The sequence below is a fragment of the Chiloscyllium plagiosum genome, unplaced genomic scaffold, assembly GCF_037043375.1.
Source record: "Chiloscyllium plagiosum isolate Xiang-an unplaced genomic scaffold, Cpla_swu_hap1 HiC_scaffold_19, whole genome shotgun sequence".
NCBI classification, from domain to species: Eukaryota; Metazoa; Chordata; class Chondrichthyes; order Orectolobiformes; family Hemiscylliidae; genus Chiloscyllium; species Chiloscyllium plagiosum.
Window position 1 is genome coordinate 41039961 of NW_028270157.1, and position 123684 is coordinate 41163644.

The 123684-nt window shown below is 40.6% G+C and overlaps 3 protein-coding genes across 7 annotated transcripts in view; all 3 read right to left on the reverse strand.

The window, feature by feature from the left end:
- lrp6 (low density lipoprotein receptor-related protein 6) overlaps positions 1 to 28121 on the reverse strand; it is a 188196-nt gene extending 160075 nt beyond the window's left edge. Inside the window, exons 1-2 of the mRNA XM_043709456.2 lie at positions 27938 to 28121; positions 23310 to 23703 (exon numbers count right to left, since the gene is read on the reverse strand). Of these exons, the coding sequence (XP_043565391.1) occupies positions 23310 to 23703; positions 27938 to 27992 (449 nt within the window). The 5' untranslated portion in view covers positions 27993 to 28121. The remainder of the gene's footprint in view (positions 1 to 23309; positions 23704 to 27937) is intronic.
- A 23962-nt stretch (positions 28122 to 52083) lies between these two features.
- On the reverse strand, positions 52084 to 84038 carry LOC122559644 (uncharacterized). Of its 3 annotated transcripts, XM_043709454.2 has the most exons (6): positions 83804 to 84038; positions 83160 to 83227; positions 79432 to 79509; positions 74284 to 74627; positions 63003 to 63143; positions 52084 to 53596 (listed from the first exon to the last, which is right to left on the reverse strand). In XM_043709454.2, exons 4-6 carry the CDS (start codon positions 74504 to 74506, stop codon positions 52506 to 52508), a joined length of 1455 nt encoding a protein of 484 aa, XP_043565389.2. In that variant the 5' UTR covers positions 74507 to 74627; positions 79432 to 79509; positions 83160 to 83227; positions 83804 to 84038; the 3' UTR covers positions 52084 to 52505. The 3 variants fall into 3 exon arrangements, with proteins under 3 accessions (XP_043565389.2, XP_043565390.2, XP_087853375.1); XM_043709455.2 differs by lacking the exon at positions 83160 to 83227; XM_087997249.1 differs by lacking the exons at positions 79432 to 79509; positions 83160 to 83227; positions 83804 to 84038 and adding an exon at positions 77583 to 77601.
- Positions 84039 to 96158: 12120 nt separating this feature from the next.
- Positions 96159 to 120126, reverse strand: LOC122559643 (uncharacterized). 3 transcript variants are annotated; one of them, XM_043709453.2, is made up of 7 exons: positions 119976 to 120061; positions 119713 to 119850; positions 108879 to 109297; positions 105556 to 105675; positions 105402 to 105472; positions 105015 to 105296; positions 96159 to 98661 (listed from the first exon to the last, which is right to left on the reverse strand). In XM_043709453.2, the coding sequence occupies exons 3-7, from the start codon at positions 109288 to 109290 to the stop codon at positions 98629 to 98631; spliced, it is 918 nt and encodes a 305-aa protein (XP_043565388.2). In that variant the 5' UTR covers positions 109291 to 109297; positions 119713 to 119850; positions 119976 to 120061; the 3' UTR covers positions 96159 to 98628. The 3 variants fall into 3 exon arrangements, with proteins under 3 accessions (XP_043565388.2, XP_043565387.2, XP_087853376.1); XM_043709452.2 differs by lacking the exon at positions 119713 to 119850 and having other exon boundaries at positions 119976 to 120126; XM_087997250.1 differs by lacking the exon at positions 119976 to 120061 and having other exon boundaries at positions 119713 to 119928.
- Between the last annotated feature and the right edge of the window lie 3558 nt (positions 120127 to 123684).

Here is a 123684-nt window from a genome sequence, read left to right on the forward strand (position 1 = left end):
GCATTTTTTTCTTCAGTAACTGATATTCCCATCAAATTATGATTAAATATAACCTTTGAAAAAATGCTTTGTCTCATTTAATATCTTTACTAAAATTTGACCTCAAGGTCTCAATCTTTCACAGAACCCTCGAACTCTCTCTACCCCATACCATCACCACCCTCACCCTTTGTAGTGTGCACCTGCATAGTTCAGCCAACTTTATTTTATGGAATTTGTTTTCACTCTTACCACTTTAGGAACAAACATTTCTTCAAATAATTTTTTTTGTTGGGGAAGCAACAGCAAAAGGCAACTGCAAGACTCAAGAAAAAAAAAGAAAATGTTCTTTTTGGAAAAGCATATTTGTGAGCATCGAGTCATACAGCACAGAAACAGACCCTTCGGCCTAACCAGTTCATGCTGAATATAATCCCAAACAAACTAACCCCATCTGCTTGCTCCTTGAAAATATCACTTCAAGCTTTTCCCATACATGTACTTATCTAAACGTCTTTTAAACATTGTAATTGTGCCTATATCCACCACTTCCTCAAAGTTAATTCCAAACATAGTCATTACTATGATCATGAAACAAAAATATGAAACACATCAAGAGTGAAATAAGGAGACACTGCTCCCAGTAGCAAACTACACTGGTATGCACCCATACTCGTGTGTCGTGAGAGGTGTCTACCCTGACTTTGAATAATCCCATTTGCAAGTCAGCTTTCCTAGTTGCAACATAATAGATTCTTGCTAAATCTATGGGTCCAGAACAAAATATTTACATCACCAAAGTTTCTAGTAAAAGAAAAATTAATTTCTGAGAGTGATCTTTAAACGTTCCAGTATTTCCAAGACAACTCAGTTTTTTTCTAGATATCACTTAGGTGTCCAACCTAAACAATAGTAAAATGATAAAAGAACACAGCATGAAACTAATTGACTGGTATACTTGACACTGACTCCTGGAGAAAAATTATGTAGTACAATCTTCCTTTCTTTACTCACTTCCCGTGCTTTTCATTTTTCAAGCAATTTCTAATTCCTATTAAAAAATCAACGATGAACTCCGCTTCAACTGCAGTTTCAAATTCGAACATTGTATATCCATGGGTAGCTAGATGTACAATTTGTCAAAGCACTTAAAGCATTACTCTGAAAGGGGACCTTGATCAGATGGGCCAATGGGCCAAGGAGCAGCAGATGGAGCTTAATTTAGATAAATGTGAAGTGAAATGTTGCATTTTGGTAAGGCAAAGCAGGACAAGACTTATACAGTTAATAGAGTCATAGAGACGTACAGCATGGAAACAGACGCTTCGGTCCAACCTGTCCATGCCGACCAGATATCCCAACCCAATCTAGTCCTATCTGCCAGCACCCGGCCCATATCTCTCCAAACCCTTCCTATTCATATACCCATCCAGATGCCTCTTAAATGTTGCAATTGTACCAGCCTCCACCACATCCTCTGGCAGCTCATTCCGTACACGTATTACCCTCTGTGTGAAAACGTTGCCCATTAGGTCTCTTTTATATCTTTCCCCTCTCACCCTAAACCTATGCCCTCTAGTTCTGGACTCCCCGACCCCAGGGAAAAGGCTTTGTCTATTCATCCTATCCATGCCCCTCATAATTTTGTAAACTTCTATAAGGTCTCCCCTCAGCCTCCAATGCTCTGGTGAGGTCCTGGCGAGTGTTGCCAAACAAAGAGAGATTCAAAAGGTGCAGGCCCATCGTTTCTTGAAAGTGGAGTCGCAGGGAGGCAGAGTAGTGAAGGCTGCATCTGGCACACTTGCCTTCATTGGTCAGAACATTGAGTACACGAATTGCGTTGCCCATGTTGCAGCTGTACAGGACATCAGTGAGGTCTCTTCTAGAATACTGTGTGCAAATCTATAGCAAAGACATTCTTAAACTTGAAAGGGTTCAAAAAAGAATTTACAAAAATGTTGCCAGAATCAGAAGGTTCAAGCGATGGAGAAAGGTTCAATAGGCTTTGGCTTTTTTTCCCTGGAGCATCAGAAGCCGAAGGGTGACCTTATAAAAAGTTTATAAAAGCATGAGGGGCTTATGTTTAAGGTAAAAGGGGAAAGATTTAAAAAAAAAAAGGACCCAAGGGACAACTTCTACACACAAACAGTGGTGTGTGTATGGAATAAGCTGCCGGAGGTGGATAAAATTACAACATTTAAAAGGCATCTGGAGGGTATATGAATAGGAAGGGTTTAGAGGGATATGGATCAAATGGGACTAGGTCAGCTTGGGATTTCTGGTTGGTGCAGATGAGTTGGACTGAAGGGTCTGTTTCTGTGCTGTATGACTATCTTGCATAAAACATCTTGCAGTATAGACATTTTCTGAAAGAAACCTGCATCACTAGATGGTAGTGAGGATGAGGTAGAGGAGGCAAGGGCAGTGAGCACCATTGTGTTAATGCTTCAGATGTTTGACATCAGCAAATATATTCTACAAACTGGCTTAAATCCACTATAAGGTGCAGAAGTGGGGGCTGCTATTAGTTTCGAATACTTGCAGTCATGGAAATTAAAGACAGTAAATACTAGAATTTAGTGTTTATGTTCAACATAAATTACTGTACGGAAAAGGAAAAGATTACAACAAAATTTGAAGTTATATGCAAATAATATAAATAACATAAACCAGGCTGCTTGCCTGTAGTGAAGTATGTGGGAATTTCTGGACTGTAAGAATGTCCTGAATCAAAACATCTGCAATTATGCCTATGATTAGATTCCCTACAGTGTGGAAACAGGCCCTTTGGCCCAACAAGTCCACACTGACCCTCCGAAGAGCAACCCACCCAGACACGTTTCCCTACAATTACCACTAACACTATGGGCAATTTAGCTTGGCCAATTCACCTAACCTACACATCTTTGGATTGTGGGAAGAAACCGGAGAACCGAAGGAAACCCATGCAGATGCGGGAAGAATGTGCAAACTCCACACAGTTGCCCGAGGTGGGAATTGAACCCGAGTCCCTGGCACTGTGAGGCAGCAGTGCTAACCACTGAGCCACTGTGCTGCCCCTTTATTCCCTAATCTGTCCTGCTCAGTCAGTGAGTGAGAGCTGGGATTGGAAACATTCTAGGACTTCAGGGAACAGTTTGCTCCAGTCTTCATTCACATCCTGTAAAAAAGGTTGCAGATTCTGAAGGAGATTGGCATAATTGATGGTATAGGGAGCCCTTGCTAAGACGACAGAATCAAGAATTCCTACCATGATCTTAAGTCTTTGCTGTTCAAAACCATGGAAGGTTTTGAAACAGTTCCAGTGGTAAAGAGTCAGTAAGTGGATGGCACAGATTCAAAAGGTAACTGCAAAAGAATCAAAGGTAAGAGTAGGAAAATAATTTTGCACAGTGAATCATGATGATCTGAATTGCACTGCCAGAAAGGGTAATGAAGCACATTCAAGCTTATTTTCAAAAGGAAACTGGATAAATATTTGCAACGAAATAATTTGCAGCAACACAAGAAAAGAGCCAGCCAGTGGAACGAAGTGGATTGTTCATTTGAAGAGTTGTCTTTAAAAGCCTGCATCGGCACAGTGGATCAAATGGCTTCCTTTTGTGCTGCACGATTCTACATTTCTATCAAGCTGATCTTGTCCAAGAGCAACATACTGTATTGAGGATAAAGATTAAATCAAAGACGGTCAGAAGATAACTAGAACGTGAACTATGAGGCATGATGTGGTAACATCCAAACCACCTCAATAATTAGGAAATGTGTCCATGGTAAACATGATTACATAAAGATTTAAGAAAGGAACAGAAGTAGATCACAACTCCTCAAGCCTGCTTTTAAACTACTGTGACTGATATTTCTGCCTTCACTTCATATTCCCACTGGCTCCCATATCCTTGGATTGCCGAAGAAACCAAAAATCTGTCAATCTCAGTCTGAAATATAACATATATTCAATCATTTACTATATTCTGAAGTAGAGACTTGAGAGTCACAACTCTTCAAGTGAAGAAATTTCTCCTCATCTAATTCATAAATAATGAGTTGTTTATCCGGAGACTTGAATGCACATTTCAGATTCCCCAGCTGGGAATGTGAACTTTGCTGTCTACCCTGTCAAACCCCTTCATAAACTTGCAATGATTCAACATTCATTTTTCTAAAATCAGCCTCTCAAATGACTAATCTCATATCCCAAGGACCAATCACATGAACCTTCACTGCACCGTCTCCATTGAGTGTGCATTCTCTATTAAACAAGGAGAGCAAAACAGCAGATTACAACTGGGGTGTCATCAAAACTAAATACAATTCTAACAAGACTTCCTCATTCTTGTATTCCAATTCCCTTTTACTGAAGCCCCATTTGGCATTTGCCTTCCCAGATCATGGTTGCACTTCTTGATAATTTGCAGTTCCTATATAAGCACATCCAATTCTGTTTTTCTATTCTTAGAACCAAGCAAACAACAGTACACTTACCTACATTATGCTCCATCTGAGTCCTTATTGCCTATTCACCTAATCAGTCTATAACTTGTGGATATAGATAGGGTATAGAAATGAGGAAGCAGTGCTGTGATATAGAGTTGAGTTGGGGGGGGGTGGTCCTCTGGCAGGCTTGAAAGGACAATTTCACAAGGTCAGATGAAACTTTTCCCACATGTTAAGTGAGATAATGGAAGAAACGGCATGGCAGTCGCAACCATTTTCATTTCCTCTGGCCACAGGAGAACTGTCAGAGGACCATGTTCGGTTGGACCAAAGTCTCTGTTTCCATGCTGTATGACTACAGGAGAGTTATCTTCAAGGGGATAAAACCAGGAAACTACATGCCAGTCAGCCTAACCCCAGTGATGGAAAACTACTGGAAACAATTGAGGGACAAAATTACTCTGCACCTGGAGAGATAGGGAATAAATCAAGAGTAGTCAGCAGGGTCTTGTTAAAGTGAGGTCATGTCTGACCGATTTGATCAAATTTACAAAAAGGTAACGAGCTGTGTCAACGAGGGAAATGCACTTGACAGAGTGTACCCAGACTTCAGCAAGGCTTTTGATAAAGTTATGCACGGGAGACTATTAATGAAGGTAGGACTCCATGGGATGCAGGGCAATTTGGCTGACTGGATCCAGAATTGGCCAAGTGGCAGGATGCGGAGGGTGATGCTAGAGTTGTGTTTTTGCGACTAGAAACTGGTGTCCATTTGGGTTCTACAGGTGTCAGTATCAGGGCCCTATATATTATAAATATTTAGATGTGATTGTGGGAGGGTTCATCAGGAAGCTGGGAGGTAGAACAATTGGTGGATTGGTAAATAGTGAGGAGTATTGCCTCAGAGTCCGGGAGGATATACTCAGGCTGGTCAGGTGGGCTGCTCAGCAGCAAATGGAAGTGCAAGGTGGCGCATTTCAGCACAACAAACAGTGCAAGGGAATACGTGATGAATGGGAGGACTTTGGGAAGCAACAATGATCAGAAGCACCTTGCTGTACGTGTTCAATGGTCCTTAAAGGCAGTAGGATATGTGGATAAAATGGTTAAGGCCACATATAGGACAGTTGACTTTATTAGGCAAGGTATAGAGTTTAAAAGCAGGGAGATCATGTTTGAAACTGTACAAAATATAGTATTCTGCGCAGTTCTTGAATCCACATTATAGAAGGGTTGAACAGAGAACAAAAAATGCTGAAGATCACAGAGGGTCAGGCAGCATCCAGAGAGAGAAAACAAGCTAACATTCAGTCTAGGAGAAGAAGAATCATCCAAACTCGAAACATTAGCTTGCTCTCTCTCCAGGGATGCTACCTGGCACATTATGATCTCCAGCATTTCTCATTATCAGTACAGATTCCAGCATCTGGAGTAACTTAGTCCTATAGGAGGGATATAATTGCACTGAAGCAAGTGCAGCTGAGATTTACCAGATGTTGACTGGGTTGGAGAGTTTCAAATATGGAGAGAGATTGGATAGATTAGGGTTGCAAATCTTGGAGGAAGATACAGGAAGGAGGGAACATATTTGAGATGTATCCAATTATGAGGAGCAGAAGTAGACAGGAAGAAGCTCTTCATCTTGGTGGATGCAGTGACCAGGAGGTAGATGGAGAGAACAACTTCTGCTATTACTATCTGCACACTGATGTACTAGAGAGTGTGCACAGTTTAAAACTTAGTACCAGATCTTTCAAGAGCGGAACTGAGAAAACATTCTTCACAAAAGGGTGGTGGAAGTTTATAATAGTTTTTCATAAAATCATAGAGATGTACAGTATGGAAACAGACCCTTCAGTCCAACTCATCCAAGCAACCAGATATCCTAAATAAATCTAGTCCCATTTGTCAGCACTTGGCCCATATCCCTCTAAACCCTTCCTAGTCATGTAACCATCCAATGCCTTTTAGATATTGTAATTGTACCAGCCTCCACCACTTCCTCTGGCAGCTCATTCCATACATGCACCACCCTGTGTGTGAAAAAGTTGCCCCTTTAGGTCTCTTTTATATCTTTCCCCTCTCACCCTAAACCTATGCCCTCTAGTTCTAGACTCCCCCCAACCCAGGGAAAAGACCTTGTCTGCGACACTGTGGCTCAGTGGTTAGCACCAGGGACCTAGATTCGATTCCAGCCTTGGGGGACTATCTGTGTGGAGTTTACACATTCTCCCAGTGTCTGCATGGGTTTTCTTGGTGCTCCAGTTTCTGCCCACAATCCAAAGATGTGCAGGGTAGGTGGATTGGCCATGCTAAATTGCTCATAGCATTCAGGCATGTGTAGGTTAGGTGCATTAGTCAGAGGTAAATGTAGAGGAATAGGGTTGGGGAATGAGTCTGGGTGCTTTAGTCTTCAGAGGGTTGATGTGGACTTGGGCCAAATGGCCTGTTTCCACATTGTAGGGATTCTGTGATTCATCTATGTTACGTTACTTTAAAATCAAATGATAACTTTGAAATTAAAACTGATAACAGTATAACTTTAAAAGGTGGTACATGTCAAAGACAGTTATATGGAATTAGGTTGAAGCTTAGCCATCATCTCAATGGTAGCAGAGCCTCAAGGAGCTAGATGCTTGATCCTGTGAAATTATAAGCACGAAGTATGCCTATTTTAAAAATGGTACATGAATTGTAATTTTTGGCTTTCAGTTATACATTCATCTTACCACAACTAAAATAGTAAAATCTACTACAAACATTCTTTACATCTTTCTCCTTTAGCACAAGCATTATCAAGGCCGCCCAACAGCTGCTGCAAATTTACGTTTATCACAACTTCTTACACTATTCCAAAGAAGTAATGTATTAACATTAAAATTGATTAGAAATATGCTAAGTCACTGTTGTAATGTACAGAAACACAGCAGCCAATCTTCACCCAAAGATTTTACAAAGAGCAATTCAAATAACTGAGTAGATAATGTGTTTATAAGTAGTATTGGATGTGGGATAATGTTGGCTATGACACAAAAATTGCTTGTTCTCTTCAAATAATAGCACAAGATTTGATTTTTGACATCCGCTTGAAAGCGATGTACAGGGCCTTGATTCAACATCTCATCCAAAAGATGAGCAGTGATGCTTCAGTGCTGAACTGAAGTTGGACTTGAATCCACAAATTGCAAATGTAAGAGATGAAAGCACCACTGTGGAAGAGCTGATAGTTTCACTAAAAGTATACAGCCAAAATCTTTAACTACTTAAACAGCATGGTTCACTTTCTGGTCCTTCATGCAAGTGACAGTGCCTCATGTGAAGCTAGGCACTGCATGTTACAAGGTGGTTGAGAGAAAAATCACTACCAATCAAGGATTGGAGTTTTTTTCTACACATGCTAAATAAACAGTTGAACAACTTCTACAACTTGGAAAAGTGGGCGAGATAATATTTTGAATATGTTTTAATTCCAACTTGCATGTGATTGGAAATTAGAAAGATTTACCATATAGTTATGATACTGGAAAGGAGAAAAAGGCTCCCATGTCCCCACAAACCATTCAGGACATGTAGCTCTTTCAAATATCTGATCACCAGTACACCAACTCACATTGCCAATGCTCCAACAGTTGTTTGCACACTGTGTACTTTCAAAAGGAAATAGTTTAAACGGAACCAGACTGCAAGTCAACTTTGACTCAATTCCTCAAATAGTTGATTTCTGGGGTCAATATAACTGCTGACTATGGTAAACGGAATATTGCAGGACACTTTATTTCCTCTTGGAGGTTATCATTTTGTCTAAACATTGTCTTTCAAAGCAGATATGAGAGGTTCAAAATTAAACTAAATCCATTAATTTAATTTCATAATCAAACTTGATGTTCTTGCTCTAAATGTATACACATTTTACAACATGAAAACCTTAAAAGGTACTTTCACTGGTTTTGGCAGTACGTGCGGTGCCCAGTATGAAACTAAGTACCAAGCAGACAAGGCAGATCAAATTCCCCACCCTATTGAGATGGCTGTTTTCAGCTGCAACAGAAGAAGAAGTGAAAGTTAGCCTCAATGAGGAATTGTTTTTTTAGAAAAGGCAACAGGAATTACTACTAAAGGGTAGGAGATGGATTTGAAGAGGATCTGCGAAAATAATGTTCAGTTTAAAATTATGAAATAAGGCAATTCCAGTATAAAACAATATAAAGTTATACATTTTTTAAAAAAAACTTTACTTCACTGACAGGAATGGTTGCAAAGAACTAAATGGACATTCAATCTCAACGGTGTTAACAATACAGAAACTTACCATTTAATCATGCATTAAAAAGACAATAAAAAGTTACAGCTGAAGTTAAAAGATTGAATATTTGATCAGTTAAGAAAAACATTTGAATTTGAACCCATCAAATTATAAAAAAATGAATGCTTAAAAGGCTTAAATAATCAAAATTATACAACTTAAGTTTAGACACAGTATTCAAAATCATGAAAGAAATTCAGATTTGAAAACATGGCCAAATCAAATAAACTGCAAACATTAAAATTCATCCTTACAAGGAATACAGGTTGCATACAAATTAATCGATTATATTTAGCACATTATTTAAACGCAATTCCAGCACATTTTCACATAACCTCAGCAGTAATGCATATATTTCTCGATTTGTATCTTATTATACTAAAGCTATCAATGACATGGGTGGGTATATGAACAAGAAGAGTTGACAGACATGGGCCAAGTGTTTGCATATGGGATGAGATTACGGACAAATTTGACCAAAGTGCCTGTTTCTGTGCTGTACAGCTCTATCACTCAATGATTTACAATTCACATTATGTAGGAAATTCAACAAATGATCAAAAAAATGTCACTGCATTACTCCAGATACTCTGTCCAACACCAGAATTCAAGTAAGCATCTTCAGTATTATTCACAAAATGTTAAAGGAAAGTAAGCCACTTTTATTAATACAATTTATTTATTGTAATTGATTTACAAGCAATTACAAAAGCCATTGTGTTCTGCCTCAATTTACAATGTAGCACCTTCCAAAGTGTCATAAATCCCTCATCCTTAAAAGTCTGAGCAGCTAATCTTGTTAGTCCACTTATTTTAACCACAATGCCAATTATAAAATATTCAAAGTGGGCTTGATGATATGCACACAAGCATTTCAGCTATCTGTTTATCATATTCTATTGCAGGAAATAAACATTTCTCAGCATACAATTCAAATAATGCTTCCAGTTTGCCAAATATTTTGATGGATTCCACATATAAACTTTAAAAGCAAAAGATTGGAAAGGTATATAGAGATATTATGTTTTTGAACATACCAGCCTACAACCGTCAACAGATTCATTTAAACAAGAAAGTAAAAGATGTACCCACTTGGTGGAAACAAGCCAAACTGGTGCTTAAACATCCATTGAGGTTTATGGGCTTTTCCCTTGGAAAGGGAATTAGCAGATCAGAAGACCCAAGAAAGCATGGATCTCTGTTGGATTCTGCAGTGCGATTTGGCAGGTTTAATTAACTTCCCTGCTCCTCCAATACTGTCTGACTAGCTGTGTTTTCCCAGCTTCCCTTTTTACCAACTCTGTTTAATTCTATAGCCTTTTTAACTGCATATGACCTCAGGGATTGCTTTAATATTGAAGCCATTTATAAGTATCCAGTTGTCCATATGACTGTCATAATAAGTAACAGACATTATGACTCACTTGAGTTGGAAGAATCACAAACTAAATGAAATGTTCCAGTAAAAGATTGTTAACATGTTCCTAGCATTTAGAAGGTATTCACAAACCATTCAGTTTTAGTTGCCCAGTTCAAGAAGGAGTCTATCTGCTTAGTTATTTCTTTCTAACACATCTTTGAAAACTACACAATTCTTTTTTAAAAACCTAATACAGTACATCAATACCACAGCATTTCTATTGTCCTTCTCGACTGATGCGTACAGATCCCACAAGAATAAATTCTCTCATGAGCCTGAACAAGCTCTAGGAAACAACATCACATCCTTTGTATGAGGAAAAATGGAACAGTAAACGCTTCTATTTTGGACAATGTTTGAAGCAAAGTATTAGTATCTGACATTAATTCTGCTCCCACAGCCTTTGGAAGGGAGAGCTAGCAAACAGTATATTCCAGGACCTCAGTGAACGATACTCACACCATCCAGGACCTCAGTGAACGATACTCACACCAGCCTTGGTGAATCATCGTTTTACTCTTTCACTTCACTCCTTCCTGGGAAAGGAAAAAGTGACCAACTGTTCCCCTCCTAAGTCCAACAGTACATCAATTTTAAGAAAATGGAACATAGTAAAAAAATCACGGTCTATATTTCAGAAAGGTATTACAAACAAGACTATTTTTCTTTACACACACCTGTTTATTTCTATAAAGCAAGACTGTTGTTTCAATCAAATTTAAAACAGATATGATCATATGGCAATTCAAAATGAAATTCCTAAGGGTGTGCTAACCCAGTATACAATAATTTGATCCATGAACATCAGTCAAAAATTGCATTGAATTCTTTTTTATAAAACAAATCAAAAATAATGAACCTCTTGTAAAATAAAATTACTGGAAATACATCAGGATTTCTCAAACCAAATCAAGCACCACCATTACTTGTGTATCTACTACCAATACCATGGAGAATAGGACATTGACTCCATTTAGAAAATTTCACATTTCAAATTTCATAGAGTCATAGAATCCCTAGAGTGTGAAAACAGGCCTGTCGGCCCAACAAGTCCACACCAACCCTCCGAACAGTAATCTACCCAGATCCATTCCCCTACCCCTATTACTCTACATTTAACCCTGATTAATGCACCTAACTTACACAGCCCTGAACACTGTGGGCATTTACCATGGCTAACTCACCTAACCTGCAATTCTTTGAACTGTGGGAGGAAACTGGAGCATGCAGAGGAAACCTGGGACATCACTGACCCATTTCCCTCAAAAATAGCAGGCTTTCAACAGTTCAGAAATCCAGCTACACAGTGGAATGTTTCTGCTGCATACTCCTTCACTGTGGAGGAAATGAAATCCGACATTTTGGGAGTGGGCAAAATGTTGAAAAGAAACAATAGGCAAAAATAATGGTCTCACTTTTGAAAGCTCAGTAAGCAGGAAAAAAAAATCTTAAAATGAACTATTTTTCGAATAGCTAAATAATTATACCAAAAATAATCTAAGGCATCATCAACAGTTCGCAGAAGTTTGGGCAATGATTTTTGCCAGTCTCTTCCTCAGGACATTAACTCATGTTAAGGTACACGGAACTTCAAAATAGGAACATCAGGATTAGGACTGGGAGTAGTTTGAGCCCACTCCACCAATTAATAAAATGATACTAACTGTCCTCTAGGGCTGAACTCAAGTAAGTTTTCAAGTTCAAGCCCAGACAATCATCTAGTAACAGGATGGATGAAAATGTATCCACTGCAGAACAAATGTTGACCCCTCCCCAATATTAAGCTGTTTCCAATGTAAACTACTGACAATGCACAGACATTAATAAGTGTTTTTCAAATAACTTCCCTACACCCAGTAATTCCAATAAAGCAATTCAACAAATGTTTGCGAAATATCTGACCACCTCCATCGCAAATGCCTTTCTGTAACAATGGTAAGAAATTAGTAGTCAAGTAGTTATCAACTAATCAATGAGTCATGCCGACTATATTTTGCATCTGTTGAGTTAGACTTACCCTCTTAAACTACTGGTGAATGTCATCACAGATACCCAACCCCACGAAAAACTGACATGACTAAACAGTGGTATAATTAATGAGGATGATTTGATGCTCTAAATTCACTGATTCTAAGCAGAGTTTGTGCTTTAAAAAATTGTATATAAGCTTCTTAAATAGCTTACTGAATAAAACAGAAATTGATACAGAATCAAAATGTATAAAAGGTCCCACATTAAATTATTTGATGTCGGTTCTAGTGGTTATAATTTAACAATAGTTAAAAATGCTTTGGCAATGTTAGATTAGTGATGGGTAGAGAAAGGAGGGATGGTGTTGAAGGTTCAAATATGGTTTCAGAATCTGATATTGTTATGCAATGGCTCCAACAAATATGTGCATATATGTGGAGAAACACAAGAATCAAATTTAGTTTTGATTCCTTCAGATGCTATATAGAAGTAACAAATTAGGTGTGACCAAGACACCAAAAAACACACAGCCTTGCTGACCCCGCAAAATCCTCATTACTAACAGCCTGGGAGTTTGTGCCAAAAACTAGGGACAGCCACCTCTCAGGCTAGTCAAGCAACCATCTGACAGTCATCATCTCAGAACTTTAACTCTCAGACGTCCTTGACAGCACCAGCAATATCTCTCGGAACATCCTGTTCTGGTGACTTGACAAATCCACCCAAGGTGTTAACAGTGGTATAGTCAGGAGCATGTTGTTCCAGGGAGTCCCCAACATTGACTCAGCATTACATGAAGTCCAGTGGCATCAGGTCATACATGGTTGAGGAAATTTCTTACTAATTACATCATACACAACCTTCCCATTTCCCCCCCTCCCCCAGTCGATGAATCAGTACTCCATGTTGAGCACCACTTGGAGAATGCACAGTGGGTGGCAAGGGCACAGAATATGCTCTAGGTGCAGAATTTCAATATCTATCACCAGGAACAGTGAGGTAACACCACTATTCACTGAACTGGTCAAGTCCTAAAGGGTATAACTGCTTGAATGTATCCGTGGTAGGTGAGGAGGGAACCAAAAAAACAGACAAAAGCTGTTGCAGATGCATTTGTCCATGGCAATTAATAGGAGGAGTGACCTTTCACTGACCTTATGGAGAAAAATTCCCATCTTCGTGTTGAGGATACCCTTCTGGGTGTGTTAGGAAGGACGTGGCACTATTACTGTGCTAAATGGAATGGATTCCTGACAGATCGAGCAACTCGAGAACGAACATTCATAAGACACTGTGGACCATCAACAGGAACTGTATTCAAACTCTTAACCTGGCATATCCCTCACTCTTACCATTATCACCAGGCCAGGGAATCAACAATAGTTCAATAAGCAGTACATGAAGTGATACCAGCAGCAGAACAGGCATACCCAAAAAAAACGAGCTTGAAAACTGTGGTGCTGGAAAAGCACAGTAGGTCAGGCAGCATCTGAGAAGCAGGCAAGTCAATGTTTTGGGCATAAGCATTAATGAAGAGCTTATGCCCGAAACCCCGATTCTCCTGTTCCTCAGATGCTGCCTGACTTACTGTGTTTTTCCAGCAACACCTTTTTCGACTCTGACCCTCCAGCATCTGCAGTCGTCACTTTCTCCAAAACAAAAATGAGGTGTCAACCTGATGAAGCTACCACAAAGGAGTATGCACATGCCAAACAGCATAAGCAGCACATGATAGACAGGGCTGTGATTCCACAACAAGTGCATCAAATCCACAAATATCCTCATCCTCAAATGCCGATGGTGTAAATGTCAGCAAACATTCCCCTCTCTAACCTGATGACAGAAGTCAGTGATGCAGCAGCTAATGAGATTGGACCTAGGACACCACCCTGAAAAATTCCTGCAAGATGTCTTACAGCTGAAATGAGTTGATGCTCAGACTGGAGTTGCTAGATCTGCTCTGTTTAGCTTGGTAATAATGCCACACAAGACAATAATTGTATGAATACAGGATGGAGAGGTCACTCTAATCGAAGCTGTCACAGACCAAAGAATATGCAACAAGTAGACTGGCAAGGACTTGGTATGCTATTCCTGCTTCTTGGTTCCCCCACCACCTGCCATAGACCCAGTTTGGTACGCTATATGCTTTAGGCCTTAGAGTGTTCAGCAGTATTCTCTGAAGCTACTCAGAATGCTGTGTCCTTGCCACCCTCAGTGCTTCTTGTTTTGCTGTTCAATACTAATTCATTAATATTGGGAGAGGTGCTGCCACAGCAGAAGGTTTCTTTATCCATATTTAACTTTATGTCACGAGACTTCATGGGGGTTGAGCTTGATGAGCATGACCATACCGAATAGTAGAACATGTCTGAGGGTCAAATAGCCTAGCCTGCTCCTATCCATGTTTCTATACCTTACAGATAACTTGAATTTATTGCTCAACTAGTCAATAGGACAGCTCTCCTAACTTTGGGAAAAGCACCCCTCCCCCAGCCAATAATATATTGGCAAGGAGGACTTTTCAGGGTCAACAGGTCTGCATCTGCCATTGTAACTTCCAGTGCCTAGGTCAATGCCAGATAGTCTATCTGGTTTAATTCCTTTCTTCAGACTTTGCTGTGATTTTGATACAACTGAGCGACTTGCCAGGCCATTTCAGAGACCAATTAAGATTCAACCTCATTGTTGAGAATTTGGAGTCGCATGTAGGTCAGACTATGTAAAGACAGATCTCCTTCCCTGAGAGATTAGTGAACCAATGGGTTTTGACAGCATTTGAATGGATGGAGTCAGTAGCTAGGGAGTTTAGAGTTCCCAGTATCAGTAAACAAGATTCTGACATTCTCTTCAATCTTATGTAGGAAGCATGGCCACTTGAGCAACAGAGGGCTAGCATGCATATTATGGAGCATAAGATTATCCATCTACTAAATTCAGACTATCAACTAATACACTAGTGAAGCATCGTATAAATGATGAATCAGCATGTTCAAGGAGAAAAAGATTGCATATGTGCCCATAACAGCTTTCTGTTGCACAACACCAAAACAAATATTAGTCATGGTTCAGCATTTATACACACTCATGAGTCAGTCAAAATTATAGATTGAAGTTCCGTTTCAGGAACTTTTACAAAATAGAAATCTATGCCAACAGGTAGTGCAATACCAAGAAAACAATGCATTGTTGAAGGTTTTGCAAAGACGTTAAACCAAGATAATACCTGCCTCCCAGAGAGATGCAAAAGATCCAATGGCACTATTCTGAAAAGGAGCAGGGGAATTGTTCTCAGTGTCCTGACCAATATGTATCATTGAACAAACACCTTAAAGGAAAATATCACATTGCTGTTTGTGGGATCTTAGTGTTCAGAAACCGACTGTCACATTTACTAAGTTCAGCAGTGACTACATCCGCCGCATCTGCTCCCAGGAGGACCAGTTCAAAATACGTACAACACAGATGGCCTCCTTCTTCAAGGACCGCAATTTTCCCCCCCCGACGTGGTCGACGGTGCCCTCCACCGCATCTCCTCCACTTCCCGCTCCTCCGCCCTTGAGCCCCGCCCCTCCAACCGCCACCAGGACAGAACCCCACTGGTCCTCACCTACCACCCCACCAATCTCCATGTACAGCGCATCATCCGCCGTCACTTCCGCCACCTCCAAACAGACCCCAGCACCAAGGATATATTTCCCTCCCCTCCCCTATCAGCTTTCCGTAGAGACCACTCCCTCCGCGACTCCCTTGTCAGATCCACACCCCCCACCGACCCAACCTCCACTCCCGGCACCTTCCCTTGCAACCGCAGGAGGTGCAACACTTGCGCCCACACCTCCCCCCTCACTTCTCTCCAAGGCCCCAAAGGAAACTTCCATATCCGCCACAAATTCACCTGCACCTCCACCCACATCATCTACTGCATCCGCTGCAGCCGGTGTGGCCTCCTCTATATTGGGGAGACAGGCCGCCTACTTGCGGAGCGATTCAGAGAGCACCTCTGGGCCACCCGGACGAACCAACCCAACCACCCTGTAGCACAGCATTTCAACTCCCCCTCCCACTCCACCGAGGATATGCAGGTCATTGGACTCATCCACCGCCAAACCACAACAACGCGACGGTCGGAGGAGGAGCGTCTTATCTTCCGACTGGGAACCCTCCAACCGCAGGGGATGAACTTGGACTTCACCAGTTTCTTCATCCCCCCTCCCCCTACCTTGTCTCAGCCGAATCCCTCCAGCCCGGCACCACCTTCCTGACCTGCAGTCTTCTTCTTGACCTCTCCGCCTCCATCCTACTCCGACCTATCACCCTCACCTTGACCTCTTTCCACCTATCACATTTCCAACGCCCCTCCTCCAAGTCCCTCCTCCCTACCTTTTATCTTTTCCTGCTGAACACTCTCTGCTCATTCCTGAAGAAGGGCCTGTGCCCGAAACGTCGAATCTCCTGTTCCCTGGATGCTGCCTGACCTGCTGTGCTGTTCCAGCAATAAAGTTTCAGCAGTGACTACACCCCCAAAATGTTGCAAACAACTATTGAGCACTTTTGGATATCCTGAGATCATTAAAGGAAAGATGTAAACATATGCCTTTATTCCCTCACAAACACTGGTGGAACTATAATGAAATAAGACCTATTGTCTTTGGAAAGAGGGAAAGAGAAAGCTTTTAAATATTAGGATGTATGGGTGCATCAATGTTACTTGCAGTTTATTTAATTCTTGTGCCAACAAGCAGGATGAATTCAAATGTTGACAATTTCCAGCTCTGTTTTAAAATTTAGATCCCCAGACTTAATACAAAACTATACCCCTGAAGAATTTGGAATTTCTCAAAAGGAGTGGTGATCAAAATTTCAAGCTCAGAGAGAATATATTATTATGGAGAATGGACAAGATGACAGGAGGACATGAGCAGGCTAGAAGAATGGGCAGACGCTGGCTAATAACCAAAATATAGATGTACATTGAAATAAAGATTGAATGTATATTCAAAATGGCTAAAAATTTCTCTACCAAATAATTTTAAAAAGCAGGGGAATTATGTAATCCTCAACTTGCAAATAAAAACCTAATTTGCCTTCTAAAAGGTTTAGTTACAAAGTTGACATAAGAAGACACGGAATCTGTGGTGTACAGGAATGAAAGCTGCAGGATCATTAAATTGGTAACCTAATTGTTTTAATGCTAGAGTCAGTAAATGGCAAAACAAAATTGAAATTTAAAAGTTGGATACTCAGTGGGTTAACAAGAAAAATTAGCTACAAACTCAATGGGTGCAGTAACATAAAACAGGCAAGGAATCTGCTACAATAGTTTATCCGGCCTACATTTATCTCTCACTCTACCATACATCACTGACTGAGGCACCTAGAGTTGAGTAATTAATGCTTTCTTGCCACATAATCCACAAAAACATGACCAAGTTCAAATGTGTAATTCTACATCCATCAGCTATTACATACATATCTAGGGGGAATGAGAGAAAATTTATAGTACCATAGCACAAAATATGTGGATAAATAATCCTAATCCTGGAATAAGGCTACTAATACAGCAGAGCAAACCACAAGTTGTTTATTATGTGCATTGCACACTCAAGTGTGCAGCATCAGAGTCTATCCCAGAAAGACTCACACTTGCAGTAAATGTAACAAAGAGGAAGCAATACACAGAAATCACTCCTAAAACAGGGATTTTTTTTTGTAAGCAAAATATTATTTGGGTGGTCATATAAATATTTTAAAAGTCATCCTTTTATATATAAATCCAGCATTTTTGACCATCTGCTTGCATATTTTATTGAGTACAATTTTGCATGACTTGGAGTACTGATTTATTTGTTACTGTTCATTTAGTAGTACATCACCGTGTAAAAGGGAAAAAAAAGGATAGACTAAAACCTTTAAAAATACTACTTTAAGGCAGAAGTAAGAGGAGAGATAACTAAACAGTTTTAATAAACATTGACTATATAAGTAAGATATGCCTCTTGGACCACTGATAATAGAAGCAAGACCGATTCCAGTGATTCAGATGTCCTGCATGCTTACCTCACTGTGTGCACATACGTTCATGAGCAAGTCGCTAACTGTTCCAACAGCTGTGTAAATAAAATGCTTTTCTACTTGCTTCTTCAGTTATTTGAGGCTTGCATGTGTATTTTTCTTTCACTTTTCTTAACAGTTTTGTTCAGCATGTGTACATTGAACTTCTAAATAGATCCAGATCAGAGAGAACTTGCATTTATTTAATCCCTCATGGACAAGACAAAAACCCAGTGCTATATAGCAGAAACAGAGAACGAGATAAAGGGGATGATGTCTAGCATAGGTCAGAAAGAAGTGACCAAAAACTTAGTTGAAAAAAAACATTGATTTTAGAAAGCTTTTAAAGTAGAGCTCGCAGCGGAGAGGTTCAGTGCAGAATTAAGAGATGGAACCTTGGGGTAGAATAAGTTGTACGACCACTGATAGAGAGATTAAAAGGCCAGATTCAGGGCTTTACACAATGCAGGAGAGAATAGGAGGGAGATAAGGAAAGTTCACCCAGGAAGAGATTCGAAGACCAAGCTACAGATTTAACATTTACTGTTTGGAAGACAAGCAGCCAAAGTGGGTCAGAGAGGATAGAGATGATTATAAATTGATCTCAATGTGGCTGAGTTAGAATTTGAGTTTTCAGGCTCAATGCCCTTTTTATGCTGAATGAGCTGATCTCAAGCAGTCAATGTGGAGCATTGCACTTGGCCTTCGTGTCCTTCAAGATTGTATGAACTGGAGGGGAAAAAGAACCTTACAAATGTTTTTAAATTCAAAGTGTTGAGTAAACAACATTTGGTGGTTGACTAAATAAAGCATACTATTTCCTTTAACTGTTATATGTAGACTATACAACAAATGGGAGTATCTGATTTATGCAAAGCTATCATAAAGTATTTATAAATTGAAGTTTTAAACAATTATTAACTCCTGTGGGAGAGATATTACTAGAAGTTCAGTCAAATGCAATATACAATGTTTTCATATCACATTCATTTGAACTTCAAAACTATTTATGGGAACAAAGGATTTGGAAGGCCATTTCACCCCTCAAGCCAGCTCTACCATTCAATCAGATCATGGCTGATCTTTCATCTCAACGTGATTTTCCTAGACCATCCCCACAGCTCTTGATGTTTTTATTATCTAGAAATTTATTGATTGCCTGACTTGAACACACACACACTACTAGTATTAGGTTTGCAGACTTTGTCTTTTTAAATTTAAATTATCCTTGAAATAGGACCTGTTACAGGTGGTAGATGAATTTGAATCTAAACAGAAAGCTTATTAGCTCATACAGGTGATTTGACTTAAACGCAATATAGCCAACAGCAATCTCAAGGGAATATTTAGGGTCACACTTTGCATAGAAGTGTAACAGTCAAGAAAATATTTTATACACTCCTGCTACCAATACAATTTTACAAATGGTAAATCATGGTTAACTTTCCAATTTTGTGCATTATTTGCATTTTGAAAACAAGTTTTAGTGACACTACAAAAAAATAAACACTCGGGAACCACCAACCAGAAACTATGAATTGAGCGTTCTATCCTTACATAGAGGACTAATGAGGCTAAAGTTATGATTTGGTCAACATAAAGTGCATACCCACAAGACTAACAAATGAAATAGCCTCACGAGTGTTATTGCTTCTATTTCGAATGACAGCAACCATCCAAGACCAACCCTCAGCAAATGCAATAAGAGTCAGCATTTACTGAAATATCAACTTCTCACTGTGAAAGCTGACAGGCAAGGAGCTGCACACAACACAAACCTAGATACTCTGAACTGCTCATAGATCTTGGCCTCGTTTCACAGCAAGATGATCCATACCATTATTTTAATTTGATGCAACCATTATAAGGAAAAGATAAGTCATAAAAATTATACCTTTTTAAAAAAAACTCTTCATACATTAAAAATGACATGCCAATTTCTTTAGACTTGCATAAAAAGAGTGTGCTTAGAAGTTAAGCAAAGGGTAGCAATGTAACCACAGACATCTCTTAAAATAAAATTCAAGTTAATGAAGAACATTTCAAAACAAATTAATATAACTTTTAGCCAGTTCTTCTTTAATATATCCAAAATGAAACATTGTTTCTTATTAAACTTCAACCTGAAATCAATATTTTCTCTAACTTTTCTACCCATGAACAGAATTAATACTGATGCATGTAACAAAATTAAGTTAGCATCTAGATATGTGGCACCAACATTGTTAAGAGCAAGATCTCAAAAGGCACTGTTTATATTGGTAATGGAAGAACATTCCTTGGAAATGTAAAAACCTTTGCATTCCTAGCCAGATCTCTGAATAATGGTGCAAAGATTATTGCGTGGCTATCAATTGGATATTTTATACTGTGCATATTTCCATACATTACTTATCCCCAGTTTACCTTTGTCTCCCACTTTCTCTTTCTTGTGACAGACAATTTATCTTAATGGTGATCTAATGTATTAATTCACAATTCATAATTTGTAAAGAAAACCCAAAATATCTTTGTATTTCAAATATTTGTAAAATGTTACCATAAGTATGAAAAATATACAGCTTCCAGGTCAGAGAGACGGATAATACTAGGCCATAAATTAACAGATTTACTGAATTCAATTTTAAGTTTCCCATGGTGGCATTTGCACTCGTGACCTCTAGGTTTCAAGTTCAGTACCACAGCCACTAGACTGAGGGGTATTTGTTAGCTTTTACATTGTATTTTAGTTACTCGACAGAAGAAAAATGGCTTAAGACCAGACAAGGATCTTTTGTCTCAGTTTGACAAGCTCAATACAGAAAGGAGGTGATTTGCCTTTTGAATTGATCAAAAATGTAAAAAAAGCAAATTTTATCTTTTCAGCTTATTGACTGTTCTTTTCTACTTACTACTGCTATGGAGACCAAGGAAAATGTCTAAATAATATCTTCACGTCAAACATATTAATGCAGACGTTAAGCGTCTGTAAATCTGGAGGCAGGTTAACTGCTGTGAACTGGAGAGTGAAGGTCTAAAAGATATATTTTCCCAGTATATTAAGGGAATTTTGAAAAAGGTAACTGCAATCTGTTCTGATAGAACACGATGGTTCTGTTGCCATGCATTCCCGTGTTATAAGAAAATCACGTTATAGCAGCACCATTTAAACCAGTGGGACTAGAATCATATTATAGCCAATACAGATAAGGAATGTTTGCATTCTACAAACAATGGTCTAAATTCTTTAATCACATTGTAGCCAATTTGCATTGAAAAAAAAACTTGTGTTGCAGCAGAACAAGCTTTACATTTGGAAACTATGGAAGAGAGAGTGTAGTAGTAAAATAAAAAATGGAATCCAGGGGAGGGAAAATGAAAGCTGAGGTAGATTGCAAAGTTGTAGTGACATTTATTCAACCCACGGATTTGCTTAGGTTTTTAAAATATTACTAATCATGAATTAATACACCAATTCACTATTAAGATGAATGGTCTCCCACAGTATACATAAAGGTAAACTGGAGAGAAGTAGTATTTGGAAATATGCAGAGTTTAAAATATCCGATTGATATCTACACAAGAGTCTTCGCACCATTATTCAGAGATCTAGCTCAGAATCCAAAGATTTTTAGAACTTTCCAAGAAATGCCCTTCCATTACTATTATGTTGAGTGCCTTCGAGATATTTCCTTTAATAATTCTATAAAACCAGCTGCAGTAGAAAGATGGGATCTTAATAATTTAATGTCTCTTTCAACTTAACTTTTGAGCTCCCTGCTTCCCATCCGAATATTCCATTTTCTGCATCTTTGCTCACATCCTCACCTTCCCAACCTTCCTGTTCACCACTCTTTCAAACTCTACATGCCAGGGGATGAAAAAGTAAGCAAACAAGTGACAGGGGCTGCAAACAGGGTGATGAAGGGCTTTTGCCCAAAATGTCGATTTTCCTTCTCCTCGGATACTGCCTAACCTGCTGTGCTTTTCCAGCACCACTCTAATCTAAAAATTAATGCAAAAAGGGTGGTCAGGGAGCAAGTGCCAGGCAGGCTGCAGGAAATTCATAGGATGACATTATTTCAGTCTCTTGGAACTGTCTCAAATAAATTTGAGATGTTAATTCCACTTGATTAATTGTAACTCTTGACCATTAATATCCTGTCACGGAAGAGTCGACCAGTTCATTGCAGATGACTAGAATAGGTCAGTAAACCTCAGATATACAATAAATTATGGATGGGTGTAATGTTTAAATCCATGACAACATATTACTGCATAGCCATCAGCTTTGAATAAACTCAGTCAATTAATTGTTTAAATTGATTTAAGTGATTGCACCAAAAGAACAGGAGAAATCAGACTTTTGAAATCATCGAAATAAATGCCATGCTTATCTGGTTTCGTTGACCTGCACTGAAAAGTACGTAATGTTCATGGGCAAGAAAACAATAACTTATGTAATTAAATTACTAGTGCTTTATTGGCCTTTTTGCCCCCATCCTGCAAAAAAAACTTCAAAAACATTCTATGATTTTATGCTGAGCAAGAGTTAAAAATGTTCTGCCTCCAAAGTATTTTCAGTTGAGCTACAAAGCTTAATGGGAGGCTCAGACTAGGATTTATTAATACTACATTGTTGTCCCTTTGTTTGGCAGCAGTAAAGTTAGTAGTGGTATCCAACTTTTAATTTTAGACTATCTAAGTCTCTTCTATACCCCTCACATGGCATTGTGCTACACGAATTTGGTGAACAGTCAGCTGTATTTTTCTACGTAGCAAATACTGCACCTCTTTCCTGTCAAGAAAGAAGATGGCAATGTCACATGTACTTTGGTTTGAGTTAAAGTAGGCCATCTTGCAAATCTCTTAATCAATTGCATTATTGTCAAACATTTCTCTACCCTAACCCTACAGTTATGCACAGTATAGTTCCCCACTGCTGCAACTATAACAAGAACATTAACTTTAAGAGTTGGAGAAATTTGCTCCAAGTAAGAATTTTGCATTAATTTTTAGAAAGAGTAAATAGCATTTTTACTTTCAAAACAAAAGCACAATTTAGAAGCAGCAACACAGACAAGATGTCCCTTTCCACAAAGGGCTTCAAAACAAAATTCACTAAATATATGACTGTGTAGACTGAGTACTAAAGTACATTGCACTCACCCCCTTGCTGGGTCCAACGTGATTGCCCTGGGTTGGTCGAGATCTTGCCAAAATAATACCTTCCGCAATGATCCATCTAAATTAGCAACTTCAATCCGATTAGTTTCGGAGTCTGTCCAATACAACTTTTTCCCCAGCCAATCACAAGCCAGACCATCCGGTGATACAAGTCCAGATATAACTACATTCTGGGAGTTCCCTGTCTGGTTTAGAAAAATCAGTTTGATTGCTTCTTCACTCACATCAGTCCAGTATACAAGATCATCTGCAAATATAAAATCCACCGCAGCTGCATCTTCTAAACCAGCAACAACAACTGTGGCATTAGTCTTGCCACCAGCAGCATCTACCAATCTCAAATCTCGTCGATTTGCAAACAACAGAAGTGGTGCACCTGTGTTCATAAAAGAAATAAAAGACATTGTCAGTTAAGCATTGCTAACACAAAAGAAAGCATGTGATTTGCAAAATAGCTGTAAAACAAAAGAAGTTACTTCAAAAAGCAAATGATTCATTTCATAATAAGACCATAAGACATAGGAGTGGAAGTAAGGCCATTCAGCCCATCGAGTCCACTCCGCCATTCAATCATGGCTGATGGGCGTTTCAACTCCACTTACCCACATTCTCCCCGTAGCCCTTAATTCCTTGTGACATCAAGAATTTATCAATCTCTGCCTTGAAGACATGAAGACACTAAATTCGTTAGCCCTCTGTGGCAATAAATTCCACAGGCCCACCACTCTCTGGCTGAAGAAATGTCTCCGCATTTCTGTTCTGAATTTACCCCCTCTAATTCTAAGGCTGTGCCCACGGGTCCTAGTCTCCCCGCCTAACGGAAACAATTTCTTAGCGTCCACCCTTTCCAAGCCATGTATTATCTTGTAAGTTTCTATTAGATCTCCCCTTAACCTTCTAAACTCCAATGAGTACAATCCCAGGATCCTCAGCCGTTCCTCATATGTTAGACCCACCATTCCAGGGATCATCCGTGTGAATCTCCGCTGGACACGCTCCAGTGCCAGTATGTCCTTCCTGAGGTGTGGGGACCAAAACTGGTCACCGTACTCCAAATGGGGCCTAACCAGAGCTTATAAAGTCTCAGTAGCACAACGGTGCTTTTATATTCCAACCCTCTTGAGATAAATGACAACATTGCATTTGCTTTCTTAATTATGGACTCAACCTGCATGTTTACCTTTAGAGAATCCTCGACTAGCACTCCCAGATCCCTCTGTACTTTGGCTTTATGAATTTTCTCACCGTTTATAAAATAGTCCATGCTTGTATCCTTTTTTCCAAAGTGCAAGACCTCGTGTTTGCTCACATTGAATTCCATCAGCCATTTCCTGGACCACTCTCCCAAACTGTCTAGATCCTTCTGCAGCCTCCCCACTTCCTCAGTACTATCTGCCGGTCCACCGAACTTCGTATCATTGGCAAACTTCACTAAAATGCCCCAGTCCCTTCATCCAGATCATGAATATATAACGTGAACAGCTGCAGCCCCAACACTGAACCCTGTGGGACACCGCTTGTCACCGGCTGCCATTCTGAAAAAGAACCTTTCATACCAACTCTCTGCTTTCTGTCAGACAGCCAATCCTCAATCCATACCAGTAGCTCACCTCGAACACCATGGGCCCTCACCTTACTCAGTAGCCTCCCGTGTGGCACCTTATCAAAGGCCTTTTAGAAGTCTAGATAGACCACATCCACTGGGTTTCCCTGGTCTAACCTACTTGTCACCTCTTCAAAGAATTCTAACAGGTTTGTCAGGCATGACCTCCCCTTAATAAATCCATGTTGACTTGTTCTAATCCGACCCTGCACTTCCAAGAATTTAGAAACCTCATCCTTAATGATGGATTCTAGAATCACACACATCCTATAGTAAAGATAAAGTTAGCACTTAACATTTTTTTCTGCAATCTTCTTTTTAAACTGCAAATTATGTCTTACAAAATTGTTAAACTGTCAAAATGAATCCAGTGATTGGATGAGCACTGATGCTACTGCACAAATGCAAACTGGAAATTCTTGCTAAAAATAAAACACTAGTCAGAGATTTTCCAAACTTTCTCAGTATATTTGTACAGGTAGCAGTTTGAAAAATTGACTTTTATGGTTCTAAACATGATATTCCAAAATGCTAGAAAATATCTGAATACAAAGGATGGATTTGATTGAAATAACAGAATGAAAATACATCAGTTCCAGTTAATTAACCTAAATAGCGCTTCAGACTTTACATTCCCTGCCCCACTGCACCACAACCTTAATTAATTGAGTTGAATTGGAACAGTCCTGTTATTTTCAATGTTTCAGTACTGCAGGAAATCTTGAATTGTTATCAAAAAGCACCAAGTGAAATTAATTTTAACACAAAGTTGATTACAATGCATATAAAAATGTATATGGTATCAATGGTGACCAAAATGCCTTCCTTGGAAAGTTTTATGAATGCATAATTTCTAACCAAACTATTTCGCTTGAAGACAATAGCTGTCAGCAAGCAACAAAGCATGATATAAATGCAGTAACTGGTATAATTTTTTTTAATCATTATTGAAAATAAAATTTCAGACTTAATATATTCCAAGGCAGCAAACATTGCATTTCAGTGCAACATTACAGGATTATGGTTACAAAATACAAAATTACAATTCAAGAATGAGTGAATACTTAAGATTACTGTCTTACTCTAGATAAACAGAATTATAAAACATCATGGACACCTGGTGAGAGTATTCAATTAGAAAAATTGCTGCAATGTAACCACAGACTGCCCAATATCTTTACTGTGACGTACTCAACTCAAACTAAATTACTTTAACAGTGATTTTAATGGAAATAAGCTATCAAAGATGTGGTACCTTTCAAACTGCCACCCCAGAATGGTTGCAAGCAATACAATAGGCAATAAAATCAGTGCTTCACCAGATTCCCCATTACATTTAAATAAAAGGAACTGCACAATTAGAAAAATAACTCCGTTTTTATACAAGTAACACCAAAACAAAAACATGGTGTCAATTTTAAGGTCAGGTGATTCAATGCATTAACAACTTACACATAAAACAAATTGTATGGATAAAGATGAGGGGAATTTTACCCATTAACCATTTGGGTTGTAAACATGTTATTATTCATATGTCTGCAGTTAAAATCAGGCACACAAACTTGTACACTGTTTCATATTCAGCTCTTAGCAATTTCTCCTATGATTTCATGTACTGCAGTGAATTTGTTTTGAAGTTTATACAAAATATTTCATACAACTTCAGATGCTGGAAATTCAGAACCAAAAACAGAAAGGTCTGAAGAAGAACTGATTTCTCTCCACAGCTGCTGCCAGATTGGTTGAGATTTTCCACCAATTTCTGTTTTTGTTCATGACAAAATATTTAAAGCCTCATTTATTTAATGTTGGTAAGATTTGTGTTAAAAATACCTTTTTCTAAAAATAGTGAAAGTTCTTTCATCACCCAAGAAGATTAATTCCATTAATCTAATTGCAAATTTACTCATACCCACCTGCCAGGAATCCTCATAGTTGTAATGTTGAATGTGAACATATGAAATTTGGAATTGTAAAATTAATAAAGAAATATGTAGTAACCAGATACAAGGCTGCTCGAATTACACACTGAAGTATTTGTCATCCCCTGAAAGATACCGTTTCTGTCTTTATCGACAGAGACTTAAATCATGTACGTTTTACAGGACTACCTGTTGCATTTGTCTGGAACTGACATATGCTCGTTAGCACTTCAACGAACACAGAGCTGTAAAAAAAACTATTACTTACTAAAACAATTAAATTTGAAATTTGACTGTGGCCCTGGACAGAGGTCGGAAATGTATTTTTTATTTTAAGAAAACTCGTTTCCCTGACCAACTAAATTAAAAATTAGAAATAAAATCGAGTGCGTTAAAGATTTCTCAAAAAAAGTTGTAAAACTAAGTCATATTTCCAGCAACTTGTGTGCCCTGCGGATATTCGTTTATTTGCCCTTACAAGCAGTCTCTTCCTAAATAAACTAAACTACTTCCATAAATGAATTAACATCGCGAGTGGGAAGATCAGCTCGGTCCGTTTGTTCTGAAACACTTCGATCGGCCTTCAGTGCTTCATAAATAACCAAAATATGGTAAGCAGATGCATAAAGCGTTGCAGAAAAAGTTCCAGCAGATCCGTTCCTCCCCTTTCAGCACCCCGCGCTGTTTGGCCAAGCATTTCGCCCGCACAAAGTGGTAGCACTCCTGAGTGTGTGTGAAAGAGAGAGAGAAATCGCGGCTTTCATTGCACCTCACCGCCGACTCTCTCTCTCTCTCTCACACACACACACACACACACGTACAGAAAGATTCCAGCAGCTAAAAACATGGAACGACATTGGAGTTTACAAATGAACAATTTGCCTTCCAACATAAATGGTAAATGCGGGGTAAAGAAAGCCCTTTTCCCTTCTCTCTCTCCCCCTCTCTCTGAGGAAACCTACACACCCCCCACCACCCCGGCCAGCCCCCTCGAGGGGCCCCTCACAGTAACATGCAAGACCATTCTCACTCAGACTCTGGAAAATAACCGAGGGGGGGCAACCAATCTTTTAACTTTTACTCACCCCTTATCAAAGAGCAAACGCTGCACAACAGCAAATTCCTCAGCGCGGTACCCATTTTCCCCCTTCTAGGCAATCCAAGAGAGCTCAACGTGGCGCCACATTGAAACGCATAGTTACGATTCCAGTGAGTTCAAGCAGCGCTACAAAGTATCTGGCTCGCCAGCCATGGTTCCGTGACCGCGCTCCTCTCTATCTCCGCTCACCGTCTGCGCAAGCACACGCCTTCTCTCCCTCCGCCACTAACACCCTCCCTCTTTTTTGCCCTTTTTCTCTCCCGGCGTACTATTTTCTTTATGGCAAGCTCGCTCGGATACAAAGCCTTTCAGTTCATTGTTCCTCCCCATTCGCCCCCTCCTGGGGACGTCAAAAGATTCCCCCCCCCCCGCCTCTCATGCATCTTCTCAACTGGGGTTTGGAGCTCTCCTTCCCGGGGATTTCTTTTGCAGCAGAGTGGTGCTCTGCCTTAGAACAACATAACCATTTGACCTGGGCTGCGGCGCTACTTTTTTTTAATACTAAGAGCATCAAGTATCCTTTGTGCATGGCTGCGCCTTCAGGTAGTGTGTGCAGAACATGTGGAAACCAGGAGACGGTGTGGAGTAAGGAGATGTGGACGGTGTCTTTACCCGTGTTAATGAAAGAGAGATTATTTGCAATTAAATCAAAGGAGCGGTAGGGCTGGGGAACGGAAAACCACATCTTTGCACTGAAATCTCGCCGTCAAGAATCAGATGTTCTGATTGAGAAATTGCAACAACGTTGTGGAGTTCGTAATTTTTCAGGCTCAAATACATAGATACGTATAAAATAACATTCTTTTGAAATGCATTTTAGGTAAAGTTAATTTACTTATGTTATTTCTTTCCTTTCTTTAAAAGGTTTTAATGTGATATGAATTTCAAAAACCTCCTCCATGAATTATCCATTTCGATTTCAAGAAAAACGAGAACTCGCCGTGAGCAGTTAAGCAAAACGAACAATTCCAAAGCATCACACATGTTTTGTTTCTGGTATTAAACAAAATAGTTTATAGGTCTTACTGAGCTTAACTATGAGAGAGTCAGATCATGACTATGAATAGAGATGGTCCTGCATCCGTGCTGGACTACGTGTTAATTCAGCAGCCTGGGAAAATCAATGCCTCTCGTGCCCAAATAAAACAAAGAACTGCGGTTGCTGGAGATCTCAAACAAACAGAAATTGTTGGCGAAACTCAGAACCAAGAGTCACCGAACTCGAATCGTTAACTCTGCTTTCTCCCCACAGATCCTGGCGGACCTGCTGAGTTTCAACAGCAGTTTCTGTTTTTGTGTTTGCAGTGCTCAACACTTAAATAAAAGTATTTAAAGAAAAAAAACAAACAAAATGATACGCATACAGTGTTATCTTAGAAGAACCAAAAACAACTTAAGTTTAGGTGCTTTGAAACATGAATCAGATCTACCACAGTGTTGTTCAGGTGAGCCAGAAGAAAGAAATCCAGATTATGGTCAGCAGATCTGACAACATCTGTGGAGAGAGAAACCAAATTTAGAAGTCGAGGTGAATACGATTTTTGCTGAACTCAGCCAGAGGAAACACTGTTTTATTCTATACATTACCAATCTCCCAGTGTATTATAACCAAGTTATTTCCCACAAACAATAAGAGATGATTATTCAGCCTTAGACCAAGTAATGATACTTTTTAAGGTCTGCAACATTCAGACTTGGAGTGGGGATGGGATTGGTGGTTAAAAGTCTAGGAGGTTACGTTTTGGACCAGATTTAGTGCTGGGATTTGGGAGGTATTGGGAAAGCTGGGGAAAGCTAGGTATGAACTAACTTGCTGAAATCCAGTGAAGTGAGAATGTGGGAGTTCCGAATCCATCTGTAGGCTATCCAGTGGAAACAGGTTGCAGAAGGAAGTTGAAAAAATACCACTATCTTTCCTCACCTCTTATCCTCATCCTGCTTCTCAAATTTGACTTCACCAACCCTCACATTTGCCCTCGCCCAACCTTTATGTTTGTACCTCCTGTTCCTTTTCTTCCTGCCACATTCTTCCTTCCCATACTCCCAGTTCAGTGTCTTAGATGCCCACCTCATTTGACCTTTCCATGACCACTATTTGCCCTTTCTATTCCCCCTTCCCTTTTTATGCCCCATTCAACCTCCCTAACCTCCTTGCTTCTTCTCTTTACCACTGTGGAAAATGTATGAAAATGTTGCTTCTGTAGACGTCACATACTCAGCAGTCATAAGACTCACTGTTGCCTCAGCAGTCATAGGACCACGCTAATAATAGACCACAAAGGGAAGTGGTAAAACGGTCAAACTAGCAGATGCAATTGTCACGTATAAGGCACTGGATAGGATAAAGGAAACCAAATAAGGCAAGAAATAAACATGGGTCAGGGGGCAATAGAATTAGAGTAACAGAAGAAGTAAACAGAGGCGGAGGGAAACTAGGGCTTGTGATAGGCTACATGCATTAGCAAAATCAACCGATGAGGTGAAAGGGGGAGTACCGAGACACTCAGAGTGGATACAAATGCCCTGCTTTTGTTCAGTGGTGTGCCTACTTTGTGGACACCTGCTCTTGCAAGAACGCATGAATAAAGACTGCTTCAGAATTTGACTCTGACTAAAATTATTTGGCAGTGAGCTTCGTTTCTCACACCACACTTCATTTTTGTCTCATTCCTTTTTCCTTGCCCTCTTTCCTAGTCTTCCTACTCTGTATGCCATTTTTCTTCTTGTTTCCTAAAGCTTCTTTTTGAACATTATAAATTGTGGTCACCTCAGAAAGGATTGTGTAGAACTCACAGTATTTTCAACAAGCAGTGAGATTTCACTTACCAACAACATTTTTGTGTTACCTTGAAAATATTTACAGAAATAATATATGCTAGACATTTATTGTCAGTTAAATATCACATCATAATTTTAATCTGAAGCAGGTAACTTGTATGATCATAAATTACAAAAACACTCATTTGCAAATAATTCACATAAATGTAATTAGGTAATACAGAAAATGCTGGAAATACTCAGCAGTTTGGATAGCATCTGTTCTGTGAGAAACTATTCAATACTGTTAGCGGCAGGAATGAAGGCAGGTGGACAGCAAACTCCTACATACTGGCCTGTATGTCAGTTCCCTGCCTCGATCCCACCCTGGGCCATTTTCTAGGAGGTGGCAAGTGATGGTGGGAATTAGAGGGAGTGATGACTTAGCTGGGCTACTCACCTGTAAGAGTTAGATAATCTATTATGCTAATTTAAGGACATTTGGAGTTGAGTATCTGTGGCCAACTAGGATTTTGCTGTCAGCCTCATAAATCCATAAAGGCGACAGGGGTCATTGAGCTGACTTGTGGTGGCCTTCTGGCTGGCTGTAGCTACTTGGGTTCAGTGTTGGCACATTGCGGCCTAAATTTGAAAAAATTGGAAAGAAGGCACTTTTTAAATCATGGGATGTGGACATTGCTGGCTGGGCTGCCATTTATTGTCCATCCCTAGTAGCCCTTGAGCAGTTAATGGTGAGCTGTCTTCTTGAACTGCTGAAATCCATTTGGTGTAAGTACATCCATAATGCTGATTGGGATGGAGTTCCAGGACTTTGACCCAGCAACATTGAAGGAAAGAAACATATTTCCAAGTCAGCATGGTGAGTGGCTTAGAAGGGAATTTATAAGTGGTAGAGTTTGCATGTGTCAGCTGAATTGTTCTTCTACATGGTAGTAGGCATGAGTTTGGAAGATACTCTCTAAGGATCTTTGGTAAATTTCTACAGTGCATTTTGTACAATGCATCCTGCTAAGCATTGGTGGTGGAGGGAATGAATATTTGTAGATATGTTGGCAACAAGTTTCTTGTTGGAACTGCACTCATCCAGGCAACTTGGGAGTATCCATCACAACTCCTGACTTGTACCTTGTAGGTAGTTGACAGGCTTAGGAGAATCAGGAGTTGAGTTACTCACTGCAGGATTTCTAGCTTCTGGCCTGCACTTGTAGCCACAGTATTAATATGGTTAATCCAGTTCTGGTCAATGGTAAACTCAGAATGTTGATAGTAATTCAGCAGTGGTAATAACACTGAATGTCAAGGAGTGATGGTTATATTTTCTCATTAGTGATGGTCATTACCTGGCACTTGTACAAACATTACTTGGTATTTGTTAGTCCAGGCCTGGATATTTCCAAGTTTTGCTATATTTAGACATGGACTGCTTCAGTATCTGAGGAGTCTCTGTTGGTGCTGAACATCCCCACGTCTCACCTTAGGATGGAGGCAATGTCATTGATGAAGCAGCTAAAGATGATTTTACCAAAGACACTACTCGCAGGAACTGCTGCAGAGAGATCCTGGAGCAGAGTTGACTGACCTACAACAACTCAAACATCTTCTTTACTGCCAGGTATAACTCCAACTAGTTTATGCATTGATTCCCATTGACTCCAGTTTTACTGGGTCTCCTTGATGCTGCACTAAGTCAAATGTGACTGTGATGTCACATGCAGTCACTCTCACCTCCACTCTGGAATTGAGCTCTTTTGTCCATGCTTGAACCAAAAGCTGAGTAGCCTTGGTGGAACCCAAACTGATCATCAGTGACCATGTTATTGCTAAGCAAAATGTATTTGATAGTAGTGTTGATGGCACCTTCCAATATGGGGTGATATTGGCCGAGTCGGATTTGTTCTACATTGTGCAGAGGACAAACCAGGCAATTTTTCACATGGCTGGGTAGATGTTAGTGTTATACCTGTACTGGAAAAGCTTAGCTTTGGAGCATGTGTTCAGTAGTACATGTAGGTTGAATTCCTCCATAGTTACTGTTTAACCCATGTTAAATGAACCACTGATTTCCTGATTTATGAATTCTCTACATTTTGCCCTATAAACACTTCCTATCAATGTTACTGCTCCTTGCTGTTCCTTAGCTCCAGCAAACGGATTGTACAGCTTGATCTTCCAATCTAAGATTCTCTCTCATGAATGTACAGATCTCATCCACCCCATCTCCTTTACTTTTTGCCTATCCTTCCTAAATGTTAAATCTCCTTGTGTATTCAGATCCCAGCCTTAGTCATTCTATAACCATGTCAGTGGCAATTAGATCATACCTGTTTTACTCCTACTTGGCTGGTTGTGAATGCTACATGAATTCAGGTGGAGTACCTTTAATTCTGTAATTTTTAAACATTACAGCCTTATCTGCCATTGCACTCTAAGGTATGTACATTCTGTCCATTGCTGTGACATTCTGATTATCAAATCATTTATTGCTACCTTGTTCTCTTGCCTTGTCTTAGCTGATTATGCTGAAGACCATCCTAACAGTACAGCTCTCACTTTTCCCAGTACTGGTGCCAGTGCCCATGAATTGAAACCCATTTCTCCCACATCAGTCTTTAAACCATACATTTAAATCACTAATCTTATTTACCCTATTCTAATTTTCTTGTGGCTTAAGTAATAATCCAGAGATTATTATTACTTCTAAGGCTTTGCTTTTAAATTTGTCTCCCAGCTGCTCTTATTCTGTAAGCAAAATCTCTTTCCAGCTTTACCTGTGTCATTGGTATGTATGTGGATTTGATAACAGAATCCTTCCCCTCATGCTGCAAGTTCATTTTCAGCTTAGAACAGAGGTCTCAAACCAAGCCACTGGGCAGGCTATTCTGCCTTCTGGACTTTTGTTCTCAGCTCCAGAGAATTGTGTTTATCCACCACATTGTACTAGACACTACTCTAACTATATTTTTATTAATTCCCCAATTTGAATAGCTTCTGCACAGTAGAACCCTGGTTAATATGTTCATCCCCCTGCAGCCAAAGCTTTGCATCTATACAGGCTACTAAACCTCAAACATGTTGGACAATTGCAAGGGCTGAGGCTCCTCCACTTCCATCGTTTCAATCCCCATATTTGCCTCACTCACAGTCACACCCTCCTGGTCCTCACCATGGATCAAATCAGATGGTCCCTCTCCTAAAGAGGGTGATGGTCCAGATAACCTATTCCCTCTGAATCTGTTGCTTTCCCTCCAGCAACAGACACTGCAGATGTATTTGACTTCAATCACACAAGTGCCCATGAGATCCCACATTCTGATGCTGCCACTTATCACCTGATCTGGCACCTTTATAGCATTTAAATTATTATTTTGCTGATTTTAGAAAAAATATATATAGGTAAATATTGATTTCATTGTTCATGATTGCAATGGATGAACTGTGCACAATGTTGATTAAAAGCTATTATTCTCAAATTATTATTTTTGTTAGTATTTTTATACATTAAATTTGTTTCTGCATTTAACCATTCCCAGTTCCTCAAGTCAACCACTATGAAAAATGCAACAATGAGATCATCCCAATTGTCATAATGTCACATGCTGTCTAGAAAACAGGAATCACGTGTAATCTGTTGACTCCATCCATGGAATGGCAGTCTTGGAAGACTACTAGAGACTCTGACTTAATCACAATTTTCTACTTGCCGGATTGTTGGTTGATTGCAGAAACATAACATTGGAAATTCTAATAGTAAAACATTACTTAATTACATAATATATTCAAAGAACTTCAGAACATTTAGAAAAGCAGTAATTTGTCTTTTTTCATTATTGTTAATTGATCATTGAAGTTGTTCTGTCAGATAGTCTACTTATGGTTATTTCAATGTCAACAACTGCACTTTTTAAATCTGAATCTAAATATTCTTGATTCTTCCAAATCTACTATCATTGTGCTTAATTTAGTGGGTTAGTCAGAAGATATTAGGATTGATGACAAAGGGTTTGCTCAAAGTGCATTATAGCTAATTAAATACTTTTCAAATGTAGTTGCTGTTGTAATACACGAAATGCAGCAACCAATTTGTACAAACCAAATCCCCACAATCAGCAATTTGATAATGACAAGATAACATTTTGGTAATGATAATTAAGGGAAAAGTATTCGTCAGATCATCTACTGTTCTTCAAACTAGTGCAGACAGAAGGGTTTCACATCATAATCAAGAGATGGCACCTCTGACAGTGCAGCATTCCTTCAGTACTGCACTGGAGTGCTAGTCTTAACTTTCAGTAAAGTGGTATGTAAATTGAATGTTTATAAACTATATGTAAAACATTATAGACTGCAAGATACATCTGTTATATTGAATGTTTTTATTTATTGAATTGTTTGCTGTTTTCAAAATCCCAGTTTACTAAACATTTACGAACCATTTATTGTGTGTGTTGTGTTCATCACAAAGTAATGTAAATGAGGAAGCGCCAATACGCTTCCATTTTATACATCAATAATATTATATGATGTTCCCTCTTCTGTTGCACAATTAGTAAGTCTTGTAGATTTAAGAGTCTTTTGTACTGGAAAACAAAAGCTCACATTTTTTTCTCACTGTTTGGAATGGTAGCCCTATTATAACTATTTCCCATCTAGTGGACCTCAAATATCTGAGCAGTCTTTGTGCTATTGAACCGTCTTCTGTCAGGAAGAAGTAAGTGCAGCTTTGGCCAAATCTAATACACAGCCTGTTGCTGATGCCCGTCTCTTTCCTTCTGCTTCCAATACAACACTTCAGGATTAGCTTTCACATCTGACAGTTTCTTTTCTAATCTCAAAGAATCTGTCTTGTGAATGGGTAATCTTGTCATTTTTTTGCTCTGGGGGCACATCAGTCAGGGTCCTCATTTCATCACTGTAAATATATCATTGATGCAGTATACAATGATGATGTTTGGCTGAATCAATCTTTTTTGCATTACCTTCAATAGAAAGATTGTGTGTACACATTCAGCTAATTAATTTGCACCTTATGTATTGGAAAAGCACAGCAAGTCAGGCAGCATCCGAGGAGCAGGAGAATCGACGTTTCGGGCATAAGCCCTTCATCAGGAATGAGGCCTCATTCCTGATGAAGGGCTTATGCCTGAAACATCGATTCTCCTGCTCCTCGGATGCTGCCTGACCTGCTGTGCTTTTCCAGCACCACACTCTCGACTCTAATCTCCAGCATCTGCAGTCCTCACTCTTTACTATCCTATGTATTGGAAGCAATCATAAACAATATTTTAAAAAGCCCAGAAAAATTATAGAAAAATTGCTGGACATACACTGATACCCTCAGTAGTTAATTTTAATTTTCCAGTGATTCTAGTTATGGAAGAGCACTCCTATGTGAGCATGGTTGTCATGTTATCTCTATTTGTATATAGTTTCCTCCCCTTGCTCATTTTGATGATGATCTTTATAGAGTTGTTGTTGTTCCTCCTGTTTAGAAGGTAAATGCTCTCATCCCTCCTGAGCATCTCCATTATGACTTATGAGTACTGCTGACAGAAATAATAAGTGAGACCAGTTTCATGTTCATAAAAATTAACAATTGTAGTTCATTACCCGAGGGGTTTTTATTAACTCTTGCCTTCTGGAATTCAATTTTCTGTGAATGAGTGAGAATGTTAGTCAATATTTTTATGATGCTGAAAATGTGTTGCTGGAAAAGCGCAGCAGGTCAGGCAGCATCCAAGGAGCAGGAGAATCAACGTTTCGGGCATGAGCCCTTCTTCAGGAATGAGGAAAGTGTGCCAAGCAGGCAAAGATAAAAGGTAGGGAGGAGGGACTTGGGGAGGGGCGTTGGAAATGCGATAGGTGGAAGGAGGTTAAGGTGAGGGTGATAGGCCGGAGTGGGGGTGGGGGCAGAGAGGTCAGGAAGAAGATTGCAGGTTAGGAAGTTGGTGCTGAGTTCGAGGGTTGGGACTGAGACAAGATGGGGGAGGGGAAATGAGGAAACTGGAGAAATATGAGTTCATCCCTTGTGGTTGGAGGGTTCCTAGGCAGAAGATGAGGCACTCTTCCTCCAGCCGTCATGTTGCTATGGTCTGGCAATGGAGGAGTCCAAGGACCTGCATGTCCTTGGTGGAGTGGGAGGGGGAGTTGAAGTGTTGAGCCACTGGCTGGTTGGGTTGGTTGGTCCCGGTGTCCCAGAGGTGTTCTCTGAAACGTTCCGCAAGTAGGCGGCCTGTCTCCCCAATATAGAGGAGGCCACATCTGATGCAGCGGATGCAGTAAATGATGTGTGTAGAGGTGCAGGTGAATTTGTGGCGGATATGGAAGGATCCCTTGGGGCCTTGGAGGGAAGTAAGGGGGGAGGTGTGGGCGCAAGTTTTGCATTTCTTGCGGTTGCAGGGGAAGGTGCCGGGAGTGGAGGTTGGGTTGGTGGGGGGTGTATGATCTCAACAAAATAAAGGCAAAACTATCACAATTAACACTAAGATACATTACTAAAATTACACTTTATTGGGATTATCGGTTTAATCCCAATAAAGTATCAGTCTAGCAAAACTTCTTATCCAGCCATGCAGTTCTTATAAGATCTGCTGCTTTTCACCATAGGCATATGAACAAGTGTTATGCACTGTCTAAAAACAAGCATTTTAGATCAGAATGTTTAATTTTTGGTTTGTGTTGAATTAGCTGATTTTAGATAAAGCAGCAAGTGGGTTTAGCAATTACTGCACATACCTTTGGACAAAAACTGAATTAGCTTTGGCTTTTGTGCCATCTATGTTGGAATACCCGACAGTCACTATATAAGCTTACAATAAAGAGTAATCACTTAGGCATACACAAAAGGGCTGCTATGGTTTTAGAATGATACTTCAGAAAAAAATGGTGCTTTCAGTAACAAACAAGAGAAAAACGTATCAATAAAGTCTGAAGTAGTTATTTTTGTTACACTCAATCTCTATAAATTAGATTAGATTAGATTAGATTACTGTGGAAACAGGCCCTTTGGCCCAACAAGTCCACACCGACCCTCCGAAGAGCAACCCACCCAGACCCATTCCCCTACATTTACCCCTTCACCTAACACTACGGGCAAATTAGCACAGCCAATTCACCTAACCTGCACATTTTTGGACTGACTTTGCAGAACAACAGTATACGAAGTGATCTGATCTAAAACTTTGAAATAAAAGCTTGTATGTAGATTTTAATAAAATGATAGTTAATTTGCATCATGCAATTCAAGCTAAAACCACAACGTCAAGAGTTTAGATGCTGCATTCTGAACATTTATTGATTAATTTCATAATGTGCCAAGCAGACAGGATCCAGAACTTTATAAACAGAAGTATAGAAGTCAGGAAGTTGCACTAAATCTTTATACTTTAAAGTTTAATAAACTTCAGTTCTTCCAAAATTGATACACCTCCTTGAAGTGCACCAAGTCTTATTCACCTTTCACCTATACCTTTAATAACGTTCCTCGTAATAACTAAGGTTAGAGGATGCGGAACCAAGCAGAATGGACAGCAAGGTGGCTACAAAAAGAAAACAGTAGGTGTTAAGGTGTTAAGTTTAGGCTGGCAAAACATAGGAAGTGGTTTTCCACATTGATCATTCAATGCTGGGATCACTGTTTACTACTTAGATTAATGATTTGAACTTGGGAATCATAGAGTCGTAAAGATGTACAGCACAGAAACAGATCCTTCATCCAACATGTCCATGCCAACCAGATATCCTAAATTAATCTTGTCCCATTTGCCAGCACTTGGCCCATATCCATCTAAACCCTTCCTATTCATATACCCATCCAGATGCCTTTTGAGATGGTGTAATTGCACCAGTCTCCACCACTTTCTCTGGCAGCTCATTCCAAATATGCACCACCTTCTGCATGAAAAAGTTGCCCCCCAGATCCCTTTTAAATTTTTATTCTCTCACCGTGAACCTTTGCCCTCTGGTTCTGGACTCCCCCAGCCCAGGGAAAAGACTTCGTCTATTTATCCTATCCCTGCCCCTCATGTTTTTATACTCCCTTATAATGTCACCTCTCAGCTTTTGACATTCCAGGGAAAATAGCCCCAACTAATTAGTCTCTCCCTATTGCTCAAATCCTCCAACCCTGGCAACATCCTTATAAATCTTTTCTGAACCGTTTCAAGTTTCATAACATCCTCCTGATAGGAGGGAGACGAGAATTGCATGCAATATACCAAAACAGGCCTACCCAATGTTCTGTACAGCTGCAACATCACCTCCCAATTCCTATACTCACTGCTCTGACCAATAAAGGAAAGCATACCAAATGCCTTCTTCACTATCCTATCTACTTGCGACTCCACTTTCAAGGAACCGTGAACCTGCACTCCAATCTGTCTTTGTTCAGCAACACACCCCAGGACCTTACCATTAAGTGTATAAGTTCTGTTATGATTTGCCTTTCCAAAATGCAGCACCTCATGTTTATCTGAATTAAACTCCATCTGCCACTCCTCGGTTCTTTGGCCCATCTGATTAAAATTCCGTTGTACTCTAAGGTAACTTGCTTTGCTATCCACTACACCTCCAATTTTGGTGTAATTTGCAAACTTACTAACTAGACCTCACATCCAAATCATTTATATAAGTGACGAAAAGAAGTGGAACCTGCACTGATACTTGAGGCACACCACTGGTCACAAACCTCCAGTCTGAAAGGCAACCCTCCACCACCACCCTCTGTCTTGTACCTTCAAGCCAGTTCTGTATCCAAATGGCTAGTGCTCCTTGTGTTCCATGCGATCTAACCTAACTAACCAGTCTACCATGAAGAAACTTGTCGAACGCCTTACTGAAGTCCATATAGGTCATATCCACTGCTCTGCCCACATCAATCCCCTTCATTACTTCTTCAAAAAACGCAATCAATTTCATGAGACATGATTTTCCAAACATAAAGCCATGTTGACTATCCCTAATCAGTCCTTGCCTTTCCAAATTACATGTACATCCTGTCCCTCAGCATTCTCTACAACAACTTGCCCACCACCGATGTCAGGCTGACTGGTCTATAGTTCTCTGTCTCTTCCTTTCCATGATTTGGAGGTGCTGGTGTTGGACTGGGGTGTACAAAGTTAAAAATCACACAACACCGGGTTATAGTCCAACAGGTTTAATTGGAAGCACTAGCTTTTAGAGCGCCATTCCTTCATCAAGTGATTGTGGAGGACACAATTGTAAGACACAGAATTTATAGCAAAAGTTTACAGTGTGATGTAATTGAAATTATACATTGAAAAATACCTTTGTTTGTTGAGTCTTTCATCTGTTCGAATACCATGATAGTTTCACATTTTTCATATGTAAATCACAAGAAGGTTTTTTAAAAGTTACATTCTCAGGTTAACTGTAACAATTGGTGTTAGCCAGACAATATGTTGAAGGTGTTAGCCCCCTGTGTTCTCTGTCTATGCCATACTATGTCGATTGATTCTAATCTAAAAAGTGAGATTACAGAGTCTTACATGAATTCATGCAGTTTTTGAGCAAAGTACAATGTAACTCTGCAAGTACAAATTCACCCCACAAACGTATATGTATATATGTGCATGTGGGTTTGCGTGCGTGTCTGTCTGTCTGGGGTGTGGGTTTGTGAGTGTGGGAAAGAGTGTATATGTGACTGTAGGGTGCCTATGTCTGTGAGGGGGTGCATGTGTGAGTGCGGGAGTGTGTGTGTGTCTGGGGTGGGGGGTTGTGAGTGTCTGTGAGAGAGCGTATATGTGTGTGTGAGTGTAAAGTAGTCTAAGTCTGTGAGAGCATGAATGTGTGCGTGTGGGAGTGTGTGTGTCTGTAGGGGTGTGTGTGAGTGTCTGTGTGTACGTGTGCCCATGTGTATGTGTCTGTATAGGAGTGCCTGTGTGTGTGCGTGTGTGTGTGTGTGTGCAGGAGTGTCTGTGTGTGTGTATAGTGCAATGGTGGTCACCTGTAGTGAGACATGAACCCAAGGTCCTGGTTGAGGCCCTCCCTATGGGTACCGAACTTAGCTATCAGCCTCTGCTCGGCCACTTTTTGCTGCTGCCTGTCCCGAAGTCTGCATTGGAGGATGGTCACTCGAAGGTCCGAGATCGAATGTCCTGGACCACTGAAGTGTTCCCCAACTGGGAGGGAACACTCCTGTCTGTTGACTGTTGTGTGGTGCCCATTCATCCGTTGCCATAGCCTTTGCTCAGTTTCCCCAATGTACCATGCCTCAGGGTGGGGGAGTCCAGAACTAGATGGCATAGGTTTAGGGTGAGAGGGAAAAGATATAAAAGGGACCTAAGGGGCAACTTTTTCACACAGATGGTGGTGAGTGTATGGAATGAGCTGCCAGAGGAAGTGGTGGAGGCTGGTACAATTACAACATTTAAAAGGCATCTGGATGGGTATATGAATAGGAAGGGTTTAGAGGGACATGAGCCAAATGCCAGAAAATGGGATTAGATTAGGTTAGGACATCTGGTCAGCATAGACGAGTTGTATCCGTGCTAGACATCTCTACGACTCCCTGTACGATTTTTAAATTTGTAGATGAATCCAAATTGGAGTGTGGTTAATACAAGAAATGCTTGAACAAAATACAAAGAAGAGATTAATAAACTTACAGAATGAGTATTTAATTGGAAATTCATTTCAATATAGATAAGTGTGAAGTGGTGCATTTCAGTGAGAAGAATTAATTGTACAATGAGAGTCTAAATGGAGTAGAGGAATAAAGGGAGGTAGCAGTAAGATACACAATCAATACAAGTAGCAGCATAGAATAATTCTATATTTTCTGAAAAAAATACAGTTGAAGCAGTTAGGCTGATTTCTGGAAGGATAGAATTAAAAAGGAAAGGGATCATTTTAAAAACTTCCAAACCTTGGTTAGACCACATTGGTATCATGTGCACATTTAACCATACGAACAATGTGCAGGAGCAGGTCATTCAGCCCCTCCACCTGCTCCACCATTCAAATCTGCAATGCCACCTACCCTTGATAACCTATTACTCCCTTACTTAACAAAAATCTATCTGCCTTTGACTTAAAAATGATCAAGACTCTGCTTCCACTACCTTGTCAGGGAGAGAGTTCCTAAGATTTACAATCCAGCATATTGGTTCTGGTGAGTTCTGGAATCCAGATTATAAGAAGGGTATGGAGGTACTTGAAAAATATGCAGAAACAATTTTCAAGACCATGGAGGAAGTTGAACAGAGGATGAGAATTTTTCATTCAAGGTGTAGCTGAACCAAGAGACAAAGTGGGTACACTATTTCCACACCAAACAACCAATACATTATGCTCTGTTTGATCGTTTTCCAATCTCTCTTCATCTAATCCCTAATTCCCTGAACTGAGAAAATATTTAGTTGTATCTAAATGTCTTGATTCCCAATCCATTCTCATTCACCTTTGATTTGGCTTCGCTCATGGATCCTGGGTCTCTGGTGATTACATTGTCATGAGTTGCCACTGCTCCTGGTGACATTACCTGAGGTGCCATCCTCTGATCAGTTGGTATTTCTTGAGGAGGTATCATTTCTTTCCCCCACAGAGGTCCTTAAACCTAGGGAAGATCCAACTGTGGCCACTTAGCTACCTGATCAGCACATGGTATGGCTGTTCTTCTCCAAAACAGGGAATGAGGGCACCCAACAGCAAGACCAGGATTAAATTTCTCCCCCTGTTTGCAAATGTGTCGTTCAGTCTGAATGTGTAGACAGGGTGGGAGGAGTCAATGCAAAGACAATGGAGTTCTTTCAGAGGTGATGAGTGAGCAAAGGTAATGAGTCTAGTCTTGTGATATTAATGGGTCTTTAAACTGTAACAAGTTCCCCCAAGCTTTTCATATAGGAGAAAGAAAACACCAAATGGTAAAGCAGTCAAAAGAGGTGGCAAAATGCTCACTTGAGAGGGAAGTGAGACATAGCAAAGCAAAGGGATTTCTGGAAATAGTAATAGAGAGTGGGCCTGAGGCAGATAAAAAGATAGAAACTTACAGTGGAGCAGTGGAGGTGCACAGTGAGTTGGAATATGAGGATGATTGACGTTTTAGAGCTTAGATGTACAGACTTATTCAGGAATTTGAAGAAGGACAAAGATTTTAAATTCAGTACATATCCAGCCAGCATATATTTGGTTAAATTTTCGACTACAGTGTCTTCACTCATTCAAAGAACCACAGCAATTAACATAAGCCCGGAAAAGCAGAACACAAAATTAAGTACAGGCGACATCTGAAGATTTAAAAATAAAACAGTTAATGTGACACTATGAATATTAGAATCAGATGTGGAAATTTGTATAATTCCCTGGGATATCTGAGTGGAACTATTTATGCAATATAATACAGCCTGTTAAATACAGCTGTATTGGACCATATTTTCGTGCTACAATCAAGAAAATATTTTCTATTAGAGCAATGAGTCATACAGCATGGAAACAGACCCTTCGAATGAACTTGTCCATGCCAATCAGACATCCCAATCCAACCTAGTCCCATTTGCCAGCATTTGGTCTATATCCCTCTAAACCCTTCCTATTCATATACCTATCTAGATGCCTTTAAATGTTGTATTTATACTCACTTCCACGACTTCCATTGGCAATTTGTTCCATACACACACCATCCTCGACGTGAAAAATGTTACCTCTTAGGTCCTTCTTAAACCTTTCCCTTCTCACCTTAAATCTATGTCATCCAGTTTTGGACTCCACCACCCTAGGAAAAAGTGCTTGGCTATTCACCCTCTCCATGCCCCTCATGATCCTATAAACCTATATAAGATCACCCCTCAGCCTCCAATGCTCCAGGGAAAATAGCCCCAGCCTATTCAGCTTTTCCCTATAACCCAAAACCTCCAGTCCTGGCAACATCCTTCTAAATCTTTTCTGCACCCTCTCAAGTTTAACAACATCCTTCCTATAGAAGAGTGACCAAAATTGTCTACAGTATTCTAAATCTGGCCTGACCAATGTCCAGTACAGCTGCAATATGACATCCCAATTCCTATACTCAATGTTTCAACCAATGAAGACATGCATGCCAAATGCTTTCTTCACCATCCTATCTACCTGCGACTCCACATTCAAGGAACTATGCACTTGCACCCTCCAGTCTGTTTGTTCAGCAACACTCTCCAAGGCCCTACCATTAATTGTATAAGTTCTACCATAATTTGCTTTATCAAAATGCAGCATCTCATATTTATCGAAATTAAACTTCATCTACCACTCCTCAGCCCATTGGCCCATCTGATCAAGGTCCCATTGTACTCAGATAATCTTCACTGACTACTACACTACCTATTTTTGTATCATCTGCAAACTTACTAACTATGCCTCCTATATTCACATCCAAATCATTTACATAAATGACAAAAAGCGGGGGACTCAGAACCAATCCTTGTGGCATACTGTTGGTCACAGGCCTCCAACAAATTCTACTATGTAAGTATTACAGAAACATAATTAAGTGAACCAGTCAGTATAACTTCTGCCACATTCCAAATGGTCATAAATTCAGCCATCTCTTTGTAATGTTTGTACCTGTATCAAGCGTGAGAAGTGGATATGGATGCGAAACAGAATTATTGTAGTAGATTTTGCTGAATAAACTAACCAAGTGCTGTTTTTTTGGAGGAATATGTTTATTCATTTTCAATGTTTTCTGAATTCTTAACGTTGGCAATATGCAGTATGGAGGATGGGTCATTTCACAGGTGAGTCACATTTGTTAGTTATACTTTAGGATTGCTGGTGGGAAGTGTGCTTGCAGCAAAATTACCAGTGAGAGTTCTTTTCAGCCCTCAAATGGCACAGTAGTTCATTTTAATAGCATACACTGAGATCTAATGAAACTATTTCTGTAATAGGTTTTATTTCAAAATGGTAGGGAGCTGATTCTCAGTATTGGAAATCAAATGGATAAGTTGCTCATTTGTAAGAAGGTGCTCATTTAGCACCACTGTGAATTTATTGTTTTCACAAATGTAAATCATCTATGAACAGAAACCAGAATTGATGTATCCTGCTTTTGGTGAAAGTGGACAAAATGCCATTATGATGTGATTTTTTCTTTGTTTGGAAAGTTAATATGCTCTGACTGTATCACTGTATTTCCCAATATCATCTCAAAACTGTGATATTGGTCTAGGGAAATGCTACCAGGCCACCACCTATCCTGCTGGACATCTATCCAGTAAATGTGTGCGCAATCCTTTCATTTTAGCCTCCACAGGAAATTCACTAGTCCCTGTTTCATTTCTCTAAATGACAGAATCATAATAGTAAATCATAATAGTAAAGTAAATAGTCAACTGGTCTTTGGCAAAATACTCAAAAGGTTCATGATACGATACATCTCTGCTCTCTAATTTAGTAAAGCTAATTAAACAATATTTGCCAATGGACTTTACTTCTTTCTGAAATTTTTGCTAAGACATACCTATGATATACATTGTACATTTTAATTATCCAGCAGGAGGCTTGCATATGTTGGGTTTGCACGCCACCGTGTGGTTGGAAGGTATATTTCAAAATTTGTGATCCGTCAACCTGTCACATTTTTTCTCTTTGCATTCACACATGGAAAAGAACATTGTTTTCCAAATATTTTTGACTTCTTTTGGTAAAGGTGCAGCATTAGATTAAAACAAACCCTTTTTTAAGAAAGATTTTTATGCTTGGTGAATCCCAAAAATCTCTTGACAGAAAATTTACTTTTGTTGTTTAAAAATGTTTTGTTCTCTATTGAGCAGAGTCTGGTTAACATTATCCTGTACGAAGATTTTCAACCCTCCAAGATCACCTGGATTCTCCAGCATTAAAAGTTAATCCACAAGACACCACAACATGAAATCCAGAAGATTATTAGGGAATTAAACACGTTTCTGTTTAATTTTCATTGTTCATTGGTCGTAAAAATATTGGAAGTGAGAGAAATGGATGTTTCACTGACTATACAGAATTATTCAATAGTGTAACAGAGAGTCTATTCACTTCCCAACTAGGTGGTTATGCAGTTTATGAGCATGAACATGTTTGATAACAAATGACAGCAACCTTGAACTTATCCATGTTCAAGGGCATGTCATTAAACCTCAGGAATACTTCCAAGTACAGTTAGTGATCCTATTCCAACAGTAATATCTAGCTGAAGTAGGTCTGTAATTGAACCAGCTTTCAGAAATGTAAATCCTCTGACTGCTGGTACCTTGCGTCAGGTTTTGCAGTTGAAGACACCAGCAGAATGCCAGACTTCAAGACAGAGTGCAGAGGGGAGGGTAGTGGCCATCTCTAATGAGAAAGTGCTGGAGAAGCCAAAAGGTCTGAATGTGGATATATCACCCAGACCAGATGGATATACTCTGGAGTTCTGAAGGTGGTGATCTTTTAGCAATCACTGGAGTCAGAGAGGGTCCCAGAGGACTGGAAGACGTCACCCCTGTTTAAAAAGGGAGAGAGGCAGAAGACAGAACTATAGGCCGGTTAGCCTACCCTTGGTCATTGATAAGATTTTAGTGTCCATTATTAAGGATAACACTTCAGGGTACTTGGAAATACATGGTGGAATAGGGCTGAGTCACCACAATTTCATCAGGGGGATGTCATGCCTGAGAAATTTTAGAATTCTTTGAGGTAATGGACAAGTTACATAAAGGAGAGCACGCGGATGTGATCTTTTGGATTTCCAGAAGACTCTTGACAAGGTGCCATAAAGGAGGCTGCTAAATAAGATGGTGTTAGGGGGCAAGGTACTCACATGGATAGAGGATTGGCTGGCTGGCAGAAGACAAAGCATAGAGATAAATGAGTCTTTTTCAGGATGGCAGCCAGTGACTCAGAGTTCCACAAAGGTTTGTGCTGGGGCCGCAACCATTCATGAAAATGAGGGCATTGTTGCTAAACTTGCAGCTGACACAAAGATAGGTGGAGGGGCAGGTAGTGTTGAGGAAGCAGGAATACTGCAGAAGGACTTGGACAGGCTGGAGACAGGGCAAAGTAGTGATAGATGGAATACAACATGTGAAAGAGTGAGACTATGCATTTTGGTAGGAAGAGTAGAAGCATAGACTAAATGGGGAAGGTTTCACATACCTGTAGCACAAAGGGACTTGGGAGTCCTAGCTCTGGATTCTCTTAAATTTAACACGCAGGATCAGTTGGCAGTTAGGAAGGCAAATACAATGTTAACATTCATTTCAAGAGGGCAAGAATACAAGAGCAGAAATGTACTGCTAAAGCAGTACAAGGCTCTAGTCAGATGGTATTTGGAATATTGGGAGCAGTTTTGAGCTCTGTATCTAAGAAAGGTTTTGTTGGCTTTGGAGGGGCTTGAAAGAAGGTTTACAAGAATGCTCCTGAGGTGGAAGGGATTGTTATATGGAGTTGTGGACGCTGGGTCTGTACCTGGACAGAGTTTAGAAGGATGAAGGAGAATCTGATTGAAACTTATAGACTTATGAGAACCTGGATAGTGTGGACCTGGAGATATTTCCACTAGTAGGAGAGACTAGTGGTGGTTAATCTGTGGAACTCATTGCCACACAAGGATGTGGAAGCCAAATCATTGAGTGTATTTAGGACAGATATAGAGAGGTTCTTTATAAAGGAGATCAAGGGTTACGGGGAGAAAGCAGGCTAATGGGGTTGAGAAACAGTTCATCCATGGTCGAATGGCAGATCGGACTTGATGAGACAAATAGCCTAATTCTGTACCTATGTTGTATGGTCTTATTGACATATAGTGCTCAAAGGGTTAGGGATCTTGACCTTGAAAGGAATTATAAGGAAAGAAATTGTCACCATCATGGCTGAAGCAATTTGGTTGAGTTTGGTGGATGTCTTGTAATTTTTTTCTTGAGGAACTAAGGTGCAAGCAGGGGAAAGACTAACAATTGGAGTGACACTATGGGTTAAAAGTGTAAACACAAGGTAAATCAGCAAATAATGGGTAAGTAACACCATTTTGAGATTTAAAGTTTGAAGACAGAAAAGGTGAAACCCTCTGATGTAAATCAGAGGAGTTTACAAGCACAGAGGAAGACAAATCAGTTCGTTGTGTGACTGCCTCTTTGAAAGACCAATTGCTTTTATAAACGTTTTTATTAAAAAGCTTTTTAAAATCTTTTGCAAAACATTTATATATTAAAAAAAAAACACCATCACAACAGGAAAAAAAAGCAGTACAAAGGTCAAGGCCATAGCATTGTACCATTGTTAATAAACAGCCCACTATTCTACCAAAACAAACATATCTACTTAACTAAAACTAAACTACAAACATATTAAATACTAGCTTAAACTACATTCAAATAACTTAAGTAATATCTCACTACTTTATTCTATTTTACTCATCTCACCTCCACTGAGGCTCCCATCCCTGGGAGTATCCCCTACAGTTCCCATATTTTTTGCCTTCCAGTCTCCTTCTGAAAGCCTATCTAATCTGCCCCATTCTCCTGTGCTTTCCCCACAGCCCCAGAGGTTTATAATTTTAGGAAGATATGCGTTTTCTATTTGGAAAGTGTCAAATACCCACACAGTGCTTTGAAGTTACGGAAGTGACAGATCTCAAATCCCCTATTTCTAGATATATATTCCTAGAAATTGAACACCAAACTAAAAAAGAGTCATAGAGATGTACAGCATGGAAACAGACCCTTCGGTCCAACTCGTCCATGCTGACCATCTCAACCCAATCTAGTCCCACTTGCCAGTACCCGGCCCATATCCCTCCAAACCCTTCCTATTCATATACCCATCCAAATGCCTCTTAAATGTTACAATTGTACCAGCCTCCACCACTTCCTCTGGCAGCTTGTTCCATACATGTACCACCCTCTGCGTGAAAAGGTTGCCCCTTAGGTCTCTTTTATATCTTTCCTGTCTTACTCTAAACCTATGCCCTCTAGCTCTGGACACTCCCACACCAAGGAAAAGACTTGTCTATTTACCATATCCATGCCCCTCATAATTTTGTAAACCTCTAAGGTCATCCCTCAGCCTCCGATGCTGCATGGAAAACAGCCCTAGCCTATTCAACCTCTCCCTGTAGCTCAAATCCTCCAACCCTGGCAACATCTTTGTAAATCTTTTCTGAACCCTTTCAAGTTTTGCAACATCTTTCCGATGGGATGGAGACCAGAATTGCACACAATATTCCAACAGTGACCTAACAATGTCCTATACAGCCGCCACATAACCTCCCAACTCCTGTACTCAATACTCTGACCAATAAAGGAAAGCATACCAAATGTCTTCTTCACTGTCCTATTTACCTGTGACTCTACTTTCGAGGAGCTATGAACCTGCACTCCAAGGTCTCTTTGTTCAGCAACACTCCCTAGGGCCTCACCATTAAGTGTACAAGTCCTGCTAAAATGAAGTACTTGTAATATAAAACAGTTATGCAATGATATCCTTAACAATCTTTAATATTTATGTCTTTACCTGAAAACAGAATTCAGGAAGTCCTTTGTTAGCAAAACCTTCAAACAAAATAAACAAAAGACCTCAGCTCTCTGAAAAGCTCATGTACACTCAAAGATTGCTCACACTGCCCCTTGCAAAATGCTAGCCACTGAAAAATCCTCATCGCTTTCCGATTTTCACTGCTCCTCAGCTTTTAGGGGAAAAACTAATTTCTACAAGAGTCAAGATTAGGGTCCTTTTGATTGATATTGCAATGAAGATTAATAGCACCATTAAAAGAACAACTCAAACATTTGCATCTCCAGAGTGGGTAGATATTTTGGGGACCTGGTCTGCTCGTTTACACCAGCGATTCATCCTTCGACAGAAAGGTTACAGAAAAGTATCCATCTTTCTGAGGGCACATAAATAATAAAGCTAATGCTTTGTGAAGCTGGAGATGAGGAGATTTTTGGGTCACGGAATGAATACCTTTGGCTACACTTCTTTCCCATGATGCTCTTAAGTATGCCACCCTATGGCCTTGTGGGAACTAACATTGAAGGATAGGAAACCACCTAAGTTTGCAGCTTTTTCAAGTAATTTGTAAGAAGATCAGCGAGAACATTCTGAAGTGGGCTTTAGCGATTACCATTGAATGGTAAATTGTAAAGAGCTACACATTGTAGGAGGTTTTACTGTGGCTTGGTGACAGATGTTTGTCAAAAATGCTCAAGACCATCTATAACATGAAACAGTGAAGCAAATTGCATTCTGGTGAGCATAGATTGGACCAGAACCTTGACGGTGAAAGATATCTTAGAATTAACAGCAACTTCCATGCGTTCAAAAGCAAGTAAAAACAAGGGTTACTGGGAGGTAGTTTGGAGGGATAAAGGAGTTACACTACAAAACAAATTGTAATCCCCCAGGACCATGGAAATTTATTTTGGAGAAAATAATTCACAGACAACTCCATAGTAAATGTATATCTCAGAATTTTCTATGGCTTTGGTCTAATAGATATTCCAGTTTTCATCTTAGTACTTAATACCAGCAGAAGAGAAATAAACTATGAACAACTTGACAGACACAGATATCTGTTGTCTGTTAGGATGGAGGCTTGATGAACCAAATGGCCAATTGTCATTCAACAATACTCCAGTTTATAACAATAGTTACAACTTCTAAATTACCTGATGATCATTTTTGTTTGATATTTCATTCTTTTCTTCCACAATAAAACAGAACATTTCAATTGTGATAAGGTTTAGATCAAAGTACAAGGATGAATTAATTCTTTAGCACTTACAGTAAAAAAAATGTTGTTCCAGTTCTTAATTAGTTTGTACATTCTCTGTTTTCTACATTTCTTATTCATTTGGGCTTTGGCTGATGGTCAGTCCATGGCTCATTGTCTGCTGATATTTTATCTTAAGCCATTTCTTTCAGTTCATATTTGTCACGCAGTTTTATTCTCAGATGCAGGTTCCAAGTGTAGCTCAGCCAGCACAAGGATCAACCCGTGCTGTTGGCATTATTCTGAATGACATTAGTCATTGAGACCATGGAGCTAACTGGTCTCCTATTTCTACATCTAGTACTCGGTACTCAGTTTGACCATTGATTACAGGCAGCAGCACAAAAACCTTGACAAAGGCTTAATAATCCTTGCTGTTATTTTTTCCATGTACATTAAACAAGTTCCTAATGTTTGAATCACAAAACAAAAACCCTTCTTCATGGTAAAGCAGCTCAAGCAGAAATTTCCTTTACACGAGTGTGGGGAAATATTCAGTGTACACTCAGTCTCCCCACCCACAATTAAATAATTCAGATTGTTATCTCAGCATACTAGGGGAAAATTTAATTTGCAGTTTATCATTCTATGGTACAGTTATAAATTAAAAATGTAAATTATAGGATCTACATATTTTTCATGTTTACAACTTTTTTTGTTACAGTGCAGAACTCAAGAAAGTGAATTTATACTTTGCATGGGACATAACATGGAGGCAAGCAGATCAGCAACCTCACCTGATTCAATTATAACATCCTGTTAATTAATACATCTTATCTGTATTGGAGTTAAGAATAGCCTTCCCTTTTTTGACTTATTCTTTTCCACAACCTCTTGCTATGCATCTTAATCTTTCCTTCCTCTCCCAACAATTTAAATATTAAATTTCAAGTTTGGCATCACATGATCATTACTTCTTTTCCAGTATTCTGAAACCTTGGTGGTGTCCAGGAACCATTGCTTCTATATTAGAAGAATAATTGAAATTCAGAGTGAGGGTTAGCAGGTTGCTATAGTTCGCTATCTGGTAGATTTGTTGCCACAGCCCACTTTCTCGGTAGGATTGATCGGCTTGCTTGGTCCAGCATTCTACAGGAAAACCACTTGGTGATCTAATCAGAAGAGGAACTTGTCTTAAACAAGATGAAACTTACTGTAATGGCAGCAACTATGTTACAAGTTACACTGTGAGAAGCATCTCAGAGATGGAAAGGAAGACCCAGATGGGGAGTCTCACTCCTTCAAGATCTTAATCTGTTCTCCACTATCTCACCCCCCAACTCCCGCAAAAGTCTGTACAACATCATAGTGAGTGGTGCTTAAGTCACTACTCAATACTATATCTTTCAGATCCTTCCATACTTCTCACTTCTGATCACTATCCAATGAATTGAGCCTCACCATCCTCTAACTTTTACTAGAACAGAAACAAATGTTAGTCTACGGTAGGGTGGGTGGGAGGTGAAGGAAAGGCGACAAAAGAGAGTAATTTCTCCCATGACTAATTAACAGTAGTACTGAGCATCAGCAATCTTTCAGTAGATGGTAAGGGGGTAAATACCTAAACAACTTAATGTTATATGCTACTGAACTGAAGCAAATACTCCGTAACTTTCTAATGAAGATTGCTGTGCCTAGTTGTTCAGTTTTGTTTTATTGAAAAATATGTGCATTTTCAACAAATGATGCATTAGAAGTTTATCATTTATTTGGTTTTACATTTATTTAGAGTCCCCTAAGTTCCTAACAGAAGATCAGTGTTTTACATTGGCAGCAGACAGCCCTCCTGCTGGATTTAACTTGTGTGCCATCCATACCCCAAAGCCACCAGCAGGGGAGTGAGTAATCCAGTCAATGGACTATTTAAATTTACTTTAATTATTCAGTAATGCAGCTTGCAAATTATTCCCCACATCCAATAAGGAGAGCTAGACGAGAAAATGAATCATATTTATGTAAGACTTCTAAAAAAAAAGGGACAAATGTTTTTGTTATACTAGGCTTTTCTATAAATTATTCATAATGAAACCAGTCAATTCTTCTAATCTACTTTACCTCATGCAGCTATATACATTCCGTTTATGAGATAATCAATTCTGGTATAGTGCCTCCTACTATAGGATTCTGATATCTGTTTACTTAACAAAACCATTGCTACAATTAGAAATAACAAACCAAACAATAAAGCAGCAATAAGTCCACTCTGAATTTTCATTTTTGAATCATCCATTTGTCCTCCCAATTTGTCCTGTCTTTCCAAAGGTTTTTGGTCCAGTATGCTGTTACCTCGATTATTTACTGCTCCACTTATAATCTCAAAGAATGGTGTTTTTGCAGCTGGAACCCTTGAAATGGGGGATTGCTCAGTCTTCTTTGGGATCAGTTTTGCTATTGAGACTTTACGGGTGGTTAAAAGGTTCTTTGGAAGGATGGTGGTGGTCAAGAGTTTGGTTGCTGTTGTCGGAGTGGTGGTGACTGGGAGTGTGGTTGGGAGAATAGTTGTTTGAGGGGTGGTGACTGGGAGCGTAGTTGTTGTCTGAGTGGTGGTGATTGGGAGAGTGGTTGGGAGGGTAGTTGTCCATATAGTGGTGACTGGCAGAGGGGGGGCAATAGTGGCAGAAAGGGTGGTTGCCTGAGTATTAGTAACTGGAAGGGTAGTTGTTGTCTGAGTGGTAGTGATTGGGAGAATTTGTGGGAGAGTGGTGGCTGCCATTGGCTGGATTTTGTTCATCGAGAGCAGAGTCTGGTGATTTGTTCTTGTTAACTGTGTAGAAGTCAATGGCAGACTGGCTAGGAAAGCATGAGCAGTTGTTGATTGGGTAGTTGGAAGAATGGTAGATGTCTTCAATTTGTCAGTAGTCCACATTTGGGTGGTTCGGAGCAACATTGCTACCATTGACACTTTGGGAGTTCTTGTCATGGTTAACTGTTTGGTGGTCACTGGGAAAATGGAAACTTTTGGATAGGTGGAGTAAGACACTTGCTGCATTGTCATCTTTTGGAGAGGAGTGACTATTGGTGTAGAAGCAAGATTAGATGTTGGATTGTTGAGCAGATCAGTAGAAACTCCATGATCTGATGATTGTTCCCCTCTGTCAGGAAATCTTTCTTTCATGGACTCATCCAACTCCTTCATACTCGCAAGATCTATGAGCAAAAGGAATACAGTAGAAACATTTATGCATTTTGCTACAAAATGTTGAAATATGGTAACTTTATGAATTGAAGAGTTTCAGATAGTAATTCTCCCATATTGCAATGGTTCACATAATTTCCTGGGATCTGAGTTCAAATTCATGCAAGACTGAATGGATAAAACGATGTTACTTTTTCTGCAGGCTTTAAGACTCCCATTTGAAATAACAGTTACAGACAGCTCTTCCAATTTTAAGAAAAGCTGACACAATTGGGTATTCAAGTACTGAATTATGCAATTTCTCATCTCCCAACTCAATTCCTGGAATAAAGCCTCATATAGACAAAGATTACCTAATTATTTCATGTCAGATTTACCAGAGAGATTGACAACAGATTAAGTAAGGATTTTAGATTTGGAGTAGATCTAAGATACCATTACTTCTCCATCAGAACTAGAAAACTCATGCTCTGTGCTCAAGATCCTGCACCATACATTGCAAAAACTTAAGCAATATGCCTGATAGAGGAATGGTGTATGATGTAATGACAAGGACATAGCTCAGGATAATATTAATCTTTGCAATGAAAAGGTACAAGATTTACTTTGTATTCTATGCCACATTAGCTCGCAAGCTGATGGACCTTGAGTGGCACTACAGTCAACTTAGTTTCTTGCTTTTGACATGATTGAACCTGGTTGAATAACCTAGCAATGTTAAGAGATTAGGCCCCGGTGCAATGAACTGGAGGCTTAAGTTTTTTCAATATAAGGTGCAGGATCTTAAGCAGTACGTGTAATCAGCACAAGGTTTCCTTGCCCATGTTTAACCTGAAACCACGAGATCTCATGGGGTTCAGAGGACTCCTACAGCAACTCCCTCCTGAATGTATACTACTGTGCCGCCATCTCTGCTGGGTCTGTCCTGACGGTGAGACAGGACATATCCAGGGATGGTAATGATGGTGTCTGGGACATAGACATATTCATGGAATCACACCTTACAGATAATGTCAAGCTGTTCCTTGCCTAGACTGAGAGCTCTTCCAATTTTGGTATTAGACCCCAGATGTTAGTAAGGATGACACTACAGTGTTGACAGGGCCAATGGTTTTGTTGTCTTTTCTGGTACCTAGGCTGATGCCAAGTGGTTCATCTGGTTTCATTTCCTTGTTGAGACTTTGTACTGCTTTTTACAACTGAATGGCTTGGTAGACCATTTCACAGAGGATAGTTGAGAGTCAATCAAATTGCTGGGGACCTGGAGTCACATGGAGGAGGGCAGATTTCCTTCCCTGAAGAACATTAGTGAGCCAGATAGGTTTATTCTCACAATCAATGATTTCATGGTCAGAGATTCTTAATTTCAGATTTTTTTAAAAAATGGAATTCAAATTCCACCATTTGCCACAGCAGCATTTGAACGTGGAACCCCAGAACATTAACTGAGTTTCTGGATTAATAGTCCCATGATAATGCTACTTGTTCATCGCCTCCCCACAATCTGTGTTATGTCATGCAATGATGTCATAAGGGGACAACATGTGATGGGAAAGTGGACAAGCAAAAGAACAGACCTATGTAGATTTTATAGTAAGGCACGGAGAACTGCTTAAATTAATCAGGCAGCATTAACAAGACCATATAAAAGGAAAGTCATTTACCAATTTATTGGAGATTTTTTGAGGAATTAACATGCTGTGAATAAAGGTGAAATATTTGGTGCACTATACTCAAGTGCTAGAACCTACTGTGGAAATTAAAGTCTTGTGGTTTAAGGGCTAATGTATTGGTATGGACAGATGATTCGCTAGCTAATAGGAAATTAAATAAACGGGGAATGATCGAATGAACGAACTCTTTTCCAGTTAGCAGGATGTAATGAGAGGTGTGCCACAGGGATCAGTGCTGAGTCTTCAACCTTTTACTATTTATATCTTAAAAATGGTTTGGATGAAGTGAACCGAAATATGGTTGCTAAGTATTCTGATAACACAAAGATAGGTAGACAATTAAGTTGTGAAGAAGACATAAGGACACTAAAAGGGGATATAGATAAGTCGGTCAAGTGATCAAAGATTTGCAACATATATAATGTGGGAGACTGTAAAATTGTCTATCTTATTAGGGCAACTAATAAAGGAGTACATCATTTCATGATGAGAGATTTCAGCGTTCAGAAATACAGATGAATCTTGCTGATGACTTGCATAAAATATTGAAAAAATAGTATGGTGGGACAGCAAGTAATTAGGAAAGTTAATAATGTTTTACAGGGAATTTGAATACAGGCACTAGTGAGATCACATCTAAAATATTGTGTATTGTATTGGTCATCCTATTTAGAATGTAAATGTGTCAGAAGCATTTCAGAGAAGATTTACTAGACTAAAACCGGGAATGGGCAGGTTATAAGGTAAGATTGGACAGACCATAGAACATAGAACATAGAAGAATACAGCGCAGTACAGGCCCTTTGGCCCTCGATGTTGCGCCGATCCAAGCCCACCTAACCTATACTAACCCACTATCCTCCATATACCTATCCAATGCCCGCTTAAATGCCCATAAAGAGGGAGAGTCCACCACTGCTGCTGGCAGGGCATTCCATGAACTTACGACTCGCTGAGTGAAGAACCTACCCCTAACTTCAGTCCTATATCTACCCCCCCTTAATTTAAAGCTATGCCCCCTTGTAATACCCGACTCCATACGCGGGAAAAGGTTCACACTGTCAACCCTATCTAACCCCCTAATCATCTTGTACACCTCAATCAAGTCACCCCTAAACCTTCTTTTCTCTAATGAAAACAGCCCCAAGTGTCTCAGTCTATCCTCATACGATCTTCCTTCCATACCAGGCAACATCCTGGTAAACCTCCTCTGCACCCGTTCCAGTGCCTCCACATCCTTCCTATAGTATGGCGACCAAAACTGCACACAATATTCCAGATGCGGCCGCACCAGAGTTTTATACAACTGCATCATGACCTCAGGACTCCGGAACTCAATTCCTCTACCAATAAAAGCCAGTACGCCATATGCCTTCCTCACCGCACTATTTACCTGGGTGGCAACTTTCAGAGATCTGTGTACATGGACACCAAGATCCCTCTGCTCATCCACACTACCAAGTATCCGACCATTAGCCCAGTACCCCATCTTTTTGTTATTCTTCCCAAAGTGAATCACCTCACATTTAGCTACATTGAATTCCATTTGCCACCTTTCTGCCCAGCTCTGCAGCTTCTCTATATCCTGCTGTAACCTGCCACATCCTTCCTCACTGTCAACAACTCCTCCGACTTTCGTATCATCCGCAAACTTGCTCACCCAACCTTCTAACCCCTCTTCCAGGTCATTTATAAAAATGACAAACAGCAATGGTCCCAAAACAGATCCTTGCGGAACACCGCTAGTGACGGCACTCCATGAAGAAACTTCGCCATCAACTACTACCCTCTGTCTTCTTCCATCCACCCAATTCCTAATCCAAACCTCCAACTCACCCTCAATGCCATATCTCCGTATTTTCTGCAGTAGCCTACCATGGGGAACCTTATCAAACGCCTTACTAAAATCCATATATACCACATCTACCGCTTTCCCCTCATCAACCTCCTTCGTCACCTTTTCAAAGAATTCAATAAGATTTGTGAGGCACGACCTGCCCTTCACAGGATTGTATCTGTCAGTATCTAGAAGAGTAAGAGGCAACTTGATTAAAACACACAAGATCCTGCAATGTGACAGACTGCATGATTAAAAGGCATTTTCTCTTGTGGGAGAATCGAGAACCAAGGACACAGTTTAAAAATAAGTGGTAGACTATTTAAGAGAGAGCTGAGGAGCATGTTTTTCTCACAGAAGGTTGAGGGTCTTTGGAACTCTTCCTCAAAACGTGGAAGTAGGTGGTCTGAACTTGCTAATGCAGTGTTAAGTTGATTCTTGATAAGTAAGTGGCAAAAATGTGTCAGGGTTATATGGGAATGTGAAGCAAAAAAATCTGACATGATCTTACTGAATGGCAGAGCAGGCTCAAGGAGTTGAGTAACCTATTCCTGCTTCAAATTTATATCTTCATATATAGGTCGATACATTAGTGTCCACCATAATCTTCTATGCCACTATATCCCATATATATTTTATCTATTTTCTTAACCTGCCCTGCCACTTTCAATTTATGCACAAATATCCCAGCTCCCTTTGTTCCTATAATCCCTTCAGTTGCATCTTTTATTTTTGTATTATCTCTCATTTATCCTACCAAAATGTATTGTTTCACATTTCTCTGCATTAAATTCATCTCCAACTCGTCCATCTGTTCTACTTGCCTGTTATATTCTCTTGAAGACAATCACATACTTAACACGGTTCATAAATGCTATTTTGTGGCTTCTGCATATTTTGAAATTGTGCCTTGCATTCTCAAGTCAAAGTCATTAATATAGATTAAGAATAGCATTTGTCCTTTATCAAATGTTTTTTGGAGGTATGTCATCATATTATACATATTAACTCCATTTACACTCACTGTTAGTAAAACCAAAAAAAATTCAATCAGGTTAGATAAATATGATCTTCCCCTAACCAATATGTGCCATATTTCATATTTCTCTAATGGACCTTGTTAATTTTGTTTTGGATTGTTTATAAAAGCTTTGCCATCACTGTAGATAAACCAACTGGCCTGCAGCTGCTGTTTTATTCCCAACATTGTTTTTTGAACAAGACTATAACATTTGAAATCCTTCAATCTCTAGCACCATCTTCTGCTATAAGAATCTTATAAATTTCAACAGAAATACTAAAAGGACGCTATAAACACAAACAACCAAATCACCTTTAAGACTTTGCATCAGATTTTCTGTGAAGCGGCAATCTCATACAAATTTCTACTCTAGCCCTACTTTTTAAATGAAAGAAGGCAGCTCTGCATTTTTAAAGAGAAGATTCCATTCAGAGCTCCCTCAGAAACAGGGTGCCCTATTTCTACTCTGATAGTTCTTTCATAGTATAGAACATTAAGGAAAGTCATGCTTGGCATTCACAGTAGTCAGCTGCCAAATTTGGAAGTTTAAAAAGTCTTGACAGCTACTTTGACAGGTGCTCTCAAAAGGTAAGTGTGATGTTAGAGTGCTGGGAGGGTCTGACATAAGATGGATCAAGGGGACAGGGTTCCAGATAAGTAGGATGCCAGCTGGGTAAAGTGCTAGGATGACTACTAAGTGGAATGCCAGATGTGTACAGGGTAAGATGCCAGTTAAATGAGATGTCAGGTGGATAGAGTGCCAGGTAAATAGGGTGCCAGTTGGAGGGCAGGGTGCCAGGAGTTGAATACTAGATAGGTCGGGATAGGTTGCCAGATAAGTAGCAAGTGCCAGCTGACTAGGGGTTAAGGTGCCAGGTGGGTACCCTGTTGCAGGGTGCAAAATGACAAGGTAAATGTAATGTTCATGGTGGTTTGGGGTGCTGGGAGAAATCATGAAGGGTGGTGGGTCAGAACTGATGGATAGGGAACAGAGTTGGTCTGGTGCCTGGGGATTATCAGATCCAGGTGTGGGGGTTGTTAGTGGCCAGAAGCGGGTGGGAGTGTTACAAGATGTGCCTTTAACAAGGATTTATTCTGTCATGTTTCTTTTGAAAGCAAGCATTGTCAACCTGGTCCTGCGCTGTCTACTGCTAGTTTTGGTTTTAAAAGAAGCACTAATGGGGGGAGTCAGACACACACGACCCAGGGTTTGCTTGCAGTTGGTAAACTGGGATTTCAGAGGAAGATTCAGCTCTTTGCTGCTGCAAAAAGCTTCGGTTCTCTCTTTTCTGCTTGCAATTTTGTTTCCTTTCTCCTGATCTGGAGATCAAGGAAGGGAGATCTGTTTTGCTGAATGTGACTTTGCTGAAGGCGTTTACTGCTATATTGGAACAGCTAATCAGTAATAGTTAATATGTATACTACTTTGTTAAGTATTTTGAGAGAGTTACAGTTAAACCAATTCTTTCTTTTTATTTCTATTTGTCTGTATTTTAACTGTAGTGTAAGGATAAAGTGTATTTTGCTTAAAGTTGAATAGTTTGATCAATTGCATCTGGAATACAATGCCTTACTTAAAATATAAGAAAACATTAGGGTCTAGGCTATTTCCTTGGCATGTTTTAGGGGGTTTGGTCTGGTCCGTAACAGGGGTGTGCAGTATAGAGTCTGTTGAATCATAGCTTAGGAGTTAGACTATGTACTTAATTGTTTTTTATTTGCTAAGTAACTATTTTACTTAATTTGACCAGAACCCTCTTCTCCAAGGAGACCTTTGGAGGTTTGCATGTATAAAGGAATTGCCTATTGGAATCTCCAGTTCCTTTGACGTCTGCTAGATTCCACAGGTATCCCATTCACAACTCTTATCTATGCTGGCATAGTGACTGTTTGGCCAATGAAACAACTCCATTGTTTATGGAAGCAAATGTCAAGCCTGAGTGGGTTTTTATAAAGTAAGAGAAAGAAACCTGGCACAAATCCCAGGGAAGTGAATTCAGATTTTATTTAAATACCGATACTTAATGAGGCCAGGGCACAAACGTTTGCAAGCACTCAAGCATATTAAATGCAGCCAGCCAGAAAAAAAACTATCTAAAATGTGTGCAGATCCCATTCACTCAAGCATCTGATCCCCTACACCCTGTCTACAGCTACAGTGCTAGGAATAAAATCTATTCCCAACAGCACACAGCGGATATTCAATGTTATTTGTGGTATATCATTGTGATATGAATAAATTATTAGTTCTTACTTTTGATTGGTAACTCACTCAGGACACCTTAAATGCACAAAATAAATGCAAGTCTCTGGTGTTGCCACTGAAACATCTCATCTATGGCCTACTTCATTCATAAAGGTCATGGGCCTTCATTTGTCAATTACAGGAATACAGGTGACTGCGAGAAAGCCTGACAATAAAAAGGGCAACATTACTATTTTGCTAGAAATCTAACTTAATAGGAATGGATAAATTTACAATGTCGCTAAACAGATGATCATAGGAATTCTTTAATGATATTTTAAAAATGAAATTGAAGTGATATTATTCACAATTATGAATAGCAGATAACATTATTTACTTTTAACATTAATTTTCAAAATGGTGTCAGTTACCTTGACTGGCTATAATGCAGAAGTGAAACAACATGTAATAACATCCGTTTCTAACTTAATCATGTTGGAAATCTAACTAAGAGAGAGCAAAGTAAGGTGTAATAAACCACTATATTCATCACAATGACACTTCTGTACCCTTAAATTAATGTCAAATTTATCAAAGACATTGCACCAACAGAATTGTATGCTGTAGATATCACATGGCCTAATGTCTGTGTTGGCTCCCAGCAAGAGTAGCTCATCTACTCCCATTTAAACACCCTTTCCTCATTGTCCTGCACATTTCTTTCTGGATTGAATGATCTAATTCTCTTTTGAAGGCCTCAATTGAATTTGCCTCTCTCAGGCAATATTTTCCAGATCCGAATGACTTCTTATATACAAACACTTTTTCCACATCGCTATTGAAAATGATTGGTAAATCCTCCAGCCAACAGGAACATATAAGTCCTTTTTACTCAGTCAAGATCCCTCATGATTTTGAGCACTGCAACCAAATCTCCTTCTAATCTGCTCTTCTCCAAGAGTAACATCCCCAATTTCTCTAGTTCATTCACATTTCAGAAGTTCCTTACTCTTAGAATCAATTTCACAAATGTTTTCTGCACCCTTTCTAATGTCTTCACATCCTTCCTAAAGTGAAGTATCCAGAAATGGAGCAGAGCACCACTCGAGACCAACCTATGGTTTATGTAGGTTTATCATAACTTCCCTGCTTTTGTACTTTATGTTCCTATTTATAAAGCTCAGGATCCTGTATGTTTTAATAAGCATTTTCTCAACTTGCCTTGCATACATTTGGTCCCTCTGCATCTACTCTAACTTTAAAGTTGTATCTTTTGTTTAGTTTTGCCTTTCCTAGTTATTTCTACTGAAATGATTCATTTCACATTTCTGTTACCTATTATCCATCTATTATGCCAGCCTATGTCTTATTAAAAATTGAACACCATATCATAGTTCACGTTTCTAAGCTTGTGTCATCCACAAATTTTGAAATTTGTTCCAGGTACATGCAAGTGTAGGTCATTAATATTTATCAAAGAAAGCCAGGACCCAAAATGAAACTGGGAATTGCATTATAAGCCTTCCTTTAGTCTGAAAGACAATGTTCACCATTAATTTTGGTTTCCTTTCAGCCAATTTCATATCCCTGTTGCCCTGGTCCCATTTATTCCATTCAATCTAATTGGCTGAGAAGCCTGCTATGTGGTACTTTATGAAGTGCGTTGTGGAAGTCCATTTACCCCACATTGTCTGCATTATCCGCGTTAACACTGTTACCTTTTCAAAACCTCAAACAAATTAGTTTATTAATAATCAGTTTATTAATATGCAGAACATATTCATGTTGGCATTCTTTAATTTATCTACATTTGCCCAAGTGGCTGTTAATTTTGTCCTATGTTGTCATTTCATGAGCTTCCCTACCACCAAGATTAAACTAACAAGCCTGTACTTGCTGAGCTTACCGATACACCCTTTCATGAATGCTCCAATCCTCTTGCACCACTCCTGGATTGGGCCAGTAACTCTGTAATGTTCACTTTCATAGCCCTCTGTATCCGGACTGTGTCTCAGCTAATCTTCGTGGCTTAGCAACTGTAAATATCCATTGTCTTTCTGTCAATTTTAAGCCCATTTAGGGCTTTAATTTCTTCCTCTTCCATACTGACCTGAGCAATATCTTCTTTCTCAGTGAAGTCAGATATAATCGAGTACCTCAGGAATGTCCCGGTCTCCACTTGTACACTCCCTTTTAGGTCTCTAATCAGCCTTGCTCCCTCCTTTCAACATCCTTTCCCTATTGATATACCAAGAAGAATTTGGGATGCCTTTGTATGTTAGCTGTCCATCTCTTTTCATAATCTATCTTTGCCTTTCATATCATCTTTTCCCCACTTCTGCTCTGAATCTTCTAAATGGAGCATAGTTTTCAACTGTGTTCTCCAACTGGCATCTTCTTTATGCATCCTTTTTCTACTTCACTTTACATTTGTTTAACCAAACTTTTCCCTCATGTGAATGTTATTTCCACTGTACCTGATCTAACCATTGTTTAAAAGTAGCCCATTGTTCCCTTCCAGTTTTTCTTGGCAATTTATCTGGGTCACCTTTCCTCTCATCCCTTCCTCAATGAATTGTTTTTATTCTGGCTTGCATTCAGATATATTACAATTAGATACAGTAAGCAAATTTATCTTAAAAATTAAATTTAACACATTTTCAATCAGACGGTAGTATATAAAACCAAATGACAAAGTTACCTCTTTTTATAAAGTGGCTTACAAATCCTTCTGAAGACATCAATGGACAAGCATCTTTGTTTGGACAGTAGAAAAGGTAGCAATTTTGAAAAGACGAATTATTTCTTCGATTAAACGTCATAAAATTGCACAGGTTTTCTCCTTCCATTTAAAAACAGAAAAATAAAACGTTTAGTTCATCAAACATCTATATTATTTTAATTAATCCACAGCACTCCGGTCTATTAAGGTAAGCAGAGCAAATGAAGCCTGTGGTAGAATATCAGACTAAAGCAGTAAAGAATCTGCATTTTCTGAGTTTCCTACAGATATCACACTAAACCATTATCTGTCATTTAGATTAGATTAGATTACATTACAGTGTGGAAACAGGCCCTTCGGCCCAACAAGTCCACACCGACCCGCCGAAGCGCAACCCACCCATGCCCCTACATTTACCCCTTACCTAATACTACGGGCAATTTAGCATGGCCAATTCACCTAACCTGCACATCTTTGGACTGTGGGAGGAAACCGGAGCACCCGGAGGAAATCCACGCAGACACGGGGAGAACGTGCAAACTCCACACAGTCAGTCGCCTGAGGCGGGAATTGAACCCGGGTCTCAGGCGCTGTGAGGCAACAGTGCTAACCACTGTGCCACCGTGCCGCCCACTAAAGGTCATCTTAAGGTTTGGAGATGAAAGTTGGCCAGGAACCATTGGAATTATTGCAATGGAGATTTTTGACTTTTTAAAAAGTTAATTCATGGGATGTGCCATCATTAGTTTGGCCAACATTTATTGCCCATCCCTAATTTGCTTTCAGAATGAGCTGCCTTCTTGAACTGCTGCAGTCCATTTGCTGCAAGTTGGCCACAGTATGGTTAGGGAGAGAGTTCCAGGATTTTGACTCAATGACTGTTGGACAAGCAACCAGCAGAATAGATCAGCAATGTATCAAGGTAGATTTTGAGTTCTGGTTAACGTTTGAATCCAACCAGTGAACTATGTGAGTCTCAATGCTGTTTGCCACCATTGGGCATGGAATGGCAACCAGCTGGAACATTGCCATTAGTTGCGACAGGTCTCAGGATGGGATGGGATGGGATGGGCTAGGGGATGACATGTCTGAACTGGAGAACACAGTTGAAAACTATGCTCCATTTAGAAGATTCAGAGCAGAAGTGGGGAAAAGATGATATGAAAGGCAAAGATAGATTATGAAAAGAGATGGACAGCTAACATCATTTGTGGGTAGCTCCGGAGGAGAAAGTGAGGACTGCAGATGCTGAAGATCAGAGTTGGAAAGTGTGGCGCTGGAAAAGCACAGCTGGACAGGCAACATCTGAGGAGCAGGAGAGTCAACATTTCAAGCATAAGATCTTCATCAGCTCTCATTCCCACTGAATCTAGTGCTCCAGAACAAAATCCTTTTGGGATCTTCTTTGTAATATTATTGCCAAATGATTCTGAGCAGAGTTGACAGGATACATCCAGTCACTTCACAAAATCCCAAATGGAGTTCAATGAATATACTCTGTGATGCTGCTACTTGTCAGAATGGCACACAGGTTTTTGGAGGAGGGAGTCAGTTGGCCAGATGGTCAGTTTGCAATGTAGAGTAATGGCAACAGTGTGGGTTCAATTCCTGCACTGACTGAAGGGTTCTCCTTCTGAACCTCTCCCTTTGCTTGAGGCAAGATGACCCTCAGTTTAAAGCACCACCAAGTCATCTCTCTCTGAGAGAGCAGTCCTATGGTCTGGTAGGACGATGATGACTTAACCTTTACACAAGATTATTTGTCCACAATGCATTTTGAATGTAAGTTATTGTTGAATTAACTTTTTGAATCATTGCGTAAAGTTACTCCTTCAACAATACCAACATAATGTAATTGGTGAAACTCTTTTTTTTTTTAAAAACTGCATTTCCATGAAACATTTCCTGTACGAAATTAGTATTAAACTACATGAAAAAAGGAAACTGGGAGAAAATGACGACTACAGAGGCTGGAGATCAGAGTCGAGAGTGTGGTCCAGCACAGCACAACTGTGTGGAAAAGCACAGCAGGTCAGGCAGCATCCGAACGATAACTGTTTAATTAATACAGTTTAATTAATACAGCTAAGCAGGGGTTAAAACACAAGATGTAAGCCTTTTAAATCACAGTGTCAACTCACCAACTGTAGTAACTTGATTTTAAGTGACTTTAAAAAGTTTTAAATAGTTTTCATAATCTTGGAACAGGCACCAGTTTCTTAGTATCTTTTAGAGCCTTTTCAGAGACCCACCAATGAGCATGATTAGTAGGAACTTCCAATGGTAAGAGTGGAACAGTCTGGTACTACTATAATAGTTTTGCAACAAGTGCAATAAATTGTGGAAATTCTAGTTGTGTGGAATGTAATTTGATTTCACAACTCTTTGCAGCAGTTTACACCAGTTTTGACCAAATTACTTGAAAAAATCCATTGCAATCAAGCAAAAATTCCAGAATAATAATTTACATTGTCAGATCTTCACTACTTTTCACAAGAGACATAGATAAAATGAATCCAAAAAGTGATAATTCGGAGTAATTTGGTGGTATCCACACTCTGGAATCTGGTTGCTCTGCCTTCCATATTCCAGATAAAAGGTATATTCTTCTCCTTTGGCTGTAGGAGAAGCAGACAGAAGTGGGTACTACAGATGCTGGAGATTAGAGTCAAGATTAGAGTGGTGCTGGAAAAGCACAGCAGGTCAGGCAGCATCAGAGGAGCAGGATAATGGACATTTTGGGCAAAAGCCCTTCATCAGGAAAAGCAGTCTTCTCAGTAGGAGAAGCAGGTCTTTCAGATCTAACTGAACTCTTTATAATTTTGTACACCTCAGTTAAGTCTATCCAACATTTCTTCATAGCTGCAATTTTCAAGACCTAGCAATATCTTCTAAGTCTCCTCTGCACGCTCTTCAGACTGCTTATGACCTTCCTCTAATGTAGCAACCAGAATTCCAACAGTCACCTAAGCACCATTTTTTGCAATTCCAGCATTTCATTCTTGCTTTTGCACTTTATACCTTGTCCAGTAAAGGCAAGAAATCCCCTGGATTTCTTTTTCATCTTACACATCTGTCCTGACACCTTAAAGAACCCACGGGCATACACTTCAAGTGCTGACTTAGAATCAGAGATGTAAAGCACAGAAACAGACCCTTCGGTCCAACCTGTCCATGCCGACCAGATATCCCAACCCAATCGAATCCCACCTGCCAGCACCAAGCCCATATCCCTCCAAACCCTTCCTATTCATATACCCATCCAGATGCCTCTTAAATGTTGCAATTGTACCAGCCTCCACCACCTCCTCTGGCAGCTCATTCCATACACGTACCACCCTCTGCGTGAAAAAGTTGCCCCTTAGGTCTCTTTTATATCTTTCCCCTCTCACCCTAAACCTATGTCCTCTAGTTCTGGACTCCCCGACCCCAGGGAAAAGACTTTGTCTATTCATCCTATCCATGCCCCTCATAATTTTGTAAATCTCTACAAGGTCACCCCTCAGCCTCCGATGCTCCAGGGAAAACAGCCCCAGCCTGTTCAGCCTCTCCCTGTAGATCAAATCCTCCAACCCTGGCAACATCCTTGTAAATCTTTTCTGAAATCTTTCAAGTTTCACAACATTTTTCCAATAAGGAGAACAGAATTGCACGCAATATTCCTAACTGATGTTCTGTACAGCCACAACATGACCTCCCAACTCCTGTACTCAATACTCTGACCAATAAAGGAAAGCATATCAAATGCTTTCTTCACTATCCTATCTACCTGCAACTCCACTTTCAAGGAGCTATGAACCTGCACTCCAAGGTCTCTTTGTTCAGCAACACTCCCTCGGACCTTACCGTTAAGTGTATAAGTCCTGCTAAGATTTGCTTTCCCAAAATGTAGTACCTCGCATTTATCTGAATTAAACTCCATATGCCATTTCTCAGCCCATTGGCCCATCTGGTCCAGATCCTGTTGTAATCTGAGGTAACCTTCTTTGCTGTCCACTGCACCTCCAATTTTGGTGTCATCTGCAAACTTCTTCTACCTATTTCAATATCCTCCCACTAATGGTGTATTCCCTGGTTTTGTTTGCCCTTCCCAAATGTGTTACCTTATATTTCTCTGGAACTGAGTTTTATTTGTCACATTTCCGCCTGCTCAAATAAACCATTGATGTAATTCTAGAGTCGAAAATATTTTCTTGACTATTAACTTCTACAGCCAATGTTTGTGTGATCTGCAAGTTACCCAATCATGACTGCAATATTTAAGACCAGATCATACAACAAATAGCAAGGGAATGTCTACTAGAATGTCTGCTTTATTCCCATCCTCCATGAAGGCAGAGACAAAATAACTATTAAGAACCCCTCGCACATCGTCGACATCCATTCAGAAGTTACTTTATACATTTGATAGGCTGTCCCCTTTCTTAGTTATCCTCCTGCTCTTAATGTACTGAAAATGTTTTTAGGGTTTCCTTGATTTTACCTGACAATGTATTCTCTCTTTGCTTTCTTAATTTTCTTTCTTACTTCATAGAGTCATACTTGGTCCAACTTGTACATGCTGACCAGATATCACTCCTGTACTTTTTATATTCTCCTAGGTTTCCTACAGTTTTAAGTTAATTGTGACTGTCATAAGCTTTCTTCTGCTTTACTTCATCCTGTATGTTTTGTGAGTTGGTTAGCTCAGTTGGCCAGACAGCTAGTTTGTGATGCAGGAGTGATACCAGCAGCATGGGTTCAATTCCTGCACTGGCTGAGGTTACCATGAAGGACTCTCCATATCAACCTCTCCCCTTGCCTGAGATGTGTTGACTCTAAGGTTAAGCCCACCATCCGTTGTCTCTCTTTAATGTGAGAGCAGCCCTATGATCACTTTACTTCTGTACCTGTAAAACTAGGAGGATCTACATTTAGCAGTAGTGGACCTTTTTCTTTGCGGGTACAAGTTTACACTGTGCCCATGGAATCTCACTTTATAGTTTTCCTTTACTTGGTTTATCCAGTCCATCATCACCAGAACACCCCTCTGTTTTGTAATATTTATCTTTCCCCAGTTTGGAACTTTTATTCTATTCCAACATTATCCTTTGTTATAATAATGCTAAATCTAAATACAGTATATTCGTAACGGTCAGCCAACTTTACTTAAATCGACCTGCTTAGCTTTATTTCTTAAAACTAAACATAGAATTACAATCTTTCTTTTTGGAATTGTTACATGCTGGTTAAATATGTTCTCTTGGATACTGTTCAAGACTTTTGTACTCTGTACCCTTTCCAAATTTCATATCTCACTTAAGGTTAAAGTCCATAACCACATAATACATAGGAGCAGAAATAAGCTATTCGGGCAATGAATCCACTCTTCCATTCAATGAGATCATGTCTGTTCTAATAATCTTAACTCTACTTTCCCACCTTTTCACCATGACCATGGATTCCCTTTCTGATTAAAAATATCTATCTCAGTCTTGAATATACTTAGTAACCCAGCCACTAAAGTTCTCTTCAGTAAAGAATTCCACAAATGCACTGCCCCCAGAGAAAAACCTCTGCCTCATTTCCATCTCAAATGGGTGACCCCTCACTCAGATTATGCTGTCTGGTCCTGCCTTCTCAAAAGGGTAACAATTTCTCCAAATCTACCCATTAAGCACCCAACGAATATTTTTCAATAAGGTCTTTTCTGGTTCTTTGGAAATATGAAAATCTGTCCAAAACCAGGATCAACTTAAAGAACCTTCTCTGGACTGCCACCAATGCCAGTGTATGTTTCATTAGATAAGCAGACAAATACTGTTCACAGTATTCATGACGTGGTCTGACTAGTGCCTTATATAATTTTAGCAAGACTCCCTATTTCGAAAGGAATGGAGTTTAAAGGCCCACAGTCCATTCAGCTTCCCGATTATCCCCTGAATTTACCGCTAGCTTTTTGTGATTCATGCATGAGGACATCCAAATCTCTATATGTACAGCTTTTTTCAATCTTTTCCATTTAATTCATATTCATCTCTTCTATTCTTCATGCTAAAGCGCACAACCTCATTTTCTCACATCACTTTCCATCTACCATGTTTTTTTTCCCCCCCACTGACTTGACCTGTTTCTATCCCTGCATGAACTCTATCATTCTCTTCACTTACCTTGCCACGTATTTATGTCATCCGCAACTTGGTTATCCAAGTCATTAATTTATAATGTGACCCCAGCGCTGAATCCTGTGGCACTTGATTCATTACAGGTTGCCATCCTGAAAAAGGCCCCTTTGTCCCAAATTTCTGTCTTCTATTAATCAACCCTACAACCATGTGAATATACTACCCCAAAACCATAGCCTCTTACCTTATTAAGTAGCCCTTTGTGTGATACCTATTGAACACCTTTTGAAAATCCCAATATCTGCTGGTTCCCCTTTATCTATTCTGTGTGTTACTTCCTCAAAGAATGTTAATAAATTTGTTCATATGATTTCTCTTTCATGAAGTTATTCTGACTCTGCTAGATTATATTGTTTATTTCTAATTGATCTACTCTTACACTCTATGAATTTTCCCAATGACAGATAATAATTGGCTGAAAGTTAAATGATTTTGTTTCCTTCCCTTTTTGAATTAGGGTGTTACACTGGCAATGTTCCAAACCTCTGCAACCTTTCCAGAATCTAAGGATTCTTAGAAGATTGCAATCATTGAATCCACTATTTCTGTAAAATCCTAGGATGGAACCCATAAGTCTCTAACTATTATTGACCTATTGGTTTTGTACTCTGACTATATATTTGTTATTCTATGTCTATCTCCCTCCCACCACTTAGGGGTCTATATTATATACTCCGAGCAGTGTGGCTGCCCCTTTTTTTATTTCTTTGTTTGACCCCCATGGCATTTGACGATTAATTTAGTATTTCTATCATCCGTACAGCTGTTAATAACTTTTTAACCAATTTTTACACCCCCACTATTTTTGTCCCCATCTACCCTACCTGAAGTGATGTTGAGGTGTTACTTTTGTTCATGTTTAAGCCAGGATGCAGCCATATGTCTAACTGTGCCCTCAGCTCATTTGATTTTATTTGCCATATCCCTTGTATTTACATATTTAATGTTGCCAAATTCCTGTGCTGTATGCTTTTTAATTTGTGCTTTCTTCGTCTTGCAGAGTCATTCACTAATTTTCTGTCTTCCCCTCCCTGTTCAGAATTTGTTCCATCTGAATCTGCCCGCTGGGTTCCACGCCCCTCTTGCATAAATCCTCCCCACAGCACTGGTGAACCTCAGTGAGAATATTCATCCCAATCTTGCTCAGATATATGATGTTTGCACAGATACCACCTTCCACAGCACCAGATCTTATGCCTCAGAAATCTGATGCCTTGCCCCCAGACCGGCTTTCCAGCCATGTATTTAATTGCTTATTCAGCTGCTTCCAACCTCAATAGCATGTACAACTGAGTGTAATTCTTTTTAATTCATTTTTGTGGGATGTGGGCTTTGCTGGCTGGCCAGCATTTTATTGCCTTCCCCTAGTTGCCCTTGAGAAGGTGGTGGTGAGCTGCTTTCCTGAGCCACTGCAGTCCACCTTCTGTGGGTTAACCCACAATGCCATTATGGTTGGAATTCCAAGATTTTGACCCAGTGCCAGTGAAGGAAGAGTGATATATTTCCAAGTCAGGATGGTGAGTGGTTTTGGGGGGGGGGGGGGGGAGAGAGATCTTGAAGGTGGTTGTGTTCCCAATTATGTGCAGCCCATGTCCTTCTAGTTGTAAGAGGTCTGAGGATCTTTGGTGAATTTCTGCAGGGCTGAGTGTCGGTGGTGGAGGGAGTGGATGCTCGTCATTGGAGTGCCAATGTAAAGTATGGGTTGTTTTGTCCTGGACGACATCAAGCTTTGTTGGAGCTGGTTTTAAGTTTCTTTCCTAGATTGCTACAAATCTGCTTTCAGGGCCTCATTCCCTTCCTTGCCAAGTTATTGGTATCAACATAGACCACAACTTCAGGCTGTTCACCTTCCCCCAGAACGATGTTGTGCAGCTGCTCTATGACATCCTTGTGTCATAGAGGTATACAGCACGACAACACATCCATGCCAATGAGGTTTCCTACACTGAACTAGTCCCATTTCCTATTTGTTTGGCCTATATCCCTCTAAATCTTTCCCATCCATCTACCTGTCCAAAATGTCTTATAGCTGTTGTAACTATCACTTCCTCTGGCAGCTCATTCCCTACATGCATCACCCTCTATGTGAAAATATTGCCCCCTCAGGTCCTTTTTAAATCTTTCTCTTTTCACCTTAAACTTTTGCCTTCTAGTTTTGGGAGGCAATGTACCATCTTAGAATCATCGCCAAAAGAAATGCCTGCCTCTTGCTGTAACTAACAAATTCCCTATAATTACCGCTCTTTACTTGCTCCTTTCCTGTACGGCTGAGTCTATCATGGTTCCACAAACTTGGCTCTGACTGCACTCCTCCAGGGACCCAACATCCTCTCTAGTATTCAAAACGGAAAACTGATTCACAAGCAGGTCCTCAGGAAGCTGCTGTGCTCCCTGCCTGGTTCTCCTGGACGGCATGGTTGCTACCCATCCTCATTCTGCCTGTGTGTTCCTGATCTGCAGCATGACCACCTCTTGGCATGCATTATGCATGTAGCCATCAGCCTCACTGATGCACTTACTAGTACTACAAACCCAACTATCAATCAACCTTTGACTTCACAGAAAAGTCTCTGATTTTATTTCCTGGTGAAGCCGAAGCTGTCACAGCCATCTCCACATTCCTGTCCTGAAGGTAAGTTCCTGACACCCAATCAATCTTTGGTCAAACCTTACCCGGACTGGCTGCCCTGTCGTTTCCTGTCACCTTATAGCTTTCCTGTGTTGTCACTGTTCACTCAAAAACCTAAAGGGATGCTATGATAATTTCATGGTTACCATTACTGAGACAAGCTTTTTTTCAAAATTTAATCTTTGAATTCAAATACGAGCAGACATTTGAACTCATGTCTCCACAGCATTAGCCCGAGAGTCTGGATTGCTAGTCCAGTGACATCACCACATTTCACTTCTATTGTGCAAGACAGATAAAATTAACCTGAAACATTACCTCCATGTCTCTCTCCATAGATGCTCCCTGATCTGCTGAGTATTATCGGAATTTTCTCTTTTGCAAGAGGCCACATAGCTTTCAATTTTTTGGAGCATAGATGGAAATAGAAGGTGGACTGCTTTAAGTGAAAAACAAGGAAGTTCTGTAACTTGAAAAACAAGTTTGCACATTGTTAAGCTGTGCCATATGTTTTTTTTGGAAGCAAAAGGAGAGGAAGTTGAAACCAAATGACACCAAGAATCTTTTGAGTTAAGAAAACTTTGCCCGGCACCAACATTTTGACTGGTTCCGCTGCAGCGGGTTAAAAAGCAAGTGCACAGAGCAGTAGAGAGTGAAAACATCCAGTCTGCAAACAACATTCTCTTTCCTTCTCTGTGTAGGAAAATAGCTAGAAATCCCCCAGAAAGCTGAAAAGAAATAATTTATACAGGGAAAGATTAAAGTTTACTGAATTGAAGGAAGACCACCATCATATAGATAACATCATTGCAAAAAAATCAGAAGATCATACATGAAAAAGGACTTTCCACTTTCTGGTCTGGACTTTCGATCTTTGGAATTTTGTTTATCCACTCTATTCTTTCTTCCACTCAAACATTAAACTAGTTGTCTTTTGTCTGTCTCAATTGTACATTTTTGGGGGTTGAAAGGGTATAATTTAAGTTTCAAAAATCAGGAATCTTTTCTTTTTACGGTTCTTAAAGTTAAGTATTAAAATAAATAGATTTTATTTAACTGTTACTGAGGAGACCTGAGGTGGTTAGCATTTGTCTTGGGTAACAGGCAGCCAGGCAAATTGGTCATTTTGGTGGGATCATTGGAATTTTTATACACTTTGTAACAACTTATGGATCAGTGGGGGTATGACTATTAGCACACCATTCCCAGATGTGAAAGATTTTACCAGCCTAGGTGTTACATTAGTTACAATCTACTCGTTGGTGTCTCTTCACCTCAAAAGATCAACTTCCCTCTGATCACACCATTTAGATGAAAAACTCGTTAACCCCAGTTGTTGCTATGACAAAAGTAAAGAGACTATCATAGACATACAGTCTGTAACTGACTGCAGTGCTCTTGTCTACTTTGTACCAGATTCACAAGCCACTTTTCAAATTCTTCAATTCTACCGACAAAAACATTTGATTTGTACTTCGATATTGCCAAAGCAAAATTCATATCATCCCATCAAATGAGCCAATTATTCCACCCCTATATTTGTTGAAAAGAATCTAGAATGTGTTGAGTATTTCCCATACCTCGGCAGTCATCTTTCTCAAAAAGCAGCACCACCTCAGCCTTTACAAACAATCGCAATTGGCAAGAGGCCGCCACAAGCCAACAAAAGACTGAATATACAGAGCTTTTGTTGTCATAAGATCTTACTGCAGTGAAATATAAGAACTCTGAAGAAATGCCATCAATGCCTTCACTACATCCTCCAGATTCAGTGGAAGAATGCATCAAACCAATGCTGATGTCCTTCCTGAAGCCAACTCCACAAACAGTCAGAAAAGAAATTCTGCAAAATCAACTCTGGCATACTGAACATATTGCCCAGATCTCCAAAAACTGCTTCCCCCCTTTAGGTCCTGTTTTCTCAACTCTCAAACAACCAGAGGAGGGCAAAACAAATGCTTCAAAGATAGTTGGAGGCTCCCCTTGGAGCAAGGCAGCATTGAGATTAATGATCGATTAATGCTACCAGTTGCTCATAATAGTGACAACTTATCCAGCAAGATGCTTCATGCTTTGAGTCACAATTTAATGATGAGGCAGAGCAGTGGCAGGAGGAGAAAAGGAAAGGAAATAATTCCCCTAGTCTGAATCTCACTACCTCATGGGGCACCCTGTCCCTTGTGTCCAAAGCTTTGCTGGTCAAGATTCAGTTTGGTCAATCACATGAAGACCAATGGCAGAAAATCACAAGTCGGGCTAGACATCATCCTCAAAACAAGGGACAGGTGAGGACAATAGCATTCAATTTGTCTTTACAGTAGTTTTAGCCAACCCAGATGATGTTTTGGTCAATGAACAATTTGTCACTTTTCTGCTATTCAAACACAAGAGTATTTTGGCCATTTGTTTGACACGTAGAAACTGATATATCATACAATATCAAATACCTTAGCAAATCATTGCTTACCTATTAAAGGTGGGCCAGTACAGCACTTATTATGGCATTCCTCCAAGCTGTCAGTGTGGAAAGGTTCCAAGCTTTTCAGCCCTTTTGTTAGGGCAATTTTTATGTCAGCTATGGTATCCATGGTATTTGAGAAAGTGCATTTGGACTCTTGCAATAGACTCTTGTGGTTTGTCAGTATTGCCCAGAGCAACAACAGCAATGATTCACTGTGACGCCAAAACATATTGAATTACAAATTTTCAGGCACTTAATTGACAATGATTGTGCACACATTAGGTGCAGTAACAGAATATTAGGCAGTTTGGAGAGTGCTGTGTTTTCAAAAAAGCAGTGGAAACCAAGTCCTGTAAATTTGGAAATATAAAAAATTAATTTGTCACTTTTAAATCATACATGATTCAAATGATCTAAAAGCAGCTGTAAAGCTTTACCAATAACCTGAACAATTTTATATCAAACGTTTTGATACACTTCAATGACCAAAATACTGAAACATTTTGAACCACACACAGTTAAACAGCATTTAAAAGTGACTGCCCAATAACAGTGTTTGGATTGGATCTAAGCAAGAAGTTTGACACAGTTGAGAGGAGAGCGAACAGTTGGGGTTCAGACCTTCAATCTTGCGAACAAGTAAAATCACTCACTCTCACTGACTATGAGTGGAAGGAAATAATACTCTAAAGAGCTTGAAAACAAATACCTTATAAACTCAAGTCAAGGTCTAAGTTCAACTGAACAATTACTGAATTAAGGATCAGCATAGTTGACAACAATGGGATATCATTGCCAAAAAACTACTCTAAGAAAGCAATTTCATTTCCTCTTTTGGATTGGACTCAGCTTGACAGACTTTGTGCCATCTTGCTTATGTTCCTTATCGATGGTATTGCTGAAAAGACTGTTTTTTATCTCATCTGTATTGTCCATCCTTGGGTTTAAACTTGGAGTTTCTTTTATCTTGATAGTAGCTACAGTCAGGCATTAACCATGAGATTAATTTGGTCCTATTGTATATCCCTCCACACATTTCTTATTCATGTTCTTAGCCAAATGTCTTTGAAATATTCTGCATCCACCACTTCCTCTGAAAGTTCATTCCACAAACAAACCACTCTCTCTGTAAAAAGGTTGCCCTTCATGTCTTTAAAATTTTTTCACACCTTAAAATTATGCCCTCTACTCTTGAAATCCTCCACCCTAGAAAAAAAAGACACCTACCATTTGCCTTATCTGTACCAATGATTTTATAAACCTTTAGAATGTCACCTCTTAACCTCCTATGCTCCGGTGAAGAAAATCCCAGCCTTTCCAGCCTCTTCTTACAATTCAAACCCTCCATCCCCAGCCACAAACTGGTAAATCTCTTCTGAACCCTCTCCAGCTTAATTATATTCTTCCTGTAACAGGGAGAACAGAACTGGACACAGTGCTCCAGAAGAGGCCTCACCAATGTCTAACACTACCTCAACATAACATCCCAACTCCTGTACTCAAAAGGTCTGAGTAATGATGGCAAGCGTGAAAAATACCTTCTTAACCACCCTGTCTATTTGTGACACAATCTTCAAAGAATTATGTACCTGAACCCCCTAGGTCCCTCTGTTCTACAATACTAAAGGCGTTTTTTTAATTGCGTAAGTCCTGACCTTGTTTGTTGTGCTAAAAGCAATCACTCGCAGTTATCCAAATTAAACTCCATCTGCCACTCTTCAGCCCATTGACTCAATTGATCAAGATTCTTTTGTAATTTTAGATAACCTTCTTCGCCATCTACTAGATCATCAATTTTGGCGTCATCTGCAAACTTATTAACCATACCTTCTATATTGTCATTTAAATCATTTATGTAAATGACAAACAAAAAAAGCGAGGCCCCAGCACCGATCCCTGTGGAATGCCACTGGTCACAGGCCTCCAATCCAAAAAAACAGCCTTCCACCATCACTCTCTATCTCCTGCCATTATCCAATTGGCAAGCTCACCCGGAATCCCATGTAATCTAATTTTACTAATTAGTCTATCGTGTGGAACCTTGCCAAAGATTTTACTAAAGTCCAAGTAAATAATGCGCACTGCCCTGCCCTCAATCTTCTTGGTTACTTCCTCAAAAACTCAATCAAGTTTGAGACACATGATTTCCCTCACAAAACCATACTGACTATCCCTAACCAGTCCTTGCCTCTCCAAATGCAGATAAATTCTATCTTTCAAAATCACCTCCAACAACTTACCCACCACCAAAGTCAGACTGACAACTCGATAGTTCCCAGGCTTCTACTTGCATCACTTCTTAAACAAAAGCACAAACTGTCCAGTCACCCAGACATCACCCGTAGTTATGGATGACACAAATACTTCTGCAACGGGCACAGTAATGTCTTTCCTATCTTCCTACAATGACCTGGGATACACTTGATTAGGTTTGAGAGATTTATCCACCCTTATATTTTGTAAGAAGTCATTCCATTCTCTCAGCTTCCCTATTTCAGTTCTGACAATGCCACCTTCCAAAACAATATTTTCAATATGTATTCTTTTTGCACCAAAGGGTTTCTCTCCATTGTGTGAGGAAATTGCTCCTCAGTATGTCCATTCAGAGACATCTGCTCTCACCATTCCCCTTCCATACAGAATTATGCTGCTGTGTACTTGATCTTACCTTTCATCAGAGCTTAAAAATGTGTTGCTGGAAAAACGCAGCAGGTCAGGCAGCAAAGGAGAAGGAGAACCGACGTTTTGGGCATGAGCCCTTCTTCAGGAATGAGGAGGGTGTGCCAAGCAGGCTAAGATAAAAGGTAGGGAGGAGGGACTTGGGGGAGGGGTGTTGGGAATGCGATAGGTGGAAGGAGGTTAAGGTGAGGGTGATAGGCCGGAGAGGGGGTGGGGGCGGAGAGGTCGAGAAGAAGATTGCAGGTCAAGAAGGCGGTGCTGAGTCTGAGGGTTGGGACTGAGAAAAGGTGGGGGGGGAGGGGAAATGAGGAAGCTGGAGAAATCTGCATTCATCCCTTGTGGTTGGAGGGTTCCTAGGCAGAAGATGAGTCACTCTTCTTTTGGGGTTGCCCAGTTTGCCCCCTCTGAGGGAACACATGAAGAGATTGTGTAAGATTCTTACCCACTGAGAGAGAGAGAATATTTCTCGTGAATTGGACGTCAGAAAAACCACCAGGTCTTATGGGGTGGTGTAAGCAGGTGACGGAGCATCTCCCCCAAGACTACGCCACAAATATGGTGCACCGCAAAACAGAGCAGTTTTACAAGACGTGGCGGCTCTTTTTAAATTATTGAAGTTGACTTACCAGCAATATTAATTAGGACCGTGGTATAGCCATGGGAATATGTCTGGGTGCCCGTGGGGGCCTGGGAGGGGGAGGCTGGAGGAAAATGAATACAGGTACTGTAAATGGTTGTGTTGCCATGGTCTAGCGATGTGCCAACCAACCCAACCGCCCCGTGGCTGAACACTAATTCCCCCTCCCACTCTGCCAAGGACATGCAGGTCCTTGGCCGCCTCCATTGCCAGATCATGGCAACTTGACGCCTGGAGGAAGAGCGACTCATCTTCCGCCTAGGAACCCTCCAACCACATGGGATGAATGCAGATTTCTCCAGCTTCCTCATTTCCCCTCCCCCCACCTTTACTCAGTCCCAACCCTCAGACTCAGCACCGCCTTCTTGACCTGCAATCTTCTTCCCGACCTCTCCGCCCCCACCCTCTCTCCGGCCTATCACCCTCCCCTTAATCTCCTTCCACCTATCGCATTCCCAACACCCCTCCCCCAAGTCCCTCCTCCCTACCTTTTATCTCAGCCTGCTGGACACACCCTCCTCATTCCTGAAGAAGGGCCTATGCCCAAAACGTCGATTCTCCTTCTTCTTGGATGCTGCCTGACCTGCTGCGCTTTTCCAGCAATACATTTTTAAGCTCCGATCCCCAGCATCTGCAGTTCTCACTTTCTCCTTACCTTTAATCAGCCTTCACATTCATTAAATCTTTCACCATTTCCACCATTATCAAACACGCTTCCCTCAACTTCCCTCTCAGCATTCTGGAGGCTGTTTCCTCAACGATATTCTGATCCATTCCTCATCCATCCCAAACAAGGCTGCCCTGTCCCGCAGCACCTTCACATGCAGGAAATGCAACACCTGTCCTTTTGCATTCTCCCTTCTCAACATCATCACCCCCAAACATTTTTCAAGTGAAACTGTGATTAACTTTTTTTTGTAAACAAATATTTTCATTAAAGACCTTTTTAAAATCTTTTCCAAAACATGTATATACAAATAAAAGGAATATCACCAAAAACACAGAAAAGTAGTCAGTACAACAAAGTCATAACGCGATATTATTAATGAATGACCTGCTATTCTACAAGAACAAACATATCTATTTTACTTAAACTAAACTCCAAACTAATTAAATTAAACTAAATTCAAATAACTTAAATTATATGTCACTACTTTATTCCATTTCACTCGTCACACCTCCACTGAGGCTCCCATCCCTGAGCGCACCATTTACAGTACCTTAATTCATTTTCCTCCAGCCTCCCCCTCCCAGGCCCCCACGGGCACCCAGACATATTCCCATGGCTATACCACGGTCCTAATTAATATTGCTGGTAAGTCAACTTCAATATAATTTAAAAAGAGCCGCCACGTCTTGTAAAACTGCTCTGTTTTGCGGTGCACCATATTTGTGGTGTAGTCTTGGGGGAGATGCTCCGTCACCTGCTTACACCACCCCATAAGACCTGGTGGTTTTTCTGACGTCCAATTCACGAGAAATATTCTCTCTCTCAGTGGGTAAGAATCTTACACAATCTCTTCATGTGTTCCCTCAGAGGGGGCAAACTGGGCAACCCCAAAAGAAGAATTACTGGATCCATGTTAATTTCAATCCCCAGCATGTCCTTTAGCTCCCTTACTATAGCATTCCAGTATCTCTGGATCTTACAACAGGACCAGTAGCAGTGTGTCAGAGCGCCTATACTAATATTACCATTGGGACACCCTGATGTTCCTCTCAAACTTAGCTAGCCTCTCTGGCGCCATACGAGCCCTGTGTAAGATCTTCAATTGCATGGCCTGCGCTCTGTTACATACTGAAATTTTCCTTACATATCCCCATATATCGTCCCATACCTCTGAAGAAATATCCTCTCTTAGCTCTCGATTCCACGTCCTACAGAGTCATTCCACGTCCTCCAAGGCATGACCTTTCTGTAAATGACACATGATTTACTTATTTGCAACAGTTACAATTGCAACATTTAAAAGCCAATTGGATGGGTTTATGAATAGGAAGGGTTTGGAGGGATATGGGCCGGGTGCTGGCAGGTGGAACTAGATTGGGTTGGGATATCTGGTCGGCATGAATGAGTTGGACTGAAGGGTCTGTTTCCATGTTGTATATCTCTGACTCTATAAACTAGTACACTGTTATTTGCTGTTCACAACACGGTTTCCTCTACGCAGACTGCATGGTGACACTGAGGTCATACCATCCGCAACCTTGACACCAAAATTGTAGATATGCGTCACTTTAGTTCCCCACCTTGCTCCAACTTTGACCTCTGCCTCCTTTAGTGATCAAGACAAGCTTGAGGAACAATACTCCACCTTCCAAATGGATACCTTGCAGCCTTCTGGCCTGAATTCAACAATTTTATCTCCATTCCCTCTTATTTCTTTATTTTCCTTTCGGACAGCAATTATTCATGATCCTCTATTTCATACATCGTCTTAACATCTTTTATTTCTACATTTGTCCCTTTTGCCTTGAACCATGAAAGGTTTTTACATTTCATCTCTCCTGCCCTCCAATCTACCACAGATCTTCAATTGACATTTCTAACATTTCCCAGTTCTGATAGATGTCAGAGAAAATGTAAAAGTTAATTGCATTTCTCTCTCTGCATTTACAATCAGATCTTCTCAGCATTTTAAACCTGTTTTGTTTTAATTTCCAATTCCCCCTGCATAATTCTCATTAGAGTTTGGTCCAGACATAGACAAGAAAGCTACATTCCAGAGGGAAAGGTGGGTGTGACTGCTCTTGTTATCTAAGCAGCATTTCAGTAAATATACTGCAAACAGCCCAAGTAAAATTGAAATCAATGGAATCACGAAAATGCTCACCAATGGTTGGAGACATACCTAGCACAAAAGGAAGAAAGTTGTGTTTGTTGAGATCAATCATTTCAGTCCCAGTATATCACTGAAGGAGCTATTCAGGGTAATCGCTTAATTCCAAGCACCATTAGCTGCTTCATCAATGACTATCCTTCTATATCATACAGTCAAATGTGGGCATGTTCACTGCTGATTGTACAATGTTCAATGCCATTCACAACTCCACAGGTACTGTCAGTATCCACATGCAGTAAAATATGAATATTCAGGCTCGAGCTGATAGGATGCAAGATATTTTCAGGATCGAGAGTGTGGTGCTGGAAAAGCACAGCAGGTCAGACAGCTTCTGAGGAGCAGGAGAATCGGCATTTGGGCATAGGCCCTTCATCAGGAATGAGAATGAAGGGCTTATGCCCAAAGCAACGATTCTCCTGCTCCTCGGATGCTGGCTGACCTGCTGTGCTTTTCCAGCACCACACTTTTGACTCTGATCTCCAGTATCTACTATCCTCACTTGCTCCCTACAAGATATTTTCATTCCACATCAACACAGAAAATGATAACCTCAAAAAAGAAAATCTAATCATCTCCCTTTGATATTCAAAAGAGATTACCAGTATTGAATATCCAACATCAACATTATGAGGATGACCATTGATCATAAACTTAATTGCAGCAGCCATATAAATACTGTGACTATAAAAGCAGGTCAGACACTGAGAATTGTGGCAAGTAATTCACTGGCTGACTCTCCAAACCTTGTCTGCTCTGTTGAAGGCACAAGTCAAAAACGTGTGATGGATACATAGACAAATCCAGCTCCAACAACACAAGAATGCTGACATTATCCAAGACCACTTGATCAGCACCCTATCCAACTACACACACACCCTCCACCACTGACACACAGTGGCAGCAGCATATACCATCTACAAGATGCACTGCAGCAATCACCAGGGCAGACTCTACCACCCAATGAACAAGGGAGACAATGCACAGGAATGCATCTTGCTCTCAAAGAAGATTTTGGACCTCTGTCATCAATTCCTCATTGTTGCTGGGTTGTGGAACTTATTTCCTAATAGCACCATGGGAATATTAACACAATCTTTTCAAGGGAAATTAGGGATGAACAATAAATGATACCTTAGAAAGAAATTCTGGGATTTACATATTAATCAATCAAAACCTACATCCCCATTCTCAGTGATTAAAGACTTAATAGCAATCTAAAGTTTGTTTAATACATCGCATCTGTTGTACGACACTTTGATCTTTTACTATAAATTGTGTCTTATGTTCCTGCCCCACTAGCTACCTGAAGGAGCAGTGCTCTGAAAGCCTGTACTTTCAAATAAACCTATTGGACTATAGGTAATTTTTAGCTTTGATAGTGACATTCAAGCCTAATAATACTTTTTTTAAAAGAAAAATCAGCATCTGCTATATTTTGCTTTTGTGGTGTAGGCTGTTACACAACAGGGTTCTCAGGAGTTGGCAAGGGAATTGATGCAAGGAGTTGTTTAGAAGCTTGGTCAGACCCCCATCTAGATACTCAATTCAGCAGAAAAGCAAATATTAAACATACGCTATACCACTCAGGACTGGACCGCACATCAGGGAGCATATGGTTACCTTGGAGGTGATGCAGCAAAATGAAAGTGAGTTTGGTGGATTACTCTTATCTCAAGGTTAAAGGGGGATCTAAATGGAAATGTGGAAAGGAGGATTTCGTCAGATACAAAACCTTTCCTCTGATGGCAATTCAGACTAAGTCTTATAATTAGAGGAATCATTGAAGTGAAATCAGAAGGCACTTCTTCTCAAAATGGCTGCTAGGAATCTGGAACTCTATCTCTTCAATGTTGTGGACAATGAGATACTTACAAATTTTAATATTGATATTGGTAGATATTTATTAATGGTTTCAAAGAAAAGTCAGACAAACGGGCCAAGGTATTGACCAGCCTTGATCCAATCCAATAACAGGCTGAAGGGGCTGCAGAATTGTGACTAGTAATACCCTGCAGAAGTTAGATACCAGTTCAGATCCCAACATTTCAGGGAATTTAAATTCAATTCATGAATCAATCTGGAATGAAATGACACAACACCAGGTTATAGTCCAACATGTTTAATTGGAAGCATTAGCTTTCAGAGTGCTGCTCCTTCATCAGGTGGTTGTGATCACAGGTGATGAAGGAGCGTCGCTCTGAAAGCTAGTGCTTCCAATTAAACCTGTTGGACTATAACCTGGTGTTGTGTGATTTTTAACTTGGTATACCCCAGTCCAACACCGGCATCTCCCAATCATGGAATTAAATGCTTTTCTCAGTAATGATCAAGAAACTAAAAATCCCCTTTTGGTGCCAAGGTGGCTCAGTGGTTAGCAGCACCAAGGACCTGGGTTCAATTCCAGCCTCGGGCAACTATCTGAGTGGAATTTGCACATTCTCCCTGTGTCTACGTTGGTTTTCTCCGGGCAGTCCGGATTTCCTCCCCACAGTTCAAAAATGTACAGGTTAGGTGGATGGCCGTGCTAAATTGCCCATAGTGATCAGGTATGTGCAGACTGGGTGGGTTAGCCATGGGAAATACAGGGTTACAGTTATAGGGTAGGGGTGTGAATGTGGATGGGATGCTGTTCGGAGGGTCGGTGTGGACTCGATGGCTAAACGGCCTGATTCCGCACTGGAGAGGTTCGTCAATGATACATGTTTCAGTAAAGTGCTCCAGACCTGTCTGTGACCCCGTATTCACAGCAATAGTTGTTGAACGTTCAGTACTCTGCAAACGCTCGGTCAGCCTGAAACAGAGAAGAGGCAAAGGGGTTTCAATACCAAACAGTTTGACACATTATTTCGCAATTACCGCACAGAACGAATGAAGTTCGGGGTAAAAATTCCTCAGTAGGTACACGTGTTTGTAATTTTATAAGGATGCGACACCGCTCGAGAGACACAACACAATCAGGGCACGGTTACACATAGCCATTGGTTACACAAACTGCTAACTCCAATATCCAAAAACTCTGAATGCCAAAGGCACGGGAGATCGAGGTTCTTCGCCAATGGTGCGATGTGAGGGTTCGCTTGAACAACCGTATCCACAAACTGCTCAGCCGGCCGGAATGCGAATCAGAAGGTTTAGCACGGCCAGGAGCACAAGACATTAGGGGCTACAGTGCAACAGCTTTTCGAGAAAGATAAAGCTCCCATTTTTGCTGTCAATCCCAGGCTGGGCTCCACTCTCAGCCCCTCAATCCCACTCACTGCTTTCCGCCTTTCCCGAAAACCCTTCTCCCAACCCTCTCTCTACACAGACAGAACAACGACACAAGCTGCTCATCTTACAGCCAAGTCAATAGCTTCAGAAAACATACCTTCCAATCCAGGAGCCGCTCCGCTAGGAGTGAAAATATTCAACTTGGGAAAAAATTACCAAAGTTACTCTTGACATCCGCGCCCTGCAAACACGCAAGAAAAATGATAGTATATTTAAAAAAAAATGGTTTACTGGGGCATTATCAATGAGCTGTTAAAACCTCTTGTGGAGCGTTATAAAAAAGAATCTCTTTATTGAGAAAACGAACACCACAAAACCAAAGGCATCCGAGTCTGCACAGACTGATTGACTGGCTGAACAATTCCCTGTGTGTCTGTGAATGTGGGTGGAACGTAATTGCTGCTCGAGTTTGGGTGTGTTGCACTGACATTTTCAACTCGGTTCCTGATTGGTGCAGATTAACTGCAATTTACTGAGAACATGTGCAAGCTTTCTCCCCCTTTCCCTTACATGTGGTATGAAGTCAGATCATGAAGCATTAGAAAGTCACAAATAAAGTTTAAAGGCACTGTTCTATGAACGTGTAATATGCCAATCTGTTGTTGCGAACATACCTTGCCGATTTTTTAAGACCACAAGAACAGGCTTGCTATGAGTTGAGACTGCATGTGCCCCACCACAGCACAGTGAACAACACTGACCTAGAGAAAGCAATGTCTATTTATGTATCCAGGATAAAGAGGCCAGCACGCAAAGCTTTGAACAGTGGAAAATGTCGGGAATTAGGTTTATGCTGAGAAAATGAACTATCTGCTATAATAGGGGGATCTAGGATATATGCAGAAAAATCATTGAAGGTAGTTTGACAGAGCAATTCAAAAAAGCTAACAGCATCCTGGGCTTTTTCAATAGGGGCACAGTTTTACAAAAAAAAAAGTTTATGATAAACTATTTCAGCCTCAAATGGAAAATTGTGTCCAGTTCTGTTGGGAAGGATATGAAGGCAATGGAGAGGGTAGAGTTAAACATTCATAAGAATGGTTTCTGGGGTGAAGTTGTTCGGTAACATGGATAGATTAGAAAAGTTGAGACTGTTCTCCTTGTTAAAGAGGTGGCTGAGAGGAGATTTGATAAAAATGTTCAAAATTCCTCCCACCACCGCCCCTCCCCAACAGGGACCTAGCCAGGGCTGATCTGGAGAAACTGTTCCCAACTGGTAAAAGTAACAAAAAGCAGTGAATTTAAGTTAGTTGGTAAGAGAGCAATGCTGACATGAGGTCACACTGTTGTACAAGTCAGTGGCTAGGATCTGCAATGTACTGCTTGGGAGTGTTGTGGAGGTAGGTTCAAAGTGCTTTAGAAGAGAACTGAATTATAATTTGAAGGAAGAGAATTTCCAGCATGACTGGAAAAAGATGGCAGAGTGATACTCAGAGAATTATTCCTGCAGGAAGGCAACATAAAACATTGTACAACTTGATGATTCTGTGATTTAATCTATGGAGCTTTTTTGGGATCAAGGCATAACAAAACTATATGTTTGAACAACATATCAGTCAAGCATGTAGTTCTTCTTGACATGATAGATCACCTGTCCTTGCTTAACTGTGCAGAAAAGTGGAACTGACATTGCTAGAGATTGAGGTGTGTTGTTAAAGGTCAGATCTTTCTAGTGAGATTATTTCAAATGGAATTCTAAAAGTTCCACCCATGAAAAAGCATAGTTACTTTAAGTGAAATTTACTAATGTTGCACTCAAATGCATTTCTTTCATAGACTTCCACAATGGCACTGTTTTCTCATCGTTCCAATCCCAGTCACATTGTAGACATTATATTATCTCCACAGATTCTCCTTCCTCCCCTCTCATTTCAGAGATACATATCCGTTCCTCATTGGCATATAATATTATTTTGCTACATTATTTGATCAACATGTGACAATATGCCCTCATCTCATCGAGTGTATACTACCTGCTCCATCCTGATTCATTCACTGTGTCCAATAAACTAGCTTTAAAGATTTTTGTTGGTGCTTTCAAACCTCTTGAGGCTCTCAACCCAGTCGACATTATATGAAGTTCTAAGTCCTGCATGTACATCACACATCAATTCCAGCTTATTCCTGGTTCCACTGCTCTACCATCACCAGTTGCATCCTCAGTCACTATGCCCTCACTTGCTGAAACCTTCTCCAATCACACTCTCCATGTCAACTTATTCTCTGTATTCAAAATCCTCCCTCTGACCCCCTCTTTAACTGTTCCTTCAACTATCAATCTTCCTGTTTTCTTTCATCTTTTTCACTTTCTTCCCAGTTGGCATTTACTGTCTGTATCCTGTGCTGTAAAAGACTTGGATTAGTCCTTTAGCAGGTCAGAAGCATTTCAGAAACACAACTTGTTATTGCTGGTTGATTTTTGTTGTTGGCAACATCAAATTCTTAAATTTCCTTCCTCCTTTGTCATGCATCAATCAACAAAAGAGGTTTATTTTTGTACATGAACACCTTATTTATATTTTAACATACCACTTCATTTGTGAGAACTTTCTGTTTTCATAAGGTATTTAGTTCCACCCTACAGAAATATTCCTGTCTATTATTTTACATAGAAAAGTACCTTTGGTTTAAGCTCCCTCCTTACCTCCATCAAACTTGTGCCCACACCTCCCCCCTTACCTCCATCCAAGGCCCCAAAGGAGCCTTCCATATCCAGCAGAGATTTACCTGCAGTTCCACACCCGTCATTTACTGTATCCGTTGCCCCCAATGTGGTCTCTTCTACATTGGGGAGATAGGACACCTATTTGTGGAATGCATCAGAGAACATCTCCAGGACACACTCACAAAGCAACCCCACCACCCAGTGGCCAAACACTTTAACTCACACACCCCCCCCCACTCCCCCAAGGACATGCAGGTCCTGGGCCTCCTCCATGACCAAACCCTTACCACTCTGGAGGAAGAATGCCTCATCTTCCACATGGGTATAATGTGGTTTTCACCAGTTTCCTCATTCCCCTTCCCCCACCTTATCCCAGATCCGACTTTCCAATTTGGCACCACCTTCTTGACATGTCCTACCTGTCCATATTCCTTCTCACCTCTCTGCTCCACCCTCCTCTCTGACCTATCACCTTCACCCCCACCTTCGTCTATCTATCACATTCTCAGCTACCTTCCCCTCACCCCAACCCCCTCCTATTTATCTCTCAGCCTCCCTCGCCCACAAGCCTCATTCCTGATGAAGAGCTTACGCTCGAAACGTTGACTCTCCTGCTCCTCTGATGCTGCCTGACTGGCTGTACCTTTCCAGCAAAACACTCTCGACTCTATTTTATGAAAGTTTGTCCTCATCTTTGATTGTACATACATACATGCATACCAACATATGAGGTAAACAAAATCAGATCATTCGGTCCTTTAAGCCCGCTCCATTTTTCAATAAATTCATGGCTGATCTGTTTGTGCTTCAAATTCCAAATTCCCATTTACCCCTAAAACAGCTTTCATTCCCATGCCTGACACACTTCTATCTACCACTGTCTTAAACATATGTAATGATCGTGCCTCCATTGCCTTCTGAGGCAGAGTTCTGAAGTTACACAAACCTGAGATTAGAAAAATCTCCTTGTCTCTGTCCTGAAAGGATGACCACCAACGCCCCCCCCTCCCGCCACCCCTTCCTAATTTAAAAGCAGTTCCTGCTATTTCTGGACTGTCTCACAAGAAGAAACATGCTTTTCATATCCACCTTCTCAAGACCATTCAGGATCTTATACAGTTCAATCAAGTCACTCTTCACTCTTCCAACCAACAGTGGAAATAAATGTGTCCAACTTATTCTTTGCTTTGCTTTTATTTCTGGACTGATAGGGAGAAAGGAGGTAAGAACATTAAAAAATAGAAGCAGCAGTAGGTCATTCAACTCTTCACATCCACTTAGCCATTCAATGAGATACTTTGACAATGGAGCTTTTAACTCTAACCCCTCCAATTACTAAATATTTGAAATAGTGAAATAAAGACTACATGCTGAATTTTCCTGCACTATCCCCATATCTATTGATTGTTTAATATGTAGAAAGTTTTCATAATCAATAACTGAGCCTCCACAGCCCTCTGTGGCATAGAAAGCCAAAGACTTTCCACTCTTTGCGTGAAGAAATTCTTCTTCATCTGAGTCCTGTGTGGCCTATCCTTTATTCTGAGACTGTGCCCCTGGTTGTAGAACCAAACCTGACCTATCCCCAGTTACAAGAAACGTCCTTCCTGCCTCTAACCTTTCAAGGTCTGCAAGAATTTTGTACATTTCAATTAAATTATCTCCCATTCTTCTCAACTCTAGACAATAAAATTCGACTTTACTTAATCTTTCCAAGTGGGAAAATTCATCCACCTGGGAATTAGATTGGTGAACCTTCATTGCATTTCTTTGATGACAAGAATATGTTTCTGTAAATAAATTAAAACTGTCCACACACAAAGATTTTAGTGGAGTCAGAGGTCTGCAAAGGTAGCTTTAAAAATGTCAATTAAATGTGTGTTTACCTTCTGTGTACAGAATTCATATCATGAATTGTTATTAGAATCATTGACTCCTACAGCACAGAGTTAATCCTTTCTGGCAACCCCTTTTTGGTGTCTGATAATGCTGAAACTCTTTTGTGAATAACAAGCTATCTACTTCCTTCCTGAAATTCATGAAGGTTTCCTATTTCACTACCTGTACTAATAATGCGTACACATACATATCGTGTTTCTGCAAAAAAAATCCTTGTGTGTTTTTTTTATTGTCCTTAATTTAGAATTCTTTGCTTAAGTTTTTTGACAGAAGAATAATTATATGTAGCTCTATCAAGTCTTCACTTTTTGAGGAAAAATGACCAGTGTGCTCAATTCTTCAGAGTCATGGAGATATACAGTACAGAAACAGACCCTTCAGTCCAACTCATCCATGCTAACCAGATATCCTAAATTAGTCTAGTCCCATTTGCCAATATTTGGCCTATATCCTTTTAACCCCATCCTATTCATATACCCATCCAGATGTCATAATTGTATCAGCTTTCACCACTTCCTCTGGTAGCTCATTCCACGAACACACCACACTCTACATGAAAGAGTTGCCCCTTAGGTCCCTTTTAAATCTTTCCCCTCTCATCTTAAACCTATGCCCTCTAGTTTTGGATTCCTCTGCCCAGGGGAAACAAAAACCTGTCTATTCACCCTATCCATGCCCCTCATGATTTTATAATCTTCTATAAGGTCACCCCTCAGCCTCTGACGCTTCAGGGAAAATAGCCCCAACCTATTCAGCTGCTCCCTATGAGCTAATAACCTGCACTCCAAGGTCTCTTTGTTCGGCAACACTCCCTAGGACCTTACCATTAAGTGTATAGATCCTTCCCTGATTTGCCCTACCAAAATGTAGCACCTCACATTTATCTAAATTAAACTCCATTTCCCACTCCTCAGCCCATCTGATCAAGATCCCATTGTACTCTGAGGTCACCTTCTTTGTTGTCCACTACACCATCGATATTGGTGTCATCTGCAAACTTACTAACTATACCTCCTCTCTCACATCATTAGGATTAACCGTACAGCATTTATGTGCAACTCTTCCAATAACTAAATACTCTTTTTGAAATAGTAAGATAAAGCTGCAAGCTGAAATTTCCAAATGAGACCTCACCAGGGCCTAATGTTGTTTTAAAATGACATAACTGAATATATACACTATACCTCTTACAATGAATCCAGATGTTCTATTTGTTAACAGCTAATAATATTGGATTTAGTGCTCATTGGACATTCAAGTCTGACACAAGTTATCTAAAAATCCATACTTCATAAGCACCAAAAGAAGGAACCATCTCAAAATGTACAGTATATGATCATGAACTCATCTACAGAGGGGATAACAGGCCACAGCTTACACACTGGACTCGAGGAACACCAGGCCTGCTTCAAACAAAGGGAATGGGACAAATGCGCAATAGCCAGCTCATCTAATGGTCCACCTCTCAACTTATCTAATCGATCTTGGTGTAGGTCTGTCAGAAAGGCCAAGCAGATCTACCAACACCACATGCTTCCCACAAGATGGTGGCCTTTTCGTTATTTATCTGTTGTTTCAGCTTGAATTTGTCATTCACTTCTATTACTTATTCTGGCTTCATTAGTTGGGAGCACTGTGACATTAATCTTTAGACTGGCCTACTTTTTATGCTTTCAGCAGATGTGCGCCTCCAATCAACAAATGCTTAATACAATGTACGTGAAGGATTTACTCATTTCTTTATGATTCCTTTGATGATTTTTTTTTCTGCTATATCTGCCATTCCATTTGACTGGGGATATTGTGGAGATGCTGCATGATATTGACTTTCATAATCTGTTATGAAAGTGGTTCATTTCTTCACTCATGAACTGAAGGTCATTATCATTCATCACAGTGCTAGAATGACAGAAGTATGCTTTCAAGCATTCGATGAGCTCATTGGTAGTCATGATGTCAGTTGGTCTATCTCTTAGTAGTCAGAACAATAGTCACCAATTCGAAGATAATCAGTTCTGTAAAAGTGAAGAGGCCTACTCTGAGGTATATTAATGGTCTTCAGGGATGTCATGCATCATAAATGGCTTTTTAGCTTGCTTTGATTGGTATTCATTACAAGCATCGCATTGGCTAATGTCCTCAATCTTATTGTTCAGGTTTGGTTCATAGAGCACTTCCCTTACCTTGCTCAAACTAAACTCAATTCTCCAAAGGATTGCATGGGTGGACCTCAGCAACTCTTTTCTTACCTCCTTAGGGATAATGACTGTATTTCCTTTGTGCACAATGCTATCTTGGGCTACCCCTACATCTCTGTTTGCCAAATTTTCTCAGATATCAATAGGGGTGTCTTTGATGCCTTCAGGCCATTCTTACATCATTGCGTTATGTAGCACTGAGAAATTTGCATCGTTACATAGTTTGCTTCATTCGAGCAAGATGCTCATCTTTCTATTCAATGTTTCTGCTAGACGAATGACTTCCAGAGCTTGGCAAGCTGTTGGCTCTCATTGACAGTGGAAGGTTTCACGTTCTGTCTTAGCATCCTTAACTTTTATCATAAACAGTAATACTCTCACCATCCTACCGGCAATATATATCTGTTTCTTTTGCTTCAATTTCACATGCACATATGTCTACAAATGAAGTAACATTTTTTACAGATGCTTTGGAGCAGTTAGAAGATCCTTGAAGAAAATATTTTAAGTGGTTTGTTGTTAGACTCCACTATCATTTTGTCTTTCCCAAACATGTGTTAGTTAAAATGTTCACATGGAAAAACAATAGCCAGGCGCTCCTCTCAATCTGAGTGTAGCATTGTTCAGTTTGCATTAATATCCCATTGCAAATGCAACTGGTTGTCCTTGCAGCATAACCTTTGCTCCAAATCCTGCTTTGCTGGCATCAACCTGCAAGATGACTTCTTCAGTAACATTATAGTAACCAACAGTTGTTTGATTAAAATGAAAGCTACTTCACACCGTGTCTCAAGACTACTGCACATCCTTTATAATGAGCAATTGTGCAGAGGTGCACACTCTGGTGATAAATTAGGCACAAAATTTGCCAAATAATTCACAAATCTAAGAAATAGTTGCACTGCTTTCACATCTGTTGGTCACTTTGGGACTCTATTCCTGGAAGAGCACAGGCTATCTTACCTGTCTGGATTGTGTTAGAAACTGGGGTGCCTTAAAAGCTGAATCTTGCTAGTATTTCCTGTGCACCATGGGAACTAATGTAACTGCTGCTGCGTCCTTTCCTCAAAATAAACAATTTCTAATAAAAAGGACAAAAGGAATGTGACGATAAAGACCACTGAGTCCATTATGTCCCATAAGCTGACATCAAAGGACTATCGGGCACTATTTTTTATCCCATTATCAATGCAGTGTTCAGGAAAATAAAAGTTTTGTTCCCAAAAGGAATGAAAACTAATCTTCAGATGAAGGTGGAAAGGGGGTGAGAGTTATCCTGATCAAAGTTTGGGAGAAGATTTGTAGCTCGGGTGCTCGTTGTTGTGGTTCTGTTCGCCGAGCTGGGAATTTGTGTTGCAGACGTTTCGTCCCCTGTCTAGGTGACATCCTCAGTGCTTGGGAGCCTCCTGTGAAGCGCTTCTGTGACGTTTTCTCCGGCATTTATAGTGATTTGTATCTGCCGCTTCCGGTTGTCAGTTCCAGCTGTCCGCTGCAGTGGCTGGTATATTGGGTCCAAGTCGATGTGCTTATTGATTGAATCTGTGGATGAGTGCCATGCCTCTAGGAATTCCCTGGCTGTTCTCAGGCAACAACTCACCAGGACGAAGGACCCGATACCCAGCATGAGCAAAACCAATGTAGTGTACAAAATCCCATGCAAGGACTGTACAAAACACTACATAGGATAAACAGGAAGACAGCTAACGATCCGCATCCATGAACACCAACTAGCCATGAAACGACACGACCAGCTATCCTTAGTAGCCATACACTCAGATGACAAGAAACATGAGTTTGACTGGGACAACACTCCTATTATAGGACAAGCCAAACAGAGAACAGCCAGGGAATTCCTAGAGGCATGGCACTCATCCACAGATTCAATCAATAAGCACATCGACCTGGACCCAATATACCGGCCACTGCAGCGGACAGCTGGAACTGACAACCGGAAGCGGCAGATACAAATCACTATAAATGCCGGAGAAAACATCACAGAAGCGCTTCACGGAGGCTCCCAAGCACTGAGGATGTCACCTAGACAGGGGACGAAACATCTGCAACACAAATTCCCAGCTCGGCGAACAGAACCATAACAACAGTTATCCTGATGTTGTGAGTAGTTGTCCCATGTCCATTGGCTAGAGGAACTCAAATCGGTGACTAACACAGATCAAACTACCTGCCCCTAGAGGTCAGGCTTTATCAATAAGTGTTCGGGGGCAGACAGCAGTCCTCGTCAGGTGTCAATGCACAGCAGAAAGTTACCTCCTTCAGATGAAAGATGGACCAGGAAGAGAGGAAGTGAATCCAAGAAACCCTTCAGCTGCCTCCATCACTTCTTTTAATAGCACACATACTTTGTTTCCCTAATTAACTAACACATCATATCTAAACTTCAGCTTCTTAGCAAACTTAAGGAACTTTATGAAAATTCCTGATGAATGTTTGACTCCCTTTATTTGGTAATAATGGTCCCAAATCTGCAAATCCTAACAGTTAGTTGCCCATCCAGAGAAATGTCAGAGGTGTCCCAAATTGTGTTAGAAAACTTGCATTCATCTGGTTTCACTTGCCAGTAATTATTCTTTACACTAAAGGGAGTAAAGACCTTTATCATGGTAAGTTGTGGCAACATTTCTTTAATAGTTGGCATAGAGTAGTGAGATCTCTTCAAAACTTTATTGAGGTCTTTAGATCTGTGCATTCCCTCAGATTTCCTGGTTTCTTCACTACTACTATTCTCCTACTCCAGTCTGCAGGAGTTGTCCCTTTCTTGATGATTCCCTCCTTTTTTTCCCTCCTCTTCTTACCTTGGCTTTCACATTGGACTTGAGGCAACTAGAACTCTCCTTTGTAGGTGCTAAATTGGTCTCACACTTTTATCTACTTTGTGACCTTAAGACCCGTAAAGATATCTTTGTAATGTTGTGAGATCTGGTCATCTGGCAAATTTCAAAATGTTGCCAATCTCTTCTCATACGTTCAAGGCACTAGTTCAAACTCCCATCTTGTTTCAACTGAGATTATTTGATTTTACTCAATGTCTATTCTCTGGAACTTCAAATCTTAATTTTTCTCATTACAGTGGGCTGGAAACTTAATTTGTACTCTTGGCATCATATTGCATCAACCTTACTTTGCAGGGTGTCAGTTTGTTTCCCTCTTAAGGCCTTTCACAGGTCTGCAGAATTAATAATATTCTACAAAATTCTGGTATCTATCTGACATATCATATTCATTTGATTCTTTCCTTCTAAAATCTTTATTCTAATGACAGACCATTTTTTAATCTGATGACACAAACCTGTTGTGTGGATTAGAATGATGGTCAAAATCAGCAGCTTACATGTTATCAGCAGCTCCAGAGGTTATCTTGATTAACCGGTTTTGTTCCTTTCTAGCTAAGTACTTGCATACAGTGGTTCGGCCTGTTGCAGTTACAGTATTGCTTTTTTTTAATCCGACGTCTTCTGCAATGTTTACATCCTGCCTTCTCTAGCCCTTGAGTTTCTGCTGACTTTTCTGCAAATATTTATTCTGCACTTGTCAGTAGCTTTCTTGAAAGTAATTTTGTCCTCTCAGCTGACTTGCTTTCATGGCAGGATCACTGGTGCCTAAGATTCTGCTGCCTGTCTGTGATGAGATCATCTTTCAGGTTTCCAAACCCACGGAATTCAGCTAGGTGTATCAGAGTGGTCATATGCTTATCAATAGTCTCCACATCCCTTGAATTTGATGTTGAATAAATACTATCTATGTGTTACATTAATATTGGTTCAAAGTGTGTACTCAAAAACCTTCAAGGTCTCTGCACTTGGCCTTTCAGCTCCTTAGTGAGATTTAGGTAGTACTCTTTCTCCAGCTAGAGAGCAGGTTTGCTACTCCTATGTGCTCAGGTTTACTGTAATAACTTTATAATTATTTCCATTGTTCTGCACAGAGTATGGAAAAAGATCTTTTTTTCTCATGTCTCTTTTCCTTTCAACAACAGCAGGAAGTGTAAAAGAACCATTTTGAATTACTCACTAATTCACAGTTGGTGTTTTATTTTAACTACTTCCTGTTTATTTCAGTAGCTAGCTCCCCTACCGAGTCATAAAGTGCAGAAAAGGCCCATTGGTATGTTTTCAGCTGCACTATTCCTGATACCAGGCTTCAAGTGATTGGTTTTCATGGCTACCACAGACTGCACAAAAAGACACTTAGAACAGAAGTTGAGGGCAGAGGTCAAACTAGCCAATGCATTAAGTACAATTGCATTTCTCTGAATAGTTATGAAGGCATAGAGAGAACTTAACAGGATCAGGCAAAGCATACGGAATAGAATGTGAATTAATCCTGGAACGACATAACTCACTATATGCAATTTCTAGTTAATACGCTGTAGAAATGAATTGCTAAATTATTAATCCTTGTTAGAGTAGATAGGAAGTCCCTATTCCCCTTGACTGAGGGGCTACAAATAGGCTGTATAGAGGGTAAGAGGTGGGAATTTTAAAGTGAATCTGAGGGTAAATATGTTCAAATGAAACAACCATATGAACTTCAAGTTGGAATTGGCTAAACAGGGTAACAGGAACAGGCATCACTAAAGAGATGCGGCAAGGACTATAATTTGGAGGCCTGAAGCACATAGTCAGTTTCAACTGTAAAATAGCAACTTAAGTCCTATTAATGCCCCAAAAGTGGGTAGAAATTGATTCATTGTGCAAATGGAAAAGCGAGGATGAGTAATTAACCAAACAATGGTATAAGGTCATTTTTATTCAGTGGAGACCACCTGTGAACATCAAAGCTCTCAGCATTGTTTCAGGACTATTCATGTCATGGGACTGTGATTCACCCTGAGAAGTTCCTGCAGTGAAGTTCTGGAACTTCTGTTTAACAGAATAAACATTTTTTAAAAAAAAGGTTAAACTTGTGGGGTGATGAAAACTAGAAGTATTAAATGGAAGAATAATTAATAAATCCAGTTGAAAATTTAGTAGATAGCTATTTATGCAAAGTATACAGATAATAAGGAGTATCTGTATCAAATTAAAGGGAAGCTGACTAAACGTTTAAAAAGGAAAGCTACACTGATAGTGTTAAATAAAGACAAGTAGAATGTTGCTTGGGTGGAGCATAAACACCAGCATTGATTAGTTGAATCAGGTAACCAGTTTCTGGCAGTTAGCGATGTAATTTTATGTAATTGTTGAGCTTACTTTTAGAAAAGACATTGGTGCCATCTAGTGGCCATTATATGTAATCATCTATTGGTGAGGTCCTAAAATAAAACACAATTTGAAGGAACACAGTCAGTTTAATCAGGTGCTTTCTGGATTAGTGGTGCTGGAAGAGCACAGCAGTTCATGCAGCAACCAAGGAAAATAATCAGATGCTTGAACATTCTTGGTTTGCAAAACAAATTGCTTGGAAGTACAGAACCTAAACACTGCTGAAAAGAAATACAAAGTTATTTTGGCTTACGTACATAAAGACTGGATCACAAGAAACCAAAGTTAGACAAGGAACACAATTTATACAGCAAGAGAAGAGCTTGCTGATTGGTTGGACCACGATTGACATGGCATTCCAGTGAGAACTGTTAACTGTCAACCTTGGTTAATTGAGTATACTTAGACCAAGCAGGTAGTCAAGTATATTAATAATGTAACTTCTTGCACACAAATAAATCACTGAGACAAATTTATTATCTTTAATTAGTTTCTGATATAATGCTGGTTTTGAACTTTATCACTATAGTTACTCTACAAAGTTTTTATACATAATAGTACACATTTGCATTTCTATTTATATTGGTTTGACTGGATTTATATAAACCATATTAAATGCAATAGTCTAAACTTCCATATCTTCCAATTCTGCGGGAAGCTGGCAATATTTACTAATGATAGTAAAAAGGTACAGCCTCCAACTTCTCACTGACCACAACAGGAAAAGGGGAACTTATAAACGAAGAATCATCTGGCAGTACATCAGATATTTAGTTTAATCTTTATTTTCCCCACTGCCTTTACAATCCACAATTTCCCAGAATATGAAATTAGGTTATGGCTGCATCCATTGTTATCTACAACAATTTAGCTGACCCCTACCACACTGCATCCCAACCCAGCTCCCTACAACATCAATCACATGTCCCTGGGGAGACTAAGCCTGTGGCCTACACATGGTAAAATAATGGCTTCTGAATGGAGGAGGAGGACAGGTACAAGTACCAAAATAACCAAACAAAATTCAACTTAAATTCAAATAGATTTTAAAAAAAAAACAAAGTAAATCAGAGATGCTATACAATTCTGGAAGAGTTTGGACTTGAACCCTGGCCTCCTGGCTCAGGTATGGGAATTTGAACTCGCTTCCGTGATTGTAGCCAGGTGAGTGTTCACCTAAGATCCAAATAATCTAGCAATTAGATCTCAATAACTGACAGATTTCCACAACAGAAAAGACTGGGAGAAGAGCAGAAAGAGATTGGAGAACTCCTGGTCCTCTGGGTCTCACGAAGGACATGATTAAATCTATTTTAAAAAAGGGACATTTTCTCTCAATCAGTCACACTATAAACCTGCTTCAGCCTTCAAGTTTGAACACTTCTTCATTCAGGCCCACCTTAATATAGAAGTCAGGTCCCAGTGACATAATTAGGTTTTGATCTTTGACTTAAAATGTCCATCTGGCTTCAGGCCAATTTTCTTGCTTCCCGAAATGTAAAACTGCAGTTCTTAGGTAGAGGGCAAGAGGTCACTGGGTATTCTCAGCTTCAATTTAACTACCTCTGCATATGGAAGAGGAAGTGAGCTTTTCCTTGCTGTGCAGATTCAACTTTGAAGGTTTATGGAAGGAGCAGGCAGGCACTTGAAATTAGGGCTACAATCAGATCAACTACACAATAAATTGTGGAGTAGGCTGATGGGCCAAATGGCCTACTTCTGCTCCCAGTTCTCCTGTTCTTTGCTCACAGCAAACATCCTGATGAAATTATAGACCTTCCTCTGAAAATACGGACTTATAATTGTTCTTTGATAGTTTCACAAAGTCTGCTTATCTTTCAGTATCTATTTGAAATTTCCACCTCCGAGAAATAAGACTTCATTTTTGCACAGAGTTCTTACATTACAAAGACTACATTTTAAAAAGAACTCAATAAGCTTTCAGACCATTGGGTGCCCTGATGTTATGAATGACTTCATACAATCCATGGGTAGAATTTAATCTTAAGTGAAGCCAGTCTGGGTGGAAGTGATAGATTGAATGCAATTGCTAGTGGTTTACCAATTACAGGGTAAGCCAAAATGTGCTGGGGTGGGGAAAGAGATGAGCAGGCAGCTGCAGATCAGAGTTTTGGGTGGTACAGGCAGACAGTGACACTATTTTTAAGTGGCAGTTAGACCTTAATGCAGACTGAATGGAGCTGTTAAAATACCTGTGGGAAGCTGAAGTGTCCAATCTCAGGTAGCATTAGTGACTGTGACTCCAGTTCTTCCTTTCTCTACTCCACTCAGAAATCCAGGAGAACTGTGTTGACAAGTCACATGTCTTGCAATCCCTCTTTCTTTGGTGTTATTCTTTCAGGAGATATTCTCCAGTGGATCACAGGTGTTCCCAATCCACTGAGGGCATTTTGTCTTTGCTTGCTTCTCTGACAGCTACCCATTAGCTTTATGGAGCCAACCCTCAGTGTTGTGACTTCCCTTTTGGCAAAATTCAACGGAAGTTAGCTCCACAATGGCTGACTATCCTGTAGGTGCATGAGGCCTTGCCTGAACATTGCCATATTTGAGTGAATAACCTGATAGCCCTTCATGTTGCACATTAAAGCTTTACACTTATTGAAATCTAGAATTCCTGATATTGGATTCCAAACCTACTTCTCCTCCAGGATGGTACTGTGCACCTGTCCCTTCTCTCATCACTTCACCTACAATAGCATTTCATCTCATTCATTGAGCAGTGCCTTCAGAACTTTTGTTGGAGAAAAATAAAAGCTTTTTGAGAGATTCTGGTTCAATTTCTGATGTCTCAGACTCCATATTTGATTCAACATCCAAACATCTCACATCACATTAATTTATTATCAAAATGTGAACCAGACTGAGAAATACAAGTCAAAATTCTGGCTTGGAAACGTGACAGATGGGCATCTTGCAGTCAGTTAGTATTCTTTGCCTTGATTAACTCTTCCTGAAATAAAGAAAATTGAATGATTATCTATTGACAGCACATGTATTCCTTAGATTATTAGGATGAAAGACAACCAGTTCTGGAATATTAAAAAAGGAAAAAAAAAGTTATTAAACTGATGGGTCAGTTCTGTGGTAAGATTTGTGCTATGTACAGACAATGACCATATCTGGGGAAGGTGCCTTAAAAAAAAAGGAAAAGCCCAAATATAATTATTTTTTAAAACAAAAAAGGTAGAGGTGTACATTTCGTTCCCAGTAATTAAATTGCAACTTTCATAGCTGTATACTCTGAATATTTTTGAGATTATTTATCTAACTTTGATTATAAGAGCAATTTCATCATGCAAAAGGAAACCTCAGATTTAAGGTAGAGATTCTGGGAGCAGTTGAATACATGCCAGCCACTCTCCTGTACTTCAGTCAAGTGAACAATCTATACGTGAGAGGATTAATTCAATAAAGGGAACCAGACATTCTCTTCCTTATCTGATGGTCACAAACACACCCATAACTGAATTATCGATTTACTTAACTGTATGACCTGCTGTTAGAATGGCACGATATTATATTCTAGCAAGTTACACCACATATTGGAATTAATATGAAACCATGCCCGTATGATTTTCTTGTACCTTAACCTTGGTTTCTTCCATCTTCCATTAACTACTACTTTATATTAGTAATAGGGAGTGAATAGAGGTTTCATGTCACAAAACCTGACAATATGGCACGGGAAATGACTAAGCAAGTTTTGCAAATCCAATTGGCAAGGAGTGGAAATAATGTTGGATCAGAGGAGCCCTTTCAATGCAAAGAAATATCCAAATAATTCACAAGAGAGCAACAAAGTTTGGGTGGAAAGGTCCAAGACTACAAGAAGAGAATATCTGACATGGAAAGGCAGTTAGACAGCAGGGTAGATAAACAACACAAGAATCTGTTGTATAAAGTTCCACCTCCAAAAAAAAATTTAGAAAGGACTGGAAGCTAGGGAAAAAGTGAAGACTTCACTCTGTAAATTCATGATAGTATTAGCATAATCAAGAGGGATGACACCATAAAGTCAGGAATGTAGAAAGTGCTTTGGGTAGAGATGAGAAATGATAAAGGCAAACGTGACTTGAGAACATTGTACAGATCCTCCAACAGTAATGACATAGAAAAAGTGAATAGAGATAAATCATAGGATCTAATATGAAAGATATGGCAATAATCGTGAGATCTTTTAATCTACACAAAGATTTGAAAAATCAAAGTCAAATAGGCAAAGATAGTCAAGACAAGTTCATAGAACGTTTTCAATACAGTTTCTTAGAACAGCACATTTGGGTTCCAACCACAGCATGGGCTATTCTACACTGGTATTGTGAAATAGGACACGATTCATGAATGATCTCACAGTGAAGGTACCCTTAGGTAGCAGCGACCCTGATTAACTATTACATTCAGTTGGAGAGAAAGATGGACGAATATTAGTTTTAAATAAAGGCACTAATGACAGCATAAAAACAGAGCTATTTTAAAGTCAGATGGCAAATTAGGGTTAAGGGATATATCCATTGAGATGCAGTGACAGACATTTAAGGGAATATCAGAGTATGCATAGAATAGGCACATTTCAACAAGAAAGGAAGAATTCCAAGGGGAGGACAGACCATCCTTGGTTTTAAAAACAAAAAAAAAGTTAAAATAGTATTTAAGATAGTATCAAACTTAAAGAAAAAAACAAAACTGTGCAAAGATAGATGGCATGTCAATAGATTAGACAGAATATAAACAGCAAATATGTAACTGAAAGATTAATTAGGATGACAAGTTAGAATAAGAGAAATTTAGTCAGAATATAAAAATCAGATAGTCAAAATAAAAATATTTACAAAAGAAAAGTTAACAGAGTTTATCCTTTAGAACGAGTCTGATGATTTAATAGTGAAAAATAAGGAGATGGAAGATCAATTGTACAGGGATTTTGCATTGATCTTCACTACAGAGTGATAAATGTAATATCTCCAAAATTGCTCGAAATGAAGAGAGGGAGGAACTCAGGAAAATTAGAACCAAGAAATAGTGCTACTGAAGAAATTGTTAGAGTTGTAAGCTGACAAATCCTAAGGTCCTCATGGACTTAATTATCAGGTCTTAAATATTGCAGCTAATGAGATAAGTAATATGTTGTTGTTTTAATTTTCCAAGGTTCCTTTTATTCAGGGAAGGTTCCATTACATTGAAAAGATAGGAAATCTAACTCCTTTTGTACAAAATGGGAGGTTGACAGAAAGCTACGGGCCAGTTAGCTTAGCATTTATCCGAGGGAAAATTTCAGAAGCTTTTAGTAAAGACTTGACAGCAGAGCATTTTATAAAAAGAAACATTCAAGGTAACCAGGCAGAGTCAACATGGTTTTGTGAAAAGGAAATCATATTTAATCAGTTCATTGGAGTTCTTTGAAGAAGTAACCTGTCTTGTGGATGAAGGGGAATTGTGGACTTAGATTTCCAGAAGGCACTTGATAATGTGCCACAAAAAGTTACTGAGGAAAATAAAGGCTCATGTAATGACATGGCAGTGACAGAAGATTGAGAGTGAACAGAAAACTTGGAGTAGGTATAAATTAGTATTTTGTAGCGTGGAAAGTTGTAACAAATCGTCTGCCTCAGGGATCAGTGTGAAACCCTCATTTTATAATTTATTGAAATTACTTGCTGACCGATAGCACAGTTGCTAAGTTTGCGATGACAGTTAGAAAAATAAAGTTGTGAAGAGGACGTAAGGAGGCTACAAAGGGATACAAGTATGTTAAGCGAGTGGGCAAACATCTGGCAAATGCAATACAACATGGGAAAATGTAAAATTATCCATTTTGGCAGGAAGGAAGAATTAAAAAAAAAAGCATTATCTAAATTCAGAGAGATTGTAAAGATGGGAGATGCAGAACGATTTGGATGTCCTCATGCATAAATTAAGCAAAGGCTAGATTGCAGGTTCAAAATGTAATTAGGAAGGCTAATAGAATGGTATTGTTATACATCAGTTATCCAAGGCACTGGGAAGATCAATAATCTTAATATCCACAGTTAATTGCCCATCAAGCCTGCTCCACCATTCAATGCTGATATTGGTCTTCAGCTTCACTTTCCTGATCACTTCCAACATCACTTGATTCCCCGAGAGACTAAAAACCTGTCTATCCCTGCCTTAAGTATTAAAGATTGCTTTAAGAATCCACATGATATTGTTGTACTCTGCTTAAAAGTGGACCAGTGTTTGAAGGTTCTTTTTATTCAGAGAATTTTTAATCAAATGGGAAAGTTATAAAAAATGAATGACATACTTTTGAAAACTCTCATTTTTAGCTCAGTTTTTCAACTGGATAGGGTTTCTATGTGCAAGGATGCTCTGTAGTATTGCAAATCAGAAAGTACCTGGAACAGCTCCATTGAAAGCTTTGGGGATGACACTGGAGTTCCCTAAATTAGCTTTGCAGTTTCGTTAAGACACCCAGTTCCAAGAAATGTTACTTCAGTACTTTGGGTTGGATGCTGTGTGATGCTTGATGCTGCTGCTCCTTTAACAAGATTATGTTGTCCTGGTTTTTTTTTCCCTCCAGAGATGCTGGAAGGTCTAGTTTTTATGGGATTTAGGGCCAACTTGATTATAATTTAGGGTATGGGCTACTTTCTGGAAATGTTTTGAGGGTGTCTGGACTGGTCCATAACAGCTGAAACACCAGAATAACTTCACCAGCTTAAACCATTTCCAGCATAAGGTAGACACTGTAAATGTTGACATTCTTACAGGAACTCATCCAGTCACACCAGATGGAGGTCATTAGCAACTCAATAATTGCATTGCAAATCACTGCAGAAAGCATGGACTGATTTTTTTGGCTAAGAGACAGTTGTGTTGGGTTTGTTGGAGAGATTCTTGCCACAAGACTCAGATTTTGCACCATGTTTTACCAAACACACACTTCATTAAATGCCTATCCCACCCCAATGGAGTCACTAACACTCAATTATATCTCAATTTCATCACCATTTCAAGAACAACTCTATCAAAAAAAGAGTATCTCTGATGCTCACGTCATATGAAAAATGCTGCTGTGTGCCTGATCAAGCACTGGTACTTCAGAGCTGCCCAGTTCAGTCAAGGACGAGTCTGAATATGTTGGAGAAGGGGAGATGGCACTACAATTCCTCGATAGGGACTTGGAGATCCTGAATAAGGAAGCAATGCAAAGAAAGGGATTCTTCATACCAGAGTACCATCAGAGGACGTCGTGCCATCAGATCGTGCCTGATCTGAGGTCACCACCAATGTCACTGCCATCTTGACAGTGAGGAGGACTGATCAGCACTACCTAAGAAGGTCAATGACCTTTTCCATTCCTGCTGGGCAAATGCTACACTTCCCTCTGCAACCTCACACTCACTCTCTTCTGCCACACCCACTCCATCAAGGTTCATGCTCTATCTTCCCTCACTCTCACCTCACCCCCCCAATCCCAACTCCACTCACCATTAAACCTCCAAGCCACCATGCACTGCCTGCTTGGTCACCCGATGCATCTCACCAGCTTTGGTCCACCTGTACCAGCATTAACAGCCATACCACCCACTTTCACCTCACTCAACCTCTCCCATTGCAAAATAATTCAGAACACTAAAGGGCCAAAAATGCCTAGACAAAATGCAGATTACCCAACATTTCACCCTTCACCTCCTACAAAGAGACAGTCCTGGTTCTCATAGGAAAAGACTGGAGCAACTCCTGCAGAAATGCAAAGTCTTTGATGTCCTACCAACTGAGTAAACACCATTCTTTATTTCATTGCAGCTCTCACTTTAACCCCACTGTCATTGTACACCACTTCTAATCAATGGCTGTGACTTCTCTCTGCATTGTATCTCCATCACCTCCATGAGGAAACGGCCAGCTTTGTTAGAAGCCACTTCCTTGACCTATGAAGACACAGAGTGTTGAGGCCTCAGAGGGAGCATCTGTAGATAAGCAGTAGACTGGAAGAACACAGCAAGCCAGGCAGCATCAGAAGATGGAGAAGTCGATGTTGTTTCAGATGTAAACCTTCTTCAGGACTGGGGAAGGTGCAAGGGAAACTGCAGATAAAGGGGTTGGCGGAGGAGGGTGCTGAACTGGGGACAGGTGAAGACAGGTACAGGGTACGATCTGGTTAGTCAATGGGAGAAATGAATCTGGTCGGTGACTGGGAGGGGGAGGGGCTGGGAAGGGAGGTTATTTGAAAATGGAGAACTCAAAATGTTGAGTCCTCCCGGTTGTAGGCTGCCAAGGCGGAAGATGGAGGTGTTGTTTTTCCAATTTGCAGTTTGGCTCATTGTGGCAATGGTGGAGGCCAAGGATGGTCATGTAGGAAAGGAAGTAGGAAGGCGAATTACAATGGGCAGTGACTGGGGATGTCCGGTTGGACGCTGCAGGCCCAGCTGAGATGCTTGGTGAACCGTGAAGCATGAGCAAGGCTGCCTCTGCATGCCCCAATTAGCAGAAATGTTAGCTTTAGAAATTTTGGGAACAATCTGGCGAAGACTTTGCTTTGACTACTCTGCACAAGTTAGAAACACCCAGGCACTTGCCAGCTCCAGGGAGGAGATAACACTAAGGTGTCAGCAATCAGAGACTTTGTCCGAATGCATGAGGAGGAAGAAGAGGAATGGCAGACTGGTATATGGGACAAAATTGCCCTCATTGGCCACAAGCTGTAGCAGTGAAGTGAATCATGCAACCATCTGGCTGCCATCATGATCAGTTTGGCATCTGCTGTGGATAGCGGTGACAGCACCCTCAAGGTCCATTAAAAGGTGTGTGCACATACATTCACTCCTTCACCCAAGCCATTGATCCTGAGGACCAAAAGGATGGCAACCTACCACATACACCAAGTGCTTCTTCCCCACAGAAAACAGGGTGCTGACAAAAGATAATAGCCAGAGGAAGAACCAAACACACACACCCGTGCGCCTCAGATATTTCCAAGGTTTTTTGATGATGTGTCTGGCACAGAGGTGATTGCACAAAGGATCCATCACATAATAGAATCTAGAAAGGGTGCAGAGTTGGAGCAGACTGTAGAAATGGGGTAGAGCAAGGCCATGGACTGATGTACAAGATAGAGCGAGAAGAAATTTAATTGACTCAGGAAGGGATTTCAAATGACAGAGGCAATGTAAACCTACGTAATGGTGATTCATTGACAAATGCGTGTTTGGTTTCATGAGCCAGTTAACCAGACTGAAAAGTTGCCTTGGTGTTTATGGAGATATATTCATCAAGGTGAAAACAGGATGAGATGTTGAAGAATATGCCATATCAACTTACCCATCCTCCATTCTGCATGACCCAAGTAGCATAGTGTTCCTGCAAATACTTTGCACCAAAACCCATAATTCGAGCCATTGGGTGATGACCAGCAGCTGCAAACCTAGTGGTCGCATGTACAACAAAGGCAATCTTCTTCAAGTTTCCTTCTGTTTCACTCTCCATTTCAGAATTCGTTTCTGCAGGCAAGGTTGCTTCAAGAACAGAATCCATAATGGTTTTAAAAATTGAAAAAGATGAGTTTTCACCTAATAGTTTGCTAAACTGGGGGTCCTTTTTAATCTAAAACAGATGAAAAGAGAGGAAATTAATTAAGCAAACAGGGAAAAGCTATTGTCTAATTACTGACATTCACAACATATCACAGGAATAATCTAAGTGAATTACTTCTTCATTTATATGGTCTCCTTCGGTGGTCAATATTGCAATAATCTGGTCTATGGCTTTCTGATGATCTTCTGTAAAAGAAGTCCATTATTTATTGGTAAAATTTACAATTTTTTTAAAGAACAGAAGATCATTATTCTTGCCAACTACTTACCAGCTCCATCAACTTCCAAACTACAGGAACGAAGCACCCGGAAGGTACCTTTCTGCATCTTGGAGTTCATAATCTCCTGCAACATTTCAGCAACCTGATCATTAACAGAAAGCTGTGAATCTGAAATAGGAGTTACAAATTTAAACTTGTAAAATCTGATGGCTTCCAAACTATTTTTATAAAGAATGAATATCGTAAACAATGTGTTTTTATACAGGATTACATCATGTCTATCAGAAATGGTGCGATCACTACAAGTAGAAAAATTCACTTTGAAGAAGGGTCAGGTTCCTGTTTTCTGTGAGTATAAAAGTGTAGTGGTCATTTTGTAAATCTGTGGAATTGGTTTTTTTTTTTTTTCTTTTATCCCCCACACTACCTAATTGCGGTAGTGCTTATTTTATCTCCATCACCCATGGTGTGTATGTGTGCAGGTGTGAGACACAGTGAAAGACACAAAGTGCACGAATCTTTATTTAATTTCCACCACCAGGAAGATAGGAAAACACCCGGGTGGCCAGTGACAAACACTGCCCTTCACATCAAAGGACAGTGCTGTGTGATCAAAAACAGTGAAGGGGAGGGTAGGGACTAAATCAAAATAGAGTTGGAGGGAGAAATGATGCACTCCACTCCCTGCGGCGCCCACCTCTCCCTGAACAACTCCAGGGTGTTGGTCGACACCGCGTGCTCCTTCTCCAAGGACACCCGGGCCGGTCTGATAAATGCACGCATCCCCGCATGGGTCAGCACTCGTTTGCATGTATTAGCTCTAGAATTACCACAGTTATCCAAGTAACGTTTGGAGCGATCAAAGGAACCATAACTGATTTAATGAGCCATTCGCAGTTTCACTGTACCGTCCGTGAGTACTTTGACATGCATGGCTTAATCTTTGAGACAAGCATATGCTACTGGCAGGATCAACCAGGTAGGAATTGGTTTTAAACACTAGCTTCTCAATTAAAGTAACTACTTAGTTTAATTTAATTGAGAAGCTAGTGTTTTAAACACTAGCTTCTCAATTAAATTAAACTAAGTAGTTACTAAATGTATCCTTCTCTAATTCACTTTCTGATGGTCCACAAGGCAATACTTATTAGTTTAATTTCATCCAAAAACCCTGCATCACAACAGATTAGATTAGATTACTTAGTGTGGAAACAGGCCCTTCGGCCCAACAAGTCCACACCGACCCGCTGAAACGCAACCTACCCAGACCCATTCCCCTACATTTACCCCTTCACCTAACACTACGGGCAATTTAGCTTGGCCAATTCACCTAACCTGCACATTTTTGGACTGTGGGAGGAAACCAGAGCGCCCGGAGGAAACCCACATAGATAACTATCTGTTGTTTTCAATCACCTTGGATGTCTAAGCTAGCCACATATCTTTAAAAAGTGCCAAAAAAAGTCACCTGTCATCATCTTTAAAGCCATTAGAAATTGTGTACCTGGCACTGTATTTGTTGATCAGTTAGAGGTGGTGCTGCACATTATTAAAAACAAAGATCAAAGTGTTAAATGTAGTAAAGTGTCCATCTGACAGTTTCTGGTGCATTTATAGGTAAATAAGAATCAATTGTGTACACAGCCACTTAAATCAATCTCTTCACAATTACTCTTTTTATTGCATAAGGCAACAAATCTAATTTAGATTGTTACAGAACCAGTAGTCTTTAAACCCACTAGTAAACTAATGGAATTAGTTGGCAGGAACAAACTTGATTGTCTGTAATGATAAACTTAGCACATAACGATTAACAATTTCAGGTCGGGAGGTACTGTTTGAACTGAACTGACTACCTTGATGTTATGCAACAAAAAATAGAATTATCGTGCATATTATAATATTTACAGACAGCTTCTGATGTAATGTTCACAAAAGATTTCTATTGCATTGGAAATTGGTGTGAAATATATTTAGAAGGAGAGGATGGATTGGCCTCATAAGAGAAATTACTGTAGAAAATATCTTCTCAAACTAATAGTGTTACAGCATAAAACAAAAAGCTATGAAGTACCTAGGCACAAACAGTCCTGTATATACACACACACACACCAGGGGAAAGAACATGTTGAATGGTGTTGGAGCTTAATTTCTACAAGCTGAAGGGTGCATATCTTCGTAAAACAAACACACTTTGTCAACAGAAAACAATGAGCATTTTCTCCACCAAAGACACCAGTAGAGTGCAATCCCTATGGACATGGCAGTTCCACAGTACTTCATCTCATTATTCTTTTCTAAATTTTTTGCCATTTCTTCTCTTCCTCACCACAGAGTATTCAATGGATGCTGTTAATCTTTTAATTATGTAACTAAGTGGACACTAATCAATGCAAAGATTTACAGTAGTTATGAACAAATTATGTGATTAAGGAAAAATCCAAACCCACCCTGGGTATTACGTCTCCAAATGACAACCATATACAACATGTGGAAAGACAGCCCTGGTCAAACTTTCTCCTCACCAACTCAAGGATGATGTTTAGACAAATATAATATTCTTCTGCTCTTAGTGGAGATGAACTAAATCAAGTCAGACCGGTTTTAAATATTCTGAAACTCATCTAATGCATAGTTTTAAAAAAATTTTTTCATAGGCATGCTGGTTATGCCAATATTTACTACCTTCCTAATTTAACACGAGATGGTTGTAGCAAACTGACTTCTTGAAACATTACAGTTTATTTGGTGTAGGCAACCCACAATGCTATAAAGAAAAGGAGTTCCAAAATTTTGACCAAGTTCAACCAATCATCATAAGGGATCCTGTTGAGGAAGAGAATATGATCCTTATTATTAATGCATAGAATCTAGATCAAATGGATCTGGTTGCAATATGATTCAATTTAGAGCAATGTTCCATCAATCTTGTCCTGACAATATGCTGTAAATCTGATTGAACCATACTGAGCAATATTATTAAATTAGTACCAAAGTCAAAGTAACTTTGAGTCATATATAGTTAAAACCAAGTAGAGAATGTCTTCACTTACCACTCAATATTTGTTACACTTTATCCCAACAATTAAACCACACAGATCAAAAGCTGCAATTTGCAATACATGCTGAATTTGCAAATCTCACACACAGGTGCAGGAGGGTGCTCGACTTGAACAAAATATGCCAGAATGTTGGTGGGAACAGGGTGAAATGTTTCCTGATCTATCCAGCAACCGGAGATAATGCTCCGAGTGTGTTGATATCGGAGGTGTTCAACTTAGGCTCCAAATATTATAATTTGTCTGCCTTTCTCTCTCTCTCTAACCCCTCCTTTAAAGACATTATTTACTATCATGAATCAAAACACTTACTTTGTTGTGTGGTGTCTGGAACTGCAAATTCATGTGAAGGTTTGCATTCCATCTTATCCTCTTCCTTCATTCCTTGCTCTTTCAAATTAATGTCAGATTTGTCGGTTTCTCCTCGTAAGCATGGAATCCTTTTCCATAGCGGTTTTCTCCTGTGTTTGACTTTACAAGCATGACTTTTCACTTTTCCATCAAATTGGATTTTGTCTGTTTGATGTAATTCAACTTTTGATGCACTCCCACTGCTCTCTTCAACTAAAGGCATGTGTGCTTCTTCTTTAACAGTTTTAGATGCTTTAGCCATTGGCAAAGTCCTTTGTGCATAGGCCATCAATATTCTGAACTCACAACTGTCGCCATCTGTAGAGCTGTAGTCCAACATGGAACTATCTTCTCCTGCATCAGATGGACCCATATTTTACCTAGAAAAGGAGAACAAAATGCATTTAATATTATAGACAATAATATCCAATATTCCTGCTGAGAAAAAACAAAATCAGTGGTTAGCACATGCAGATAGAAGAAACAGTTGACCCGGTCTTCCAGACAGCAGCAATCACTAGACTGCTGCTCCACTCAAATGTGCCTGCCTCAATGCTGATCCACATTATTGCTGGGTGTTCCAAGCTTTGTTTCTGCAGAAATGCTGGTCAAACAGTCAGGGCCTTATCACTGTGGTAGAGAATGGCATGGATCGGATGGTGTGGGGAATGAATGTAGAGTCAGATGTACAGCACAGGAACAGACCCTTCGGTCCAACTCATCCATGCCGACCAGATATCCCAACCCAATCTAGTCCCACCTGCCAGCACCCGGCCCATATCCCTCCAAACCCTTACTATTCATATACCCATTCAAATGCCTCTTAAATGTTGCAATTGTACCAGCCTCCACCACATCCTCTGGCAGCTCATTCCATACACGTACCACCCTCTGCGTGAAAAAGTTGCCCCTTAGGTCTCTTTTATATCTTTCCCCTCTTATCCTAAACCTATGCCCTCTAGTTCTGGACTCCCTGACCCCAGGACCCATGGCCCTCATGATTTCATAAACCTGTATAAGGTCACCCCTCAGCCTCCGATGCTCCAGGGAAAACAGCCCCAGTCTTTTCAACCTCTCCCTGTAGCTCAAATCTTCCAATCCTGGCAACATCCTTGTGAAACTTGAAAGGGTTCAGAAAAGATTTACAACATCTTTCCAATAGGAAGGAGACCAGAAATGCAATATTCCAACAGTGGCCTAACTGATGTCCTGTACAGCTGCAACATGACCTCCCAACTCCTGTACTCAATACTCTGACCAATAAAGGAAAGCATACCAAACGTCTTCTTCACTATCCTATCTACCTGCAACTCCACTTTCAAGGAGCTATGAAACTGCACTCCAAGGTCTCTTTGTTCAGCAACACTCCCTAGGACCTTCCCTTAAAGCGTAGAAGTCCTGGTAAGATTTGCTTTCCCAAAATGCAGCATGGAGTTTAATTCAGATAAATGCGATATCTGCTATTTCTCACCCCACTGGCCCATCTGATCAAGACCCCATTGCAATCTGGCATAATCTTCTTTGCTGTCCACCACACCTCCAATTTCAGTATTATCAGCAAACTTACTAACTATACCTCTTGTGCTCGCATCCAAATCATTTATATAAATGACAAAAAGTAGTGGACTCCGCACCAATCCTTGTGGCATTCCACTGGTCACAGGCCTCCAGTCTGAAAAGCAACCCTCTACCACCACCCTCTGTCTTCTACCTTTGGCCAGTTCTGTATCCAAATGGCTAGTTCTCCCTATATTCCATGAGATCTAACCTTGCTAACCAGTCTCTCATGGGGAACTTTGTCGAACGCCTTACTGAAGTCCATATAGGTAAAAACAATGACTGCAGATGCTGGAAACCAGATTTTGGATTAGTGGTGCTGGAAGAGCACAGCAGTTCAGGCAGCATCTGAGGAGCAATAAAATCGATGTTTCGGGCAAAAGCCCTTCATCAGGAATAAAGGCAGAGAGCCTGAAGCGTGGAGTAATAAGCTAGAGAAGGGTGGGCGTGGGGAGAAAGTAGCAGAGTACAATAGGTGAGTGAGGGAGGGAATGAAGGTGATAGGTCAGGGAGGAGGGTGGAGTGGATAGGTGGAAAAGAAGATAGGCAGGTAGGACAAGTCATGGGGACAGTGCTGAGCTGGAAGTTTGGAACTAGGGTGAAATGGGGGAAGCGGAAAATGAGGAAACTGTTGAAGTCCACATTAATGCCCTGGGGTTGAAGTGTTCCGAGGCGGAAGATGAGGCGTTCTTCCTCCAGGCGTCTGGTGGCAAGGGAGCAGTGGTGGAGGCGGCCCAGGACCTCCATGTCCTCAGCAGAGTGGGAGGGGGAGTTGAAATGTTGGGCCATAGGGCGGTGTGGTTGATTGGTGCGGGTATCTTGGAGATGTTCCCTAAAGCGCTCTGCTAGGAGGCGGCCAGTCTCCCCAATGTAGAGGAGACCGCATCGGCAGCAACAGATACAATAAATGATATTGGTGGATGTGCAGGTAAAACTTTGATGGATGTGGAAGGCTCCTTTAGGACCTTGGATGGAGGTGAGGGAGGTGGTGTGGGCACAGGTTTTGCAGTTCCTGCGGTGGCAGGGGAAGGTGCCAGAATGGGAGGGTGGGTTGTACGGGGGCGTAGACCTGACCAGGTAGTCACGGAGGGAACGGTCTTTGCGGAAGGTGGAAAGGGGTGGGGAGGGAAATATATCCCTGGTGGTGGGGTCTTTTTGGAGGTGGCAGAAATGTCGGCGGGATGATTTGGTTTATGCGAAGGTTGGTAGGGTGGAAGGTGAGCATCAGGGGCATTCTGTCCTTGTTATGGTTGGAGGGGTGGGGTCTGAGGGCGGAGGTGCGGGATGTGGACAAGATGCGTTGGAGGGCATCTTTAACCACGTGGGAAGGGAAATTGCGGTCTCTAAAAAAAGGAGGCCATCTGGTGTGTTCTGTGGTGGAACTGGTCCTCCTGGGAGCAGATATGGCGGAGGAAGTGGGAATACGGGATGGCATTTTTGCAAGAGGTAGGGTGGGAAGAGGTGTAATCCAGGTAGCTGTGGGAGTCGGTGGGTTTGTAAAAAATGTCAGTATCAAGTCGGTCGTCATTAATGGAGATGGAGAGGTCCAAGAAGGGGAGGGAGGTGTCAGAGATGGTCCAGGTAAATTTAAGATCAGGGTGGAATGTGTTGATGAAGTTGATGAATTGCTCAACCTCCTCGCGGGAGCATGAGGTGGCGCCAATGCAGTCATCAGTGTAGCGGACGAAGAGGTGGGGAGTAGTGCTGGTGTAATTACGGAAGATCGACTGTTCTACGTAGCCAACAAAGAGACAGGCATAGCTGGGGCCCATACATGTGCCCATGGCTACCCCTTTGGTCTGGAGGAAGTTGGAGGATTCGAAGGAGAAATTGTTAAGGGGTGAGGACCAGTTCGGCCAAACAAATGAGTGTCGGTGGAAGGGTACAGTTGGGGACGTCAGGAGAGGAAAAAACGGAGATCATGGAGGCCCTGCTCATGGCGGATGGAGGTGTAGAGGGATTGGATATCCATGGTGAAGATGAGGCATTGGGGGCCAGGGAAATGGAAGTCTTGGAGGAGGTGGAGGGCGTGGTTGGTGTCTTGAACATGTGTGGGGAGTTCCTGGACTAGGGGGGATAGGACAGTGTCGAGGTAGGTAGAGATGAGTTCAGTGGGGCAGGAGCATGCTGAGACAATGGGTCGGCCAGGGTGGTCAGGCTTGTGGATCTTGGGAAGGAGGTAGAACTGGGCAGTGTGGGGTTCCCGGACTATGAGTTTGGAAGCTGTGGGTGGGAGATCTCCTGATGTGATGAGGTTCTGTATGGTTTGGGAGATGAAGGTTTGGTGATGGAGGGGTGGGGTCATGGTCGAGGGGGCAGTAGGAAGAGGTGTCCTGGAGTTGGCGTTTGGCTTCAGTGGTGTAGAGGTCAGTGCGCCAGACTACCACTGCGCCCCCTTTATCTGCTGGCTTGATGGTGAGGTTGGGATTGGAGCACAGGAATTGGAGGGCTGCGCATTGTGAGGGGGAGAGGTTGGAGTAGGGGAGGGGTGTAGACAGGTTGAGGCAGTTAATGTCCCGGCGGCAGTGGAAATGAAGAGGTCGAGGGTGGGTAATAGGCCAGTGCGGGGTGTCCAGGTGGATGCAGTGTTGGAGGTGGGCGAGGGGGTCCTCAGAAGGTGGGCGGGAGTCCTGATTGTGAAAGTAAGCTCGGAGGCAGAGGAAGAAGTGTTCGACATCATGACATGTATAAAATTCATTGATGCGTGGATGGAGGGGGATGAAGGGGAGTCCTTTGCTGAGGGCTGATCGTTCGTCCTCAGTGAGGGGAAGGTCTGGAGGGATGGTGAAAACTCGACAGGCCTGGAGCTGGGATCTGGTGTGGGTGTGGAGCTTGGAGTGGGGGTGAAGCCAGTAACTGGAGTGGGTGTGATGGTGGGGAGAATGAGGGTGGAGTCATGAGCAGGGGTGGTGTTCCCCTCAGGGTTCTGGGGGTCAGGAATGGTGACAGTGGGATATGTGGGGGGTGTGTCAGCAGAATGTAGGTGAGTGGCGTTGGTGGGGGCACAAGTGGCGGCAGACACGGCAGTAGGGGTGGCAGAAGTCTCTGAGCGTGTGACATCAGCAATGATGTGAGGGGCGGAAGTGATGTCACGTGTGATGTATGAGGAATTGTGAGGGGTGGAAGTGGTTGTGGGAGTGGCCATGATGGGGGCAGAAGTGACATCATCAATCAGCGTGGGGATGGCAGCTGCACCAGCCACATGGCTAACGGAGTCCAAGCAGTTCCGTAGGCCGGGGGAATCTTCTGGAATGTTTGAGTAGCGCTGGTTATGGAGGTGGGTAGTTAAAAGTTTGTTGTAGATGAATACTCCACTGTTCTGCCCTCATCTATCTTCTTTGTTACTTCTTCAAAAAACTCAATCAAGTTTGAGAGACATGATTTCCCACGCACAAAGCCATGTTGACTATCCCTAATCAGTCCTTGCCTTTCTAAGTACATGTACATCCTGTCCCTCAGGATTCCCTCCAATAACTTGCCCACCACAGATAATCAGGCTCACTGGTCTATAGTTCCCTGGCTTATCCTTACCACCTTTCTTAAACAGTGGCACCGTGTTACTCAACTTCCACAGTCTTCCAGCACCTCACCTGTGACTATTGATGATACAAATATCTCAGTAAGAAGCCCAGCAATCACTTTGCTAGCTCCCACAGAGTTCTAGAGTACACCTGATCAGGTCCTGGGGATTTATCCACTTTTATGCGTTTCAAGACATCCAGCACTTCCTCCTCGGTGTATGGACATTTTTCAAGATATCACCATCTGTTTCCCTACATTCTATATTTTCCATGTCCTTTTCCACAGTAAATACTGATGCAAAATACTCGTTTAGTATCTTCCCCATTTCCAGCAGCTCCACACAAAGGCCGCCTTGCTGATCTTTGAGGGGTCACATTCTCTCCCTATTACCCTTTTGTCATTAATGTACTTGTAAAAACCCTTTGGATTCTCCTTAACTCCATTTGCCCTAGCTTTCTCACATCCCCTTTTTGCCCTCCTGGTTTCCCTCTTAAATATACTCCTACTGGCCTTTATATTCTAAGGATTCACACGACTTATTTTGTCTATATCTGACATATGCTTCCTTCTTTGTCTTAACCAAACCCTCAATTTCTTTAGTCATCCAGCATTCTCTGTACCTACCAGCCTTTCCTTTCACCCAAACAGGAATATATTTTCTCTGGACCCTCGCTATCTCATCTCTGAAGGCTTCCCATTTTCTAGCCGTCCCTTTACCTGCAAACATCTGCCCCCAATCAGCTTTTGAAAGTTCTTGCCTAATACCATCAAAATTGGCCTTTCTCTAATTTAGAACTTCAACTTTTAGATCTGGTCTATCCTTTTCCATCACTACGTTGCCTCCTTTTAATAGCACAAGCTGCCTTAAGATAGGTCTAAAGGTCTAGTGTGAACGTTAGCAAATGGGTGGATAAGTAAGTGAATGGATAGGCTGGATGAGGTAAATGAGTAAGGTGGTGAAAGTGAGGACTGCAGATGCTGGAGATCAGAGTCAAGATTAGAGTGGTGCTGGAAAAGTACAGCAGGTCAGACAGCATCCGAGAAGCAGGAAAAGTGACATTTCAGGCAAAAGCCCTTCCTCAGGAATGAGGCCTCATTCCTGATGCAGGGCCTTTGCCCAAAACGTTGATTTTCTTGCTCCTCAGATGCTGTCCGACCTGCTGTGCTTTTCCAGCACCACTCTAATCTTAAATGAATAAGATGTCAGGGGATTAGTGGAGTCAGGAAGTGTAGCCAAGTCAGGGACTAGTCAGGTGGTTAGAGTCAGAGTCATAGAAATGTACAGCATGGAAACAGACCCTTCGGTACAATCCGTCCATGCTGACCAGGTATCCCAACCCAATCTAGTCCCACTTGCCAGCACCCGGCCCATATCCCTCCAAACCCTTCCTATTCATATACCCATCCAGATGCCTCTTAAATGTTGCAATTGTACTAGCCTCCACCACTTTCTCTGGCAGCTCATTCCATACACATACCACCCTCTGCGTGAAAAAGTTGCCCCTTAGGTCACTTTTATATCTTTCCCCTCTCACCCTAAACCTTTGCCCTCTCGTTCTGGACTCCCCGACCCCAGGGAAAAGACTTTGTCTATTTATCCTATCCATGCCCCTCATAATTTTGTAAACTTCTATATAGGTCACCCTTCAGCCTCCGACGCTCCAGGAAAAACAGCCCCAGCCTGTTCAGCCTCTACCTGTAGCTCAGATCCACCAACCTTGGCAACATCCTTGTAAGTCTTTTCTGAACCCTTTGAAGTTTCACAACATCTTTCCGATATTCCGAATATTGCACGTAATATTCCAACAGTGGCCTGACCAACATCCTGTACAGCCACAACATGACCTCCCAACTCCTGTACTCAATACTCTGACCAAAAAAGGAAAGCATACCAAACGCCTTCTTCACTATCCTATCTACCTGCGACTCCACTTTCAAGGAGCTATGAACCTGCACTCCAAGGTCTCTTTGTTCAGCAACACTCCATAGGACCTTACCATTAAGTGTACAAGTCCTGCTAAGATTTGCTTTCCCAAAATGCAGCACCTCACATTTAGCTGAATAAACTCCATCTGCCACCTCTCAGCCTATTGGCCCATCTGGTCCAGATCCTGTTGTAATCTAAGGTAACCCTCTTGGCTGTCCACTACATCTCCAATTTTGGTGTCATCTGCAAACTTACTAACTGTACCTCTTATGCTCGCATCCAAATCATTTATGTAAATGACAAAAAGTAGAGGGCCCAGCACCGATCCTTGTGGCACTCCATGGTCACAGGCCTCCAGTCTGAAAAACAACCCTCCACCGCCACCCTCTGTCTTCTACCTTTGTGCCAGTTCTGTATCCAAAATGGCTAGTTCTCCCTGTATTCCATGAGATCTAACCTTGCTAATCAGTCTCCCATGGGGAGCCTTGTGAACACCTTACTGAAGTCCATATAGATCACATCTACTGCTCTGACCTCATCAATCTTCTTTGTTACTTCTTCAAAAAACTCAATCAAGTTTGTGAGACATGATTTCCCATGCACAAAGCCATGTTGACTATCCCGAATCAGAGCTGAAAATGTGTTGCTAGAAAAGCGCAGCAGGTCAGGCAGCATCCAAGGAACAGGAGAATCGACGTTTTGGGCATAAAAAGGGCTTATGCCCGAAACGTCGATTCTCCTGTTCCTTGGATGCTGCCTGACCTGCTGCGCTTTTCCAGCAACACATTTTCAGCTCTGATCTCCAGCATCTGCAGTCCTCACATTCTCCTATCCCGAATCAGTCCTTGCCTTTCCAAATACATGTACATCCTGTCCCTCAGGATTCCCCCCACCGAGGTCAGGCTCACTGGTCTATAATTCCCTGGCTTGTCCTTACCACCCTTCTTAAACAGTGGCACCACATTTGCCAACCTTCAGTCTTTCGGCACTTCACCTGTGATTATCGATGATACAAATATCTCAGCAAAAGGCCCAGCAATCACTTCTCTAGCTTCCCACAGAGTTCTCGGGTACACCTGATCAGGTCCTGGGGATTTATCCACCTTTAACCATTTCAAGACATCCAGCACTTCCTCCTCTGTAATCTGGACATTTTGCAAGATGTCACCATCTATTTCCCTACAGTCTATATCTTCCATATCCTTTTCCACAGTAAGTACTGATGCAAAATACTCATTTAGTATCTCCCCCATTTTCTGTGGCTCCACACAAAGGCCGCCTTGCTGATCTTTGAGGGGCCTTATTCTCTCCCTTGTTACCCTTTTGTCCTTAATATATTTGTAAAAACCTTTTGGATTCTCCTTAATTCTATTTGCCAAAGCTATCTCATGTCCCCGTTTTGCCCTCCTGATTTCTCTCTTAAGTATACTCCTACTTCCTTTGTACTCTAAGGATTCACTTGGTCTATCCTGTCTATACCTGACATGTTTCCTTCTTTTTCTTAATCAAACCCTCAATTTCTTTAGTCATCCAGCATTCCCTATACCTACCAGCCTTCCCTTTCACCCTGACAGGAATATACTTTCTCTGGATTCTTGTTATGTCATTTCTGAAGGCTCCCCATTTATCAGCCGTCCCTTTACCTGCGAACATCTGCCTCCAATCAGCTTTTGAAAGTTCTTGTCTAATACCGTCAAAATTGGCCTTGCTCCAATTTAGAACTTCAGCTTTTAGATCTGGTCTATCCTTTTCCATCACTATTTTAAAACGAATAGAATTATGGTCGCTGGTCCCAAAGTGCTCCCCCACTGACACCTCAGTTACCTGCCCTGCCTTATTTCCCAAGAGTAGGTCAAGTTTTGCATCTTCTCTAGTAGGTACATCCACATACTGAATCAGAAAATTGTCTTGTACACACTTAAATTCCTCTCCATCTAAACCTTTAACACTATGGCATTCCCAGTCGATGTTTGGAAAGTTAAAATCCCCTACCATAACCACCATAGTATTCTTACAGATAGCTGAGATCTCTTTACAAGTTTGTTTCTCAATTTCCCTGACTATTGGGGGGGGGGGGGGGGGGGGGGGGCGGGGTTTATAATACAATCCCAATAAAGGTGATCATCCCTTTCTTATTTCTCAGTTCCACCTGAGAATAACTTCCCTGGATGTATTTCCAGGAATATCCTCCCTTAGCACAGCTGTAATGCTATCCCTTATCAAAAATGCTGCTCCCCCTCCTCTTTTGCCTCCCTTTCTATCCTTCCTGTAGCATTTGTATCCTGGAACATTAAGCTGCCAGTCCTGCCCATCCCTGAGCCATGTTTCTGTAATTGCTATGATATCCCAGTCCCATGTTCCTAACCATGCCCTGAGTTCATCTGCCTTCCCTGTTAGGCCCCTTTGCTTTGAAATAAATGCAGTTTAATTTATTAGTCCTACCTTGTCCCTGCCTGCCTTGATTGTTTGACTCACATCTGTTCTCAGCTGTACCTATCTCAGATTGATCTCTTTCCTTACTATCTCCCTGGGTCCCCCCCACCTTACTAGTTAAACCCTCCCAAGCAGTTCTAGCAAATTTCCCTGCCAGTATAGGGTAATAGGAAGTGGTAACCAAATTTAATTGAGGACTAGTCAGGAACTGATAGTTAAGAGGCAGAGACAGTCAGCTAAAATGGGTAGCTTTTCAGGTAAGTAACTTGGAATTGTCCAAAGTTTTCATGAGAGCTCTTGGAGAATTGCCCATTGGAAATCCAAACTTCCCAAGTAACTTCTATCGAGTCAGCATGTCTGGACTTGCACAGAGTTTTACTACACATTGTGTTTGTACATTGGGCTCCAGATTATTAGTGACACAATGATCAGCATCCTAGAGGTACTTTTAACGTATTGTAGTAAAATGCCATTAGATAAAACCCTTTATGACTTCCACAGGTTCTACTGGACTTAAAGGCACATATTGCACAACTGGTTTATCACTTTAATTGCACATTTAGTTTTAATTGTGTAAGTGTACAGAATTGCAAATGTAACACAGGAGGCTTCAAATTTACTTCTGTATTTCTTCAAAAAAATTCATGTCTTGGTCACTAGTGTGATGTTACTTCTCTAACTCCCTGCTAAGAATGTTTCATATGTCTCAAATCCCTGGCATAGTCAGATTTTCCTTTCAATCCAGTCTGGCTACCTGTTCTTCTCTGTTTCACTTTCATTTTCTGTCCTTATATTTTCTTTCCTTGTTCCTCCACAGATTCAGCGCTTCATAAAGCTTCAAGAAATGAACACAATCTGTCACTGACTTCGTAGAATTCTCACCTATTTGACCAGCCATTGTGTGAAACCCTTTTCACATCAATATAGTAAAATTTTCAAAATTTGAAGTTTTTCAGCTAAATTATTATAACAAGTTTAGATCCTAGCGTACAGAAAGCCTGGATTCAGTAACAATTTATAGAAAATAAATAACTAATTACTCATTAACAGTTTCTGGGTTTATAAAGTGCATTCGTCTCAATAAATTGCTGTGTACAATATACCTGTACTAGTGAAGAAGTAGCAAACTCTTGAGAAGGTATAGGTGAGCAACATCAGATACTAGAAAGCTTTAGTACAGAGAACTATAGATTGCTCCCACAGAATTAAAAGCGTGAAACACACAGCCCGCGTTAAAATTAAAGTTTCAAAATGAAATGGAAGAATTAAACCGGACAGAAAACAGGATTACTTTATTATTATTGAGTCAACCAAAACAACGAAAAACATAAAACCGAAAATTTCAGTAGGACTTACAGTAAATGCGGCTACCACAAATTGCGAGTACAGAAATTGTTTTAAGAGCTTAATTTATTCTTGGGGAACGTCCCGGAACTGAAGAGCGCCTGGCGCATGGACAAGGTGGGTCGTTCCACTGAACAACTCTGCAATTCTCTTCGTGTTTAAACAAAAATGGCTATTATCAGATATTTGATTTTGACATGTGACAATTTCATACTTAGTATCACCAAAGCACTATTACCGTGTACTTGTTTGTACTCACAAAAGTAATTACAAACCTTATATGTGGAATTTAGTTTTTCTTGTTCTACGAGAACCTGTTGTAAAGTCTGCAGCAAGTGCCAACTGCCAGAAACTGTATTGCAGCCGGTGAGATCTGCTCTGCTCATAGTAGCAATTAAGCAAATAAGGTCACATGGGAAACAACTGTTAGTTAAGCCTTTGCGCAAGACTTGCCTGCCACTGTACAATGTTGGAAGGATTTGCAGATTGACAATCAACTTTGTATCGTGATCACATTCTTCCTTGTCCACGAATGCCTGGAGTATGTGGACATGTATCAACAGTTTCTGACTCCGTGAAAATGCTACCCACTTTGTCACAAGACCTCCATAAACCTAGTTAAAAATCACACAACACCAGGTTATAGTCCAACAGGTTTAATTGGAAGCTCACTCGCTTTCGGAGCGTCGCTCCTTCATCAGATGATAGTAGAGGAGGCTTGGACCTGGTGTTGTGTGATTTTTAACTTTGTATACCCCAGTCCAACACCGGCATCTCCAAATTATGACTTCCATATACCTAGGCTGAGTAGAGTCGAGAGTGTGGTGCTGGAAGAGCACAGCAGGTCAGGCAGCATCCGAGGAGCAGGAGAATCAACGTTTCGGGCATAAGTTTCTTGAGGAGCTTATTCCCGAAACGTCGATTTTCCTGCTGGTCGGATGCTGCCTGACCTGCTGTGCTTTTCCAGCACCACGCTCATGACTCTGATAGTTAGCATCTACAGTCCTCACTTTCTCCACCTTGGCTGAGTACAATGATGGCGTGGATAGTATCGTCTGCAATCACTCCCTAATAATTGTGATTGTCTATCTAGGAATATCCTGGAATTCCCTTCCTAATGTCATTGTGTGTCTACCTAAAGCATTTTGTTATGGACCAGGCCAGACCCCCACCCAAAGTATTTTAAGAAAGTAGTCTAGACCTTAACTTTTCCTTATTTTAAAGGCAAATGTGAAGTGGACATTCCAGGCGTGATGCAGCTGGTCAAACTGCTCGGCTTTTAGCAAAACACTACAGTTGAACATGAACAAAAGAAAATGGTATTTAGAACAATTTAACTATTTGAAAACTTAACTGTCCTGACCCAGCAACTTAACTAAGGAGCTGTTCCAATTCCCGTATCATCCCACAAACACACCCCTTGGCAAAAGGTAAATTCAAACACAAGTTCTTATAGGCAGGAGAGATTTCGGAGCGAGAAGTCAGTTTGGGAGCCATCTGCTGAAGCTGGGAACCTTTTTGCGCTGCAGCAGCTTCTCACTGTTACAACTAAACCAAACTAGAATAAAATCTGAGCTGGGTGAACTGGCCACTCCCCTGCCTTTGTTAAAGTAGACATTTTGGTACCTCTGCCTTTATGATGTCTCTTGGAAAAAGCCCAAGGACAAAATAATATTTTTAAAGTGATAGCATCGTCACACTGTGGACTGCAGTGGTTCAAGAAGGCAGCTCACCACCACTATCTCACGGGCAACTAGGGACGGCCAATAAATGCTGGCCAGCCAGGGTTGCCCATGTCCCCCAAGTTAATAAGTTAATAAATGTGGGCCTTGTGAGGCTGATGAGCACAATGCTCGAGCCACATTCTGACCACACATTTGTCAGGTCTTACTGGGAGGTGGAATTGATCCTTTGCCTTGAGATCATTGGAGTTCCTTTATCTGGATCCTCTTCCGTACTTCCTCTTGCCATCAGGTGTTCTCAAAGAATTATGACCCTTCATACATGAGTTTCCTTCAAATCTGTTTTTCTGAGTGAGGGTCTCCCATGCATTGACATCTATGTTGCATTTCTTGAGGGAAGCCTCAGGGAGTTCTTTGAAAAGCTCCCTTCATTGTCCTCTCATTTGAGTGCCTTCCTTGAACTGGGTGAAGAAGACTTGCTTTGAACCCAGGCATCCTAAGCATATGGCAGGCCCAGCGGAGTTGGTTTTGGATGATCATGGCTTCGATGCTGGTGCTATTGGCTGCTTCAAGGTCGGTGATGTTAGTATGCCTGTTCTCCCAGCTGATGTGGACAATCTATCTCAAACAGCATTGATGATGCTTCTCCAGGGTTTTGAAGTGGCACCAATACAAAGTCAAAGTTTCAGAGCCATAAAGAAGAGTCAGAAGACTGATTGCCTTATACCCAAGGATCTTGGTATCCACATGGATTTCACAGTCGTTGAAGGCCCACATCCTTAAGCATCCAAAGTTGGTGCTCACAGATTGGATGTGATTTTGAATCGCTGGAGTAATGTCAGATTTTCATGAAAGGTGGCTTCCCAGATAAGGGGAATGGTCCACATTTGGGAGGATTTCTCCTTTGATCTTAATGGAGGGATGGACCAGAACTTGGGATGGGTTAGTTAAGAATTTGAGTCTTCGTGAGGTTGAGGCTGAGACCAATTCTTCAGTATGCTTCTGCAAAGGCATTAAGCAAGGCTTGAAGATTCTCTCCCGAGAGAACAGAGATGACACTGGCATCCATATACTGAAGTTATACACAAGTGTGGTCAGTATTGTTTAGTTAGAATCACAAATCATACAGTACAGAAGAGACCCTTCAATGTCTTGAATTTCTACCATCAAAACTATGCTAAATATACACTAGTCCCTTTGCTTTGAAAGTTATGGCATTTCAAGTACATTATCATGGTAAAGATACAACACAGGAATGCAAGATATAGGAGTAAACAATTCAGCTCCTGTCCCCCCAGTTTGAGCAGTGGAGAGGCCAGCTGACCAACATTCCAAATAGTACAGGAAATGGGTGCCTTTTTAAAATACATTTCCATGTAGACATTGGAAATATAATTTTACATATCAGCTACATTTACTACTAAGGATAATTAATTACTGAAACATATCGTCTATGTTATTTATGCAATAATAGAGCGATTAACTACCTTTCCCCACTATCCAGTGATTTTAGCCAAAGAGGAATCTGGTATCATTGAAAGATATAAATTATTAGTGAGTTTAACTGACAGTGCTACAAAATAGAAGCATTATAAAATAACAAAATTACAAGCACTGGTTCCTGCTTAGTCAATAGAGTTTATCATACCACCCTTTACAACACCTGTAGCCGTTTATCCTGGAAAATATAATTATTTTGCTCTTTTCTCATAACTTTTACAGTAATAAATTTGTGTTGATCTAATTGCCTTTAAAAATCAATACATTTCATATCCAAATAACTCTTTCTGCAACGATTGTTCTAATTCTTTATTCATGCTTCTGTTCTTGAATTTAAACCAGTTGAGGTTGAAGTGCTTTTGATCCATCCTGCAGACAATGTCCACACCTCTGAGAAGCTTAGATTAGATTCCCTACAGTGTGGAAACAGGCCCTTCGGCCCAACCAGTCCACACCAACCCTTCGAAGAGCAACCCACCCAGACCCATTTCCCTTTGACTAATTGACCTAACACTATGGGGCAATTTAGCATGGCCAATTCAGTTAACCTGCACATCTTTGGACTTCTGTGATTCTAAAGCTGTCATGTCCAAATGCAACAAATTCTGGACAATATCCAGGCTTGTCTTCTTGACAATGCAAAGAATGGTGTTGTTGAAGATGGTGGCAAAGGGGTTGGGGAAAGTTACAATATCTTTTGCTCAGCTGTCAAAACTCTCCATTCTTTCAAGAGTATCCTGGTGTTCAAAGGTAACACCTGGCTAAAGGAAAATCTCTCAGAACTGTCACCTGCCTCCTCACA

What these genes read in the sequence shown, in the direction of transcription:
- LOC122559644 (XM_043709455.2), bottom strand. Translation starts at nt 74,506, where the DNA reads ATGTTTTGGCGTCACAGTGAATCATTGCTGTTGTTGCTCTGGGCAATA. An exon ending in TACTGGCCCACCTTTAATAG is followed by an intron (nt 63,144 to 74,283) that starts GTAAGCAATGAT and finishes TTTAAATGGAAG; the next exon opens with GAGAAAACCTGTGCAATTTT. An exon ending in AAGCCACTTTATAAAAAGAG is followed by an intron (nt 53,597 to 63,002) that starts GTAACTTTGTCA and finishes TTTTGCTCATAG; the next exon opens with ATCTTGCGAGTATGAAGGAG.
- LOC122559643 (XM_043709452.2), bottom strand. Translation starts at nt 109,290, where the DNA reads ATGGGTCCATCTGATGCAGGAGAAGATAGTTCCATGTTGGACTACAGC. An exon ending in TCCAGACACCACACAACAAA is followed by an intron (nt 105,676 to 108,878) that starts GTAAGTGTTTTG and finishes CTCCTATTTCAG; the next exon opens with ATTCACAGCTTTCTGTTAAT. An exon ending in TCATGCAGAATGGAGGATGG is followed by an intron (nt 98,662 to 105,014) that starts GTAAGTTGATAT and finishes TCTTTATTTCAG; the next exon opens with GAAGAGTTAATCAAGGCAAA.